Source organism: Siniperca chuatsi, linkage group LG14 (assembly GCF_020085105.1).
Source record: "Siniperca chuatsi isolate FFG_IHB_CAS linkage group LG14, ASM2008510v1, whole genome shotgun sequence".
Lineage (NCBI taxonomy): Eukaryota > Metazoa > Chordata > Actinopteri > Centrarchiformes > Sinipercidae > Siniperca > Siniperca chuatsi.
The window spans coordinates 13,116,429-13,222,185 of record NC_058055.1 but is presented as its reverse complement, the minus strand read 5'-3'; the positions used below and the strand labels follow the sequence as shown (position 1 = coordinate 13,222,185).

Sequence of the window (105,757 nt, the reverse complement as noted above, 5' to 3'; positions counted from 1 at the left end):
TGAAACTCCACTCAAACAAGGCTGCAGGCCCTGATGGCGTTTGCCCCGGGGTGCTAAAAGCCTGTACCCCCAGCTACGTGAAGTCCTTCAGCATGTCTTCAGCCTGAGCTTTCAAAGGGTCCCTGTTCTGTGGAAGACATCTTTCCTCGTTCCTGTGCAGAAGACGCCGTGTCCCAGTGGCTCCAAGGACTAGACAGACCAGTGGCACTGACTGACTGACACTAATGAAGACCCTGGAGAGACTGGTGCTGGAACAGCTGCAGCCCATGGTCAGACCCCTCCTGGACCCCCTTCAGTTCGCCTACCAGCCCCGGCTGGGAGTTGAGGACCCCATCATCTTCCTGCTGAACCGCATCCACACCCACCTAGACAAGCCGACAAGCACGGTGAGGATCATGTTTTTTGACTTCTCCAGTGCTTTCAACACCATCCGGCCAGCCCTGCTGGGTGAGAAGCTGGCAGCGATGCAGGTGGATGCCCCCCTTGTGTCCTGGATTGTGGACTACCCGACTGGCAGACCACAGCATGTGCGTCTGCAGCACTGTGTGTCAGACAGCGTGGTCAGCAATACTGTGTCCCCTCAGGGGACCGTCCTCTCTCCCTTCCTCTTCACCATCTACACCACAGACTTCAGCCACCACACAGAGTCCTGCCACCTTCAGAAGTTTTCGGATGACTCTGCTGTGGTGGGATGTATCAGCGGTGGTGATGAGACTGAGTACAGGGCTGTGGTGGGAAACTTTGTCACATGGTGTGAGCAGAACCATCTGCAGCTCAATGCGACAAAGTCAAAGGAGCTGATTGTGGCTCTACGGAGGGCCAAGGCACCAGTGACCCCGGTTTCCATCCAGGGGGTCAGTGTGGACATTGTTGAGGACGACAAGTACCTTGGACTACATATGGACAATAAACTGGACTGGGCCAAGAACACTCAAGTTCTTTACAGGAAGGGCCAGAGCCGCCTCTATTTTCTGAGGAGGCTGAGGTCCTTCAACATCTGCCGGACAATGCTGAGGATGTTTTATGAGTCTCTGGTGGCCAGTGCTATCCTGTAAGCTGTTGCATGCTGGGGCAGCAGGTTGAGGGTAGCGGACGCTAACAGACTCAACAAACTGATCCGTAAGGCCAGTGACATTGTGGGGGTGGAGCTGGACTCTCTGGCGGTGGTGTCAGAGAAGAGGATGCTGGCCAAACTACATGCCATCTTGGACAGTGTCTCCCACCCACTCCATGACGTGCTGGTCAAACAAAGGAGTACCTTCAGCGGAAGACTCATCCCCCCAAAAACCGCCACAGGAAGTCATTCCTGCCTGTGGCCATCAAACTCTTTAACTCCTCCCTCTACGTGTCAGTCTTTTGACCCTAAGTCATTCAACTGGACATTGGACCATTAAGATCACTGCAATGTTTGAATAATTGTGCAATATTCTCTGTTTAATACTCTGGTGCAATATACTCTGTTTTCAGTTTAATTTATTGATATTTATTCATACTTCTGCTGTGCAATATCCACCGTCTCATAATAATCTTAATAAGCTACACTTAACTTGACAGGACATGCACTCTTACTTATTACTTATGTTATTACATTGTATTATTATATCATACATACTTATCATCAACTGGTAATCCACTTTGTACTTTACACTTATTTTAATTTTATACTTATATCCACTTTATACTTAATTTAACTGACCTGTATTATAGTGTATTATATTTTGATTGCTTAGTACTTCTATTCCTGTGTGCACTGACGTGACAGTGAGCAGCTGTAACAAAAGTGTTTCCCCTCGGGGATCAATAAAGTATTTCTGATTCTGATGATGTTCAAATTAGTTTAGCAAAATGATGTCCATTTAAGTTAGAATATGAATCAAAATATTCATTAAAAAGTTTGTTTTCTGAAAGATCAATAAAAATGGTCGTTCCTTCGTTTGCTAAAGCTGCCAAGGGGGAAAGCCTGTTTTTACAGTTTTTTGGATCTTGTCCCAGTGTTAAAGTCCTTGTCGGCCACTGAAGCAGATGTGTGTGCAGTATGTTTTGATGCTGATGCTTCTCTGTTTCACTGTTCTTTGATATTGTTCAACTCTGTCGACATAAAGTGAAAAATGTGAAGTCAGAAAACTAATGATAAATTATCTTTAGCTGTGAAATGATGCAGATGTTGAATGCATGCAAGTAACAATTGATGGCAGATCATTTTAATAAATAACATATTAAAACAACTATTCATGTAATCGTATACCTTTATTTCCTTTCCTTTAAAGCTATCTCAGCCACCAGTGGTGTAAAATAAGTATTTACTCAAATACTGCACTTAAGTACAATTTTGAGGTACTTTAGTTATGAATTTCCATTAAATGTTACTTTATACTTCTACTCCGCTACATTTTACAGGAAATATTACTAGTTACTATTGCTAGTTACTTGTTATTTTACAGATTAAATGTTTTCACACAAATCATCTGATCAGCTTATTAAATACGATGTATTGTTATATGGATAAAAATGTGGAGTCCTATAAAATAATTAAAATTAGCTCCAGCTCGACCAACTACAACAAAAAAAATATGCTACTATACAAGTTTATGTATCAATAACAATACTATAATAATTATAAACATCTGAAAGGACCTTTCTACATGTTGAGTACTTTTACTTTTGATACTTTAAGTACATTTTGCTGCTAACACTTTTGTACTTTTACTGATGTAAAGTGTTCAGTGCTGAGTTTTTACTTGTAATGGAGTATTTTTACATCATGGTACTGCTACTTTTCCTTAAGTAAGGAACCATAACTATGAGATCTTGGAAAACTTGGTAAATGTTAGTTGCCATTTGAGAAGACAGGGCCACATCTAGCTTTTATTTCCTCATTGGTTTTAAACAATTGGAGATATTGATGTCAGTGATACAAAATAGCCCCTTTATTATTTCAACAGATGTTCCCAAATATGTTTTGGTTTGGTTCATTCAGACATGTTCAGGTTGCTGGCTTCATAGTCATGATAGCAGCTTCCTGCTGTTCTGATAACAATACAGGGCTATATATAAATTACTGATGCTTATTTGTTTTTAATGAAACTATGTGATAGAAATCTATTTTTCCTGTATTCCTGTCATAAGGCACAGTCAAGTTTCCTAATGAGATCCTTAGTTAGATAGCAAATAAAAATAAAATTCCTATTTCTGGAATCCCAAGAGGTTAGATGTATATTTAGATTTACATTTAAATGTTGTGATGAATAATGAGCATTAGAATTATTAGGGCCAATAAGGATTCAACCAAAATTTGTGTTGGATTTGTGTTCACAGGATTTACAACAATCAGGAGAAAAAACAAAATAATTAAATGTTATAAATAAACTACCCAATAGTTTATACAAGCAGCAGCTGAATCAATTAGTTGATTAATCAAGTGACAGAAAATTAATTGGCAACTATTTTGATAATCGTTTAAGTCATTTTTCACATAAAAACATTTAATGGTTCCAGCTTCTCAAATGGGAGGATTTGTTGCGTTTCTTTTAAATAATTTTTCTAATAATTTTTAATAATTTTGAGGTTTGGACTGTTGGTTGGACAAAACAAAACATTGTGAAAGTGTTAGTTGGGGTTCTGGGTAATTGTGATGGCATTTCTCACTATTTTCAGAATTTTTACAAACCAAACAATCAATCGATTAATGGATAATGAAAATAATCATTAGTTGCAGTCCGAAATACTGTAATTAAAAATTAGCTCCACCTCAACCAACTATAACAGTAAAATCATGCGTTTATATTAATGCATGAGTAATAATATTCTAATGATATAATATATAATAGTATGACAGTCGGGACATTTTTCTGCATTGAGTACTTTTAATACTTTAAGTACATTTTCTGATTATACTTACATACTTTTACTCAAGTAACATTCTCAATACAGGACTTTCACTTGTAACAGAGTATTTTTACAGTGTGGCATTAGTACTTTTACTTAAGTAAAGGATCTGAATACTTCCCCTTCCACCACTTGTAGTTTGTTCATCTGTTTCTGAGGGAGACGATGAAACTGGGCAGCCTACTATCTGGGATCTAGTATCTGGTTTAAACTGTAGGGGGCAGTAATGAGCCTGATATTAGGATGTCAAGCTTGAAATGAAGAGCGAGAACCACCAAGCAAATAAAATACTTCCGCGTCCAAAAATATGGCGGCTCAAACCGTTTTGTCAGCACCGGCACTTGTGAGCCGCAGTGATGTCCCTGTTTTCCCTCCGGTGGCTCTGTCCGCGGAGGCCGCCCCGTTCACTCCGCTCGGGACGGACGGCTGGCAGCTCGGCTCACCGTCGGACGCCGAGAAACTGTTTTCCCGCTGCGCCGCAAGGCTCAGAGCCATGCGAGCCGACTCAGTCCAGCTCAGAGAGGAGCTCAACCTGCTGTTTGACCAGCTGCTGTCCGAAAACTACAACAAAACCTTCGAACCCAATATCAACATCCGACCAGAGGTAACACATTCTCGCTTTGGTCCTAGACCCATATATGCCTAATGTTTCTGTTTGAAACCATGAATTGGCCTTTAGGAGCTGGGACCCGGTGAGCTGGTACTTCAGAGCAAACTCGAGTGGGTGTGGCTGAGCAGTCCAAAAACGATTAAAGATGCCTCAACATTGTTGACATACTAATAACAATGCCACGTCTTTACTCCCTGGCATCAGTATCTCCCAATGCCTGAAAACCATAAGCTAACGAAATCAGGTAGTGTGATCAAAATTCAGGTAGTATTTTATTTTGTCCTTAGTGAAAGCGTTTCGCAACGCCTCAAACCAAGGAAGGGGAAAAAAAGCAAAATAGTTCTGTCTTCTCAAATTGGCGTCTGTGACTACTGCTACTGCTGGAAGTACAACTACTATCACTGTGACTACTGCAAACACATAGCACATCCTACCAACCATGCAGTATTCCCTAGCAACCACCTGGAGGCCACGCAAAACACCGTATCAGCCACCCAGTGCCCTAGCAACCACAGAGAACATCATAGCGACCCACATAGTACTGCCCTAGCAACCGCACAGAAAACTCTAGCAACCACTTGGAAACAACCACCCATAACATCATAGCAACTTTAGCAGTGATTCGTTAGCAACCTATCCAGCTGATTTTCTGTCTTACTTACTTATTTTCCATTTCAGGATGTGTGCAGTCTGCTGAAACACGTCAGCTGTCTTGTGCCACTGAGTCAAGAACATCTAGTCATCAAACTCTGCCAGCTAATACATCATCTCCTCAATCAGCTAAAGGTATCAACTAGCCTTTAGTAACAGTAGAGATTATACTACACATCTACTCATGTACTGACCATGACTGTGTATGTAATCACCTGAAATGCACTACTGTACTTTCTGAGTCAAGCTGGCAATGTTCTGTTTTTTTCATACTTTCTGTTCTCACTGTCTCTTAAGGTAATAATGGGCGAAAAGACATTGGATGTACTGGTGAACTATACCACCAGTGCTCTGAAAGTGTGCAGTACTTGGACACACTCAGATATCCTCCTGGCACTCTCCACAATAGTGTATGGGAATGGACCTCAGTGCCACCAGGTATTTATACAAGCTTTGTGGATGTGTATTGTAGTATATGATAACTGTTGAATATTTACATTGAGATTTTTCTTACTCCTAGCACCTCAGTAACTTGCTGGGTGAAGATGGAGTCCTCCTGCTGTATAGTTCTCCATCTCAGGCAAATATGGAGTTACGTCGCGTTGCTCTTACCTGTATGGCCAACATCTGTCTCAGGTAAGGCATTGTTTCTTTAAAACTGTGTGTTAGGGTTCACCACTCTCAATCTTGGAGCCAGAACGAATTAATTTGGACATCTGGGTGTTGCAGAGATGAAGCAAGCAAACTAATCCGGATGTTTTCTTAGTCTAACAGTAAATTTCAATATCTCCACCGAGATGCACATTACAAGAGGTGAAATTAGATATTCAGACTTTAAGGCCTTGTGGGAAAATTGTAAAAGAGAATTTATGGATTTTTTTGCAGCCATCTGCATCTTCATGTTATACTCCACTGAAAACCAAACACCAGTAGGCTTGAAAGGTGGCACTGAAAAGGTTGTAGCTTTGCGGCTGATGGCAGCTGTTTTCAGCTTGGATTCACAACGGTTACAATGGATTCAAATGAGGCCCCAGAGTCATGGCAGAAAATCACTTATTGCAGGTTTGAATTCTTGGTTGTAATGGCTGGCTTGTTTATCTCCAGGATCCCTGGTCAGCCACCTTTGGATGATCAATACAGAAGTGTATCTTTCAGCGTCTTCCTGAAAACGCTGCAGTCACCCAAACCTCCCAACACAGATGAACTCTTCTACTGCATGGTACCGATAATTATGGAAGATAAGTGTGCTGTAATGAAAATTTTAATGGGGAAAAATACATATAATCACAGTTGACCCATGCCTGCCGTTGTGTCCTCTGTGCAGGTGATCCAGGCGGCACTGAAAGGACTTCAGTGTTGTCTCTCAGGTGGGAAGTGGAAGTTTGGTGGAGGGGAGGAGCTTGGGTCTGTACTGGCCTCACTTAAGGTGCAAAATTGTAACACATTTACAGAATCTTCTATTGCGTTATCATTTTTTTGTCCTTTTTCCAACACTACATGACAGCTTCTATTGTACATGTTTTTTTCTGCAGAGGCTCATGTTCCAGGGAGCTCCAGGTGTAAGTGTCGAGTGGCCGGCTGTGCTTTACCCAGCACCTCTTCCTCAGTACGAGGGTCTCTCTGCACCAAAATCTGCGGAACCACCAAAACCCTCTGAAGCACCGAAGGATGCCGCTGTGCCAGGCAAAACCTCAGGGGTAAGACAAGCCTTCATTTTTGTTGGTATAAGTTCTAGTAAGGACCGTTTTAAAAGCAGTGATGAAACACGCATTTTTGGTTTAAATGTTTTTAATGTCTCCCTTCAGAATAAAAAGAGGAAACCCAGAGGAAAGGGGAAGAAGACAAGCGCCGAGGAGAGCAGAGGGGATGATGGAGAGGAAGATGATAGAGAGGCGGTTCTTGCACTTCAGAAAGAAGGGGGAAGAGAGGGAGGCAGAGGTGAGGGAGACCCCTTGTCTAAACCCTCCGCCCCATCTTTCTACCCATCCTGGAAAAGAACCAGTTCTGACTCTGAGTTTTCCGACCCAGAAGGCAATGCACAGAGCAAATTAAGGTACAGAGAGACGCTGCCCATGTCCATCCTTGTCACCACTATCTCTTTTTGTTAGTACAAGCATGCATGTTTTTTGGTTTTTACTGAAAGTTAAAGCTCTTTCCTATGCGTGCATTGTGTTACTACAAGCTTAAGATGTCTTGAAAAAGCACTCACAAGTTACATTTGAGGAACAAAATGCGTTCGAAAAGGTTTACATGTACTCCAACACTTCATGCATGAATGAGTGAGAAATTCTTTTCTGGGTCGTCTGTCCTGCAGTATATTTCTCTTTCAGGCTTTACCACGGTCGGGTGCGTCAGGGAGCGCTGCACTGTCTGCTAGCAGTGATGAAAGGTGTAGAGAAGAGGACTTTGTACGGGTACTGGTCCTCCTTCATCCCTGACTCTCCTATTGGGGGACCGCCGCCTCTCACTCTCCTCACAATTATACTAAAGGACCCCTCGCCAAAGGTACAACATACCCTCACTCATGTTAAATTCTCCATGACACGTTTGGCTGTAGCATCTCTTTTCTCTCCCTCCAGGTGCGTGCGTGTGCGCTTCAGGTGTTGTCAGCCATGCTGGATGGCTCCCGTCAGTTCCTGGCTGTGGCTGAAGATACAGCATCTCCTCGTACATCTTATACCCCTTTCTCCTTCTCGCTGGCCACTGCCGTCAGAGAACTGCACCGCTCTCTCAGTCTGGCTCTGCTGGCTGAGACCTCCCCTCAGACCCTCACACAGGTCATAAAGGTGCGATAACATGCGCTTCATATGATTGATATGAGTGATTATTTTGATTTAAAATTTATTTTAAATGTCCTTTGTTGTTTAAAGTGTGATAGTTCAAACTTTATTGTACGCTGTTGGCACCCAAACAAGCCCTCAGGCACTGGGCACCTATAAGTGCCTGCTGTTCTGACCTTGGTTAACCAAACATGTTGAGCTTACATGTACCGCTTGTGTAAAAGTCAAGTTAAGCCTGAAACATATTTTGACAACGTGCACACATGTAGTTGGAGAGTGATATCTGGTAGCACTGGGATTGGAACTAAAACAAAGAATCAGCTAATGAAAGCATGCAGACACAGATGTATTTGCCGAGGCCTTAACAGTTACAAGTTTAAAGGGCCGCACATGTCACATTTTTACAAAGTAAACAAAAAATGAACAAGACAAAGTCTACAGCCACGCTAGTAGCCCTGTAAGGCTCATTACACATCAATAAACAAGATTGTTAAATTGGTGAAAAATGAATGACACTTTGCTATTCTTATGTTTTTGATCCTTCCCACTTACAGGAAAGTTCAGGCAGTGACCAAAATCATAATGATCTGTCATCTGCATGTTATGAATAGCCATAGTTTTGTAAAATTTGATCTTCTGGAGCTGCTAAATGAAAGTCAGGAGATCACCAAAGTCATTAGGATTAATCATTTGGGTACCATGAATATCTGTGCCAAATTTCATGGCAAGCCATCTAATAATTATTAAAATATTTCACTCTGGACCAAAGTATTGGACTAATAGATGGACTGGCTAAAAATTACACCTCCCCAAATTTAGGTTGTAAAAGAGAATGAGTATAAAACAAGTTGTGCTTTATTGTCCTAACAGCTTATCTCCACCTTTCCTGTCTGTTAGTGTCTGGCCTACCTGGTGGCGAACGCTCCCTACCACCGTCTCAGACCTGGTCTGCTTAGCCCGCTCTGGAAGCAGATGCGTCCCTATGTGCGCCACAGAGGTCTGTATTTCGTTCATGCACACAAGAATTTAAGAGAACAGCTCAGTAAAATGTGCGTCTTTTAATACAACTGCTCTCTGTCTTCAGATGTGAATGTACGTGTATCAGTCCTGACACTTTATGGGGCTCTGGTGACGACTCAGGCTCCTCTCCCTGAGGTGCAGCTCCTCCTCCGACAGCCGGAGGGCAGCAGCAGCACTGGGTCATTCACGCCGCTGGACTCGGCTCTCAGCTGGAGACAAAGAGACGGAATGTCCTCGCCATCTCACACACCAGTCACACCCTCCCAGCGGAGCTCACACATACACTCCCCTCGCGTTCCTCGCACTCCGGTGGAGGAGGACAGTGCCCCGCCATGGCTGCTGCAGCTGTGTGTGTCACTGGTGACTCAGCCCAGAGAGGACCAATCAGACGGCGAGGGAGCAGGAACAGGAGGAGGTGCTGCTTTAGAGCCCTCCCCTGTCCGACTGGAAGCTCTACAGGTGAGAGATGATGGGTGAGACAGATAGACAAGAGAGACATTTCCAAAGGTGTTTTTCTTTAAAGTGTGTCGTGTGTGTTTCAGGTCATGTCCCACCTGGTGCGTGGCTACTTCTCTCTAGCCCAAACATGTCTGTGTGAGATTGGGCACGTGAGTGCTCGCTGCCTTGGGGAGACAGACCCCTCCGTACAACTGCACGGAGCAAAGGTAACACCTTTTTTTCCTGCACCTATGTTCAAGCTTCAGCAATACAGATGGTGTAATGTAAATTTTGAAAATAGATTCTGTGATTGCACAAAATGACAAGAATTAACAAATACTTAGAAAAGACATAAGAAACAATCATATGGTCAAGATATGTGCACTGACATCTGTGTCATCGTCTTCTTATTTAGTTACTAGAGGAGTTAGGGACAGGAATAATCCAGCAGTACAGAGCAGAGAACAGCGTGCCTGAGAGCTCGAGGGTCTCCATGAGCCAAGTAAGTACAAACTGTCTTTATACTGTGTATACTGTATCAGGGTAGACCTGTTTTGATTTGTGAAGAGATTGTTTCTTCTTTTCTATTGCTGTTTGTTTTCTGAAAACATTACCTAAAGGAAAGGAGAAGAAAAATGTACTAACAGCCAGATCCCCAAAAAATGTTGGTCAATGTCAATATTTCAGCTGTGTGATTATAAAGGTTTATGTTCAATAAACTGTGATATATGAATATGTTTTCATTTCATACATATGTGGGCATGATATAGGTGGTGCTGTTTTGGTCAGAAGTCTTGAGTGGTCCGCTGAATGGAGCGCTGCAGAACGAACAACATCCCACACTGCAAACGAGCGCCTGCGACACACTCTCCTCCATCTTGCCGCAGGCCTTCGCACAGCTGCCTGTAAGTTCCCCTTTGATTGAACTCTGTCTATTTCTATATAGATAATACTGAGATTTATGGAGCTTGTACGTGTAATGTGTAATGTTGTTTTTAAGGACAAGACCCAGCTGATGTGCATCACCATGCTGCTGGGGCTGACCTACAGTGAAAACTATCTGGTGAAGACTGCAGCCGTTAGGGCTTTGGGAGTCTACATACTGTTCCCCTGTCTGAGAGAGGTAGACCAGCAACTATGAGCATACTGAGCACCATGCAACATGTTTCTGACCAACAAGGATCTGTTATACAGGTTGTGATTTTTTTTTCTCTCTCTCTTTTCAGGATGTGATGTTCGTGGCAGATACAGCAAATACTATCCTCGCTGCCCTCGATGATCGATCTCCAAATGTCCGTGCCAAGGCTGCCTGGTCCCTAGGCAACCTCACAGACACACTTATTGTTAACATGTAAGAAAACATGGATACAAAATGCAGAGTGAATGCTTTAGAAAACACACTGAATGCATATTTAAAAAGAAACCTGATCTTGAAAAACATTACAGCATGGATCCCTTATTTATCTTACATAATAAAAGACTTACTTTCGACATGTTATTAACAAAGAAGAGGTTTTCAAGAATAAGTAAAACTTTTTTTTCAGCTAACTGATTTGGATACAACCAGTATAAAATAGTCTGGTATTCAAGGTATATATTCTGTTATTAGAATTTTTATTTTTGTAACCTGTTTATCTCCTGTCTCTCTATCAGGGAGATTGTAGGTGTAGACTTCCAAGAAGAGTTATCAGACATGCTGCTGCTCAAGATGTTGCAGGCAGCCACCCGAGCATCGGCCGACAAAGACAGGGTGAGAGCATTCCCACTTTTACACACAAGAGCAAGGCACAAACATTCAGATTTGTTAACTCTTGCCACATTTTGTGACAGTATAACATATGCCATATAATTTTCTAGTGTCTTTGATTGGCTCTCACCTCTCCAAACCCCTCCCCCCATTCCAGGTGAAGTCTAATGCAGTGCGAGCACTTGGGAATCTGCTTCATTTCCTGCGTCAGAGTCAGCTGACCCGGTCTGCGTTCCATCGCCCGCTGGAGGACGCAATCCGTGCTCTGGTTAAAACTGTCCAATCAGAGGCCACTATGAAGGTCCGATGGAATGCCTGTTACGCATTGGGAAATGCTTTCAGAAACCCCGCCCTGCCGCTCGGTAAGTGTTTATTCGCAGGGCATTCACCTGGGTTTGTCCTTGGTATGAATTGGTCAACACGGGTCATCGACCTGGCTTTGTGACCAAAGGAATAGTTCGATACTTTGGGAAATGTACTAGCCGAAAGAAACAGCATCAGATCTTTGTTAAAGAAATAGTTAAACATTTTTTTGAAATACACTTTTTTTCCATTTCCAGTTTTTATGCTAAGCTAAGCAAACTGCCTGCTGGCGTTTCCTTATAATTTAACGTACAGACACGAGAGTGGCAGCAATATTATCATGTAACTCTCTGCACGAAAGGGAACAATCTTATTTCCCTAAATGTTTATCTGGTAAACAGCTGGTTGAGCACGTTCTCAATATTACGTATACAGAGGTTTTATTTGTTGAATGGTGTAAAGTGTACCCAACAGTGATTAATCTGAATTTTAGTTTTTATTTTAATGTTGCTCACATGTCAAACTTGACAGTAAATTTCTGTTTCTTTCTTCCTCTCAGAGTCAGCCCCGTGGTCTTGTGATGCGTTCTCCTCCCTCTGCCATGTTGTCACTTCCTGTAAGAACTTTAAGGTGCGGATCAAGTCTGCCGCTGCCCTGGCAGTTCCCGCCCACCGCGGCTGCTACGGTGACACGAAGCGGTTCAGCTGTGTGTGGCATTCCCTGGCCACGGCGCTGGAGAACAGCGAAGACACAAACGACTTCTTAGAGTACCGCTACAGTGCCAGCCTGCGACACACGCTCTCACAAGCTCTCCTACACCTGCTCAGCGTCAGCCAGTCACAGGACATGCCCGCCCTCGGGGCATCGCTGGCGGGGGAGGAGGGAAGGGGCATCAAAGAGCATTTGATCAAATATCTCAGAGCGGAGGATGGAGGAGGAGAGGGGGCACAGAGAGAGAAAGACGCAGGGGGGGACAGTTTCACCCCTCAGCAGAGAATCGGAGATCTGCAGCAGACCCTGATCAGACTGAAGGGGTTGAAGGCTGAAAAGGAGGGACGGGGAGAGGAGGAGGGAGGTAAGGAGGTGGTGGTTAATTTTCTGGAGGATTTGCTAAAGACCTGTGAAGAGCTGTAAAGAGTCTCATTTCCAGCTGAAGCGCTAGGTTTCAGAAAACTGAGATCACAAAGACTGGTCTCTCAGGTTGGACAGACTGTCGGAGGAGAAACGTCCAGCCACAAACTAACTGGTGACTGAAGACAACGATTATATAACCAGCTTTGTCATAATGTGATCGTTAGACATCACAAGAAACCACAAGACTGTCTTGGAAAAACTCAAGGCCATCTAGATTTTTTCCTTTTTTCTTTCTTATGTACATTTCAAGACATTTTGAAGTTCGCAGTGTCTTTTATATCCTTTTATCTATCTACTTGCACTTGCACTCTTCTATGGGTTAACTTCTGATAAACAAAAACGTAGTGAAATTCCATTTTGAGAACAAATTAATAGACAAATATAAAGATTAATATTAGGGCTGGGTGATAATTTACCATTTATAGACTTTCAGTGGAATCATGAACATATTGTGTCATTGTTTAACAAAAAAGGTTTGTTGTCCAAGTTAATTATTTATTGTTTTACATGTGTGGAGAGTTTTGTCTGAGGTGATGCAACAGTGGAACATGGTTGATTGCATTGAACATGAATTTAATTGTTTTATTTGTCATTTACATACATCTGCCATATCAAGATATATATATCGATCTTTGAAAAAATTTTTAATACCGTTGCATTGGTTCCAATTATATTGCCCAGCCATAATTCATATTATGAAGTACACTACATTGTCTATGTGAACACAGCAATGATGACGTTGACTGGACTGACAGCAGCGCATTAGATGTTCAAAACAATAAATACAGCGATTTCACCGAATCTGGTTTCAGAGTTATTCAACACAAGAGGGAACATATAGTAGGTGTTGATGTCTGAGAAATGTTTTATCTGCTCTGTCTTGCAACATGCTGTTTTCCTGAAGTTGACCTTAGATTTAAAACACTGATGTGTACCAATTGCACAAAGTGTGAAAGTAACAACAAATTCTCTTATCTGAAGTTTCATATGATTAGGAATATATTAAAGTCATGATTGCGTGGAAAAATGCTCCCTGAATTCAAAAAAGGAAACAGTAAAATGGGTTAAAGGGCTAAATCATTAAGGTGTAAATCTGCAAGTATCACTTGATATTTTAGGTGAATCTACACATCTAGGTGAACTACACAATATAATGCTATTCAAGTTTAAACTCTTAACAAGGCATTAGAGTTTATGAGCATTATTTCTGTTTCACGTGCAAACATTCTGTAATAGGAGTCAGATAAATGTCAAGGATTAAAAAGTGCAGTATTTCCCTCTGAATTCTCAAAAATATAAACACTCAAATAGCCACCAGTGTTGAAAATATGAATTTAAGTGCAAAGCTGGATTACCAAGTGGGCAGCAGTCTTGGGGTGCCTACCATCCAAACAATTTCTAGAACCCGAATCTGAGGCGGAAGCTTGTTAAACACAAATGTGATTGTATCGGTAGTTCAGTTAATTTACAGTATTTGATGTGGTGACAAGGAAGTGAAAGAGACAGATGATAAAGTCTAACTGTATTCACACAGATGTTTCATGTCTGTCAGTTTTAACAAAATAAATAATTGCAGGGAAGACATGGCACACATTAGCAAACAGATATTAAGATAATGATAGAATAATAATTATCAATACATCTTTTCTGTTTCATTTACACTTGAATCATATTGCTGGTGGTCTGATACTGTGTGATTTATAATAGATGCAACAGTTATACAAGCTGCACTTGGTACATTTGGTAAAATCAGAGATGGGAGAAGTATTCAGATCTTTTACTTAAGTAAAAGTAGCAATACCACAGTGCAGAAATGCTCTGTTCCAAGTAAAAGTTCTTCATTTACAAAAGTATTAGCATCAAAATCTACTTACAGTACCAAAAAAATAAAAGTACTCATTTTGCAGAATCTCCCATTTCAGAATAATGTTTATTATATTATAGGATTATAATTATTGATGCATTAAAGTGTTCTTCACTTTAATATTGCAGATGGTATGTGTGGCTAATTCTAATGTATTTATATATTTTATATATATTACTTAATGTACTGCTGGGTAGCTTGTGAATTTGCCCCTGTGGCTCAATAAAGTCTTATTTATATAATATAATGTATTTGTTGATTATATTTTGTATTATTAATCTGAATCTGCAAAGTAACTAGTAATTAAAGTTATAAAATAAATATAGTGGAGTAAAAAGTATATTTCTCTCTGAAATGTTGTGGAGTAGAAGTATAAAGTCGCAGAAAATGGAAATACTCAAGTAAAGTCTTATACTTTACTTGACTTTAACACGCGGACTGTTAAAAGCAGCCAGCAGGGGGCACCAGAGGGGAGGGGGCGAGCAGCTGGTGGATAATCCGGATTTTGATTAGTGATGCCTGGATGTGGACAGACCACGCTGCTGCAGAAATGGACGCCTTCGAGTTGTTTCGGAAACTCGGAGCAGGAGCTAAATTTGACTTGAAGAGGTTTGGGCAAGACGCCGCTCGGTTTAAGGTAAACTTAACATGTGTAGCTGATGATATAACGTTACTGGACGAAAATAGCGAGTGATGATAGCAGCACGAGCCGCCGCTTAATACAGTTGCACTAGCGTGAAACTGTGATGCAGTGTGATGCGTTTCTCGGACATATATATATTTTTATTTTACATTTTAGGGATGTTGGGTGCCTTAATATCACATTTCAGTAGTTATTCACAGTGGTAGTGACTGTACTGTCTTATTTTACAGGTTGTCAGGTCTCAGGGAGTGGACGCGTCCTCACATAGTCTCTCTGCGATCGATTACTTTGGCACAGGACCAACCAATGGAGCCCAGAGCAGCTCTGTGGGACTGGAGGAGGACGAGGTGGGAAGTGAAATTGGAGATTCTGGTGCAGGTGGTAAAAGGAAGCAAAAGGATGAAGAGAGAGACGTGAGGACAAAAAAGAAAAAGACGAAAAGAAACCAGTTCGAGGTGGAAGGTAAAGGATGTGACTGTTTGCTGCTGACTAGAGTAGGCATTAACAACTGATCAGATATCTGTATATCCATGACCTGTGTGATACATTAACAAAACAGTTTAAAAATGTAAGATGTCAAGACATCAACTTTCTGTCATTTCTAAGTATGTGAGTCAACAACAGAAACAGAAAACATGTCAAGGACAACATCTGCATTGTGTGATGTGGACAGACAGTTTGAAGACTCATTTAAACGAGTATTGAAGACGTTGCCTTGGGCTCAAGGACTTGTAATGGGTATTTTTTACTCAAAAATATTTTTATAGACTTAATGATTAATTGATTAAAATATACTTAGATATAGTTCGCTGCTAAACATTGTTAAAAATGACTAAAGTGAATTTGTGTCTGCATACTAGATTTTTTTCTGTCTTTTTTAATTTTATCCGTAAGCAGTTTCTCAATTGAATTTATAGTAATACAGAATGACATATACTTTATCCTTTTCACCCAATCCCATTATAAACACATGGCACTGTGTTTAAAATGGCAATTTATCATCACAACAACGGTATGTGATGACATTTAAACTAACTGTGATGCAGCTGTCCATGACACAGACTCACTGTTGTCTTCTGTCTGACTGAAGCTGGTGGCATACCGCTGAAAGACACACAGGGAAACGGCATCACCTGGACCTCCTCATTGGACAGAAAGATCCAAAACCTGCCGAGTGATGGGAAGGAGAAATTCTCGCTGAAGAGGCTGAAGCATCTTCATCAGGAAAAGGTCCTCACTGCGTACCAAAAAAAATCGATAAAGGGATTTTATGTGATTCTGACAAATGTAGAAATTATATTTGCCGCTGTAATGTTTGTCTGTGCTCTGACAATACTTCTCTCTTTATTTGATTTTAGGTGAATCGTATTCGCTCTCAGCACCGTATAAATGTGCACGGCTGTGACATACCCGACCCTGTGTGCACGTTTGAGGAGCTGCAGTCCGAGTATCATCTCAACCAGCGGGTCATTCAAAACCTCAAAGAGGCAGGGCTGAATTCTCCGACGCCTGTACAGATGCAGGCGATACCGCTCATGATGCATGTGAGTACAGACACACATTCAGTGGATGGTAAATAGTGTACAGACGGTGGTTTTATGGGGATTTCCGTGTGTTTGGTTTCTCGGTCAGGGTCGGGAGCTTCTGGCCTGCGCTCCCACAGGATCAGGAAAGACTTTGGCTTTCTGTCTTCCTCTGCTCGCACACCTGCAGCAGCCGGCCAACCTGGGCTTCAGAGCTGTGATCATCTCCCCGACCAGAGAACTGGCCAGCCAGGTACGTAACACACACACACACACACACACACACACACACACACACACACACACACACACACACACAGGTCTATTATGACTGTTTGTATTTGCAGATGAGGTGAGATTATTTGTAGTAAAGTTTAGGGCTTAGCTATATATTGATATTACTTTTTATTGTGTTGTGGGATGTTTTTAAAGCTGCATTAATTTACTTGTTTGGCCACTTGGGGACAACAGAACAAGCTGTAAATGCAACATAGACATATTATTACCAAGTTTCGACAAACGTGTTTACATCCAGCAGCAACATTTAGCATTTATTTGGAAGTGTGTTTCTGTCTACATAATGAATGTAAGTCCAATATTCACTCTCCTTTTTAGCTCTGTTTTTGGTCTCCACTGACTCCTGTGGGAAATATCTGACTCTTTAGCTGCTAAATGCTCCTCTGTGTTCACCAGCTGGTCTGTAACTTTTTCTGTCTGTTCTTTGGTGTTTGTTTTTCATTGGAAATGGCTGGAAACAAGGTTGATGAGAGCAGTCAGAATGAACCAAAACAGTAAAGTTGTGTGCTGGAAAACCAAAACAATGAGCTTAAAGAGCCGTAAAACTGAGGGGAACTGCAGAGTCAAGTAATAACTCTCTGTGGCTTCATCGCTATAGCCAACTTCACATTACACATTTGACCCATTGTCAATAAAAAAGCCTCAATATTGTGATTTAGGAAACATTGTAAATCAATTACTAAGCCATATTTCTCCAAGAATGTTCTCTGAAATACTTTAGGATGTCTTTCAGAAAAAAAAATGTAAATTCCAGTTTCACTGTCCATTATCAAGCTGTCCAGTTTCCTATTTTCATACAGCATATTTATTGATGTCAAGGAAGGAGACCTGAAGACATGAGCTTCCAAGTTTTAATCCCTATTGAATACAGGAGTTGCTGCTAATGCTTCAGTTGTTTTTTGTTAAATGATCACACACATTTGCATGCATTTTTGTTGTTTTGTGTTTAGACCTACAGAGAGCTGCTCCGCCTGTCAGAGGGAGTTGGATTTAGAGTTCACATCATAGACAAAGCCTCTCTGGCAGCCAAGAAATATGGACCACAGTCGAACAAAAAATACGGTAAGAAATGGGAAATGTTTTCACAGAAGAGGTAAAATATAAAATAAAATATGAAATATGAATTGCCTTTACCTTTTCTCTGTGCAGATATACTCGTCAGTACTCCCAACAGACTCATCTTCCTTCTAAAGAGGGATCCTCCTGCTCTCGACCTCAGCAGGTAACACTGAATCTGTTGCTCTCTGAAATTGTTTTTTCTTAAAGGTGTCCTGTTGAGGTTTTTTATAAACAAACAAAAGTTATGTTAACATTCACCGTTACTCACCAAAACTCACTGTGTGAATCCTTGAAGTCTAACAAAAGTTTAGAATGAATTTCCTTCCTCATAAAACATTTTAAATCCTGCATTGTTTACATCCAGTCTGTCTCTCTTTGGGATACCTGACTTCACTGAGCCTAATATTGGTGATCCTGAATAACAGGTATCAGGAAGCTTGTTATCAATTGGCTCTGTTAACTCTGGCTTTCCAATCCAGCTACGAGGGCGTTCACGTGAAGGAGGCAGATTTGTTAATTACAGCAACAACGTCAGAACCATGAATGATGATGATGAATGATGTACTTAATATGAAATTAGATGACACAGTGATATACCCGCGGCAAACAAACACTGTAGAAACGCTAAATAAATGGAAATTGTACTATATGTCTTTAGTATAGAATATGTAGAATATTTTGAAAATGTGGTGCACATAAAAAAAGTAATGATCAGCTATTTCTGCTGCCAAAGCAGAGAGGAGAAGAAAAGTAGTTGATGCTTGATGAGGTTTATCTGACTGAAATGTTGCATTTATAATCATGGGAGATAAAAAACAGTGTGTGCATTATTTTTCCCATAAAATACAACAGAAGATATACTTTTTATTTCCAATTATCATCACAAAGTCAGCTCATGTTGTTCTGAGCTGCAGTGATGGAGCAAGAGTGTAAAAGCATGGACACTGTCAGGAATCCTGTCGGGAACGAAAGAATCTTTGCACAATTAAAATGCAGCTCTAATCGTCATTAAGTGTGTCAATGTCAGAACCCATCTGCAATCGTCTGACGACAATGTGAATGCAGATACATTTTTAAAAAGGCTTATTTAAAAAGTTAATCTCTATGGTTCCAAGAGTGATTAAAAAGCTAAATCGTCATCAGACAATAGCCGATGGGTTCCAAGATTGCATTTCGGCCAATGCCTTCCGCCTGTTTTACTCTGGAAAGCCTGGAACAGCAAAGTGACTCTACTGACCTATAAAAACTATAAAATCTATTGCTCTTTATTACTTGTCACTTTACTGTAACGTCAGCACTTTTGCCCCCTGTCAGGATCATGTAGGAATAATGACTCACTGTTTCCAGTGATCTGATTGGTCAGTAGTTGGGCTGTTGGCAGGATCTGATCGTCTTACGTTAACCAGCAGGTTAGCTGTGCAGTATAGGTTACCATGGTTAAAAGTGAGCCAGCTTTGTGATACCTGAAAAGCTCAAAGATAACGGACTAACGCATTAATCTGGCTTCGTGGTTCAGGCCCCAGGTTCCCTAGTGATTGAGATGCATACCACATAACCACAACAGCCACTGTTTGATTCCAGCCAGGAACCTTTTGTTGCATGTTGTACTCTCTGTCCTCTTGTTTCTTTCTGTCTCCGCGGTCAACTGTTAAATAAAGGCAAAAATGAGAGATTGATTGTTGTCTTCTGTTGGTGTTCAGTGTGGAGTGGCTAGTTGTCGATGAGTCCGATAAGCTGTTTGAGGGCGGTAAGACGGGCTTCAGGGAGCAGCTCGCCACAGTTTTTCTGGCCTGTTCTGGTTCAAAGGTGCGCAGGGCTTTCTTCAGCGCAACCTGCACATCAGATGTGGAGCAGTGGTGCCGTCTGAACCTCGACAACCTGGTGTCTGTCAACATTGGACACAGGTAGTAATGTACTTGTAAAACTCCTTACTTTGGTGGATTTATATTGTCTCTTTCTTGCATTAGAAAAAATAATTTGTCATCTTCTCAGAAATACGGCAGTTGAGACGGTGGAACAGGAGCTGCTGTTTGTTGGGACGGAGAACGGCAAACTGGTGGCCATGAGGGACATCATCAAGAAAGTAAGGACACTCCAGGCTACTTTTCAAGCTTGTAAAGAATTCATTTTGTTTAATTGTTTTCTGAACTAAATCATCCCACAGTTGTGAGTTTGATTTGTTTTTTGTTAATGATAAACCTGTGAACGCAGTCACAGTAATAAAGTTTTTTTTACAGCTAAACTGTCACTATCAAGGGGGAAGTGTATGAGACATAAAATAACACATGGATGAATACAAACTCTTTCTTTACGACCTAAGATTAAATGAAAGGATGTCATCTTTGGCTTTTTTAGGGTTTCCTGCCTCCCATGCTAGTGTTTGTGCAGTCTATAGAGCGAGCATGGGAGCTTTTCCATGAGTTGGTGTATGAAGGCATCAATGTAGACGTGATCCACGCAGACCGCACACAGCAGCAGGTACGCACCGACACTTATGCACTGTGTTATGCGTCCTTTCTGAAGTGCAAACTTATATTTATCCTCCTCCTCTGTGGCTTTTCTGTTTCAGAGGGACAATGTAGTCAACAGTTTTCGCTCCGGAAAGATTTGGGTATTGATCTGCACGGCTCTGCTCGCCAGAGGAATCGACTTCAAAGGAGTCAACCTCGTGCTGAACTATGACTTCCCCACCAGCTCTGTGGAGTACATCCACCGAATTGGTTAGTTTTTATATATAATCAATGTTGTCTCCTTTCACGTATTTCTCCTGTTTTTCTCCCTGTCTGCTTATCGGTTCCCTCATGTATCATCCTGTTTGCTGTTCCTCAGGTCGGACTGGTAGAGCTGGACATCAGGGGAAGGCCATCACCTTCTTCACAGAAAATGACAAACCACTGCTGCGCAGGTACGTGGATACATGAACCTTACTGATTTTTTTTGCAGATACAGCTTGTTTTTTGTGTGTGTGGCTAGAAAAGTAGTCTGTTTATATGAAGGTCCAACCATGGTCATCAAACAGCAAATTTCAGGTGAGGCAGGCAGGTCATCAGATATTATGTTTGGTGGTAATTAGCACCAGGCCAAATGGGACATTACTGCTCTGAGGTATGTTTACTACCACAACTTTCAGGGCCCTTGTAAGTTAATGGTAGGCAGTGTTAGCTACCTCACGATGTTAGCCAAGTAGCTGAAAGCAAAGGCGGCGAATGGTGTGCACATCCAACCCCAGTAGGGTACAGGAGCAGGACAAAAGCAGCATACAAAGGAAAAAGTGATGTAGTCTGGACACTTAGTATTGCAAGCTTTAACCTTCAAGTGTTCAAGAGGCAAAAGCCAGGTAGTTATGCCAGTATTGACTGTGATGTTTTAAACGCTTCATTACGACCACTCATATTACTGAAATACAGCTTTGAGGTCGTTTCCTCTATGGCGTCCCACATACCTGCAGTGTCCCTGCTTTGAACCTTGCTTGATTCCTGTCCATCTCTGTTGTCAACTGCCAAAAAAAAAACTTTGTGTGAAGTACAGTGATGTTACTACAGTAAAATGTTTTGGGCTAAATGTGTTAGATTCAGTGTTCTCTAACCATGCTACGTGTATTTAAATAAGACCTCACATTACCTACGTTTTTCTGTGATATGTTCTACACATTTTCTCTGAATATATTTCTCTTTGCATCACTTTCTAACAGCATCGCTAATGTTATAAAACAAGCTGGCTGTCCTGTACCTGACTACATGACTGGCTTCAAGAAGATACATAGGTAAAATAGATGGTCGATGATAATTAAGTTCCACAATAACCAATACATTTAAAGACATTTTTGCTCTTTTATTTCTTGCTAAAAAGATCAGTTTCAGTTTTGGTAATATGGTTGTAATAGTCCTCCTGTATTTCTTTGTATTTAGCAAAGTGAAGCGAAGACTTGAGAAGAAGCCTCCCACGAGAAGCACCATTTGCACAACTCCTCGCTTCTTAATGAAGAAAAAAGGCAAAGCACCAAATAAAGAACAGAAAGGAGACAAGCAGGCCTCGGGTGGAGAGCAGAAAGGAGAAAGTGGATCTCAAGTGGAAAGTGGAAAAGTGCAGCAGCAGAAAGGGGAAAAGAAGACAAAAGGACAGGGGCTGAAGAAAAGAAATAAAACACAGAAAAAAGGGGGAACAGAAAAACACAAGAAAGCAGCTCAGAAGACGGGATCGAATTCCTCTGGAGCCAAGTTAAAAATGTAAGGAAAGTGTGTGTGTGTGTGTGTGTGTGTGTGTGTGTGTGTGTGTGTGTGTGTGTGTGTGTGTGTGTGTGTCCTCATAAAGGAGAGACTTTCCTGTACTTTTAATTTCCAAAAACTCATGTATTCACGTATTATTATGAAGTAAACCAGAACCAAACAAATGTTGCTCATATACATGATGTAATTATCTAACTAGATCTGTTTTATGCCATTACAGCAGACCTTTTATCTGACAGTGTGCCTCAGACATATAACATCTCTGTAAACTCTAGGTTTTTCCCACTGATGTGTTTTTGGCAGAATACAACAGAAAATAAATTATTCTTAATGCCACTGCAATACACGCTGAATGAACCAAGTTTCACCAATATTTTTCTTTCTCTACAAATAAACACATATGTCATCAGAATAATTTGAAAGATGCTATAAAAATAAATAAATAATACAATTATTGTTAAGTCCTATTGAAATACTGATTAATGGATTTCAAGGAGCAAGTACTAAATTAGACTTTTCAAATAAACAAATCGGATAATTTTTACTTTGGGATAAAAGGTTGAGGATGTTGGTCAAAAATAGCTTGACGTAATTTAGATTGTCTTTCTTTCAACTTTGCACCAGGAAAAGGAAGCCACAGGAGGAATAGAGGTGAGCGGTACGAGCAGACTGATATGAAGATGGATGAGGATATTATATAACATCTTGCAGTTGGATTTACTGCAAATTTTCACATTTGTGCTTTGTATTATCAGATTATAAAATAAACTGTTTTTTTTAAGTATTTGTGTTATTTTGTTTCTATTTCTGTTACATTTGCTCACCTTCAACCTGTGACCTTGACAGAACATTTTAACAAACATTCTTCAAGAAAAATAAAGGCTGTAATAAGTGACTGAATGAAGAATGATTATGTTAAACTAACAAGCTAGACTGAAGTACACTGAACAAGATGAGGTTGTGAAATTATTTCAAAGTATTTTTAATATAAATAAAACTATAATTTAAGGCAGTTGTCAGAGATGGGGAAACAAGTTCCCTTACAATTTTTAAGACCCATAAATTATTTAGCATTGCAATTTTACTGGTAAGTTAAACAACAAACACAACCCCCACTAGACCTGATTAGCGTAATCAGAGTCTACTGAAAGGATAAATTTGACTTTATATGTTGGCTTAATGGAAGTTGCAGCTTACTAAAAGCTGCAAATAAATCCCATGTAGCTTTAAGCAAAATTCTACTTTTTAGTGCAGTCTACAGCACAGAGAAGATTTATATAGTTTAGCTATTAATTGCAAAGTGGTACACTGTTATGACAAATTTAGGTGTGGAAAAAAAGTTTTAGCTCACAGAGGGGAAACAAATATTTTCTGAACCTAGCAGCAGAAGCAGGACTCAATTTTAAACAAATATTTAATGCTTTGCATTATAGTATAACCATATGATCCTGTTTGAAGCTCATGATGGTTCACTCTTAAAAGGGTAAAAAAAAATCTGAAGTGAAGAAAGCTAACTGGTAGCAAGTTAGCTAGCTTGGCAAGCTATTTTTCATGAAAAAAGCAAACAAAAATCCCAAAATAATATATCGTGTGCATATACAGTACCATATCGAACAAATAATTATAAGCTTTCAAATCCTTCCTGTTTAACATAACTAAACGTGGTGCTATATTCAAATAGTTGCAGATAAAGTGTTCAAAGCAATTTCCAACCAGTCTAAAGGAAAATGCATTTAACCACCATTGAAAACAAAAGATTATCATTCCAAATTTGATTGATCTACAGATAGTTTAACAAATAGTTTATATATGAATATAAATATGAATATATCTTGAATAAATATGGTAATAAACACTAGACCTTATATGCAGTTAGGGTGAATTCATTCAACTTTCTTAACTATCGCGATACATCTGATGTGAGATCTCGCCCATGCATTATACTGTAGGAAACCCCGTTCAGTCTTCCTTTCTCAACATGGCACCGAAGGTGAAGAAGGAAGGTTTGTCAATCTAATAATTTTGTATGATTAAATCGTGTAATTTACACAAATATCGCCTCAAAGGTTTAGTAGGTGTGCGCAAAATGTAAGGATAAACGGACAGTTGTTCAAATAATCACAGGGTATTGCTGCCAACTGTCTTAAATATGTAGATAACGTAGACTGTCCCCGGCATGTATGCTGGAACGTGATGCTAAGCTAATATTAGCATGTTAGCGTACCAAAACTTGTCTATTTACAGCAATTCGTCTGTCCTGATCTCTTCCTACACCGTCTGTTATTTACACGTCTCAGCTAGTTAATAGGTCTGAGTAGCTAGCCCTAGTTATTATGTTTGTGGATTACCTGTTTTGTGACGTTAGCACTTGCTGCACCTCAGCGGTGTTTGAAACGTTTCATTAGCTACACGTGAAAGTTAGCAGTTTAAGTTGCTGTTGTATTACAAGAACTAAATACAATGTCTAAAACTTGGACCATTTCGTTGGTTGTATATAACTGGTTTTGTAAGTTCAAATCCTGGGGGGATGTTTGGCGTTTATATACTAGTAATGTGTCTTAAGGAGTGTGAGTGTGGGTTTTCCCGTGCTAAATGTTAAATTGGTAGAGCAAGGTTAAATGCAAACGTAGTATTTTCAAACGGAGAAGGAGAGTTGAAATGGCCATATGCTCAAAGAACAATAGGAGATGAAGTGTCTAAGTTCATGACATTTTCAGTGACAATCTTAATTCCACAATCATAAAATATATTCAGGTCAGTGAGTTGGGCCGATGTCAACTGTAGCATCATGCAGAAGTGAAGATGTTTTAATGTCCAAGCTTGTCAGTGTGAATGTAGCTTTTCCTGACAACACTCCATAAAGCAAAATAGTACATTTTGGTCAGTTACAAACATGATCTAAGGACTCATTTTAGTGGACTAAATTTAAGTACGTGTCAAATATTTGAAGTAGAAAGGGATTTGATAATGCTGTTTGAAACATTTCCCAAAGTGTGTAGTGGCTTATTACTAAGTTACTAACTGGAGGAATATGAACAGCAGCCAAACAGTCTAACAAATGATATTTCTCCTGTCAAAGCTGTCCCTGCCAAGACTGAGGCCAAGTCAAAGGCCCTGAAGGCCAAAAAGGCTGTGCTCAAAGGCGTACACAGCCAGAGGAAGAAGAAAATGAGGACTTCTCCCACCTTCCGTCGCCCTAAAACCCTCCGTCTCCGCAGGCAGCCCAAGTATCCTCGCAAGAGTGCTCCTCGCAGGAACAAGTGAGTTACAATGACAGCATACTGCTGAAAATACACATTAAAAAGGATTAAACCTGGTGCATATGATGGTAATAGCGATCAAAGTATGAAAAAGCATGATTCCAGCTTTATAAACTACTGATGCACCATACTCAAAACATTTTTACATGTTTGTAGTTTAGAATAATAAGCAAAGGCATATGTGTGTGTATGTCAGGTAATACTTGCAGACAAAGAAGTTATTAATAGGTCTGTTTTGTAGACTTTGTGAACCAGAAAACAGTGATGGCTTTGGGGTTTTTTGGCCTAATATATGTTTTTCTGTAGGTTGGATCACTATGCCATCATCAAGTTCCCCTTGACAACAGAGTCCGCCATGAAGAAGATTGAGGACAACAACACACTTGTGTTCATTGTGGACGTAAAGGCAAACAAACACCAGATCAAGCACGCTGTCAAGAAGCTGTACGACATCGACGTCGCCAAAGTCAACACGCTCATCAGGTAGAAATCTTAACCCAGGCTGAGCTGAATGTCAGTTTCATGTTGACCTGTTGGAAACTGAATTGCTGGGCTGTTGACACTGTTTTATGCACCCCTTTTAATATGCCGCTAATTCAAGCCAGAGCCGTGATCAGTGGTATATTGGCTCACTGTAATCACATGTTTGTAGTTTGTGTTGTTGGACTCAGGACTGAACGGTCTCACTCACAGTAGTTGATAGCAGGTATTGATATACCCTTCCAGACATTACATGTGGTGTTATGACAATTTGAAATGAATAATTTGCAATTAGATTTTTGGTTCTAAATGTAGTCTACATAGTTCATCAAATAGCACTTGAGTCTCCAATCGTAAATATGAATATGATAGCATAGATTTTACTTACCACCTTGCTTTCATTGCTTCATCTTGCACGTCTCTTATTTTGACCTGTGTTCAGGCCTGACGGTGAGAAGAAGGCGTACGTTCGTCTCGCACCAGATTACGATGCGTTGGATGTTGCAAACAAGGTGAGTCTTGTTTTTTTTTTTAGTTTTGAAAGCTTATTCAGTTCAACATGATGGTTAGTTGTCTATCCTGTGCACATGATGTAAACTTTTATTTGATCTGAATGTCTTTGATGCATTCAAAGGAACCACTGATGCCAGATAGTGCAGGTACATATATATTCACTCTGTTGATGAACATTGTGTAATTCATGTCCTTTTCTTCTTTACAGATTGGCATCATCTAAACTGTGGCAGAAGAGACTTGTGGAAGAATAAATATTTGTATAAACTAAAACTGATTCAGTGTGTTTGTTGTTTTCACACATGGATGCATACAGTAAATCAGTGGTTTTAAATATTTTTACCACCACTGCCTGAGTTATTTACAATTGACATTATTCAGGACGTAAGATGTGTCGGCTGTTTGATATAGTTTAATATATTTTGAAAGGATCAGAGAATCTATTAGAGGTCTCATCCACCTTAGGGGTAAAATGTGTAATGCAAACAAAGTAATGTTAATTCAGAATTCAGTGTTTTGGCAGAAGTGTCTGAAAGCATCCATTTCTCCTCATAACATTACAAGTCGTTTGCTAGAATAAATATCAGGGCTTCCATTCAGACACTGATCAAATTGATCAGTGTCAATGTATTGGGAGTTATACAAGAGTATTGTTTGGTCTTCCACTCAAACATACATGTTTAAAATTTTATGAAGATTGTTTCATACAAACAATATCGGGCACCAAAGTCTTGCATTTGTAGAACAGCATACTTATAAATTGGAACCAAGCATGACTTTGGACAGTTCATACAGGCTTCCCAGGCGTCCCAAGTATCAAACACATTTAGACACAGGTGAAGTTTTTTTCCTATTTTTGTGCTGAAAGGTTGCCCATCAAATGTTGATGCTCTGGTGACCTATAGAGAGAAGCTATTAAGTTTAACATGTCGTCATAATGTTGGCATCTTGTGTTGTCACTATTTTCTACTGCTGAGGTTGCTGATGTAACTTAAGTCGTAGTAATGGTAAAGGATAACACCTTGCTGACACTTTAAAAGTTCCCATAGCAGGTAATAGATGTGCTTGTTGAAGTGGAATCCTATATTATTAGAAATAGGTAACTGGTACATTACTTACTGAAAAAGCTTGCTTGGAGTGCCAGATATGGAGCACAAGTTTATTTTTATTGTTCCCACATTCACTGAATTAATAACAGCAAGTGCAGACCACTTAACCAAATTCTGGTGTTAAAGCTCAGGGAAAATGCAGGACTAGTATCACCAAATGTCACTGCCCAGACTGAGAAAAGGACTAGGACATGTTAAACTTTGTTTTAATTAACTAAAGAACAGAATATATCCATGTTTTCTGTAAAGTAAGAGATATAATCGCTGTAGTTACATTGGAGATGGAGGGTGTACAGTAATTCACAAACATCAGTTCAATTTGACAGTTGGCTGGTTGACTTTTTTTAAATACAGAAAATGAGAATATGCCTTACAATTAAAGTGATTAGACTCTTGAAAGTAAAACTTCAGTGTTTTTCTGAATATACAAGAAGTTAATGAAAACAAGACAGAAGCCCTGCAGTAAATATAAATTGATAAAGTTCATAATGTAAAATTTGGGACAGATGCTGTTGATGGAATGTGGTTATTTTTTTGGATTCAGTCGGCACTGAGTCCACTTGCGACCACTGTGTCTGCGTTTGAGATTTTCCCACATAACATATTGATGACCACAGTATTACAGACAGATGAATTAAAATTTAGGGTCACAATTTATCAGACCTGTGCAGCTACAGTAGTCGCTGCCTGTACTTGACACACTCAAGGCTAAATGACCGTCTCATTGATACTTCTGACAATTAAAAAAAAAAAAGATTTAAACATTCATCAAACTGATATTTACTGCAGGGCTACTGTTACAGACTTTCACAGATATCATTTCATCATACAATCTTACGTCATTTTAGAAACAATTTATTGAAGTTTTTGTTTTTCATCTTAATTCCATTGAACGTTGGTTATTTTACTTCCATATTGAGATATTTATGATACTGATATGATCTCAAACATATCACCCAGTCCTAATAATAAAAGCCAGCCGATGTGTTGAAAAATCTGAGATTAAATCGTGAAAAGCCTTGTACTGAACATTACAACTTACTGTATTTTTACATCTTTTAGGTAAGATTATGTCTGTGAGTTTCATCTAGTTATTTAGATAATGTCGGGGAAAAAAGATGCACAACAACCTTCCTGCTCTTCTCAATAAATATAAATGTATATAATTGCTTACATTCAATTACATCGTTGTGACACGAGACTGAGGCAACACGGCTCACATCCTCCTGGTTATTATAACATTTAAAGGTTCTAATAATAATAATAATAATAATAATAATTAAAAAAAAGCCTCCTGGTTATGAGAGGAAGGTTCGGACCGTGCCTTTGACCAGGCCTCTGCAGATTGGGCACTTTCGTAGTGATGGAGCGCACTCTTTGCACACCACCAGGTGTCCACATGGGATGAAAACGATGTTGACTTCTTTATCCATGCACACCTTGCAGGTACGCTCCTCCTGCAGGCGCCGCAACTGCTCCTCCATGGGGAGGTCTGCAAAGAAAGAGGAATTTTTTTCATCTTAAAATCCAACATGTTGGTCTACATTCCTGATGACGATATAAAAGGAATTTAATGTACTCGACCGACCCTCCCCCCTTAACGTTGTGTAGAAGCTACAAGAAGTCTCAGAAATCTCATAATCTCATGTCTTATTTACAGTTTCTCATTCTTTAGATGGTGACCAACAAATGACCCACAGTATCCAAACAGGTTACTTCACTGTTAATCTCTACATTAAATTGCTTCACACAGTATTAATGGCTATACCTGCAATTCACGCAGAAAATACTGCATTACACATTTGACAAAAAAAAATTGTTTTATGTAACATTTACATTTAGGAAATTCACATCATGGGACCGATATTAAGTAAAGCTTGATGCCTTTTTTTTTTTTTTTTTTTTAAAGAAGTTACAAAGTGCTTTACAATTAAAACAATTAAGCACAAAACATTAAACTGGCAGGATAGGAAGTTCTGCCTGAGGCTCAGGTGTGTCTTTATACCTGAAAGATCTTGGCTTGGTGATGCAGCTTCGTTTGATTGGGCTGAAAATGTGAAAGACAACATGTAGTTAGCTCAGGCTTTGGTTAATGCACAATGGAAACAATAAATATACTCTAAATAAAAATGTACTTTGCACCTCTTAAGAGCTATCTTGTGCTTAATGTTTTAAGTCTTCTCACTTTTTTATTTAAAGCTTTGCTTTTAGGGCAGAACAACGTCACGATCAACCCTCTGTGGCCAAATATATCAGATGTTTTTTACTTTACTGTATGCAGTTTGAGCACATACTGTATGTTCTTTCTGTCACAAGTGCAGTCAGAAAATCTATTGTGTGGTGGGAAAGATGTACCCATAAGATCTCTGAGCAGATGGACATCGTTTTTCTGGATCCAGTTGCGGAAGACCTCGGCTGCAGCGTTTCCCTTGGTGAGGACGAGTTCTATCAGCTTGGCAGTTTGCTGCTGGGCCGACGTCTGAGCCTTAAGACCGCTGTACTCCTCTGTAGCTGCAGGTTAATGGGGAAGAAGAGTTACTCACAATCGCCCAAACAGGCTCAAGGGCAAACTCTTGACATCAACAAAACCCAGATCCACTAATCCTGGAAATCCACATTTAGTTACAGTTCAGTTACCTCACTGTAGTGACCAATTGTCAGATAATTTATGAAAAGTGCTCTCATTTACTAAAGCTTAGGTAGCACTTGGCAGAATTGCTTTATTGACTTTATTTCTTACATTTTTTTGATCAGAAATAGTTCATTCAATCTCATAGCTGTTGAAAAACTAAATCCTGCATCCCAAAGTAACTAATTAACTATCTTTTCTACTACTGGAGTTACAAAACACTTGTGGCAACAGTTATTCAGTTTAAAACACTTACATAACACATTTTGCTCTCTTAAATGCTCCAACACTGGCTCGACACTCTTCAGACGCTGGATCAATGCTGCCTGGTGTCTCTTCACAAAGGTGAAACCATCTGAAATAAAGAGAGACATAAAATGAATTTATTGTTCACGGTCTTCAAATGTTCACAGCCCTGAGAGCAGCTGATAGTACAACTAACACTGGAATTCGTGGTTGTTAATAATACGTCGCACAGACATCCTTATTTTCACTGTCAGCTGTACCTGAAGCCATCGCCTCTGCCAGCATCTCTCGCTCCTCTTCCCTTTTCTGATCCTCGGCACTCAGCAGGTCTGAAACCAGCTCCTGGACCGTTCTGTAGTTCTCTCCACTGGTCAGGATCTTGCTCTGGACTGTTTGCTTGACTAGACTACGCTCAAAGCCCATCTCTAAAGCAGACTTAATCACAGGGGTGTTCATCATGACAGCGTCCTCAGACCGCTCTTCTCCTGGACCAAGGTGAACCACTGAGAGGATGAGAGCGTAGACACGTCAGGCTGGGTGATAACATGAATCTGTCTGGGACTCTTTAAACACTTAATGTTGTATTATTCAATTTTAATAAGCTCCATTTAGACAGGGACACAACTTAACGCTTTAATAAATAGAGTTTGGCCAACTTCTTTCATGATGCTAAACAACAGTGGACAACATATGAGCTCAAATACACAGTTTGTTATATACAGGCGCCTTGTTATGTTCTGCCTATGGTCTTAATGGCTGTCTGGTGTTATTGCACAGTACGTTTTGGCCATTTTTTGTACCTACCACTTGTCAAACTCTTCACTTCTGTGATTTTACATTGTTTCAAACTCACCAGGTGGATCCACAAACTCTCTGGAGCTGCTGTCTCCATTTGTTAAAAGCTTTTGGAGAGAAAACAGAAAAATTTGCATTTTTATTAAATGACTTGTTCTGTGCCAAATGTTTGAACAAAGAACAGATTTTTATGCCGCTCTCTGCTAACCTGCTCAAACAGCCGAGGGAAACGAGCTTGGATCTGGTGAACAAACTCTTGTCCCTTCTCCTGGAGCAAGTATTCACACCTGCAATTAACCAGAGGTACAGGAATGCAAACATTCATATAAACCATCCTCTGTGTACATAGGCAGTCTTTTAATACAGTACAAAGTGCTTTGGAAACCACATTTTGACACCAAATTACACAATTAAAAAAATGTAAACAGCTGCAATTACCGAGGAAACCATTTAGCATGTTCCACCCAGGGATCATCTCCGGACTCCCAGCATCGCAGGCCTCCATCGCAGCAGAAACACTTGACATCATCGTTACGACCTTGAGGGCAAACAAAGAGCTTTCAGTGTGAGAAGTGGTTGGGGGGGGGGGTTCAGGGAAAGAAAGAAAAAAACATGGGGATTCTGATAACGATGACTGAAAGCAATATGAGTACACATTTGTCACTCATCTCTCATTTCTTCTTTTGCTTGAAACCTTTAGTAGTAAACTGATCACATCTGAATGTGAACGTTTATAAACAGGTGCCCCTAAAGAGATTTCTATCAGGACTTTCCAGCTTAAATGAAAAGAAACTGGATAACAGTTTGCAGTGGACACCCCCAGCCAGGGGGGGAAAGCTTTTACTGGTATTAACACTGTTGCAAGGAACGGGAAAGAAATGACTTCATTCCAACCTTTCATCTGCACATTATGAACTAATTCTGTGTAAGACTTTCAAGATCTTTTAAATGACAGCTTTACATTTTAGGATCAATTTTGTTTTAGAAAAATAAAAATAATGACCCTTTATCCTCTGTATTTGCTATAAAAATAAATTAAATTAGTCATTTTGGGAGCATAGCTTATGTTTTATGGTCTTCACAGAAAGAATCTAGTTAGTTTTGGCTGAAAACATATTTAATTTTTAATGAAGTCAACGCTTGATTTTAGAGTTTTTCAGTGTCCTTAAACACCCAGTGACTTGGCCAAGAGCTGTAAACACAACACTAACATATTATGACCATATAAAGTTGATATTGCGGATGTGTTAGCAAACAGTTGCTTTTTACACATCCAGCATACATGGAGCAACATTAGCTTTCATTCAGAGTTGTGTTTTGGCCACCTTATGAATGTAAGTGCAATATTCACCCTCCTTGTCTTTGAATAACTGCATCTCTTTGATATTGTCCGTACCAACATAGTAGAAGCCGGCTTTAGCCAGCTGGTCAGGCCGGACAGGGATACGAGACGGCCAGTTGACAAAAGTGAGCAGCCTCTCGTCGCTCTGATGCATGGCAGGGTTGGACACATCATTGAGGGCTGGGGCTCCTGCAGGCAGTTGAGAAGTTACTCCTCCAGAAGCAGCTCCGGCCAGCGACACGTTGTCGGCTCTGTCCCCCCGCACAAAACGACAGTTTGGATAATGCCTCTGGTGTTCGGAGACGGCTCTGTCACCTGGCTCCCAGTTACTCAACTGCAAATACAAACAAAACTTTGACACATGCTTTACCTGAATGGTGCTGCCTGTTTTTGTAAGGTGGATGCACTGTAGCCTGCTGCTGACTTCTATTAGTGAACACATCACATTTTTATAATAAACCCACTTTGTGTATTCCTGTTAAAACCTGTTAACAAGGTGATTTAGGCAGAATAAGTCAAATTTAAACAAAACAAGGACATGTAAGTAATACTAGTGATACAAAATAGTAAATACAACATACAAGAGCAGGGCCACAAAAACAAACACAAAATGTACAGATTGAAAAGAAGATAATCAATCTCATTAAATTGACAGCAACTCTAAAATGTGTGTTTTTGAATGTGACTGAGAAGTGGCAAGCTTGGTCTCTCAAAAACCTCTGATTCAAGCATCAGGTAAGAGCTTATGTTGAGTTACAGCCCAGCAATAATTACACTGCACCCTGTGTACTGATGTGTAAACAATCTTCAGCTAACCTTGTCAGCTATTTGCTTCCTGAGGGCAGCAGTGGTTTGTGTCCCTGTGATGCTACACACCTGTCCTCCACAGCTGAAGCAGGCCACTCGGTCGCCCTGGCCCAGGTAGTAGAAGCCCGCCTTGGCGAGCTCAGCAGGAGTTATGATAGAGAGCGTCCAGGGGTGGAAGGAGTCCAGGCGGTCCTGCTCTCTGCGCATGCTGGGGTTGTGGCATGTTGGTCTCTGGTGGGACATGTCCTCTACACCACGAGAGCTAAGTGGGCTGGAGGGTGGTGGTGCAGAGAAGCCCATATTTAGATAGCCGATTGGATCCTCTCCTTGGTTAGGAGCAGCTGGGCCTGGACCAGAAAGCTAGAAGAAAAAGCAAAACTATTTCATTAACTATTCTTCAGCTATGATTTTCCAAGACATAGGGGAAACTTTCTTCTATAAAGTGTATGTCTTATTTTTTTTAAACCTTTGATCTTACCGGTATGGCTGGGGCAATGCGGAGTGGGGAGAAGGCGGAGTGAGAGGAGGAGAGCAGGTTGGCTGTAGATGGGAGGCTCTGGATGAAGGAGCAGGAAGGAGATAGCTGTCTGTGTTTCTCTGTTGGACAGTCTCCGGCCTGCCAGCCCTCTGCCGTCACATTACACCTGAAACACTGCACGCGGTCGCCCACACCGGTGTAGAACCAACCTGCCCTCGCCAGACTTCGCTCTGTGACTTCCGAAGATGGGAATCGAGCAAAAGTAGAGATGCGAAAGAGCTCTGGGGATGAAAACGACACATTTCCTTAAGATTAGAACATATCAGAAGGTTAGATTTGAAAATATCTGATAAAGTGGAAAGAATCAAAGAGATTGGTACCTGAGGAGTTATCATATTGCAGATCAGGTGGAGGGCCATTGCGACACAACCCCATCAAAAACGGGTTGTTTTTGAGTTGAACAAGAGTTTCCATTTTTGTATTTAAGTAGAGGAATTTATGGCAAAAGAGATGTCCTTCAAAGGGAGAGGGGTTTGAGAAAACCCAAGGTCTTGCTCTCTCACACAGACACACTCACTCACACTAAGACAGAAAATAAGCAAACAGATCGGGGGTGGGGGAGAGACAGTAAAATAGAAAGCGAGGATTGGCTAAGTGTGAAACTTAGAGAATGCAGAAGAAATAAAACTACCAGTCCAGCAACCACCATCATCCCACAGCATTGGATACAAACTGCACAAGGTGCCCAAGGACACAGTTGTCTGTAACCTGTACTTTACACATTTTACATGTACCCAGTAGAGAGTACTACCTCTGAACATTTAACTGCTGAAACAGCTTTTTCAGTTGCAGTCCCAGTGGATGTATGTCAAACAAAACACATCCTGTACAGTTAAAAAGAATGGACTATTTTAAAAAGGCGTAATTAAAATGCATCCTCAAATCAATAATCATAATATTACAGATGATCACCCAGGATCAGTATAAACTTTATTATCTTTTATATTTAGCACATACATGTCTAATAAATTATTGAACCATACAAACTTTAACATACGGTATGTGATCATGTGTATGAACATTAGAAGTTAAATAAATGTCTCAAGCGCACACACACACACACAGACCAAGGGATATGTGCTCTCAAACCCCTCCCCCCATCTCGAACATCCCTTTTGTAGGTGTCTAAGTCTCCATAATTGAATAGAAAAAACCCAATAAGAAAAATTTTATCCTCCTTTGGTAAGGATAATGGATGTCCCTCTTTAGTTTAATGATAGCAGGACCTGCAGAAAGAAAGAAAAAAAAACAAAGACAAAAAGACAAATGTTGATTTGTGTTCATGTAGAAATTCTTTATGGGAGGATTTTACCCTCTTTTAGCCAGTCCGTATATGTTTCAAACTCATGCATCCTTTGGCAGGTTCATCATCACAATCAGCAATGTTCAAATCTATATACCTTAATTTTCAAGTCTACTCAAAATTCCAAGATTTCCAAGGATAATAAAGCCCCTTAAAGGCCACTTTCCTGTAAAGATTATAAGATTTGAGTATTTCACTGAAGATAAATGTCTTATAGTTTATAACTGGCAAAGTTCAGCTTCAAAAATTTTTTCAAAATAAATAAATGCTGTCAAATAGTATAAAGCCCAAAATCTAACTCAATTTATCAATGCAAAATTCAGTTCACAAGGCACTTCCTGTTTTAGCTCTGGTTATGTTATGGTTCAATTCTGCTTTGGCTAACGTTAGCTATGTGGTTTAATATTTAGAAGGGAATTGGATTGATTTGAAATTGGTTTCGGCGGTCAAGCATTCATTAAAACATACAGACATCTAGCAGTTGCCGAATGACACGACATTCAACGCCCCACAGTTTGACAAGATCAGCAAACATTAGCTTGCTAACGCTAATAACCGTCGAACTTTACTCTTCCCATTAATCTGCGCAGCAGCACGGAGGAAGGAAAATAAAACTGTCTAGTATTAGTTACGCAGAAATACGAGACATTACATAAAGGAAGCACAATAACATATCTTTCAAGTGGTGTGACACACTCACCGCTTCGCAATTCAGTCGGTAACGTTACGGAAAGTCCCAGTATCCTGGAAGCCTTTCGTCACAGACACCGTCGCGTCCTGCTGCTTCCGGTTATCAGTGAAACGAAAATGCAACAGAAAAATGTACATCTGGTTAGAAAGCCCGGTAAATCCTGCAGGTAAATCCCTCAGATAATCTCAGTCCCTGTCCTGGAGTCTCAGAGCTCTGCCGGTTTCTGACAGCGCCCCAGGGGTAAAACAGCCCCCATGTTTAGATAATTTACACACATAAATCAGAAGCAGCAGGTTAGGTGGCATGAATCAAATGCTATGGTTATTACATCATCTACAGGAAAACGAGGGTGCTACATCACTGTAAACACACTTAGGAAGCTATCTTAATTAATAACCTTAGATACTCTGTGTCGAAAATGAAGACCAACACTGAAACTGCTCATTTTGTAACAATTGGATTGAAACCACCTTATTTTGGACCTGTCCAACCCATATATTTAGTAAAGATGAGTGGGAATTTATCATTGAGGAACATCTGTGATCTTCGTGTTACGTACAAATATGTTTTGGCTTCTGTGATCAACAAATCAACGTTAATCTCTTGTTAACAAAGTTGTATATAGAAACAAATAAATGTCAACCTCCATTTGTTGTGTAAAATCACATTAAACAATTCCAGCAACCTGCACAAAGCTGTAAAACTGCAATTTTTGTGCGTTTAAAAAAATCTTTAGCCTGTGTGAATATCCACGTATGTGCACAGATCATAATTTGAAATGTAGAGATGTTTTCGATATATTACAAATAAAGCCACCACTGATAATATTCATATAAACTACATAGGAAATTGTCTTAACCATTACAACAATCATTTTCTGTCAAAAGTTGATGTAGGTTATCTAAGATTATTATAGTTAAAATAATGGCACAAGGAATATTCTTATAAGACAAGATACTTACACAGAGGCCTTGTTGAAGACAAGTCAGATGTTAGACACACTGAGTCGCGTGAAGGCATTATTTCAATAGGATAGTTTAGTATGTGGTATTTCCCCGTACTTTCTATGTCATAACCACTCCCACTAACTACTATGACGTGTTAACCGAGCCTTACAGTGCTGAGTGGATTTTACTGCCCTTTGATCTATTGATTGATGATTGTCTCAACCCCTTTTATGTAAAGTACCTGTACTTTTTTCAAAAATTTCTACAGTATCGTCTCCCCTCAAGGGTGGAGTTCAGATAATTTTCCACCATTGAGTACTCAAAAACTCAGCTTTTAGGCTCGTGTTCAGTTAATTATGAAAACCAATTTTATTGTTATACAGAGAGATCCGAATTTCCTGAAATTCCCTTCAGCCTATAACGTTGCTTTCAAGAGCAGGTCTACAAGGGAACAATCTACAAGCTTTCAAATGTGTAATGAAATATGTATGCCAGTACACTTGATTGGGTTATGATTTTGTAGATTTTAATATACAGTATGTACTAAATCCAGGACTCTGGAAAGCAATGCTGACACTGAGTGGCTCATCCTGGTGAAATAAAGTAATTGATTGGTTTGATATTCTTTGGTCTTTGCATATCCAAAGACTTTTTTTTTTCATATTAGTGTTTTTAAAAGTTTTGAAGGCATTATACTTGGAAGCAGGATGCATCATGAATATACAGTATGAAAGGTTGCATACTGCGGCAAAGCTATAAATACACAACACAAATCTCGACTCAGTTAAGCCAAGTGCGATACCCAACTGACGCCAATAAAGTTGTATTAACATATTGTGTAAATAAAAATACGAACACAACAGAGGTGCGGTTTTACAATCATACCATGGACAATCCACACCAGACACATCACTACAAGCTACAACTTGCCAGGTGTATTTAAAAGTTTATTAAACAGAAACTCCTTTAAAATGATTACAGTGAGAGTAAGAAGAAATATATTTATATAAAGCACATGCATAAAAAGGTACAAAACAAGTCTGATTGCCTCCAAACTCTCTGTAAATAGGATAATGAACATCATTATATGTAACATACATAGCAAGTGTCATGCATGCTAAGATAAATAATAGGCTAGGTAGTGTGTTGCATTATGTGTATGAACAGTAAGTCACTCCAGGCCCATGGATGGTACTTTAGCTGACTTGGCTCTTTATTTTGGGGATGTTGTGAATGAAGTCTTTACCTCTATATACTGTATATATAAAAAGGAAGCTGGTTAGAAGAAATGCTCTCACCAATAATAAAATAACCGCTTCAAATTCAGATAAAATACAAAACACACTGCAGAAACAACCCAGCGGATAAAAAACTGATTATATACTTATTATATAGTTTAGCTAAACAAGGAGAATTAAAGAGCTCCCCTTATTGACGATTACCTTCTGTATTAGAGCACTGGATAGCACTTGCAGTTAGAACAAAATATACCAACAACACAGCATCCGCAATTGTTGCTTTTCTGAGGGTCCTTGACTTATGCCATGACTCTCCAGATGGGCCTGAAGTCCATTTTTAAAGCACAATATTTCCCTCGTTCCCACTCACAAAACAGCTCTTTAAGAGTGGAAAGCTAGAGCCACGGACAGAGGAGATTATAACTACAGAGTGGTAGCAAACTCATGTCTTAATAGCTCTGACCAGGGTTATTTTTAAAAGGATTATACCAGTGATTGTGCATGTTTTAGTCTATTTACAACAAATCACATACATTTTACATCACTGCTAAGTATTTTGCAAACCATGCTGCTCTGTTTCAGAAATTTCAATGCGTTTTTTTCTACTGTTCCAGGCATCTAATCCATACATGTCCAAACAATATGAAAATCTATTAGCAGGATTTTGAAACTTGCTTCTGTTGTGAAATTCATTACCGTAGGCTGACGTTGAAATTAGTTGGGGTTATTTATACATTTTAAGAGATAGAAGGGGTTAAAAAAGAGGTTTTTAAAGAGGTTAAAAAATACATAATTTGTTGCTTTTTATTTAAAAATGGATATTCAACCTTTTTACCCATTGATGGGTTCAAATGAAAGCTTGCATTTGCTAGTGAATATTCTGAAAAGGAAACACATTATAATACTGTATTTATGGTCATATATATTTATCTTACAATTTTTGTATCAACCAAGAATAATGATATTTTGTAAATTGCAATTTTAAAGAAAAGGATGATGATGATGTGGTTTTGTATACATGGTATCTATGGTCACATGACCGATCAATGAACTGTATATAAAAAGGAAACCGGAAACAGCTTCAGACTCCACCCTGATGAAGGCAAGATAAGCAAAAACATTTGGTGAATAAAGCATGGTGTACTGGGACGTGTTTTAATTTTGATGAACTTGCATTGAAGCTCACGCTGGTCTGCGCCTCGCTGTGTGTGCGTTCTTAAAGTTAGAAACAATTCATTATAGTCAACATCAAGTATGCATTATTTTGTGTCAGTGTTACATCATCATTGTGTGGTAATGCAGCACAGACTCTTCAAATCAATCTGCACTTAAATTGCATTATCACGCCACGATAATGCAAGACTGAAAACATACTGCAGACTTGATGTTCACGGTGAGTGACTACATAACTCAGGCAAGTTTCAAGAGTCTGCTCATTGATTTTGGAAAACAATGGATGCCTGAAATGGTAAGAAAAGTGCATCTTAAAAAGCTAAATCTGTACTGCATACATTCAAAAATGGTAAGTATCAAAGCGTAGACGATTTGTAGTTAAGGAGCTAAAACTTAAAAACTTGGCTGAGACTGTTACTGGTTGTACGTCTTTCTGTGGGGAAAAAACTGTGTGAACAGATGCTTAAGATGTGAAAAAAGGAAATTATTATTAGGAATGAATCAAGCCAATAGTGGGAAAAGTGATAAAAGGGAATAATAAAACAGTTTAACCTAAGTTGATGGGGTGCTGGCTGATTCACCGAATATTTTTCATTTATGTTTCAGGGCTAAGGTAGGAGCTGCTGAGAGCTGTGTTAGCACTGATGAGTAGAAAGTGCTGAAATCTCTGCTGCACACTAAGGAGAGAAAACGTCCTGATGGCAACTATGTGGCATCATTTCTTAAACAAGGGGTGGACATCATAACATTACAACTGTACAATATAATGCAATCCAATAAAAACACATCTCCAATAAATACTACCTTTTTGAAGCTTATATTCAATGCTGGAGTGGACAAAATGATTGGAACACATTACAATAAAATGCAATCCAATACAACAACACAAACACAGAATAAACAAAACCTGAATATTAGTAACTTCAAAAAAGGAGATTTTTATAGCAAGGCTGTTGCAGGCTTTCCTACGGTGTTTTAGAGCGGAGGTGGTCTAATGTTCTAAAAAGATTTAACACACTTTTATAAAATACAACTTTAACCTCAAGGGAAAAAGAGCAGAGATGCTATTTCACACCCAAGGCCACATATATAGTGTGGCTTTAGGCCGTCATCTACTAACTAAGTTGATGAGAAGACCAGATGCGTCAGGATTAGTTTCCTGGGGAAAATCCTGTATTGTGTTGGATTGCATTATACTGAACATGTGTTCATTTACTGTAGATATCCTTTCTTTAAAGAGAGGTCCTAAAACACACTTTACTGTAGTTTTAGTGCCCAAGTTAAGACTCCTACTTTTCTCCAAATGTGAAGGCTTTTGACAGGCTTTGATTTGTTAGGTCTTCACTGTGGCCGAAGATAGACGCTTAGCCTCCTTAACTTAATTTTGAAAAAACCTCAAAGATATTCCACTCTTGGTTTTGAGCAGCCCCACAGTCTTCCACACAGACAGGTTTTAATACTGTTTTTTGGCTTGTGAGCATTTTAACCGACCGTTTCTAAAGTTTGAGTTCTTGTTAGTGTTCTTAATCTTCTACTGGCTCACCACAAGGGTGTGTCTGCCCCCCCCTCGGGGTTTCTGTGTAGCAGAGATAGTCGGAGGGATTTTTAGTAGTGTTAATCCAGATACATTCTTTGATTCATCTCTTGCTCTCAGTCCTCACGCTTATTAAGAAAATGGTTTGGACAACTGTGAGCATGTGCATTAAAAATCACAAATTACAGGCTGCTAAGATGTAGTAGCACTACATGCTGCTCTTTTATCCTACAGGCTATATGAAGAAACCGAGGGGAATGTGGATATGATACATTATGTTACTGTTAAATATCTTTTGAGTAACCTTTATGTTATTTTAACATGTCTTTGTTTGCATTTATGTTACTGACACATGCAAATTTCATTGACTTGACACTGTTTTTAAAGGTTTTCTGCAAACAGTATTACCCAAGTGGGGATAATAAATCTGTACTCTAAAATTAGCTATGACGCACTTTACCAGAGACGTGGCGAGCATCATCTGAGGTCGATGACTAAAAAGAAAGGAGTGTTGTAAAAAATATGGATGCTCCGTCATGCATCTGTGTAAAACCAGGCCCAAAAAGAGGAGAACACCAGCAGCTTACCACCCTCTGTGAGAGTCAGGGTTTTTTCATTCCTCAGGGTGCAAGTAGTGTTAGGTATCCATCACACAACAGTAGCATGTTGTAGTTATGTTGTTCTGTACCACTTTCGATTCTCCAGAATTCTCAGTCATGTTATGAAGATTTGGATGTCAAACCATATTTGGGCGGTGAGCTGGGTGTGTCTATAGCCAGGTGAGCAGGCTGTCTCTGTCCATGTGCGACCCAGAGAGAACGGTCTCCATGTCCATCAGAAGGTCTGAACTGAGACCCTCCGGGATGCAGGGCATTAGCTCCTCGCCCTCAGACATCGGGAGCACAGGCATCGACTCCTGTAAGCTCATCGAGGAGGTCTCGCCAGCGTCACCTGAAGAATTCAGAAAAAAATGGCTAAATATCAACAGTGAGCTGGGAGAAATTTGGGAACTTGGATGGGCTGTTGAGCGTTATCACAAAATCAGGGACTGTCTTTTTAACTCAGCTGCACCTGGACCAGTATGTGTAAAGTTTTTTTCCCCCCGCAGGTAGTGTGTATGTACGGAAATAAAATGCACAATTCATGTTTTCCATCTCCCACTTCTGTTTGATATATAAAAATAAAATAACACAAATAAATGCGGAGGTGAGCTGCTGAGTGCACAGAAATTTAATAAGCTAAATATGTGCACAAATACAGATAAAGACAGAAAATAAATAAATATGAATAATCGAGACAGCATTTACTTGAGGAATGTGTTGCAGTCCAAAGTATTTGTGCACATAATTAGCATATTACAGTTTCTCACTTTTCTGCATTCAACAGAATTCCCCTCCTTTTCCTTTGTATTATTACTGACCCGTTTGCTAAGCCTTTTTACACTGTTTTTCATAGATTCCAAAATAAATTAACACAAATTACTCTGCATTGTCTTTGGGGAAGTTTCTGTTATAGGAAACTATTTGTTTCCCTATGAGATACACCAGTAAATACTGGAAGGCCAGTGCAAAAGTCAGAGTTTCCAACCAATTTCTAAAGCATACCATAGTTCTAAGTAAATAATTTGAGGTATTTAATCTAAATAAGCCAATATCATGGCTAAATTTGCGACACATTTACTCTAAAAATAAACTGATTGATGTCACATCTGGACACCACGTTCATCATTACTTTGGTTTCATGCAAAAATACACATATTTATAATGGAGTTTGGAGGGATAATTTTCAAAAAAACTGCGGGAACCCTGGGGCTATTTTTCTGACTTTGTTGTGTGCGTGTGTGTGTGTGTGTGTGTGTGTGTGTGTGTGTGTGTGTGTGTGTGTGTGTGTGTTACCAGTGTCCATGTGATCAACAGAGCTCAACATGTGGTCCGACGTGCGGGGCAAGCTGCTGACGCTCAGACCACTGTCAGTGCTCTCGTTGCGAGAGTGAGCGCTGCACAAGAACACACACACATAAACATTCCTTTATATCGGGTCTGTCAAAAAACTGGAATGGCCAGTAAAAATTCTGCAGAGTCATTGAAGTGACGGTGCACTTCATGGAAATTACATATACAATAATTCTTCCTGGAACTATATGGTTTTCACTGGAACAGAGAAATATTTTTCATGAAAGCTGCTGGCAGTGAGATTGATCGATTATCCAGAGTAACTGGGACATTGCTTCTGGAAAGAAACACTGCTGTTGAGTCTTTCAAATGTCATTTTTCAACGCTTTGAGCTGCACAAATGGAATTCCATTTATCCCCACTGTTTGGTGGTGGCAGCAGAAAAAAATGCGCAAAAATATGTAATTATTTGGGTAACATTCGGACAGGCGTCATTCTTTAGATTACTGTTAATACTCAAGAAAATTAGCTTCTCCTTGATTTCTACACCGTGTTACTGCCTTTACTTAAGTAAAGGTTATGAATACGTTTGTCCCTTAATGACCATAACTCTATAACAATCAACACTACAATAAAAGGAGATCTACAGTACATGACGACAACAACTTTAAACACAAACTTACCCATTAAGTGTGGGTTCGTGGTTCGAGGCTCTGATCCTGACATCCAGAGACGGGACAAGTGTCTGTGCGTTCCTGTCATGGTCCATCCCGCCGGGCATCTGGTTCCTTCCTCCTGCCTCCTACAACACACACACACACACACACACACACACACACACACACACACACACACCTGCTTGTATAACATCATGTAAAATTCAAACTGTGTTTACATGAAATTGCGATTTAATTACTGTTAAATATGAACTGAATACACACCATAATGCAAGCAGATAACAGAAGAAATCTCTTAAATGTAAGTTCATCTAAGTACTATTTTATTTAACCTCTGACCTGTGGTGCGATTTGCGGAGGGAGGCCTTGTTGTTTGCATCTGAGCCTTTCCTTTTCCTGCCTTTGCTGCAGTGCCAAGCCAAGGATGCCAGGGTTCATCTTCTGGGCTGGAACATAAGATAAATAAGAAAAGAACTTTTTGACAATGAAGTAAATATTTCCATGGAGGTCAAACATTTCAGCAAATGACATATATGAGGAAAATTTGACAAAAACTTTTGCGATCTTTCTTATTTTCGTTGCCAAACAGCATCTTGTGATGGTGGACATTGGAACAAAATGTTTCTCATTGACAAACAAGAATTGTCAATTCAGGAGACACAAATCTGATAGTGCGCTACCTAGACGCGGGTCGACCCATGCGGTGGTCTTATTTATGTGATCGATGTAGTACACCTCTCCATCTGCAGTCACCGCCTGCTCCCAGCCTTCAGGCAGTGGACCTGAACAGCAGTGAAAGTACACAGTGAGAAGGCAAATGGTGGATGGAGTGCATGGAGAGTAAAAAGTAGAATCTGGCCCACGTCCTTTAATGTCTGTGTAGCTTCTAGTTTGTAGAGATTTAATGAACAGAAGTGAAGGTTAGTGGGTAAACAGCTACAGTAAAGTATGTTCTATAGAATCAAAATGTACTAACCTATGTGCATCTTAGCAGAATGCAGTGGGTGGGAAATGTAAAGAGATTATTATTATTAAACATTACAGTAAAGGAATATAAAGTATGCAATAATGTCAATACTCAGGGTGCTCTTTGGGAAGAAGGATTCAAAATGTTTTATTCTTAAAAAAGGGTCTGTTCAGCCAAATTAGAATATAAAAATTCAGCAGCAACATCTCTTTACAGTAACACTGTCCCCATTATTCTGGTTAATCCACAGAAGGTTTTCATTGGGACTTTTTCTTCAGTAGAAAGTAGTTCCAATGAAAACTGTTCAAACCTGCATTAATTGATATTTTGGCCACTTGGGGGCAGTGGAAATAAGCTGTAAACACAACACTGACACACCTTATAAAGTTGTTATGGTGAAACTTAGCAAACAGTTGCCTATTTACACATTCAGGAGATATGGATTAACATTATTATTCATTTGGAGTCATGTTTGTGGACACATGGTGAATGTTTTCCAATATTCGCTCTCTTTTAGCTTTGTTTTTGGTCTCTACCAACTCCTGAGGGAAATATCTGATACTTCAGCAGCTAAATGTTCCACTATGTTCACCAGCTAGTTGCTAACTGTCTGTCTGCATGTACAGTGGGTTTTTAGCATCCTGCTGCGGCTGAAAACAAGGTTGATAAGAGCGGTGAGACTAAACCAAAACAGTAAAGTTTGAAAAGGCTTGAAAACCAAAACAATGAGCTGAAAGATGCTAAAATGTTTCGTAGAGCTGAGGGGAACTGCAGAGTTGGATGATAACTTTCTGTGGGTTCATCACTACGAGTGACCTCTTTTATATACAAGTACTCTTTTTAGTAGAACATTCCCTCTTTGTGTTTCCCTGGACAGTGTCCTTGTTGAGCTGCAGTGTAGGGATAGTAACAAAAAGAGGAAATTTTGTACTAAAAAACAACTGTAACTTTGGAAGATATCCACTTGTTTTGATTAACTCAGACTTCTGAAGCCTCAAATTAACTTCAGATGAACTTTTGAATGCAATTTTGCACAGAATAAGGACTGGATTTTGTCACCCATCACTTACATTGGCAGCGCATTAAGGGATCTATTAAGATGAACAGGAGGAATGATTTTAATGTTCATATGGGCACCAGACTATTGTTTAAAGACAGACTTTGTGAACCTATCCTTTAAAAAGGCGCTGACCATGTGATTGCATCATTACATGACCTGGTTCAAGTTTCATTCCCCATCTCTGTCTCCTCTCATTTCTTGTCAGCTCTCTATTGTCTCTGTCTTATAAGAGCAAAAATACCCCCCACCCCACAGACTTTAAGTATCAAAATGTTTTTTTGTAATTTGGGTGAACCGACCCTTTAAAATTCTGACATGAGTGGAATTTATTTGGCAACAATGGTCCAAAAAGCTATAAAACTTGAATCTAAATACGAAAAACATCTGTATGAATAAACTTGTCTGAATTGCTTTTATCTCTGTTTTTCTGAGAATTAAGATTGCTCTCAACATAGTGGGATGCTCTCACTAATATATCAAATCTGAGAGTCTCATCTCTCTTTTTATATCCATCATAGACTGTTATTAAAGTTCATCCTAGGCTTTAATTTATGAATGTTTAATTCCCTCCAAAGTCACCAGAGCCGTGGAAGCAGAGACCAGAAGGGAATCCAGAAGAAATCACACCCAGCAAAGACCTGGCCCGCTGCCGATGGAGTTGAACAATAAAAAGCAGGTCTGTGCTTTAAAAAGAAACTGGATGGTCAAAAGGGGGGAAGAAAAAAAGCAGAGTGATACCTGTCTCTGGATTGATGTTTTGTGGCTGCGTAGTGGGTGCTGGGTTGCTGAGGGAGTGTGCGTGGATCGGGGGGCCAGAGATAGGATGCTGAGCTGCAGCGGACTGAAGCTGCGAAAGTCGGGGGTCGTGCCAAGTGGTTGTCTTATCCAGGTGACTGCAAACACACAACAAGTCTAAACGTATCTGTATCTGTTAAACCGCTGCAACCTGATGGATAAGAAGCGTGAGGTACGTTTTGCCTCGGACCTGCTTTACCTGTACTACCACATGTGCACACACCACACACACACACACACACACACACACACACACACATGTCAAACTACAGCAGTCTTTTGACAGGAACGTGAGCTGTTAGGCCATGTGCTCTCATGAATGAAACTGGCTGAAACCACACTCTTGCAAAACTAGTTGGAACATTTTCTGTTTGCATGCAACTGATTAGTTTGAGCACCGCTACATGTCTCTCTTCACTGTTCCCCATTACTTTTAATTATATTCTTTCTTTAGCAAAATATTCAAGAGGGATGTTCTGTCTACTATTTTCTGTAACAGGACTGAACTCCAGTAAAAATCTAAATCACCACTCCTGGTGCATTTAAAATAGGGTCTAACCCTATCTAATAGGGTTAGTGCTGAAATGAGTGGTCATTTAATCAGTGTGATGATCTAGATAAAATGAATCCACAACAATTTTGATAATTTGATTAATCTTTCAGGTCATTTATTAAGCAAAAATGCAGAAATTTGGCTCGTTCTGACTTCTCAAATGTGAGGGTTTGCTGCTTTTCTGTGTTTTATATGATAGTTAACTGAACCTCTTTGGTCATCAGCCATCGCCTTGAGCTTTGTGAAATTGCGAGGGGTATTTTTCACTATTTTCTGACATTTTATAAACTAAAATAACAGATAATGAAAATAATCACTAGTTGCAGCCATAAACAGGATGAGTGCCACTGTAGAAATGTACATGTTAGAGAAGGGTGGGGCTGACTCTTTGGGTCTTTCTAATCTGAAACCCTTCATGTAACCTGCCGTGCGACAGATCAAACACATTGATTAACAGAAGTTAGACCTTACTTGAGGAAGTAACGTTGGCCAGTAGGCGTTTTGGCCATTTCCCAACCGTGGGGGAGTGGCACGTCATCAGGTATGATCGGCGTCGCTGCTACATCTGCTGCTTGAGTGGAGAGGGAGTTGACCGGGAGGGAGGCAGGGGAGGAATGGGCGCGGACGTGATGAGGAGTGAGGGAGCCACACACACCTCCATCCGAACTGGCCTGACGAGAAACAAGCAGGGTTAACAACTGCCATGATGAGCCACAAACAGCACTCAGAAACAAGAAACATAAACCAGCAGGAAGAAAAGGTTGGGATGTTAACAGAGTGAGCTAAGGTGAAAAAACAAACGCTTAAAGGAAGAACAGTGAAACTTTTCTTTAAAAGATGGTTTTATTACTTCTACCGAGGAGGTTTCACGTCTGGTAGTTTAATATTATTGGCAAGGTTTTTCTGAAAGTCCTTTAGTGTTGATTGAGTTCAACATATTTCATGGAATTATAATGTTTGAGCCACATCTACAAGTCTAACAGATAGATTCAAGGTGTGTTCGCTAGTCATGAAATAAATAAACGACATTTACCGGGAAATATAAGTGATGTGAAAGGCTTCTTTGTTTGTAACAGCCAGTTGGAGTACTGGTGAAACTCAAGTCTCAAGAGGATCAGCCCAAAATGTAATGATAAGTACGAGAATTTACTCTCACTGTGGCTTAAATATCCATACTTTAACTGCATCCAGTAAGACCCAATTTTATGCTAATTCATAATTATAACCTCCAAAGAGTGTGTTTCTTGGGGAAAACACAATAACTCTGTAGTAAAAGCCATTTTGGTGAACTTCAAAATGTTAAGTAGGAGTTGAAAAGGGCCTATTTATGACCAATGTTCCTTTGTCATCATTTTTTAGATTTTTCCACACCTTCCCACCATGAATAATTTTGCAATTTAGGGAGTGAATACAATGTATCATGATTACAAAAGCAGCTACAGGAGTGGTCACCAGAGGCCTGATGATTAGAGATTTTACAGTTGAGTTTTCAAGATGATATCCGGTATTTTGGATAGTTGCTGCCTGAGCTGCTGGTGCATCTGTCAATAACGCAACAAAATTGTTTACTGTGGCGTGAAGGAAAGTCTTAGAAATATTAAATTACATGCCCAATACAGGAAAACTGTTTTAGAATAAGAGTAACAGCGGTCGAAAGTCGACCCTCACTAGGAAATCCACAACATCTTTTATTGTCTCAAATAAATGGAATTGGTAGAAACTCACACACTCAGCATCCAGTAAAGCAGCCCTGCAATAAATACTACCTTTGTGGATATTATAATGTTCACTGAGGACAGACAGGTTAGGGCTGCAACTATTGATTATTTTCATTATTGGTTATTCTCTTGATTATTATTTTTGAAACTGGTTGTTTAGTCTGTAGAATATCAGTAAAAAATGCCAGCCACAATTTCCCCAAGCCCAAGGTGACGTCTTCAACAGTCAAACCACAAAGACATTCAGTCACAATGATATAAAGCAGCAAATCCTCACATTTAAGAAGCTGGAACCAGAAACTGTCTAAATCTAGATAATCTGCATCTATTTTAATAATCAGATAATTGTTTTAGTCACTTTTTCCCCAATCAAAAATGAATAAACATTTACTTGTTCCAGTAAAAACATTTCGTTATCATACATGGTAGAAAATATCATGAATATCTTTGGACAGTTGGTCGAATAAAATAGGACATTTGAAAACGTCACCTCTGGCAGTGGGAAAATGTAATGGGCACTATTTTTTCCACTATCTTCTGAGACCAAACAAATAATTGATTCATCAAGAAAACAATCTGCAGACTTATCAATAATGAAAATAATGGTTAGTTTCAGCCCTAATTAAAAATACTTTATTAATTCTCTGTGGATTAACTAATTGGTCAATTTACTGATTGTTTCAGTACTTAATTGGATTGAGTGTTTCTAATATCTCTCTCATGCATGATGTGGACACAATATTAACTAGAAACATATTTCCATATATTTACATTTCCATACAACACCACCGCTGACACACAGCATGTGGATTTGGATTGCATATTATTCTGGTCTCTCACTGTGTGTTGCAGGGCTACTGTATGTAGGTGATGTAGTTTGTCGTGATTGTCTGGACACATCGGGGTTTGCTCTGTAAACCAGCATGGTGCTGTCATTTAGCAGGTATTAGTAGTTAAAAGCAGTTATTAGTACTTGTCTGGAGTGGCCCCGGGAATCCGGCTGCCTGAAGAAGGAGTCCGGCAGTTTCCTCATCCTCATGGGCAGAGAGGACGGCTGTCTGGCCGCCTTGCTGGGGTTCATCACCGCGCTGAAAAGGGCCTCCAGCTCCGTCTGCGAGTCCCCGCGGACGTGCACGATCTGCTGCCCGGCCGGAGGCGCGCCGCGGTGCGCGTCCATGCTGCCAAAGTTTGGTGTCGCAACAAATCTGTCGAAAAGTTCAATCACACAAACAAACACATAGAATAAACGCCAGGCCCGTTAAAACTAGATGCGCGAGTGCTGGAGTTATGATCGGATTTGTTTACACTTTCTGGCTCCCCCCCCCCCAACCCCCACCCCATTTGAACTTTTGTGTCCTTGTGTGTCTGTTTCAAGCTGTAACATCTCGGAAGTTAATCAGCTGTGAAAAGAAAATCGATCATCGGGTAAAGAAGTCGAAAGGGCGCAGTTTAAAGCGCGGATCGCTGACAAAAATCAATCTGAGCAGCGTACAACACGTTACATGCCTCCCACATACCTTCAAGCAGCCAGACCGTTTCCCCCTCTCTCTCCCCTCCCCCCTCTCTCTCTGTGTATTCCTGCAGGGGCAAAAAAGGAACTGGAGAAATCACAGCCGGAGAAACACTCAGACGGACACTGATTTCCGATGCAAACTTTCAACTAAAAGCCTCCTCAAGTGGAAAAAAACCCCCAACATACATGTATGAAACCAGTTGGAGAAAAGTGATCTCAGCGAGACCTCAAAAACTTTTTTCACATCCACTGCTCAGTCCAGATTCATGTGATAGTGCTGAGGGGCGGGGTTGCAGGGTTTAAAGCTGCCGCAGTTGCTGGGAGAAATATTTCACTCTAAGCACAGACACAAACCATCAACACAAGGCGTAGAAAACAACTTATTTAGTCGTGTTTTATTCACAGCTGCAAATGCACCAAACGAGACACTTTAAGCCCTGAAAAATCGGCGGAAATGAAGTGATATTATAGTCAAGTAATAGTCTTTGGTCGTGCTTTAGTTTCCAGAGTGTGTGGTTTTCTCCTGCTGAAGGAAACAGGCAGAGGGCCAAGTGTAGACAGAGGTGACAAAAAGATGAGACTTGGGCTGCTGTGCTGGACTCATTTTTCGGACTCTGGGTCTGGTCTGGTTTTGGGGTGGGGGTGGGGACCGGGGTATTGGGAAATTGCACTGAGAAAACATCCGCCACTGATGAGGCCAACCCAGCCGGAGTCTGTTTGTCCACAGTGTCCTGTCCTCTAGTGGAAAACATGCGCACAGCGAGCTGGAGCTCAGCCAACAGATTGAATTCAAGAAAAAATGTCTGGCCGGACTGATTTTGTTGGATCTACTGTGTATCCAATAAGTCATTCAATTATTTAGTCATTATAATCCACCAGAGTTAATATGGGCTATAGTGGACATGGAGAGTCTTACAAATGAATGGAAATTTAATGAGAAAAATACAACATTTAGGGCCCGAGCGCCAACTGGGTTGATGAATGAATTTTTGAGGGCCTAAAGCTGCTCGAAAAGTTGTGAAACTTTGCACACTCGTCAGGACTGGTGAAAAATGTGATATTTTATGGGTTTCGGAAATGGGCGGGGCAAAATGGCTCTATAGCGCCCCCTTGATATTTTCAAAAATTCAGCCCCTCCTTGCGGTTTCACCCACATGTACGAAATTTGGGAGGCACATGTAAGATGCCAAGATGAACAAAAAAGTCTCTTAGTGACATGACCTAAACCCAACAGGAAGTCGGCCATTTTGATTTAATTTTGATATCTTTGCCAATGTACAGGGGTCGTACTTCAAACTTGGACAACGTATATAAAAGACCTTCATGATGAAAAGTTGCTCAAAGCTTTAGTTGTGGCCACGGTGTGGCCCTTATCGGGCGGCGAATTTCAATGTTTTGCCATTTAACAGGAAGTGGTTTGTAACATGACTGTACATGATCCAATCTCAACCATATGCACGATAAGGGTCCCGCCCTGGACACATTAATATGACAATATTCAGTTATTGTCACAGCGCCACTTACTGGCAACAGGAAATGGCATGTTATACGCAGCATGGCATTGATTTACTCCAGCCAACATGTTGAGTACATCCACTTCAAATGTCATCAGAACTTACTGTAAAGATTGTGAGTTTTCTGCAAACAGCCTTGGCATGGGGGTGCGGCTAATTTCAATGCTTCGCCATGTCACAGAAAGCTGTTGTAACTTTACTTTGTCCCAGCTGCCCAAAATGTCACATGCTGGATAAGAGTCCAGGCCTGAACACATCTACACCCCCAAACTGAGTCATAGTCATAGCGCCACCTACTGACAACAGGAAGTAAGCCTTCTATGGCAAAGTTGATCCAATTGGCATGAAATTTTCATGGTGTGGTATGATATCCTTCAACATTACGCATGAAGCGTGTTGTCTAGCACCACATAGTGGACACAGGAAGTAACATTTAACTCCTACGTGCAGCGCACGCCCCGACGTGCGTGGAGGTGTGAGGGCCCGATCATCGCTACTTGCAGCTTTAATTATTATTGTGATTTAAATTTTTCTATTTAAATTTTTTGGGTACTTTTTGGGAGTTGTTGTATTGTCCACTGTGCCCCTGTCAAATTTCAAACTTTACATGTTTGATAGGAGTCCCACCCTGAAGATTGTATTCTTTCAGCCTGAGGATATCTTCATTCCATGTTTGATAAGAGTACCAGCCTGAGGATATCTTCATTCCAATTAGGAGTTGTAGTCATTGCGCCACCTACTGGAAACAGGAAGTAAGCCTTGCGTGACATTCATCATTTGATTTATATGAAATTTTCAGGGTGTGGTCTACACTTCATATACTGGAATTTAACGAGTAATTAGTGGGTGTTCTTGAGCTCCACATAGCGGACACAGGAAGTGACATTTACTTCCTCCAAGTAGCATCCAAAACACGTGAAAAGTCAGAGCTGTGTCGTACGAACCTCCGGCAACAACGCCGCAACTGCGGCACGCCCCGACATGCGATCAGGTGCGAGGGCCCGTTCATCGCTGCTTGCAGCTTTAATTTACAAATGAATCCGTTTCACTCAATGAATAAAGACATGGGAACTATAAATACTAATAACTAATAATAACTAATATTAATCTAAATAATTGGTGGAAAGGGAAATTGAAATCACAAATAAATATAACTATACAAATTAAACTCTTAACAAGAAGCTGTCTGCCCTTGTGCAGGATTTTTAACTCATGCTGTGCAGCTAAATATAGCTCTAGTAAAAATAGCTCTCCTCTGCTTTAGCTTGAAACTGTTGAAGCTTGTGTGCACATTTAAAATTGTAAACTTTTTTTTTTTTTACATTAAACGCATGTTGCATGAGTTGAGGGTGAAGAAAAGGGAAGAGATTTTCAGCAGCCCTGCCCACTTTGAAACTATCAGTCTCACAGATGTTAACGTGAGTCGTCTGTGAGTTGATCTGTTGTTTCTTCTTGTGATAAATATACAGCACAGCATGTGTGTGTCTGTGGTCACGTGAGCCCTTTACATTGTTGCTACCCTAACCCTAACCCCTTTTAGCAGCACTGTACATTCAGATTCCAGTTTATTTACCTTATAAGAGGAAAATAATGTGATTTTGAGTCTGAACACTCATTTCATTCAAGATATTTGTTTTGTTCTGAGTAAGAACATGCACTGGACAATTGCACTATACATACAGATAAATTCATTTATGAGGAGTGTTATGCATTGACTGTCTTATTAAACATCATCGATGTGACAGTATGTACTATTTGGACCAAAGTCATCAGTTGTTTATGTGTGTGGGGAATTCAGACGCACCATGGCAACAGAAACGGTCAACAAAAGCATAATTACTGTAATACAAACCAAAGCGCAGTAGATGGCACTGTCACACCTTAACACCTGTAACATAGCTTAGTTTTCTGCTGTTTTCATGAACTGAATTATCTCCACACTGTTATTAACACAGTGCCCTTTCACCGCCAAATCAGAGGACATAACCAGACCAGTAACCACAGGCGACTTATCAGGTGCCTAGTCACACCACAAACAAAGCAGCTAGAATGTACAACTGATCTAATTTATTCAGACAAATCATTTCATACTCAAGTATTAATTTAGGATCTCAGGACTGAACTCTGGAGAATATTGGCGATATTAATGTCAAAATCAATTCAAAAACACTGAGTGATGTAGCTAACAATAGGTAAGAAAATAACTTTGGTCCAGGAAAGGGCAAACTGAAAAGTGTTTGGAAAAAAACAAAATGACTGATGTGCTTAGGGGATTTGTGATTATTTAAGGAATAGTTTGACATGTTGGAAAACACGCTTATTCGCTTCAAATAAGATTGATACCACTGTCTGTCTGTGAAGTATAAAGCTACAGCCAGCAGGTGTTCATGCTAGCTTAGCATACCAGAAACTGAGGGAAACAGCTAGCTTGGCTCTGACCTCCTACCTAACTAATTAACATGTTATTCCTTGTTTGTTTAGTCCATAATGTGATGGCAGCAGACAAACACATGTAATTTACAATTTTTACAAATTTACTTCCATTGCCACTCTCATATCTGTCGGATAAATATGGCGGTTAGTGTAGCTTAGAATAAAGACTGGAAACAGGGGGAACAGTTAGCCTAGCTCTGTCCAAAGACAACAAGACTCCAGGAAGTCACTGCGCCTAGCTATAAAATAGTCCGGCACATAACCTGGGAAAACATCAACGTGTCATTTACACAAACAAAATATAACATGTTAATTAATGAGTTTTAGAGCTGCTGGTAGGCAGATTTGGACTTAGGACAGAGCCGGGCTAGATGTTTCCCCCCTGCTTCTAGTCTTTTTGCTAAGCTAAGCTAACTAGCTCCAGCTTATATTTAGCGTACAGACATAAACAGAGTTGTATCAATCCTCTCAGAAGAAAGTGAACAAGCGAATTTACGAAAATGTCAAACTATTCCTTTCAACTATCAAACAGTTTTTAATCTATTATACCTTTACAAGGACACAAGAGAATTTGATACACAGATACCACACAGTCTTGTCTGCATGTTCTCATTATCTCGCCTGGCAGATATAATGTGTCATTCACATGCATAGACTGCTTTATAAGGGTATGTAACATAGGACAGATGTGGGGGCCCCAAGGCTGCGGCACCAGGCTTTTCACATTCCTCTCACTGGCCACTGCTGTAAATGTACACAGGTTCAGACCAACAGCGAATGTCTTCTTTGGCTCTCACAGCAAAGTTTTCCAGGGAAGCAACAGGCCAGCTGGCCGGCTCCAGCTGGACCCTGACTGGAATGTGCTGTTGCCCTTTATCGCTTTTCACTTTCCTCACTGCTTGACTGCCCAGTTAACAGGAGTAATTGGTCTGACCCTGTGGGAAGCTGTTTTCAGATGTATGAATCAGTGGTCGGAGATAGAAGAGGGGTGTAACAGAGGGGGGAAATATGAACACAGTCAGAGTCTGACAGTCTGAGTCAGAGATGCCCTGCTTTCACGGCACCCTACCGTCAGCTGCAGCGCCCAAGCAAACACGCAAGCAGAGAGAAAGTGTTCCTACATTAAAACAAGCTGCCCATTTCCCTTTCTACATCTGTTTCTCATACTGGTGGCAGGATATAACCTGTAAAATAACCATAATAGACACACTGAGGGGGAAGGCAATCACTCTTTAACACAAATCTGGAATCTGCACATTCAGCTACTTGTCAGAAACATATCCAGACTTTTATCACCAAACCCATTTACAAATTTGACCTCCTCTTACAGAGGATGTTGTCATGGGAATTTCCAAGAAAAAGTGGGAGTGACTGTTGGAGATGGAAAAGGGGAGGCAGTCAGAGAGGACGCAAGGAGAAAGTGAAGTTTGACAACTGAGAGCAGATGCAGATGAAAAGGGAAGAAGGATGGACATGTGAGGGAAAAGAGCAGACTCTGTAGAAAAATAAAGCATAAATGAAGAAGTGGCTGCTGGTGACGGAGTGGACAGAGTTCAGCCCCCTCATTTCTGGAGGAAATAATCACAGTCAGATGACACTGACATGATGTGGATAACAACTGTCCTGCTGCTGCTTTTGCCTCATCTGCTTTCCTCCACAGTATGTATGATGTGCATGTCATAAATGTTTTCATCTGGCTTGTCACTCAAACTTCTATCAGGAATTATTGTATGGGGTTATAAAATACGAGATTTTGAGTGGGATAGTAGTCAGTAGTCAAAAAACTAAACAGCTGCATCCTCCTTTTTTTTTCTGCAGATGACTATAAATTGCTTCAAGACATGCCAATGCAATCAAGGAGATCTAAGTGTTTAGAGTTGGGCATCACTGATAGATCATGAATCGTGGATTTGTCTTTATTAGTTATATCAACATTAAAATAGTCATTGAGTGTGTGTGTTTGTGTGGGAATAAGGATTCAGATCCTTTACTGCAGTAAAAGTAGTAATACCTTAATGTTAAAATACTCCATTATAAGTAAAAGTCCTGCACTCAAAATCTTACTTAAAGGTCCAGTGTGTAATATTTAGTGGCATCTAGTGGTGAAATTGCAGTTTGCAACCATTTGAATACCACTCGCATCACTCTCCCCTTCCAAGCGTGTAGGAGAAACTACGGTCGCCGTGAAACTCGCGAAAAACGTGAACAGCCCTATCTAAAGCCAGTGTTTGGTTTGTCCGTTCTGGGCAACTGTAGAAACATGGCGGTGCAACATGGCGGCCTTGTGGAAAGGGACCTGCTCCCTATGTAGATAAAAACGGCTTATTCTAAGGTAATGAAAACTCAACAATTCTTATTTTCAGGTGATTATACTCTAAGGAAAACATACTTATAAATATTATATTCCATTTCTGCCAGTAGCTCATTCTAAATGTTGCACACTGGACCTTTAAGTTAAAGTATTATCAGCAACTTAAAGTAACAAAAGTAAGAGTACTTGTTATGCCAAATAGCCCCTTTCATAGTGGTACATGTATTATAGGATTATAATCGCTGATGTATGAATATGTGAGCAGCATTTTTGTTGTGGTTGGTTGAGGTGGAACTGATTTAACTACTTTATAAAGTGTTGGGCTGTTTGATCTGGAAAACCTCAGTCTTATAAAGACATTTCTGTCTTTTCTGCAATATTTCAACCTGTTTTTGAAAAATGTTCAAGAAATGAGTGTCTGTATCTTGAAATTAGAAAGAGTAGTTGCTGCACAAGAATTACTTTAGAAAATTCTTGAAACAGGTTGTTTTGCATTGAAAATGGGGTTGAAATATTTCTGCTATGCTTTAAAAAAACTTTTAACAAGAAAACAAACCTTAAGGAATTACTTCCATGCTAAAATGACTTAAGATTTTTTTTCACTGAACAATGCATCAAGATTTAGAAGCTCATCATATGTGTTGTATTAAAAATAATCTGCAAAACATACAAAAAACCTACAGATGTCAGATAAATGTAGTAGAGTAAAAAGTACAATATTTCCCTCTAAAATGTTGTGAAGTTGAAGTATAAAGTACCATCAAATGTAAATACTCAAGTAAAGTAAAGTGCCTCAAAACTCTACTTAAGTACAGTACTTTAGTAAATGTACTTAGTTACATTCCACCACTGGTTACAGATGTTTTTGCAGGATTTAAAGACAGGATATTACAGATACTGTGTGTGTTTGTAGCCAACTGAGTCGTCAGGATGTCTGACCCATAACTTTGTTCCTCCCCAGATGAAATTGAATGTTTTCTTGTATCCACCCATGGCAGGCAGGTCATGATCAGCTGCAGAAGCTGGTCAGGACTTTGAGTCTTGCTCTATGAAGTGCCTGAAGTCAGACATCCCAGGCTCGTTACACACAACACATGCTATAACTGCAGACTTCCACCAGTGGATTAAACTCTCACTGTAGTTCTCTCTTGATTGCCAGGACACAGGAAACAGCACTCAGTTTAACCAATCAGAGATAGTCAATGAGGATTTCTCTGATGCTCCTGTCAAAGGCCTGAAACCTGCCGGAGGGGTCAAAGGTCGGGACACATGCTCCATCCCATGTGACATCACTGTCAAGCTGCTACGAGATGAGAAACATTCAGTCTGTGGTAACATTGCTTCCTCTTTCTTGGTGTTGTTGTTACCTCTATCATCATCATCTGTTGATCAGAATGTGTGTGTGTGTGTGTGTAGGCCAGTTACAGCAGTCTCTGTTGACGTTTGGACGCAGCACCCGGAAACTGATCAGGGATGTGATGGAGGAGCAGCAGAGGGCCCTGGACATCCTCAGCAGTCAGGTAAAGTGGAGTCTTCTTTTTCTCTCTTAGTAACAGAGTTTCTAAGCTTCTGATTGGCCGGCTGTATTTCCAGGTCACAGATCTGATGACCAAAGTGCAGACGCTCAGCTCCGAGGTTCATAGAAGCAACACTGAGATGTACTCCATCAAACCTGTGCAATCCCACGGTAACTCACACACAAACATGATGATACAACATTCATACATATGGGTGACAAATTTCACCAATTGTACACATGAATATACTAGCCATGAGGAGTAGTACTGTTGTAGGAGTAATAATATCTTCTATGGTTCTGGATGAGCTTTCTAACATCTGACATTATAACCCTGATGATGTCATTAGGGTCATCTCTGATTGGCCTTGAGACTTTGAATTTATAACGAAAGCCTGCATCATGAACAAGGGCTGTGGAGTTTGAACGACATGGGCGTTAACCAGGCAGAAAGTAAAATACACTACCAAGTTGCATTATGGGAAGTGTAGGATCCAGTGTTTTTGGGGCTTGACTCATACTAACGACTAAGGATATCTTGACCTCTGTTGCATCAGTTTTGACTATTCTTTTAAAACAGATACTCTCACAGTTTAGTATTTCACCTGCATAAAGTTGTGGGACTTGTGGGAGACATCCTGACTTTTTTGCCCCTAGTGTCAGTCAAGCTCCAAAAACATTGGACCCTCCTAGTCCCATAATGCAACTCAATACGTGCCTAGTAAACAGCCACGTCTTTCAAATTCCACACCTCCAGTTTGTAACTTTCTATTATAAGTTTTATTCGCCAAAGCCAAGCTGAGGTAACCCTAATGACATCATCCGGATTATTTTCTCAAACTTGACAAAGCTCCTCCAGAGCCACAGAAGACATTAAACAACTGTTGTCACAGGCTGAGTAGGACTCCTTGTGACCAGTAAACTGATGTGTGTGTGTAAAATTGTGCCTTTAAACTCTGCTGGAGTACCCCTTTAATTTGTCTGTTGCTCCAAAATGTCAACGATTGAGAACATGGCAAGGTGTTTTTGAGATAATCCAGTTGGACTTTAAAGGGTTTTACTTGCCTAAGAAGTAAAGGAGCATTTAATCTTTCAGTATACAGTATCTGAACAATTAAATCACCAAATTTGGAGACACATGGTTTTCACATATGTAATTAAAGGAATTTTGGTCTTTTTTAGCCCATCACAGCATATTAGGTACAAACACCAAACTCTTCTTTCTTGTTCTGCCAGTGAAATACTTGTGTGGGGCAGAGAATAAATAACAATAAATATGTGCTTGGACAGAGAGATAGATTATTGGTCATCAGTGGCAACTAAACAGTAGCTGCTTTAGTGAATGTTAATGTTCTTCCTGATGACAAAATAGGGTATGTTTACTTTGATTAGGACGAGACTGCAGCGACATCAAGGACAACCTTGTGTCAGTCGTCCCCAAGATCCCCAGTGGTATTTACATCGTCCACCCAGAGAATACAGACTCTTCATTTGAGGTACATTAATAATTCAATCATTCACAGTCCGTCACTCAATCATCAGTCACCACTCAAAACGCAACATGTGCTGCAGGTTTTCTGTGAGATGGATTACATGGGAGGCGGATGGACGGTGATGCAACGGAGGACTGATGGATTAACTGACTTCAAACGACCCTGGGCTGATTATGTTGATGGCTTTGGACACCTTGCAGGTTGTATGAAGTTACTTTACACAGTGACAGAGGCATGTTTCCTGTTTCAATCTTTAAAACCAACATAAGGAAGAGGTTGATTGATTGCTTATTTCATTGTGCGTACATTGTCTTACTTTTCACAAGTTTGCTGTATGTTAAGTCCAATGCCTCAGAAAGTTTTTTATAATGCCAATTACACGTTTCGATTTCTTATATAATGTTAAATGTTTGTTTATAGTGCTAACAATTTTTCAACTGTAAAGTGTCTTGTGACATGTCTTGGTCACAATTAAAAAAATCTATACATTTAAGGTGTCCTTATAAAAATGTTTGTTCATGTTATGTGTTTATGTAAAAATGAATATTGGATGATCATTATCTTATTTTTTTGATTCTCTCATTGATCTAAAAAATCCAGTATCGTTCAGGCTCATTCAATATTTAAAATTTATTTAATCTAAGTGAACATTTTAAGATGTACTTGACAACTGTCTCACTTTGAACAAACCCTACAAATATCGGGGATTAATTTAGCTCTTTCCAATGATTATAGTAACGGCACAGTCTCTCTGTTTGTGTGTGTGTGTAGGAGAACACTGGTTGGGTCTGAAGAAGGTATTTCATATAGTAAACCAGAAAGATACTCGGTTCCAACTACACATAGCTCTGGTCTCCCACGATGACATCACCTCTTATGCATCATATGACGATTTCCGCCTGGAGAGTGAAACCCAGTTCTTTAGTATACACCTGGGCAGATACGCAGGCAGCGCAGGTAAGACTTAATAAATCAAGTTCACCCTCAGTGACAATTGTTGTGCAAACTCAAAATAATGATAAATGCACTGTGTATATGTTCACATAGCACTCAACATGTGCCCATCTGCATGCCTGTGTGCATTTCTGTGTGTGTTTTTGTACAGGTGATGCATTTCGCGGCTACGAGCAGGAGCAGAACCAGGACACGGCTCCTTTCAGCGCCTCGGATGTGGACAATGACGGCTGTAATCCTTTCTGCTCCATGGACAACCGCACGGTGGAGAGCTGCAGCACTCAGCACAACCAGACAGGATGGTGGTTCAACCAGTGTGGCCTGGCAAATCTCAACGGCTCACCTGAAGATGCAGAGCAGAACTGGGGCCAGAGGATGCACATCCTGTGGGACACCTGGAGACAGAATGGAGTCCTTCACACCATCAAATCCGTCACAATGAAGATCAGGAGGATTGCAACCAATAATTGACGGAGAGGAGGAGGTGGTAGAGGAGGAGAAACAGAGAGAGACAGGAAGAAAGCACATATTGTTTAAGTTGCACTGCATCTTTGTACAACCTGCAGTTTTAATAAAACAGGATGGAAGGATGAGAGGATGTCTCATTTTCATTGTTTCACCTCATTGTAACCAATCACCTGTTCTGAAAATATTCCTTTAAGGACAATTAAATTCCTCATTTCCTTAAGGACAATTATACCTGGACACACTGAGTCAATTAAACATCTTTCTAACACAGTCTAAAACATTATTGCAATATAGTATTAATTGTAGGACTATTGCAATGGTTTGCAGTAGAGGAGTCATATTTTAAATATTTTATTTACTTCCATTTATTATTATTATGTCTATGTCAGTTTTGCAAACTGTTATAATAAATAACTACTTTTTATTTGTAATGCATATACAGTATGTCCAAAGTTTCTGTCATTCTTTCCTCAATTCCTTCAAGAAGAGAAAAAACCCCCACCAAAACAAATTGGTTACCATTTTGTTTAAAGGCGCTCTTTATAAAATGATTGTAAGTTGTAACCAATGGCTTTATTAAGGTTTAATAACTAAATGCTTTATTGATCAGGTATACGCCATTAATAAGAGTAAGTTTTAGGTTGCCAAGATGTGTTTTATAAGTCACAGGTGAATGATTTATTAACCCTTAATAAAACCATTAGTGACCCTGAGTCATTTGTATTTGAGCTACTGTGTATTTTCGGTACTGTTTTTCCTCCCTGCCTGAGGGTGGTGCTGTTCACGCTGCTGTGTTTTTCCCAGTGTGTTGAGTTGCAGGCAGGCGGCAACCTCCGGGACATGGAAAAGTGAAGCAAATGCGTTAGTGACTTAAACTTGCAGTCTTTCTAATGTCCAGCATGGGGCGACTCCACTGGTTGCAAAAAGAAGTCAGATTGTATAGAAGTCAATGAGAAAATGACTCTACTTCTCACGTGATTTATTACTCAGAAAACACTTTCCTAATGAGTTTATGGTCTCAATCTCTAGTTTCAAGTCGTCTTCAATACAGCATGATGTTCATTTTGTAAATTATGGTCACATTTAGAGTAAAATAGACGATAAAGCAGGGTATGCTTTAGGGTGGGGCTACCTTGTGATTGACAAGTCACTACCACAGCGACCTGTCAATCAGGATAGGGGTGATGAGTATCCACTGCCGTGAACTTGTTTTTGGGTGCTGTTGGTGTTTTCGTCTAAGAACTAACACCTTTCACAGTGTGTTTTCAGTTCATGAAAGTTAATTGTAAAATTTTGGTCGCCTAAAAATGTCTTGTTCAGCCTTCGGTTGTACTAAAAGCATAGACTGACTCAAAGCCACTCTAAGGAGTCAGGTTTTCATTTTTTCCCTGGTAAGTTCATTTTGTTTTAAGTCTGTTTTTTGCTAGCCAACATTAGCATACCAATTAATATCACAGTGAACGTGAATTATGGATGCACCTTGCTAACCTAGCTAGCGCTAGCTGATAATTTCGCTATGCTCCCCAGCTCCAAATATGTCACTTCTGGTCACTGGTTGCAAAAAAAAACAAAAAAAAAACAAAAAACCAAGATGGCGATGGCCAAAATGCTAATCTCGAGGCTTCCAAACGGTAGTCCAAAAACCAATGGGTGACGTCACGGTGACTACGTCCACTTCTTTTATACAGTCTATGGTTGCAGGTGGTGGCTGCCAATTGGACTAGAGACTGATGGCCCCTACTTTAAAATGGCACCAACCAATGCCGGTTTTGCTCCTCCTCTTTCCTGTCTCCCAACCAGACTGTGCCGTGCTGTCCTATGCTGCGCTTGCTGTGATCGTTGATTATTCTAGTGCTAACATACTGTTTTGTATATAATGTAACTAACATTTAAAGAGCTGTCCCGGTAAATGCAGGCAGCTTATAAAACATTAATAAAGGGTGGCTCATTAGAAAATGGTTCCGAAAAATGTTATATAGGTAATATTATGTAATTGTGTCTATCCTGAGGATGAGATATCTAGAAGTTAGCAGCCCACACTTTAACATACCAAATTTAAGATTCAATTAATCTGCAGAACCCACCCAGTCTCTTTTGACGGGATGGGGTTGTGGCACCATGTTACCCAGCTGAAAACCCTGGGGAGGTGATTATTTTGATGCCACCACATTCCGATGACAAAGGCGGTATCCCCTGAGATCTCATCTGAACCAGAGGCCTCTGCAGAGAGGGAAGGCCATCGCCTTTATCAAAGCAGGAGAAACCCCAGCTGAGAGTTTTAGGAGCAGCTGGTAAATGTAAGCAGCATATATTCCTAAAAACAATGACAGTAAATATGCTCTGGCAAAATATTGTGCTCCTGTCAGAAAGATAAGGACAGGTGGTCAAGCCTGTGCTGACTTGTGCCTTGGACGAGGGGGCCTATGTCAGAAATATGTAAGACAAGGATGAACCAACTCTTTCTCTTGAAGTGTAGGCACAACTTTGAATGCATCTCAAGTAAATCTGAGTCTTACAGCATGACTGACAGCAGCAGGTGAAAGTAATGCTCCTAGTCGAATGAACTACCAACCCATTCCAGTAGACAGTGCTGTGAATCTCTCTCAACGTAGTGTGTTAGTTGAGATCTACATATAGGCTACTGTACGTGAATATATGTGTGTGTGCATCTTATTTCGTCTGCAGCAGCTCCCAGCATTACAATCCCTGCAGGAATTTTTGACATTGCAATTTAACAATAGAAACTGTGGACAAATCTACAAAAATCAGACCCAAGTTGTAATAAATGGGAATTATCATTATCAATTATTACTTTAACACAAATCCAACCAGTCCCTGCTATGTGTGACATCTGGCAATTTTGTCCAATTATCCAATCCCTGCAATATTTCTCCAAAAAGAAGGTCAATAAAAAACATGTTTATAAATTTGACAAATCACAGCCCTCATAAAATAACCCAGAGCCAAATTACTCAAATTAAGATTTTACACACAAATCATTTGAAGAATTTATAAAATATGATGCTTTGTTATAGATTAACAGTATATACAATTAGAACTGAAATGAAATGAAATTGTATTGTTATTTTTCATGTAAAAATACTAAACATTTCATGGTTCCAGCTTCTTAAAAGAAAGGATTTGCTAATCCTAATGTAAGAAATTACTGTACTTCAGTTAGGTAGTCACAATGTTGTAGCTTCAGCTTACATCTCTTTGGTCTGAAGATAAAAATCTTTCTGCTCTGTTGCATTGTTTTCTACTGTATTGTTTGTTTTCTTTTATCCCAAATTGTTGGGGATAAATTTCAATTTCAACTATTGGATGACTGGAGGAGTGGGACAGCACTTTATGAAATCATGTCACGTCACGTCACCCGGACAGAGACATTAGTGTGGACACTAAAGTGCAAGGCTGATATTTCAGACTGTATGTGGTTTAATGAACTGGACTATTTGTACTTCACACCCTGTTAAATAAGTTGGACCAAATCAATATATTTGTAAGTCACGATCATCTCATCATCAGACAAACGAGAGAAAAAAGGAGAGCCAAATTCACAGTGGGACAACCCTGAACCCCTGCGGACTTCGTCAAAGTCAGAGTCAGTGAGTAAGGGTGGACACTGAAGTGGGCCATAATCTCTAACAAGTGGAGGAGGTGACATTAATTATCAATTAACACACCTGAGTTGATGGAATATCTGTTGTAGGGCCCAAGACAAAATACAGCAGGTCCTGGCACAAGAATGATATTAAAACATTTTGACATTAGTTGAAATATTCCAACTAGATCTTATTTACTTTTTCTAATAATATGAAACTTTTTTTTTTCACTGAACAGTGCATCTTGTTTTAAAAGCAGTATATGTTTTGTATGAAAATAATCAGCAAAATATGCAAAGTAACCAGTATCTACAGCTGCCAGAAAAAAATTCAGTGAAGTAAAAAGTACAATATTTCTCACTGAAATGTAGTGTAGTGGAACACTGAACACATAATGAGCACAAAACACAGAAGAGTTGAAGTAATTGGCCTTCAGCTGCTCATATGAGACAATTATCCCATAGGGAACTAACAGATTTTATCTAAGTCATAATTCCACATCTATTTTACCCTTCATGGTAAACACAAGAGGCCATGATTTTATCACAAGCTAGTTACAAAGACGCTTCTCAGGGATGTACTGCACATCCTGCATGTGCATGATGTGGCAATCGTTGTACTTGGGTCAATACAATTACAAGGCATACAGAGTAACAGAAACAAATAAATGATAAACCTTAATGCTTCATACTAGTTTACTTTTACAAAGTATAAAGTAGAAGAAAATGGAAATATTCAAGTAAAGTACAAGTACCTTAAAACTGTACTTAAGTGCAGTACTTGAAACCAGGATACTCATTTGTGGCACCCACATTTTCCTCTCCAATCCCCCATCTCCTTATTTCTGCTTATTTCTGCACAGCAGCACACACAGATTAGTGTGTGTGTGTGTGTGTGTGTGTGTGTGTGTGTGTGTGTGTGTGTGTGTGTGTGTGTGTGTGTGTGTTTTAGTTCCACTGATTCTGGTGATAACACTGTAGGCGCTCTGGCTCTTTGTGTGGTCCGGTATGTGTATATTGCCGGGGTTAATGAATCAAACAGAAACAGAAAAGGACTATCCAGGTGCTTGTCCACTCAGTTTCCTCCAATAAGAGTGTGTATGTTTGAGCTGACAGTGTTTACATCCAGATCTCGTCCCTGTTCTGTTCTGAGGAGGAAGTCTTAACAAAAACTCACGCTGGTGACATTTGTCCGAGTTTTCACCCTGCCATCCTCCCCATAAAATGTGCCGCTGTTACGTCATGAAACGTCCAAAGTGACTAATCTTCAGCAATAAGGGCCTTAAAAGGCAATTTTCACTGCTACAATCGCACATCAGAGACTCTGCTTTATCAGATTTTTGAATGTTGACATTGTCTGTGTGATGTAATGGGATGTTTTATGTGAAGTTCAGCTTGAAAACAAAGAGGGATAGGTAACAAAATCTTTGAGGACAATGAATAAGAACACGCACATCAGAAATAAAGCTAAAAATGATGCATTCAAGTGTGTGTGTGTGTGTGTGTGTGTGTGTGCATGTATGTGTGCTCATGTCAATGTAAGAGAGAAACACTCGGTGCTGTGACTCACCTTTGACCTGCTGGTGAGGAAATATTAGGTTGCATGCTTAAAATCACAGACATGCATAAACACACACACACACATGTATGTATACATATATATGTGTGTGTGCGTGTGGAGTGGGAAGTCATTTTTCCCACACTGGACAGGGATCAGTGGAGAGTGGGAGCACACAGGAAGCAAAGTCTTCTGGGAATTTAAACCCTGAGGAATCTCATCTGCTGTTCATCAGCCATCAGTTACTCCTGCACGCATGTACTCTCACACACACACATACACACACACAGAAAAAACATGTACTCTAAACACTGTGGTTTAAAATAGCATTTTACAGCCTGAGCATTAAAACTGTTGGCAAAGCACAAGAAGAATATTCTGCTTTTGTTTATCTTCTTAATGTTTGCAAATTAGCCTGTATTCCTAAAACTAATGGAGAGAGTAATTTCAGAATAAGAGTCTGTAGATTCAGCTGAAACAACTAAGACAAAAATGGCCATATATCACCAGTAACCCTCAGTGTGTTCAGTCATAACACTGAGCTGCCCTCCACATCTGTAAAGTTCAATGAGTCTTGTAAATAAAAGTGTGGTAGGACCCAGAAGGATGCATTCTTTCTCAAGGAAACAGAAAAAACAGGAGGGGAGGGAGACAGAGAAAGGGAGAGAAAGTCATACCACAGGCACTTGATTGTTCGTTCATATGAACCAGGAGCAGACCCTCTATTGCTGATCACCTCCGGGATGAACCACAGACCGCCGGCGGTTCATTATAACAGCCAACCTGCGGGTTCCACTGACAGCCCCAGGGCTCGGAGCCGTGATAACCTGCTGATGTACGATGATTTTGGAGAGGAGAACTGTTGCCCTGGACGATGTCTCGGGTAAGTCGTTCATTTACATCCCCTACACAGCCAGATGTGCATGTAGTGGGCAGGTGTGTTTTTGTGTTCATCTTCTGCAGGTTTTGTAAGAATAATTATGGATAACATTTTGTATTTTTTCCTTTTTTAACAAAGCATGTTTGATTATCATGTAAGTACTGTGGTTGTTAGAGAATATTAAGAATAACACAGGATGTTGTTATACTGATAAGGACGGAAGATAAGGCAATGAAGTAAGAGTTCCAATTAATCTAGTTAAAGCTACAGTAATCTCAACATGTCTGTATCTACTTATCGCTTTAATTGAGATGGCGTTTAGTCATTTTGAAATTGTTTTTTTTCACCATACATGGTCGACAACTACTAGGTCTGTGAAAAACAAGTTGATGGAGGTCATTTTTAATGTTTGTGATGTTACACAGTATTCTTAAAAAGTCAAATTCTTCATGGAATATCTCATACAGCATGTTTACTGTGTGGTTTTACAGCTTTTACTTTACTTTCCAATGGTGCAGTTATCTGGAAAAAGAGATTATAGTTTCAGTCAATCAATAAATGGTCCATCAGCATATTGTCATTAGGATTACTAGAAGAGTACGAGTTGTGGTCCCTCTCCAGTGTCCTACCAAAAATTACAGCCCAGTAGAATTTAATTTAGTTTTTGTAGTTTTTGTGCATCTATGTGAAATCAGGGTTGACAGCACATTTCCTTTTTAAACTCTGGCTTGTATACTTTATCTCACTTGGTGTCTATTTTTAGATTTTTATCCAAACATGGTTCATTATAGTAATGTTTAAAATCTAAACTGGGAAATTAGTATCTAATTCTAGTACAACAACTATCAAAAGTCCTCGTTTGATTTTGACTAATGATGTGCAGTGGCACTCTGTGTAGTTATATATTTACTGCATGTAGTCAAATAATTTGTATTCTCTTTCTGTCAGAAATCAGAGTATTCAGTATTTCACCTAATTGGTCTTTTCAGAGGGTTTTCTTGTCAGGTATTAAAAATTCCCAACCTCTACCAAATGAAAGTTTGCAGCAGATCACTTGGGATGCTTTTAAGAGAGGTGAAAGCTGTATTTGTTCGCGTATTACTACCGCATAAGTAGAATGAATGATTAAATCCTATTAATAGCATCTTAAGCCAATAAGCTGATATTTTAGTTGTAGAACGTGAAATTGAGATGAACCCTGGAACAAGTAACTTAAGTGTGGTTTCCAAAAGGCTTTATGTATGTGTAGGCCTATATAAATTACCATGTGGACATTATAAACTGTGTGTTTATGTCCTCTGACTCTCTGGCAGCCACAGCAACTCTGAGAAACAGCTCATGGCTCGTCTCAGTGCTGTTAAACGACGCCAGGCTGTTCGTGGTCCTGCCTACATGTTCTCTGCTCCTTCAATCAGCCTGTCAGAGGTTGAGCAGCGTTTCCTGGAGGCAGCTGAGTACGGCAACATACCAGAGGTGCGGCGTATGCTGCTCCATGTGCCAGAGTTGAATGTCAATGCTGTGGACTACATGGGCCAGAATGCATTGCAGCTGGCTGTAGCCAACGAACATCTGGAGGTGACGGAGCTGCTGTTGGGGAGGGCGGATTTGGCCAGAGTGGGTGATGCCCTCCTGTTAGCCATCAGTAAGATGTGTGCATTTGAGGATGTGTGTATAGACACGAGCGCAAAATATATTTAAAGGGTTGATAACACATGGCAGAAAGCTGAAAATGCAGTGCTCTGCAGGGGTCAAAACTTTCGAATTGCACATCATGCTTTACAGTTTTAATTCAGTGTGTCCTTTAATGGGCTCTTCCACCAAATCTCATAAAGCCTACAGAGACTTTGTCGCTGCATAACATACAGTATCAACCTAGAGCATCATGGGAGTTAGCGTTAATCAAAAATAAAATGCACACACATGCTTGCCTATATAGTAGTCCAATGAAAGTGAATAGCCTGATAATGTGAGCTTTGTGAAATTTATGGTACTGTGACACAGTAAACTGTCCTTATTTTGGCCACAATGTAGTTTAATAGAGTTCATTTATGTAACCTGTACAAAATACTGGACTTAAGCTTTGTCAGCTAGTTAAATAGCCAACATGCTAATTTAGCAAAACTACCACATACTAGACCATTACTACTGCTAGCTTCTAATGAAGGCTAGTTTTAATACCATTTGTATGATGTTGAATAAATCCAATACAAACAAGATCTTAAAAACCAGCCCCCGGACCCGCAAAGCAAAAATCACATTAGTACAAAGATGCTCACCTTTCTTCTTCAGAAGCAAGTCTTCAGTTGTACAGTTTTCTTTACACTAAAATTTCAATGACAAGACCTTACTTTGAACTGTGTTAACAAAAAGACAGTGCTAGCTGATCAGATACAGGTTAGATAGCTAACAAGCTACATACACAACATCTACAGATAAAATTTATCAGATTTGTCAGTTGTAAAAACACAGTTCCTAGTTGAAACAGCACAGAAATGAACATTTTATGTCTTGTTTTACTGTTAATCCACTCAGGGTTCATTGTTAGTAACATAAGCCTCCAATTTATTTGGCTGTAAGTCGGTGGTGAGCAACATGAGTTTGGTGAGTTTGCTGTTGAGTGAGTTTGGATTAAGGCACTACTTTTTGGAAAGCCAAAGCTTTGAGGTTGTTACTTATTTTATGTGTATGTAGACCCATCACAAAAAATATATGCAACTAAATATCTTAAAAGACTACTGGGAAATTTTCACAGGTGATCCATGTTCCACAAAGTTAGCAACCGCACTGAGGTAAGGCTGTCACAGGAACCAGGTACCAAACCAACAGCTTTGCTCTGTGTTTGTGTCTGTGTGTGTGTGTGTGTGTGTGTGTGTTGTAGGTAAAGGTTATGTTCGTATCACAGAGGCCCTGTTGTGTCACCAGGCGTTTAGAGATGCCCATCGTCTGACAGCGAGCCCTGCTCAAGCAGACATGTTGGATGACTTCTACGCTTATGATGAGGACGGGATGAGGTAAGACAGTTAAAAGGCAGAGGCATCGCTAAAAATGTTGTGCCCTTGGACAACAGTGTAACAGCAGCACTGATGCAATAAATATCTAAATCCCCTGACATGTGGGGCCTGTATAAAAGGCTGTTTGCTACATGCGACAGACTCTGGACTGAAGTTCAGAGTCAGAGACTCCCAGTAACTTCCTGAAGTCTTTGCTGGTTGCCTGGCAACAGGTCCTGACCAAGAAATTGTTTGGCACATAACCACCTGTAAAATGGTGAATTGTCGTTTTTACACTTCGGTTTTTGTACAGATTAAACTAACGTGATATAACGTACTAATTTGTGAGCTTTAGCGGTGCTAATAGGCAGATTTTGTTATCTTTGGGCAGAGCCAGGCTAGCTTTTTCCCTGTTTCCAGTTTTTGTGCTAAGCTAAGTTACCGCTGGTAGTGGTGATATCAGTGGTGGTATCAATCTCTCAACAAGAAAGCAGTTTAGTACATTTCCCAGAATGTCAAACGTCACCTCTTACAAACACATAGAAGTATATTCGATCTTAATAAAGTCAACAATACCAAACACGTAAAGAGGAAGTTGAAGTGGTGGAGGGACCTGTGGTAGCAAACAGCATTGTAGTAAGGATATGTACAGTATATGATTGCACATTATTAGTCAGCTGGTGAATGAGTTAGTGATAAAGCATGAATAAAAACAGCTGATGCTAAATAGCTTATGCATCAGCTAATGCTGTGCTCTATTTGTGGACGCTGCTATTCTATTCCTCTTCTGGAGGAAAAAGTCAAGAGATGAGGAAAGTTGTTGTCCATGATGTCCACATTTACCTGAACTTTTTATTAGACCACTTTGTTACTGTGAAAATGTTCCCTCTATACCTTTTCACATGCCCAGATTCCCTACATTACCTACAGCAATCACTACTGTATTATCAGGCTTAGTCAGGCCACCTGTGTCTAGTTAGGCACATCGATTAGTTGGTTTCATTTCTAATTTTAGCCTTCTTAACCAGGTTTATGTGCTTGTCTGTGCAGTGTGTATTAACCTTGGTGGTGTTTTATAATTGTGATTTTCTACTAGTATCATTGTAGTCATTGGCAATCTGGGCTGAAGAAGAAGGGGAGGGCCCAGTAGTGGAGACTGTTGGCTAGTTAAGGGTGGTGGAGTATAAAATCATCCTGGGAGGAAGAATTTATTAATAGTTGCTCACCTTGAAATATTATTGGCATTCGAATGTTTGCTATGTTCCTGTGGGGATCAGGGGCACGTTGAATCGGAAAACAGTGCGCACCGTTTTGCTCTGGTTTCTGGGTTGAACGCATGTTTCCTTGGGTGGAAAGGGTGTGCAACAGGCTTTGAGGTACGTTTTTTCTCGTTTGATGGGTGTGTCAGAGGTGTTGCCCAATCAGCAGCGACGTGTATATAAACACAGCCGTATTAAAAAGGCAGTGCGCTTGTGTCATTTCCGTTTAAATAAACGTTTGTTATGTCTTGTCTGGGCTGAACCAGCCCAGGTTTCAGTGGGGTATTTCCCTCTCTGGTTTACCCAACCCCCATGCAGTGGTTTAGTCCAAAATGGGGGCGGGGCCAGCAGGGGTATAAAAAGCCACTTTGAAGGTGGTAGAGTGGTTGTTGGTAGCAGCTTGATGTGAGGCTGTGTTATTACAGTATTTTTTTTTGTTTTTTTAAAAGCTTATTTGTTTCTTGTTAATTTTACTTGGGACTGTTGTTTTCTCCTTGGTTTCATTGTAATTTTTGATTACTAAAACCTCCCTTTTTGCACAGACTTCTTCCTCCTGAGCATTTCTTCAATTCAACATCTTTTTACTCACCTCCACCTTACTAAAATCCCTCATCTATGTAGAATTACTAACCGTAATGCTACAGTTACAAATGTGGAAACCGTTGTTCCTGACAGTTAGAGGAAGGGAGCGAGCGGTGGTTACTCAAAACTATAAAACCCTGATGGTGTTTATGTAGACCAGAGGACTATGAAAAAAAAGTCTTATGTCAATGCCTTTAATTGATCATTTGTTGTTTTGTAAATGTTTACTTTATGTTTGTGTGTGTACATTCCCACAGGTTCTCTCATGATGTTACTCCAGTGATCCTTGCAGCGCACTGCCAGGAATATGAGATAGTTCACACCCTGTTGAGTAAAGGGGCTCGTATCGATCCTCCTCATGATTACTTCTGCGGCTGCGATTCCTGTAACTACCAGCAGCAGTATGACTCCTTCAGCCACTCGCGATCAAGGATCAATGCCTACAGAGGACTCGCCAGTCCTGCTTACCTCTCCCTGTCCAATGAGGACCCGGTGCTGGCAGCCCTGGAGCTCAGCAACGAACTGGCCATGCTGGCTAATATTGAGAAAGAATTTAAGGTACAAATGTTATTAAAGATCCTACAGAATCACCACCGAGAACAGCAAGATGTGTCTGCCTTGCATACTCAGTTTATGTAATCACTGCACATCCTGTTAGTGCTACTGTACACGTGCCCTGAACCCCAGCTCATCGCCAAGTACACTAAAAGACTACTTGCCATGTTGCTGCCAACCACCTGCCAGTAAACGCTGCCAGTAAACACAAGAACATTTTATGAGCCTTAAGAGAGGAAGCAGAAACAGCCGAGTTGGTTTGACACACACATACAAAAACTATAATTATTACTAGGCTTACAGTAGGACAGTATACACGGGTACTGTACAATAAATATGTCACAATCCAAATGCACTGCTTACACAAATGAATCACGTTGCCCACTTTTCTTGGTATATCGGCAATTATATGTCTCACTTTAATACGTTTTGAGGTCTGCAAACTTTTCCAGAGCTGGTGTCAGTGTTATATCACTGTCAATGTAATTATGAAATCTTGGTATAGTTATCTTAAACAAATGTGACTAGAGCCAAAATGACTGGCATGACTGGCTTGCTACTGCTTCTTAAAATGATATTTCCCTTAAAACCTAGAAACACATTATATATTGCCTGTTACTGGTAGGATGTTGTCAGATGGGTTGGGCATGCTGCTGTTTGTTTATAGAAATTACTCCAAATGATTTTGTAAGGTTAAAGTGTGATTGTAATAGTTTTCCTCACAGAATTGCATACTGCTACTTACAAACTCCATTACTACATTAGTAACCCCAGCATTAGATCATATCTCCTGCAACACATCTCAAATATTTTGTTCACTGATGCACATTTTTCCTCTTTGTGTTTGTAGAACGAGTACTGCTGTCTTTCGAGCCAGTGTAAGGACTATGTGGTGGGCCTTCTGGATCTGTGTCGCAGCACCGAGGAGGTGGAGGCCATACTGAGCGGAGAAACTGACTCTGAAGACAGCTATGATCTACCAGGTCGCCCCTCCCTCACACGGCTCAAATTAGCCATCAAGTACGAACTCAAAAAGGTTAGTATACCCACAAACAGGCAATGAGAGGCAAGAACAAGCCTGTGTTTTTGGTCATATAAGAAATAATGTTTTAAGATTGATTTCCAACCTTCCGGTCAGCCACTTGTTTTCACATCTTTTCATTAAAACTTGTCAACAAATAATCAATTTGAAGAGAAGTGATTACTGGATAAGAATCACAGTAAATATTTCCATCATTACATAACTTTTTTATTTTTTTTAAATTTAAGATGTGAGAGTCTGCTGTCGAAAAGCAGTGATTTCACTATGATGTTAGAAAATCCATCCCAGAAGACAAGCTATAAGAACGCACTGATGTTGTCAAAGGGATAATGTGTATTTGGTAGATTCTTGAACTAAAGTCTTGATGTTGCAACATCCTTGAAAGTACGAAGAATTTTCAAAAGGGTTTCAGCTCTCAGCTACATCACTACATGATGGTAGTAAATTAACAAATGAAAGTGACAAATTTCTATCAATTTTACGTTGGTTTTCTCTCATTTTAATCCACTGAAAACAATGGCTGCCTGTAAGGTCAAAGAACAGTCTAGAAACTAATGATATTTTTTTGGAAAAAAATTTTTCATAAAATTGCAAATTGAATATCTGTTGATCAGACAAAACAAGCATTTTAAAGACAGCACCTTGGGCTCTGGGATGATATTTTGGTAAATGGTTAAACAAAAGCAGAAATATTAGCCATTCATCGATAATGACAATAATTGTTAGTTTCATCCCTTACTGTTTGCATCATGATGATTCTTTCACACGGTGCTTCTTTGGCTTGTTCTTCTTATAGTGAAAGGATCAAATTATAGCTTAGGCAGTAGACTATTTACTGTATTTACTGTTCACACTTCACAGAAGCTATAAACATTTTGGCTTGAAGCTGCTGTCTTGTTCGCTCATCCTCTCACCACCCTTTTTATCCCTGTTTCCTACTCTGTAATGTCTATGTCCTTCAGTTCGTGGCTCATCCTAACTGCCAGCAGCAGCTGCTGAGTATCTGGTATGAGAATCTGCCCGGCCTGAGACAACAAACCACTGCAATGAAACTGCTGGTGGTGCTGGCGGTGGCTATAGGACTTCCTGGACTGGCTCTGGCTTACTGGTTCGCTCCGTGCAGCAGAGTATGTAATTTATGCTCACAAATGTCACTCACATGATGCATGAATTTCACATTAAATTCCCTGCAGGACGTTTTCTCTCATCCTCCTGTTGTTTCATCTCTCTCGTTCAGGTGGGGAAAGTCATGCGTAGCCCCTTCATGAAGTTTGTGGCCCATGCCTCATCCTTCACAATTTTTCTGGGTCTTCTGATCCTGAATGCTGCTGACCGTTTTGCAGGCACCACCCTGTTGCCAAACATGACCCACCATCAGCTCCCAGGAGGACACCAACTCGACCCACTGCTGCTCTACCGCATGACCACAACACCCTTCACATGGATGGAGATCCTCATTATTTCATGGATCATGGGTGAGCATTAGATGATCACGATGGAGGAAAGTCCTCTTTAAAAACATCATATCATCCTGAGTATCACATCTCTGACTTGTGCCGCTGCAGGTATGATCTGGGCTGAGGTGAAGGAGATCTGGAGTCAAGGGCCGGGGGAGTACCTGGTCGAACCGTGGAACTTTCTGGACTTTGGGATGCTGGCGATCTTCCTCGCCTCCTTCAGCTGCCGCTTCTCCACTCTGAGACACGCTGACTTAGCCCAGACCTATGTACACACACACTACACAACACTGATTAATGTCACACTGCCTCCCGAGATACACTACTTTACACTGGGTGAGCACGCTCACACACCCGCACAGACTAACAGACAGCCACACTTTAAATACCATAATTTACTTCATGTATAAACTGTTGCAGTAAGTTAGCATAAGGCAGGATGTATAGGAGCATATATTCCACTATAGATGATGTGTGCTGGGTTTGGACTTTAACAGGCACAGTGATGGCCGGCCACCAAACACCAGTAGTCTCTGCCTGAATTTTGTTCAATAATATATATAATATATATTTTTTAAAGTAAATGTGAGTAACAATTGCTTAGTTCAGTGGTTTCCAACATTTTTGGCTTGTGACCATCTTTCAAATACACACAATCTACTTGTAACCCCTCTGTCACAGAGCACATGTGGATTTGATAATCATTGGAGGCCAGAAGGGGTAAAACTACCCAACATTTTACAAGAAAAGCAAAGATTACAGAAATGTCCCAACCCCCCCACCAAACATACTTGCATTTTTTCCCCCTTTTTTTTTATAACCCTATAGTCATAATAAGTTGAGATCCAGTGGTGTTGTTACATACCTACTCTGTGAAATGGCTTATGTGGTGTCCTAATATAATTTAATAAAACATCCTCTTCAGTCTGCCTTAAAAGCATAACTGCAGCCTTCTTTATAAGACTTGCCTTTCAAAAAGTAGTTGTGTACAAAAAAGAATAGTCTGAAGTTTACTGACTGAGTCACGCTCTGTTTTTGTAGCACGTATCTACTGGTTGCCATCAGATCCCCAGCTGGTGTCAGAGGGCCTGTACGCGGTCGCGGTGGTGCTGAGCTTCTCTCGGATTGCTTACATCCTCCCAGCCAATGAGAGCTTCGGTCCACTGCAGATATCTTTAGGGAGGACCGTGAAGGACATCTTCAAGTTCATGGTCATCTTCATCTTGGTCTTTCTGGCATTCATGATCGGCATGTTCAACCTGTACTCTTATTACCTGGGGGCAAAGCAGAATGACGCCTTCACCACGTAAGACATGCACACTGTAAACACCTGCATCTGTGATGAATTGTAACTTTGTTTGGAAACGTGCACTACTAAAACACAGTAACCCACTCAATGTGTGTCATATAATTTATTTCCTGATATTGAAGCCTCATCTTAAATATGCGCCTGTGTCAAAATCTAGCTTTAAGGTTAATCCAGCCATGGCCTTGATTTATTATTATTATTATTATCATTATTATTATTATTATTATTATTATTATTATTATTATTATTATTATTATTATTATTATTAACTCATCTTTTCAGTTATTATTATTATATATTAGATGCCAAAAAGAGCTGCATTCACAAGCTGTATGTTTGGAAAATCTAAAGACAATCATGAATAAAAACATGGATGTTGGGAAAGCATAATTCACATTTTAATAAATTCTTACATGGAAAAAGTTGCTCTTCGTTAGACAATACTCAAATCATGGGTAATAGAGCATCTTTAATTAAATACACTGACAAAGATACTTCAAAAGAGTGCTTCCCAACATTTTCTGGCTTGTCACCCTTTAAAATGAAGCAGTGTCTACTTGGGCCTCCTTCACAGGTTATGGCCTTAATGTTCTGATGGTTTGTTTGAATTCAAAAATAACTTTTCCTCTCATCTTCCTCCATTTCTGTGTGTGTGCGTCCGTCCAGCCTGGAGGAGAGCTTCAAGACTTTGTTCTGGGCTATATTTGGACTGTCTGAGGTCAGGTCTGTCGTAATCAATAATGGACACAAATTCATCGAGAACATTGGTTACGTGTTGTATGGGGTTTACAACGTTACCATGGTGATAGTGCTGCTCAACATGCTCATCGCTATGATCAACAGCTCCTTCCAGGAGATTGAGGTTTGTCATCAAATACTGAATCACCATTTGCTCCAGATACAAGCTCGCAAACATGGACAGTGGCCTGAGAAAGCAGCACATATTATTACGGAGCCCCAGAAGGATCACAGTTAGAAAAAATATGTATATTGAGGCCAGGAAATGCGAGATACAATTCATTTGCACGTTTTAATAAACTTGAGGCCATGAGATAAGTGTGTATAGAGAGAACCGCTTAGAAGGCTTAACCAGTCGATGGGCAAAGACAGATCTCTCTCCATAGCCTTCATGACGGGAGGAAAAGGCCGCAGTCAGGGCTTAAAGTGTAATATTTAATGTTATCTGTTCTGTCATTCCCGTACTTTAAGCCCCACAGCAAAACAAGGACACATTTTGACTGTAAAAATTCTACTAACGGACCGCTTTTGTTCACTTTCCTCCGCAGGGCTGAAAAGGGACAGATGATATCATTCTGAATATTAAGTAGCCTTATATTATTATTATTATTATTACTAACACCTTTCCAAGCCTCCCATTCAGGGCCCAAACCCACAAACTCTGGCCTATCACTGGAAAGTGTAGGACTGAGCTGTCCATGGCTATGGAGAGAGATCTGTCTTTGCCCATCGACTGGTTAAGCCTTCTAAGCGGTTCTCTTTATACATACTTATCTCATGGCCACAAGTTTATTAAAATGTGGGAACGAATTGTATCTTGCGGCCACACAATAGCATTTCGTGGCCTCAATATACATATTTTTCCTAACTGTGATCCTTCCGGGGCTCCGTACATATTCTTATGAGTTTTTGCTGGGAGAGGAGTAATATCATTTAAAGCAGTAGTAATACTCTAGTTTATTTGTCACTGTAGTATCTAAAATGATGCTCGTTCAATACATTAAGATTTAAGATTTAGGTTTGACTTGACTTGAACACGTTTCATCATGTTTTGTGAATGGATGGCACTTCTGTGGCTCTCTCCTAATGTTTAGGTGACAAAATAAATCATCTCCCGATAATCCATACAATAACAGATACTATTTAATTACCAAACAATCTTCTGAGGAGTCCATTCTGATCTAAAATCTAACAAAACTGATATCAAAAGATGAGGAATTACACCAATCTAGTAGCATGTACTGTATATGTACTGTAAGTATGAATCACATGTAAAATGGTTTCTATTTTATGTACAAAGTCTACCTACAAGCATTTTTGATCTATTAAAAACCCTTACACTTGAACTAGCTTTTAATTTCGATTCACTAGGGCAGTACATGCTTTTTTAAATGTTTGTGTTGCAGATCAAATGTGAAGAAATAGTTTGACATTTTGGGAAATACGCATATTCACTTTCTTGTTGAGAGTTAGATAATAAAATTTATAACACTCATGTCTGTACGCTAAATATAAAGCTACAGCCAGCAGCTGTTTAGCTTAGCTTAGCGCAAAGACTGGAAACAGGGGGAAACAGCTAGCCTGGCTCAGGAAGTCATTGCTTCAGACCAAGAAATAGTCAGGCACATAAGCCCCTGTAAAACCACAAGTTGTCTCTTTTATACTTTGGTTTTTGTACGGACTAAAAGAACGATATAATTAATGTGTTAATTAGTGAGCTTTAGAGGTGCTGCTGTTTCCAGTCTTTATGCTAAGCTAAGCTGACAGGCTGGTGGCTCCAGCTACATAGATGTACATAGTTAGCGTACAAACACTCAAGCAGCTATGGAGATGCCGGCGGTGTGTTTTTCTCTTTCCTCTTCAACCTGTTTGTTTCCCCCTTTCCTTTAGGATGATGCTGATGTTGAGTGGAAGTTTGCTCGGGCCAAACTCTGGTTCTCCTACTTTGAGGAGGGAAGGACTCTCCCTGTGCCCTTCAACCTGGTTCCCAGTCCAAAATCTATGCTGGGACTGGCTACGGCCATCAAGTCCCTGCTCCTGCAGTACGTGGCAGGACACAGTGAGGAGAAAACTGAGACACAGCTCAACCAGGTACCACACAATATGGACGTACACACAGCTTTCATCCCTTCACAGCTTGTACAGTAGTAATCATAAAACCACGACACTTAGTGCATCTTTAAAGGCAGAGCCTGAGCACCTCCCAGTGGTTTTACTGCTGCACCACAGGCTCCACCTCAGACCTGAACAGAGTTTAACCTGAGAAATGTCACAATTCTGTCCAATGAACTTAATTTCCGCTTAATCTTCCAGCTCGGAGTAGGCAAAAATTCAGGATTTGGTGCGTCTACCAGCCCAACCAGATATCAGGTATGTATTTGTGTGTGTATTTCACAAGATTTCAGACAAAAACTGAATTTTCACTATATGTTTATGCTGTAGCTTCTTGTTACTCTGCAGTTTTATATATAAAACAAATGAAAAGCTCATAAAATATGATACAGTGCTACACTATAACTACCCAGCAGTAAACTACATTTACAAAACTTAAGCATTTCTCAAGTGTTCCGAGCAAATTAGTACCTATGGATCAAAACATTTTACATGTTCAAAGAATTTGAGAACTTTTTCCATCACTGGTTTCAGAAGATCATGAAGCGACTGATAAAGCGTTACATCATCAAAGCTCAAGCAGACAGAGAGAGTGACGAGATCACTGAAGGTAAAATCGAGAGACATGATACTAAAACTAAACTTAACTTGTTTCAACTGCTATATCCATGTTGGAAATAAAGTCCCTAAAAACTTTTGCTTTATGCCTTTGTGTCTGTTTTTGTTCAGGTGAGCTGAAAGAGATCAAGCAGGACATCTCCAGTCTGCGATATGAGCTGCTAGAGGAGAAATCACAGAACATGGAGACACTGGATGGACTGCTGAGGAGGCTGGGAGAGATCAGTACACCGTCTTAGTAGCACCGCCACTCGCCCCGACTTGTACATAAATCTGTACAGCTCAGAGTTTTAAGTGCCTGTTCGCCACCATTGAATGTAGATACAGTATGAGAGTGACAATACATTGATAAGATAAAATAAGAATGTATGTACGTCAATCTAAAATCAAACTGTAGCTTCTTGATTGCATGATAACGTGTTATTTAACGTTTTGTAATTCATGAAAAATAAAAATCAGCAAACAAAGAAAATATAATCTGGATAACTTCTAATTGATATTTTGAAGAGAAGATTCTGGGACCATTTTGTCCTCCCTTACGTACAAAAAATACAAAACAAATGCTAATTTAGTTATATGATATATGAGTACATATAATTTGCATATTACTTTTCTTTCTCATTTTAAAGTACTTGCCAACACTAATATACAGTGCTTACCTTACTTAAGATTGTTTTGCACAGTGGTATGTAGTATAACAGGGATATCTCTAGTTACAACTGTTTATTATGCATTTTCCTCAAGAAAAACAAAATAATAAACAAACAAACAAATTGCCGTTTTTAAGGAAAGTATTTGTTTAGACAGCATGACAAGTGACAGACAGTAGAAGGAAGGTGTTGTGGCAGGATTCAGTCTTAGACCACCAGTTCATACTGTTTCAACACCTCATCTCTGGACACACAGCTACATTAATATGATCATGTACAAACACATAAATTACCAAGACTGACAGAAAAATACTGTGTCCATGTACCTTGCAGACACATTTCATGTATTTATAACATTCTCAGAATTGCAGCGAGACCGCTGAACACAAATATAAAAGAGGAGCTGATGTATGAAGGGAGAAAAAGTAAGACAAGTCAGACTTTAACATCTACTGTATTATAAGCTGGTTAATAACACATAACATGGTTCACATATAGTAGTCAGATATACTCTACATACAGTACATACATCATTCATTTCCAGCCCCAGTAGTTCAGTGATAACAGTCACAGTTACATGATAAATATATTATATCTTTGATCAGCAGCACAAAGTATTACTGTATGCACTGTAGATCCCTAAAGTCTAAGTTAGATCGTTGTGTTATTCAGTGATGCGGTGATGATGTCATCGGGTCTGTCACATGTAGGTGATGTAGTTTTCAGGTATGAGGCCGGTTTTGCCGTTGTACGTCGCCTGAAGCCAGCCGGGTTCCACAGATGGGTACACTGCAGACACAAACAACTCAACTCAGCAAGGACTTAGATATACAACAATAACAATCTATTTTCATCTTATACAATGACTTACACAAAAACAGCAACTTTTAGACTAGAGTTTCCTTTGTATTAAATTTGAGTCCAGATCATGAAGTTTCCATACATAAAACATATTTCACAGTGAATTATGGGAAATGTGTTAAAAATAAAGTCACAAAAAATTAGAGAGAATCAGAGAATCCTTGGAACAAGTCAATTAACACCTGTGTTACATTGCTATGAAGTGAGTTACCTAAATTTAAAGTTACTTTAGATTTTGAGGGAAACACTGAAAGTTTGGAAATAAGAGAGATTACAAGAGGTTATTATTAAGGAATAAATAAAGATTATAAGAGGTTTAGTGCTAAACTAGTTGATTAGAAAACTAATCAGTAACAATTTTGATGAAATTTTATCAACAAAACATATGCATTACATGGAGAATGATCTTCAGATTACATTTAAGAATGAATCAAAACACACTTTTACAAATGTGACTCCTGAACACCCAGTACCCCATTTACACCTGGCATTAAAATGTGATCTGTATCTGGATACGTTACCTGGAAAAACGCATGTTAATGCAGGTGTAAATGGGGCCTCAGCAAATGAAATTTGTGAGTTGTGTTCTTACCATTTGAGAACAGCGCTCCCTGTGGAAAACTGAGCTCATGGCTGTGTTCTGCCTCACAGGAGTAAAGAGCTTTTGCTTCCCTAAGAGAAAAAACATTTAATCAGTAAAAAGAGTGATTTGGGAAGTGAGTTATGGAAGATTGTGCCACAAACAACCTCAAAATCAACCTACCTTCCTGATATGTCTAATGCTGAAGAGAATACTGAGCTCTCACGCTGCGGTAGTCTGACTGAAAATCTGTAACACACAAACACAAAACCTACTCTCAGCATCTAAAAACTGATGAGAAACAAGTAATCATTCCTTGAATCAGGCCAGTGATGTCTGAGATGTCACAGTTAAAAATGTAAACAAAAATCTAATCTGTCAAAATGATCCCTCTGATGTTAAGCCAACCAGCACAACTCACAGGGATGACTGATATGTGTTTAAGTTTTTACGTCAATCAAACTTTTTTGATGTTTTATAGTTTAAAAATGTGACCTTTTCCTTACAGTGCCACTCTTCATCAGAATAGTTTATTTATATATATTATTTATATACCTCAAAGTTTCAGCAACACTGAACCAGTGGTATTGAAAGTTTCAGTATTTCATAGTACTGGTAGTTGAGGCCAGGAGAAAATTGATTTCTTTAGTCCGCCATGTGCTCTTGTTTTCTCCAGGGCTAAACTAACCATGGACTGAGATCTGTATGTCTTTTCTTTCTCTGAGAGCACGGATTAAATGCTGAAGCACAAGGTAAAATGCTGTTTGCTTAGAGCACCTGAATATCTGAGATATAAAATCAATTTTACAGACACTCACACTGATCCAGGCTTCTGGTAACCGTTGCTGGATGTGGTGGCTGCAGAGTGTTTCGTGGTCAGATCGGAGCCACAGCGCATGTGTGAAGGTTTACGTGTGTGTGTTGCCTCTTGTGGGTCCAGCGACATGAGACTGTGTACCGATCCATGACAGCTTTTGTAATCTGCGATGGAACACAAGAAATCAGAACATAAACAAGGGAAGTGGCAGATACTCTTTTCACACTGTCATCACACTTTATCCTACAGAGATGTACACACCCTCAGAGATGTGTAAGGAGGTGAGAGAGGAAGATGTGGAAAGCTGGTAGGGAAATAATGAAGAGGAGGAGGAAGAGGAGGAGGAGGCAGTCCTGTAAGTTTTTCTGTGCTGCCGAGAAGGAGAGGTAGAGTCCATCACTCTGGTTTCTGTGACAGTGGAGGAGGCATTTTTCTGATCCACTGAATGAGTGCTCTTCAGAGAGGAGACAGACGACACTCTCTGAACAGGTCGACCCTCCCTCAGAGAGGAGGTGTGCTCCACTGAAGAGTGCTGGATAGAGGCGGTGGACGAGGAGGCTATGGAGGGAGATCTCGACTCTATTACAGACGACAAGGAGGCAGACGAGTTTCCTTTGATGGACAGAGTCCTCTCTGCAGAGAGTAAAGAGGATGTGGAGGAGGACACAGAGGAAGTCTGCTGGGCCGGAGTGGGCTGGGAGGAAGTCCGGGAAGAGGATGGTGAGAGGTGAGGGGAGGTGGCACTGTCTGGGTGTTTCTGATCTTTCCCATTTGAGGAGTCGTGGGACGGGGAGCAGGAGGAAGCCGCAGGAGGAGACACCGGTGCTGTGGAGGACGAGTCGGGCTCGGTGCGGGGAGAGGACGGAGGAGAGGTCTGAGACAATCCGTTCTTTTCAGAGGAGTGTGAGGACAAAGACTCCTGGCTGCCCATCGGAGTTGTGCTGGGGCTGCTACTGAATGTGTCACCTGGAGGGAGAATTGGAAACAAGTCACAAAACATAGAGACTGGATGACATCAAGGTTAGTGCTCAGGGGTTGCTGAGTAGTTTGAGTAACATCCCACTGCTATTGTATTAGCCCATCAACTCATTTATGTAATATATTACAGTCAAGCATTTTCCAAACTACACATTTTTGAGACTTATTGTCTTACTGCCTTTTTAATTTCTTTTTTTGACAATGTCAGGACTGTTTTGAAAACTCTTTGATATTGGTGCTGTAAGGTGCTTGGTCAAAGTTTTAGTATCTGAGTTTTGAGAGTTGGCACGGCACCGCAAAATGACGAATGTGCAAAATAAAACATGAGCCCACTAATGTCACAGTAGTTGAAAATGTTTCTGCTATCAAGCTCAGTTCAATAATGATAATAACTTTAATTATATAGCACTTTCCCAAACAGTTACTAGGTGCTTTACAACAGAGTGGACAGAGTAAAACAAAACCAACAATAACAGTGATGATGATGCTGCCCTGTTATCCATGTAAGAAAAAAATTAAATGGCTCCAGGAAAACAAGATACATCACAAGTCATTTGCATTACAGTTGTTTCTGGTGAACAACTTGAACAGTTATCTAAATTAAACCATCTGATGGAAAAGCACTCTTTGTGGAACTGAAGGGTCATAACCAAAAAGCTTGAGAACCATTGGTTTAATCCTTAATAATGGGTTGGATTTCATAAGCTTATGATATCTTTTTTAAAGTAAAATCTAAATCTGAAAAGTAACTACTGGCTATAGCTGTCAAATAAATGTTGTGGAGTAAAAAGTACAACATTTCCCTTCAAAATGTACAGACGTAGAAGCATAAAGTAGCATAAAATGGAAATAGATATGGTATTCATGAGCTATGAGATAAAGGAGCTGTAAGCTGCAGAAAGACTCACTGTCGTTGTCTGCCAGGCAGAGAGCAGGAGGGTAGAGACGGGCCTTCCTCTTTCCAGATGACAGACAGATGGCCTTGTTTCTCCGAGTAGTCGCCCGAGAGGACGGAGCTTGAGGTAACGGCACTGACAGGTCTGGGGCCTCACCAAAAATCTGACAGGAACATACAGTGTACATGTCTGTCAGGTGTGTGTATGATTATGTGTGTGTGTGTTTGTGTGTATGTATGTGTATTTGTAAGCGTACCTTGTGGTGGTTTTCAATGATAATCTCCACCACAATGTTCTGAAACTTGATGTTCATCATGGCGGCCACCGTCTCTTCCTGTGACCTCATCAACGTGGGGCCGAAGATCATTCCCAGGTTGGACACGGTCATCAGGTTCTGGTCACTGTGAGAGGACACCCTGCACTCACACACACACACACACACACACACACACACACGATGAGAATATATTCCTTATATCATATAACAGAGAAATAAGAGAAAAAGTGTTTGAATAAACTGTAAGAAACAACAGAAACTAGAATGGGCAAAATATTTCAAATAGCAATCGCAACCCAAGTTTCAGTACTCGTACTCCTGCTAGTTTAGCTATCAGCATACTTAATATATTTTCAGTCATAGTTTTTGTGATATTTTTGTATGAGATCTGTGCTTCTAACTGCAACCTGTAAAAGTATTCACGGCTTTGCAGTTTGCAGTTATCTTGCTAGCAATCATTTCATGTATGGATTTTACTCTTCAAAGGTTTTAACCTATCAATGTTTTAAATTTTGCCTTGCAGACAAATCAACTGTCAGACGTCTGTAATGAAGCCAAAAAGGTTTTATGGTGTGAGGCTGATGTTCTTGCCTAATTGTCTGACAGAAAATTGTAAACAGGAAGATCTTCCTGCAAAAGCCCCCCGGCTAAAAGAGTATTTTCATAAATCTAGACAAATTAAATATGACTGGTGAAAGCATTTTTAAATATGTTTTTAGGAAAATAAGATGCTCTCAAAGCCAAAGAGCCATTCTCAAGGCACGGAACAATAAAAGCACAGCATGTGGTCATATGTACATACTTGAGGAGGTGGTTGGTTAAGAGGTCCAACATTGCTCTGTTTTTTTCTGGTAGTTTGTATACAAGAGCATGAATCGCTCTCACTCTATACTTCTGGTCATCATACTCTGTGAAACAAGTTAAGAGAACAGAGGGAGGGATATGATTCAGTGGTGAGAGGGTGACATAATGTGCTTCTGTTTACATGACACAATATATAAGGCAGTAAATTTAATCCAAACACTGTTGAAATAATCATACTTGTGTTTTGAAAGAGACAGTGAGGGATCTTACTTGCAGCCTTGATGAATTCTTTATGAAGTCTGTAGGTCAGTAGTGGTTCTGCTAGACACCTGCATGCACATTAGAAATCATGAATTCATAATCATTATCAGAATTCATATTCAAAAAGACTGCTTTGTACCGTATGTTACCTGAAATAATTCTTTAGGCCGCTGGTGATGGTCTTGTTGTCCCATGCGTCTGCATCCAGCTGCATGTCAGCGGGAGCTGTGGATGCTACAGGAAAGCAGATAATAAATGATTTATCTGCAGTGATGGATTTTTAAATACACTTGTGATTAATTGTGCTGGAATAAATCTTCCCCATGTAGAAAAATAACATCATACAGAGGAAAGCAGGGGGTTTCGTACCAAACACACTCGTCATCAACCGCTGCACTTTGGAGTTGACTCCTCCAGTCCTGTACAGTCCCAGGGTGGTAATCCCTGCACACACATACACACAGACATGTGTTAACATACTTGATAAATCAACAACGTATACAATAAATACTTGTTTGAATTATTTCTCTCTTGTGAACATTTTAAGGAGGAATACCTCTTGTTTCAACCAGCTCAATACACTTCTTAACAAAGTTGAGACCCGCCACGTTGAGAAATGCTGTAAAACAAACGCTCACATTTTCACTTACATTTCTGATACATTGCAAGACATATAAATATATGTTATTAAAAAGAATCTTCTGAATTAAAGCTAATCAAAAACAGGATAAATTAGGATACTTACTCTCCTCCTTTTTACTGAGCAATGAAGGCAGAGTGTAAATCTGACCAAAGACAAGTATGTGTTAGTATGACAGTATGACAAACAATACTTTTTAATACAAAGTTGACTGTGTTTAATAGAGTAAAATAATATGTGTAGGTTAGCTACCCTTGCTTTCTTGTTACCCTATGGTAATTTTCCCCCAATAATACTGTATCACTGATATTATTTAGTTAATGGTGGATATGTTCTTACAGGTTCTTTTCCATCCATTGCCTCCATCCACAGCCGCCTGTTGGCCTCAGAGAGCGCTTGCAGGGTGATGACACCATGCCTGCAGAGAAAGAGAGATCATTTTACCCGAGCACAATCCCAACAGTAGCCATATCTCAATGCATTAATTCCACAGATAGTCATGTGTTATGGACACACAGCCTCTGAGTCATCTTTCCTTCTCACCTCTCCACCACCTCGATGTCGAAGCAGAAGCGTTTGTCGATTGAATCCCTCTTCCTTCTGACACATGAGCGCAGCTTGAGCATCTCAGGTGAACCATTCACAATGCCGTTCTGTTAACAGAGAGATGTGTTTGCAATATGCACTCAACATGTGGTATTAAGGTCTTGTAAGGATTCTCACAAGAGCTTTTGATATTGCAGCAAAGAAACTGTGTTTCTTACTTTTAGGACCATTCTGGTGTTTTTGCATGTTTTAGCCCCTCATATATTTCCTACTTTTCAATTTATGTCTAACTCAACAACAAAACAAAGTCCCTGCTTAAAACTACATTACCATATGAATATAATGTAACGCTTGATTTTCATAGTGGATGTTAATGCTAGAACAGAAACAAATGGCTGTGTGGAAGGCAGGAAACTGGTCAGCAGTGTATCACGATTTTTAATAAATGGGCTAAAACATTTAGCAACACTAGTGTGGTTATTCATCTGTGCTACCAGCTCACCTGTCTGCTGGCTGGTCTGGCCTCTGTGTTGCTCATGGTGAACATCTTGGAGCTTTTTTCATAAGTACAGTAGTATCTGGTCCACACACTACCCAATGGACCTATAATACATGACACACATTTTCATGCAGGTGCACTTGTGCATGAGTGTGTGTGTTTTAATTCTGGCATTTGATTTTCTTCACAGCATAAGTGAGAGAAAGAGAGGAGAAAATGTGACTTTTGTGTATCTCACGTTTCTCCTGTATGTACAGATATCCCTCCATGGTAAAGCAACTGGGGGCTTTGAAGTCTTCTTCTGCAGACCGGATCCTCTTCATCAGCCTCTCAACTTCAACACGCGTACTTTCAAAGTTATTTCGAGCCTTGTCGACACACATACGCAAAAGAAACTGCATTGAAAGGAGGCTTGCATACATATTTATATTAAACACACAAAATCTATGAAAAAGTTAGTCAAGGAATGAGTACTTAGTCCAACTAAGTAAGTTACTACCTTAATACAGGCAGTTTTATTGTAATGATCTTATTTGTCATGCTGTACATTGATTTCTCATTTGGATTTAAAAATGTATCAAAAAAGAAAAACATCTGAGGCTGCAACAGTGCATTTTAATTTTAAAGAAATTAAAGGACTAATTGAAGCGCAACTGAAAGGATTGGTAGTGCCCAGTGAATATTTGCTGCATATAATCGATTTAGGACTGCCTATAAAGCTTCTGATCAGTTTAACTTATGTGTGAGTCTTTACTAGACCAGGCCCTTTTCAAACTGTGGCTGAAAGTAGTTCACATTGTGTGTTTCAACATGCTAGAAGTATCAGGTATGTGAGATTTCCACTTTAGGACAGGCGGTGCCAGGCAGGCAGGGAGACCAGATATCAGGTCCCGATTTGGTCTAGAGGTTTGCAGTAAACATACACACTTACATTCTGCAGGTTGAACTGAAGCTGCTGCTTGTAGGGTTCAAACTCACTGGCCAGCTCGTAGCCCTCATGGTAGAATGTAAACAAACCCTGCAGGAAGGCTAATAACTGAAGAGCAGAGGGAGAAATCCGCAGGAAAAATGTTAGCTGGGGGCTTGGGAGTGTAGAGTATAATGAGAGGACTACAAAAGAATGATTGTCTGTCATCTGCTCAATCAATCAAAATAGCCGCTACAGGAGAAAAACCCCTGAACTCTGCCTGTTGTTTGGTTTGCTGCCCTTGTTTACTTTACAACAAAGAGTTTCCCTCTCTGTCAGGTGGAAGATATCTCCATGCAGGAAGTGCTGCTACAGCAACAGGAAGTGGTCTTTACTGATATCTATCATAAACATCTTAATCACGAGCCAAACAGTGTGTGTGATGTGTGTTTTTCAGAACCTCACTTAGCTGTTTTTCCCTGATCATATCTGTTTGCACACACATGGTCATTGCTGGCTTGGCTGCAATTATGACTTGATGTTTACATCATTGTTTACAAAATAGACTCCTTAGTCATATTTTACTGTGATGAAATATTTTTTATTGGTGATTGTGTTTTCCCTCTACTGGTCAGAGCTGTGAAGGCCCAGAAGCTCAGAAAAATCAGAAGGAACGAAATGAAACATGTATCCCTACATTAAAATATGCAGTTGAATTGTGCTAAAGTTGCATATAAACATGATCATAATGTATGTATGTGAACTCACCGGCTCCACAAATTCAAACTTCTTTCTCTCCTGCACTTCTTGAATCTTGAAGACATACTGCAGTGATGCATCATAAAAAACCTGCCTGTCCTTACTCATCTGTGAATCAGCCTGCAACAAAAACAACAACAATACACATACAGTACTTTATGTTACCTAACGCATGTGGGAAGAACTTGGTGTGCCTATTTAGGAATCAGACAGTTTACCTCGTGTAGCTGTGACTCTTTCTTTTTGGAGGACAAGCTGAGGTGTTTCTCCAGAACAGAGTAGTACCTTTCTGTCTCCTTGTCAAACTGCTTCTTTCCCTCCTGAGGGAGACGGACATGAGTAACAAATAAAAGCAAACTTGTGAATTTTTTATATCTGCTAATAAAAGTCTTTAAATTCACTTTTTTACACAACACTGAGAGAATGTCACACTTACATTAATTGAATATATCTCCCTTTCCCCGGCCCTTTACATCTCTTTCTCTGGGACTGAAATTTTTCAATATGTTTTATATACTTTACTTATAATATAATTGTATGTGTTTGTACAAAACATTTTTTTGTTCATAAACTTCATGAATTAGTATTTATACTACTGTACCACTGACACAATTCCATCAGTACAGTATATTTGGTTTTTGTTTTCTGGTTTGATACCCAGTCTAACTGTACACCACCTAATAAGTAAATAAATAAAAGCAACAAGACTGAGACTCTACAGCCATGCTAGTGGCTTTGTGAGGCTGTAGGCACAGTGGTGCTTTCAGGTAAATGCTAACATCAGTGTGCTAACATGCTCACAATGACAATGCTAACATGCTGATGTTAAGCAGGTATAATGTTTACCATGGGAGTGTATCTTTGTTCCCAGGTTCCCTAACCCCCTAACCCTAGAAATGGGGAACATAGGACCCTTTGTCATGTTCCCATTATGTGCCACATAAATCTGGGGAACATATGACCCAGGGAACATAGGTACGACCCCGCTGTGACACTCACTGTGACTACACTAACACTAACACACAGCTTGTTAGTATCCACAAAGTACAGCTGGGGCTGACTGGAAGGTCATTAGTTTTGCAGGTATCAGGTCATAAACCACTATCCCAAGTATTGGGATATTACTTTGTAAGTTACAAATGTCACAGAAATCCATCCAATAACTGTCAAGCTATTTCATTCTGAATCGTGAAGTTCAGGGATCACCAAAGTCAGTAAGATTTATCCTGTGGGGACCATGAATGTCTGTACCAAATTTCAAGGCAATTCATCCAATTCAGTCTGGATCAAAATGACGGTCCAACTGACTGTCAGACCAGCATTGCTATCCCTAGAGCCATGCTGCTAGCTTGGCTAAAAATACAGAAATGACACTAATCTGCTGTGATGTTGCTGCACCCCTGCAAATACCTGTTCAACATCTCTGTATGGCTTTTGGGATGAGTTAACCAGCCTTGAGGGACCAAAATTGCTATGACGAAGTGCAGTGGGACCAATAATAGTCTAAATGAAGAACAAAGAATGAACACTTATTTTCCATAACAGCTGCAGCTCCAAACTCCACATGTCCAACCACTCTTTCTTGCTCAACAACATCAGTGTGAGGATGTACTGCTCACACACTCCTGCTACATTCTGCAGGCTGGCTGTGATTTCACTTTCACGGTTAGTCATAGTTGTGACCATTTCTGTTTATTTTAAAACCCTGGCTTCTGCATGATACTAGTATTTCTGCTTAATTCGGTCTGAGAGAGAGTGAAGGGAAAAAATGAGGTAAACTGAATTACTGTATAAGACTTGAGACAGCTGCTGAAACCAGACACCAGACTTGCTTTGTGTTTATATTGCCTCACTGAGTTCAACTATCTCTCCCTCTCAACTAGCACTCCCTGTCTTGCCTCCCAGCATCCGTTCCCATGACCTTGTTACTGACACTGGACTGTGATCCATCGTTTATCTGAATAAATTGGATTCTCTGACTACTGACTGAGAGACTGACTGGGACCAGACCAGAGCAGGATGATCTGTCTGATCACCACCCACAGTGTTAGATAACTAATGAACGCAAGATGCTTAATGAACTGAACTTCAGGGTTTGAATATCACCTCATTCTTCTATGTAAAAAAAAGTCAAAGCAAAAGTTAACTGGTTCAGTTACTTTGTGTTTCAAGTTATCCTTTGATTCTAACAGCTGCAGATATACCTTAACAGCTCCAATCTGCTCCTTACGAAACCTCTCGAGCGGTGAGATCAACACATCATCAGCGTTCTGGATCTGAGAGGAACAGAGGAACAGAGAAAACACAACAGACACCTCAGTGAGTCATAACAGTAAATACTAAGACCAGCAACAACAACAAAAAAAAAGACAACAGCTCAGTCACTGTTCCATAAAGGCTGCAGTGGTGACTTAAATGTTTTACTTAAAAATATGTTTTGAACTGAACTAGAACTGTCCAAATATCCAAATATCATAGTAACACCCGACACAAACCTCAGTTACAGTCAGTTTATGAATTTACTGTATGCTTGTTATCCAACATTATGAGCATTATGACCATTGAGCAATTTTGGACTTGCTCATGGTTGTTATCCAGGTCACAGTAAACAACACAAGGCTAATTGCTTTGTGATGCTGTATTTAGGCACAGCACAGTGCTTTGAGCAAAATGCTTACATTAACATGCTCACAAAGACAGTGCTAACATGTTGATGCACAGCAGGTATAATGTTTATCATGTTCACTACCTTAGTTTAGCGTGTTAGCATGCTCACATTTGCTAATTAGCACTAAACACAAACTACAGCTGAGGTAGATGGGAATGTTTAGAAAATATTAACTCATAAGCCAAAGCATTGGACAAATTAAAATTTTGATCTGATGACATATGAATGGCAGGGGATCACCAAAGTTATTATAATTCATCCTGAGGGGGACATGAATGTGTGTAGCAAATTCCATGCCAGTGGTTGTTGAGTTATTTAAAAAAATATATACAAATGTCATTAGAATACATCCTCTGGGCACCACGAATGTCTGTATAAAATGGCATGGCAATCCATCCAATAGTTGTTGAGATCAGTCAGGACCAAAGTGTCTGCCGACCCAAAGACTGACAGACCGACACTGCCATCCCTAGCATGCTGCTAGCATGGCTATCAATCTAGATGCAAATGGGCAAAACAGCAGCTTTTGTGCCAATAATAGTAGCAACACTGCGAATTAGGTAGGGCCGATGAAAAGCATTTCAATACGATTGGGGCATGAACCAAGATTAGAGTGTGCTCTTGGTGAAGTTGGACTGCAGTATCAGTGGCTGACAGTTTCATCTAATGAGATGTGCAAATTTCACAAGAAAACCTCCAGACCTAAAATAATTATGGTACAATTGTGGTAATATTTTTGCATCTGACGGTACAGTATGTATGAGAAACTTGTGGTTGATGTTGAGACTTGAGTCAGGCAGTAAGGAAAGCTACAGAGCTCTGGTGTTTATATTAGGTCTCGGTCCTCTTAGTCATGAGTCTATTATTGTCATGTCTTGCTTTGTTCTGTCTAGTTGATTTAAGCATTAGACTCTAAATAGCTTCCCAGCTTGCATCATGACTTTACTTTCACTTCACTTCACTTCAGTTCCACTCCAGTACCCAAAGAAAGGTCTGCTTTCTTTGTACGTTCCTTTTTTTCCACCATATTACAATATAGATGAAAGTGAACAATAAGAGACTGAAGGTCATTGTCGAATCACAATAATAGTCCTTTCAGGTTGAACAGGTAGGTATTTCCCATTTGCTGAAATTGCAGTGTTGCAGTTTTAAAGCATACAATTAAAATAGACACACACACACACACACACACAGAAAGAAAGAGAGAGAGCAGACATGCAAACACACACATACACATACACACACACACACACACACACACACGCACACACACACAGGACCCTTTTATGGACATTCCCAGGCAGTCAGGGCTCTGCTCAGTCTCACAGGGGAATTGGCAGAATAGGTTCCAAATGGCTCCTCTGTAACCAGACCATGCACACAGCCACAAAGGCACACACACACACACGCACGCACACACACACACACACACACACACACACACACACACACACACACACACACACAGGCATAAGGTACAGTAGCGTACTATAGACATACGTTGCACATGCACAGAGGTTTGCCTACACACAGACTGTGCCAGACTCCAGTCACCCTCACACAAAGGCCTCTGGTTGATGGAGGGTCTGTAAGTCAAAGACGTTTTTCTGAATCGCCATGGAGCACTCACTGCCGCTGGTACAATGTTTTCAAACAAATGCGTGAATCAGACTTGTGGGAAAACCAGATTGGGACAAGAGCTTGAGGAAGTCAGTGTGGTGAATCAAGTGAAGGTGCCAGACAAAGACAGAAATCTCGATGACGCTGGCAAAGGTGTATGTGTAATGCACTTGAAGTGAAGAAATAGCGTGAGTGTGAAACAACTGGTGGACAACAGTCAAAGGAAACTAATGGTTCAGACTAAGGTGAAAACAATTTGGTTTAGAAGGGGCTTTTGGTCTAATGTGTATTAAAGCCCTTTAGAAGTCTGTGGTTTCTGTTCCTGATAGAATAAATGTATATTGCAGAGAAGGATGATGTATAGAGACAAATAAAGTCTGAAATGTCAAAATCTTTTAAATGTCACAACAAAATGTCCTCAATTTTGAAACTTTCCTTAGTATATTTTAAAAAGCGTACAGCACCTGCATTTTGGTTTTCTCTTTCTTTTCTCTCTCCATCCCTCTCTTACACAAACACAAGTTCTCTTACCAGCCGTTTCCTCTCCTCTTCCATGGTGCTCAAGAGCTGAGAGAACTCCTTCAAGGACTGAGCTGCAAAAGAAATTACACAACTCAAATGTGGATAGACTGAACATATATTAAAGCCTCAACTCCTAGTTTTCTAGATCATAAGGGACAGTTTCGTCTCACCTATATTGATCTCATCATCAGTCTCAGCATCTCCAATACACTCAAGCTGGAACTCCTGTAGAGACTGAGAGAACCGTTGAACAGCAAGAGAAAGACCTGAGAAAGACAGAGAGAAGTTCATTCAGTCACTTAAAACAGGTACAATAATTAAATTATTGCCATCACTTATGACTAATATAATTTCACTATTTTCACATTATGCACAAGAATGCTCTTGGCATGAGTTTGCATGCTACAATTATTGGTCCAAAACAATGTAAATTACCCCACAGGCTATGAGCAGCATTATTTATTCCCTCCTGTAATAAACTACTAATGTATTTACCTACGAGACTCTTGCATAGCATCCACTGCCAAGACATGAGGTGTCAAAGGTTGATGTAAACAAACGGCCGCACCCTGCAGCAAACTCCACTTGACAGCCTTAGTCTCAGACAACTGTGTTTACATGTCCAAACAACACTCCAATAATAGTGTTTAATACCACCTTTTATTCTCTAAGGTGTGTGAACTGTCGGCACCACAAGGCTGCATTCTTTCTCTCACACACCCATACCCTTCAACCTCAGAAATACTTTATTGATCCCCGAGGGGAAACTCTTAACATGCTTGATTAGTGCCCAGAGATCAGTAAAAAGAGATGTGGTCAGGTTCAATGCATGAAAGACAAAGGCACAGCTTCATCCTATGCTGGACACTTATATTAGGTTGTATCCATATTGTTATTTAAAAGCACAAGATGTGGACTAAACTGATTGACAGGACTTGTCATATAAGTATTAGCATTTGAGAACAACTAAATCATTATTATTAATTTTTCTGATGCTGTAAAAGGTCTGTTTACATCAGTGATGTTTGTAGACACAGGGAAAAGCAGGGCTGCTTTTTAATTATTATCAGCTGGAAGACAGAAAAGATAAATTATTCATGTCAATACACCTGTCATTTATAGGGTAAAAAAACAATTGTGTTCGAATATCTTAACTTACCGCAGTCTATTTACTGTACTCTGCATGTTTCCGTTTAGTGATGTTGGACTGTGTTAATGCAAAGAGTTTGCGGTGGGATGCCTTCAAAACTTTAATGTGTTCCACTTATTTTTATTAATTTTTTTATTAAGATTTTCAGTCTGAAAATCCCACTTTCTGCACTAAAAACAGTGATGTGAGATGAACACACTGAAAACTCTACCAGATTTTTAAAAGGCTTTCCATTGGGAAGAGAATTCCTGTCAGAAAAGGTAATAAATGTTAGCATAGCATCAGCATCTCATGGTAATATCATATAGTGGTGGCTCTGGTGACTGAGACGCCAGTGTTCTGTACACAGTTGGACCTGTTAAGGTAAACAATGCAGTGATCGTGATGTTTCACCCCTGTGTGGTCACAGAACAGTCGAACACACTCAGCATCATCTGTGTGTACAGCAGGCGCCAGTCAACCAGCAGGTGAGCCAAAGAAACCGCAGGCAGCCACAAAGCGTAGGTGTGTCTGAGGTGATCAAAAGAAACTCCAAACAAATGGGAGGTACCTGCTTTTTGAAAGTCTTCATCAGCTGATAATATATGAATATGACAGCCACCATTGAACTGTACAGCAGTTAAACACCAACATAAATGCATTTTATAATAGATTTTCTCTCAACCAAATATCTGTTTGTTGTGCTCCTATTTTTAGTCATAAGAAGGTACCAAATAAACTCCCCCTTCATGAATAGATATTAAATGTCTTATTATGTAATCATTAATGATACAGAGAGAAAATGTAAATCAGAACCAGAATCAGAATCAGAATCAGAAATACTTTATTGATCCCCGAGGGGAAACTCTTTTGTTACAGCAGCTCGCCTTTACGTCAGCACACACAGGAATAGAAGTACTAAGCAAAAAATACAATACACTATAATACAGGTCAAAAAATAAATTAAGTACCAAGTGGGTATAAGTATAAAATAAAATAAGTGTGAAGTACCAAGTGGGTTTACCGGTTGATGATAATAATACGGTATAAGGTATAAGGTATAAGTGCATGAACTGTCAAGTTAAGTGTAGCTTATTAAGGTTATAATGAGACGGAGGATATTGCACAGCAGTATTAGAGGTATGAATAAATATCAATATCAATAAATAGGGAATTTTAAACTAAAATATTGCGCAGGGGTATTAACACATAATATTGCACAATTATGTCAAGTATTGCAGAGATGTAATGATCAATGTCCAGTTTAATGACTGAGGGTCATACAGGCTAACACTCAGAGGGAGGAGTTAAAGAGTTTGATGGCCACAGGCAGGAATGACTTCCTGTGGTGCTCTGTGGTGCCATTTGGGGGGATGAGTCTTTTGCTGAAGGTACTAGAACAGACCCCATTTTAATATATGGTCATTACAAAGCTGTACACCTTATTGCATGCAATGCTATTAGTTAACTCTTTGTCAGTCTGTCTCATGGTTGTATTAGCCTGCTAAGTAGGGGTGCTAGAGCAAAAATGTTCAATGAAATAGCACAAACCAGTTGACACACCGTAAGCCTGCAGTTTTTGGGGGCCCCTGGAGTTTTGGGGCAGTTGTCTGCTTTGCCCCTTTGATAATCCAGCCTTGCTCTGTGTTAGTCTAGAACCATTATGTGACAGCACAGATACCTTATTGTAAAGCTGACTTACATCGATAAAGTCACAACAATTTTGCTGAAAATTCTCACTATTGATAAAAAGGAAACATGTGATCTTTTGTCCTCTTTATGTTACACCTAATCAAGTGGCATCAATAGGACATGGACAGTAGGCAACTTGAGGGGGGATGCCATCCCCCTTGTTAGCAAAATGACCAAAATATATCCCTCTTGTTAACCTGCCATCCCCCCTCTCCCTAGTATCAGATAGAGTGCAGGGGCAGAGGGGTTGTGTAGTTGAATATGTTAGTCTAGTCTGCCTGAATCATTGATCCTTTATCTGACTGAGGTTTGTGCAAGTGGCTTTCATTGCTCTGAAATAACATAGCCATGGTCCAGTGTGTGTGTGTGTGGGGGGGGCAATACTATAGCCAATACTACCTAACGGTGCTGCCCTTACCACCCAAACACAATTAAAGGTAATAAACTATTAACTAAGTCTAATGTAAACTTAACACTGGCTCTGAATTGATGGCCCTGCGTTGCCCTCTGTTATCAAGCAGCAGACTATGCAAGTGGTTGAGTAACTTACTGTAACACGCATTATTACCCCGAAAAGAAATTATTAAACAGCGTGTACTTACTTCTGAAGGCAGATACGAGCATGTTTCCATCTTTGATGAGGTCTTTTATAAACCTATTGGTACGCTCCAGCTCTATCTCATGGCACTGCAGTCGCTCTCTGAACTCCGGACTGTCCAGGAAAGAATCACTAAACTCCAGCGTCGGCAGACCCATCGATAAATGAATGCACACAGCTAATTATTAGAAGACTAAAGTAAGACGCGTTATCTGCCCCCCTCGGTGAGATTTACGAGACAAAATAGTGTTTCAGTGTGCTCGGAGAAAACTGGTCAGAAGTTTCTTCCAGCTCGCTTTTTTCATGCCTTTCTCAGTTTTTTCCCCTCAGAACTTCCGGACACTGAAACACAGCAGAGTCTCTGACAGAGAGCGCTTGGCTAGGCTATACGACGAGCACTCCTCTGCTTCTCTCACCTTTTAAAATCAATATATTCCAATATAACGTCGCTTTGACTTCTTGGTGACTTTTTAGTCGATACATAAAACACCATCAGTCGCGGAAAGAAAGCAGTAGAGCTTAATTTTGGACGAATCAAAGCTGTCGGCAAAGACTGTGTTGCTAACTCTGTCTACACACGGCTCTGAATGAAGGCTTGTTACTATGGGAACGAGAGACTCCTGCTGGCGCGTGCTGAAATCAGTGCAAAGTTAGCTAAATCCGTCATATTAATAATAACAAAATCAGGACTGCATCTGTATATAACAATAACAACAACAAACACAACAAAAATAATGATAATAATAATTTGTAGTAAATAAATAATAATATATTATTACATATTACGTTTTGGGGCTTTTTATGTCTTTGGATGGCAGTAATAGTTAAAGTTGAAAAAATTAAAGCAAATTAAGTCGAGACAGTGGCAGTACTGAAAGAAGAGCTGACATTTCAGTCAAAGTGCAAGCACTAAATTAAGTTGAAGTGAAAGTGCTGAAAGGAATTGAAGAGTCAGTTTTAGTGTAAGAACTGAAAATAACTGAAATGTCAGTTGGATGCTGGGTGATAAAAGAAGCAAGACATGTCAGTCGAAATGTAAGTCGTTATAGTCAGTCAGTTCAAGTGTCAGATAAGAGTAAAAACTGAAAAATTATGTCAATTGAAGTGTCGACTTAAGTGTAAGCACTTAAAAAACAACTGACACATCTCTTGAAGTGTAAGTCTTAGGGGAGTTTGAATTATGACCAACTGACTGTTCCACTGATTCATTTCTATGGGAAGAAAGTTGAATATTTTAAAAAGTATAAAATATATCAAAGTTTTGAATAGAAGCACATCACCTAAAGAAGCTGAACATTTTAAAGTTTGAATTAAGTTTTTATTACAAAGTAGGAGTGTGTCAAAAAAATGTCCAGGGGAATAAAAATAAAGATAAAAGTAGGAGTTCAATACTGTGTTTCCCTGAAGTGATAGTATTATACAATTTCATATAAATAGCTGTCAAAGTGTTTGTAAAATTTGTATCTATTGTTTTTTTTATCTTGTGCAGGGAGATTAAGTGGATACCTAAATCATGAATGAGATTAGTTTGTCAAAAGATAAGATATGAATCTTATCTTTTACCCTATTATGAGCTGTCGCTGTACTAGGATATAATTCATAACACTCACACACTCTGGTGAAAATATGCACACACACAATACTAAGTCTTTGCCAGATAAGGTTAAAATTATATCTGACCTTCTTCAGCCCACAACTCACATAAACTAGACTATATTATGAATGAAAGACTTTCAAGTTTGCAGGGACAGTCTCGCACTTAAAATCCATTAGGTAAAATGATTTACGTACAAGTATACAAGTATAAGGTTCCCTACTGAAAATTTACAAGCCAAAACAGGCCCTCTAATGTGAAAGAAATACAGTTGGGATTTATGCCAGCTGAACACTGGGAGGCACAGTGCATTGCTGAGTGCTGGCCAAATGCTTCGGGGCAACCACTGAATAGACGACATGTTTTCTTTTTCTGACTAAACACAATTATACTTGTACATCTTACTTGAGTCACTGATGCAAGACAGTTTAGACCTCGGGAACAGGCTCAACTCAGCACTTCTAGCTTGCTGAGAAGTGTCTTTTTTTTTTTTGGTTTTGTTCCCCAGTTACATCACAACCAACTTCAAAACCTTTCATACTGAACCATGTTCCCCTTTAAAACCGCCTGTCCAAGCAGCCACCGCAAAGTTTCCACTCTCTGTTGGTGGTCCAGCTGCTGTATTGTCTCAGTTGGTAACTACTGTATCTGTCACTCACTGGAGAAGAATAGAACACCATGACTACTGCAGTAAACAAGCTCTGTGTATAGCTTTACACACATACACACAGTACAGAGAAATGTAGACATTATAGGGAAACACTGCAGAATTGCACCACATCTTGTAATTTTTCTACATGTAAGGTAAGAAATACAGTAAATAACTCTCCTCATGGCTGTTTTAGGCTTTATACTGGTTGTTATTTGAAATACATACACATTGTGATGTTTTTAATCCTTGCAACAACTGTTTCTACTTTCTACTACTACTGAATACACCAAACCTGTGGTCATTTTTACAGTATTTGTTGTACCAGACACCAAAAGATTCAGAGCTGCTGGTGATGCCAGTGAGCCAACAGCACAGTCAGGGGCCAACAGACAAAATGTTCATCAAAAATGCCAACCTACGACACCCCAGTCGCCACCATGAATTATTTATGGATTGTCGACCCTACAGGGGGGAACCACCGACAGTGGCAGGTAAAGGTTTGTTGCTCGTCAGGCCCAGCGCCAGACAGAGTTCGTGATTCTGTATTCATGAGATTTTGTTGTTCAGTTATATTGTGGTTCAGGTAGGAAAATTGCTCTTCATAGTAAGACGGTGTAGTCCCAATGCTCTCATAGTGTTTTGCAAATAAATGTGGTTTACTGAATAGATTTGAAGACTGGTGGCCTTAATGATAAGACAACTGAAACAATAAAAGGTTTGAGTAAATAGAAGATTAAGTAGACAAAATATCTAGATTCCCACTAGAAGAATAACTAAAACATCCAAGGTTATCACTATTTCTGTAGTTTTGCAGGAAAAATAAAAATAAAACGTATTCTTATTACATATATCCGTTTGGTGTGAACGACTGAGTGTTATTGTTATTTTTGCTGTGTTCAAAGTAAATGGGCCTGGCTTTGGGGGGATTTCCAGCTCAAACACTATAATAAAGATGCCTGATTCGAAGGATTTCAGCAAAGGTTAAGTGAAGTTAGTTCAGCTGTGATGTGTTAACTGGAATTACTCCAGTAAAAACAATAGTTTGTTAAAAAGACATTTTTTTGAAAACAACAATAACAAAACTAAGAAAACGGTCTAAAACTTTGTTTTCCTATAATCCGGCACTTTTAAAGCCCGCTTTTTACCCTGTTATGTCCCGACTTCCCTAGGATTTCTTCTCTACCCGGACACTCCTGCCAAGATGGAGACCACATCACGAGAAGCTTTCTGCTTTAGACCCGTCCCACAACAAGACGGAGGCAAAGGTCTGCAGTCTCAACCTAGAGAGTAAACTCATCTTATCTGTTTTAAGATAAGCCGTGAGTTGTGTTTGTGTGGACATATGAGTGTTTCAGTGCTGAAAACGGGCATGCCATGCAGTGTGTTGTGTTTAGTGGATAAATGTGTGTGTTTTGAAAAAGGTTTGGGCTGTGTGTGTGTGTGTGTGTGTGAGGGCGGAAATTAGGAAAGTGATTTATGAGCTTTTTCTTTCATTTAAAGGTTTAATCAGTCATCCTGCAATATAATTACTACACTGTCATTACACTGAAATAATAATAATACAGTATAAAAGTAAAACATCCATATAAGGTTAAACGTTAAAATACTGTTACTTTTTTGGGATTTTACTGACCCAAATACATTTTTATTAATTGCTAAACATTGCCAGCAAAGTACTGGCTGAACTAATAGGTTGTAGCATTTAGTCTTAATGTAAATGTAAATCTAGTCTAAAATTGCTATTAAGATGTAACATTACAGGTTCATAATTAAAATGGTATGAAAATGATTATACTTCAAAACAGAGCATTTATTGAAATGAAAGACGACTAGTATCATATCGTAAGGTGATTCTCTCCAGGCTTAACATTTACATAAAATAACATATTTAGGACAGAAGATACCACATACTGTACAAAATCTTTAAGCTGAATTCTAAGCCTTTGATTAAGAAAGTACAAGACAACTTCACTGCCGCTGACACTTTTGGGATGCGTCAACAGTTGCATTATGTTTTAGACACAAAGATGGGATGTTTCACAGCATATTTCATTACTGTGTATGAAATTAAACCCATACCAAGGTTATGATTGCCCTTCAGGAGACCATATCGCCCACAACACACAGCAGGACTCCCACCGTTCTCATCCCACATCCTCGAGACAAACAGGAGGAGGAAACAGCAACAGGGACGGGGAACCAGGGGAGGACGAGCTAGAAGGCAACCATGATCAGATGGGGTCAACAGCTGTGAAAAATGAACAAGATACAACAGGGATGCAGTCTCAGTATCAGAAGGATTTCCCTCCCCCGTCCTCGTGCCGCAGGAGGCGAACACCTGCCTTCCCACAGCCAGACAACATCGGCATCAACCCTGCTTTCAGGTGAGAGCGAGTTTGTCAGTATCACAGTCTGTAATAGCTTTATGAGAGCAGCTCATCAGTGGCAGTGTGTTTTGGTTCACAGGATCGAGTTTAGCACAGTGCAAAGAGAGACTTACCCTGGCTGGCCCATCACGAATCCCAGGTATGCTGGCAGGCTGAGAGCGGCCTCGTCCGGACTACCAAAAAATGGCTTCTGAGCGATAGTCTTTAACATACATAAGAAATCAGCTTACATGTGGGCTCCCCAGCAATAAGTGTTTGACAAGACAGTCGCACCTTCTCGCCACAGACTCCTGTGACATGTCACCCTGCTCATCTTTGGCTGTAAAACTTGCCAATGTATTTACATTATAAATAAAGAAATCTCAAAAATAGTCACATTAATGTCCATATATTTTTTTAAAGACTGCAGTAAATGTCTAATTCTATTATATAATTATCAATCCCTGTCAATCCTTGCTTGTTATAATCATACTTTACAGTGCACAGTAATAAACATGATTTTATAAACCAGTGAAAAACATGCCAGTTTTGTGGGCTTTCATGGGTTATGTGTGTCTTTGCATTAATATGTGTGTCTTTGCATCAGTTCTTCTTATCTCATAAATAGCACTCTAACGCATGGCTTTTAATCTTACTCTTCAGTTTAGACATAATTGGAGTGACATAGAAGTCAGAGGTTTGCGTATTGATGAGTTGTCCATACCTAACCACATCCAGCACAGCATGTGTATGTCTGGAAATATATTCTTTATTCAACATGCACTCTTTAAAAGGCACACATTTGTTTTATTTAAAGTGTAATCACATTCTTTAGTTGCTTTTGTTTACTCTGTTACAACAGTGTTACTAAGGAATCAGTTTATTCCAGCACAAACTCTTTTCTCAGGTTTAACTTCTAACAAGTGATGAATTTCGCAGCAACAGGTCAATTTGGTGAGCTAATGGACTGATGATGTGTACCCACACACATCAAGGCTGTGCGGTGCATGGAGTCACTGGATAAGACTTAATGAACTAATGCTAACACCAGACCTTTAACGTTTCATATTGATGACTTCAGACATACTAGCGGTCAGTTTGAGAAAACAATCTACCCAGTGACTCATAACTGAAACACCATCTGCTTCAATGGGCAGGACCAGGGATCAAACAGCTGAGCTGAGACACAGAGACAGATAACTTTTAAATCAAACTATGTACATTAAAAGATCGACTTCCTGCACATTCAAATTTCTGTGCTTGTCAGTATATGATTGTATGTTTATTTTGTACTATTTTCATTGTAAAGACAGCATGAGAACTGAAGTCCAATCACAAATTAGGGCTTTTGAAAATGTCTGAAAAACAAAAACAAGCCAACTCCATTGGCTACCGAAAACAACCACAACCCCCGGGCACAATACAACCCATAATAACAATAGAGGAAAATCTTAGTAACTTTTGGAGTAGGAATGAGGAAAGTGACACCACTGTTAAAATTATTATTGGTTTATTTGGTTTTCTTACCTCTTGTACAGAACCAATGTTGCACAAGCCCTCCTCAGTGGCTTTTTACAAAGTATGATGCTCCAAAAAAATCAACACTGTAATACGCATGCCTCAGATTTCAAAACAGAAACTGACTGGTCTTATTTATGAGGACAGAAAATGTGTAACAGGTTTAATCTGATTTGCAGGTACTTTATAGGTATGGTAAAAATAATGACATTTTGACCATTTGATTCTGCTTTTAAAGTTTGTGTTATTTACTGTGTATAAGGCTTCACACTGCTTGACAACATCAATTATTTTATATTATGAAGTGTTGTAGTTTCACTTCCCAATTTACACTACAAACGCATGTATAAGTCAGATTTCGCTCAGAAATACTGAAATACTTAAGAGTACCAGCTGAAAATGGCCACTCCAGGTTGACCTCCTGTTACCATACAGTACAATCTGACATACATCAACCAGGAATCTTGTCACTCTACACCCAAACCAATATCATGATCCCATAAGAGGGTCATCTGTAATTTAAATGTTTATTCTTTCCATAGCCCAATCCCCTTTGTGCAAACCACAAGTCCTAACAGTCACACTCTCCTTCACTGCCCACTTGACTTTGAGGAAGGCAACTGGACTGTGGATCTGTCACAGACTTCCTCTGAACCGGGTGAGATCAGAGCTCCAGTTTTGTAAATATGGGCTTCATCTCCTGTCCCGGTGCCTGCTCCTGTCCCCGTGTCTGCGGTCATCCCTATCTCTGCCTCTGTCCCGGTCATCTCTCTTCCCTCTGCTGTCCCACTCGGCCTCTCTGTGTCGGTCCCGGTCCTCCCTGTCTCTCGCCCCTGGTCTGTCCCACTCCCTCCCTCCACCTCCACCACCTCCCCATTCCTGCACCGGACCGACCCCGAGGTTAATGGGTTTACGGAAAGGCCTGTCCCTGCCGCCGAAGCGCAGCTGTCCGGACTCCTTCTTCCCTCCCTGCCCTCCGCCGAGCCGCCGGGGGACCCATCCTTTGAGGGTCCTCTCCTGTTCAAAATCCACAAATAATTCGTGCTGGTCCACCACCAGCTTGTTGGCGTCCCGGCGGGCCCGGACAACAGACCTCTCCTCCTTGTATTCAATGAAGGCGTATCCTTTGGAGAAGCCCGTGACGATGTCCCGGACCAGCCGGAGCCGCTGGATGTCTCCGTACTTGGAGAACACTTGGTGCACTTTTTCCTCTGTTGTCTGGGGGTTCAGACGGGCCACAAACAGGGTGAGCAGTGGGTCTCCAACAACGCCTTTGTTGGGTTTATAGCGGGCACCCATAGCCCTCCACACCGCCCGGTCATGAGGCTCCACGTCCGTGCCGTCGATGCTGCCAGCTTTCAGCGGGTCGTACACCTTCGCTATAGGACTCCAGTCAACCATTTTTACTCAAAATGAAGTTCTCCTTCTTCAATATACGAGTTTCAGCGACAGTTCCGGTGGTTATTTCGCTACATGAATCGATAATTAGATAACTACACAACAACATATGTCACGTTTAATATTTTACTCCTTCGAATTATTCCAACAAAAAGTAGCTGGAAGTCGCGCGTGCATCAACAAAAACACTCCGTGATGAAATGAGCACTAGTGTGTCACGTTTTAAAGGTTCCTACTTACGCCCGGAACACGCAGGAGGCGGCGTAAAATCACCAAATTTAGAGATACATACATTTTCACTGGATAGGAAGGCTATGAAAATTGCAATCTGTAAAGTAACTATTAACTACAGCTGTCAGACAAATGACACCAGCACTCTGCAGATCACCAGAAACCCCTAGACACTGATATGCGCCATGTGTTTTCTTCAATTCTTCAATAAAACGTTTTTTTTTGACATGTAACCTCCCATTAATGTTGCTACACCGTGAGCCAGGCGTAACACACTTTGTTAAAGTCATTATGTCAGCTATTTAGAAATATGTAATACTGTTTTGAAGCATATGATGAAATAAGAGCAGAAAATGCTGCAGTGTTTGTGAAGCCACTTTGTATGCAAGTCTGAGAACCACTTTGTTGTATTAATTTAATACGGTTGGATCTAGTTTGGGCTGGATCACTAACATTTCTCATTTTGATAAATTCCCATCTTATTGCTGTGAAATATGAAGGCACAAGACATTCTAGTACCTTAGAAAACTGGAGCACACACAGCTGTTCCCAAGCAGTGGGTGCAATTAAGGTGTAGCAGTAATTGCAATAAGTTGCATTAAATACATTGTTGCTGTTATGTGCATGAAGTCATTGCACATGGAGTAAGTGTAAGAGTAGACTAAGCCCTACCGCAGAAAGGCATGTTGACTGGTTTGTCACATGAGAAGTTGGGTGTTGATCATTTACTCAGGCAAATCAATATTTGATCTTCTGTCAACTACGATCATCTTGAATAAAGACAATTATGATTAATACATGTTATTTTAAAAGACAATGAAGGCAGGCAAGGCGATTACATTCTCAGGTAAATCAATATTTAATCCTGTGAATCCAGAATACTGTACAATTCACAAAGACAACAGATTTACAGCATAACAATAGCAGGCACTTTTCCTCGA

General features: G+C 40.0%; 10 protein-coding genes and 1 non-coding gene across 20 annotated transcripts; 7 read left to right on the top strand and 4 right to left on the bottom strand.

Moving 5' to 3' along the window:
• Positions 1-4,004: 4,004 nt before the first annotated feature.
• Positions 4,005-13,369, top strand: heatr6 (HEAT repeat containing 6). The gene is made up of 20 exons (XM_044222338.1): positions 4,005-4,489; positions 5,174-5,281; positions 5,444-5,584; positions 5,667-5,782; positions 6,251-6,365; positions 6,471-6,572; positions 6,679-6,843; positions 6,952-7,199; positions 7,477-7,651; positions 7,726-7,932; positions 8,824-8,923; positions 9,011-9,405; positions 9,489-9,611; positions 9,800-9,886; positions 10,155-10,289; positions 10,385-10,507; positions 10,611-10,735; positions 11,038-11,134; positions 11,289-11,493; positions 11,994-13,369. Exons 1-20 carry the CDS (start codon positions 4,193-4,195, stop codon positions 12,566-12,568), a joined length of 3,639 nt encoding a protein of 1,212 aa, XP_044078273.1. The 5' UTR covers positions 4,005-4,192; the 3' UTR covers positions 12,569-13,369.
• A 1,539-nt stretch (positions 13,370-14,908) lies between these two features.
• ddx52 (DEAD (Asp-Glu-Ala-Asp) box polypeptide 52) lies at positions 14,909-22,964 on the top strand. The gene is made up of 15 exons (XM_044222326.1): positions 14,909-15,069; positions 15,306-15,537; positions 16,166-16,305; positions 16,434-16,619; positions 16,708-16,851; positions 17,846-17,957; positions 18,045-18,117; positions 19,655-19,858; positions 19,947-20,037; positions 20,310-20,432; positions 20,524-20,674; positions 20,784-20,859; positions 21,646-21,717; positions 21,863-22,180; positions 22,805-22,964. Exons 1-15 carry the CDS (start codon positions 14,956-14,958, stop codon positions 22,827-22,829), a joined length of 2,061 nt encoding a protein of 686 aa, XP_044078261.1. The 5' UTR covers positions 14,909-14,955; the 3' UTR covers positions 22,830-22,964.
• Positions 22,965-24,070: 1,106 nt separating this feature from the next.
• Positions 24,071-26,706, top strand: rpl23a (ribosomal protein L23a). The gene is made up of 5 exons (XM_044222336.1): positions 24,071-24,183; positions 25,260-25,440; positions 25,747-25,923; positions 26,363-26,432; positions 26,642-26,706. The coding sequence occupies exons 1-5, from the start codon at positions 24,114-24,116 to the stop codon at positions 26,654-26,656; spliced, it is 513 nt and encodes a 170-aa protein (XP_044078271.1). The 5' UTR covers positions 24,071-24,113; the 3' UTR covers positions 26,657-26,706.
• On the top strand, positions 25,496-25,567 carry LOC122888891. The gene has a single exon (XR_006380790.1). It is a non-coding gene; the product is annotated as a small nucleolar RNA Z17 (small nucleolar RNA).
• An 872-nt stretch (positions 26,707-27,578) lies between the features above and the next one.
• Positions 27,579-36,927, bottom strand: birc2 (baculoviral IAP repeat containing 2). Of its 4 annotated transcripts, none has more exons than XM_044222327.1 (14): positions 36,856-36,927; positions 35,903-35,982; positions 34,220-35,125; positions 33,840-34,120; positions 33,371-33,721; positions 32,609-32,888; positions 31,651-31,750; positions 31,421-31,499; positions 31,271-31,319; positions 30,678-30,920; positions 30,428-30,526; positions 29,898-30,053; positions 29,548-29,589; positions 27,579-29,034 (listed from the first exon to the last, which is right to left on the bottom strand). In XM_044222327.1, exons 3-14 carry the CDS (start codon positions 34,311-34,313, stop codon positions 28,841-28,843), a joined length of 1,968 nt encoding a protein of 655 aa, XP_044078262.1. In that variant the 5' UTR covers positions 34,314-35,125; positions 35,903-35,982; positions 36,856-36,927; the 3' UTR covers positions 27,579-28,840. The 4 variants fall into 4 exon arrangements, with proteins under 4 accessions (XP_044078262.1, XP_044078265.1, XP_044078263.1 ...); XM_044222330.1 differs by having other exon boundaries at positions 33,431-33,721; XM_044222328.1 differs by having other exon boundaries at positions 35,903-35,985; positions 36,856-36,917.
• Positions 36,928-37,774: 847 nt separating this feature from the next.
• Positions 37,775-50,282, bottom strand: LOC122888221 (transcriptional coactivator YAP1-like). Of its 5 annotated transcripts, none has more exons than XM_044222333.1 (9): positions 50,147-50,282; positions 49,421-49,652; positions 47,201-47,400; positions 46,120-46,274; positions 44,035-44,136; positions 43,694-43,800; positions 43,361-43,479; positions 42,681-42,781; positions 37,775-41,736 (listed from the first exon to the last, which is right to left on the bottom strand). In XM_044222333.1, the coding sequence occupies exons 2-9, from the start codon at positions 49,622-49,624 to the stop codon at positions 41,555-41,557; spliced, it is 1,170 nt and encodes a 389-aa protein (XP_044078268.1). In that variant the 5' UTR covers positions 49,625-49,652; positions 50,147-50,282; the 3' UTR covers positions 37,775-41,554. The 5 variants fall into 5 exon arrangements, with proteins under 5 accessions (XP_044078268.1, XP_044078267.1, XP_044078266.1 ...); XM_044222332.1 differs by lacking the exon at positions 50,147-50,282 and adding an exon at positions 49,965-50,014; XM_044222331.1 differs by lacking the exon at positions 50,147-50,282 and adding an exon at positions 49,784-49,958.
• A 5,014-nt stretch (positions 50,283-55,296) lies between these two features.
• Positions 55,297-60,774, top strand: angptl5 (angiopoietin-like 5). The gene is made up of 8 exons (XM_044223452.1): positions 55,297-55,566; positions 57,378-57,549; positions 57,635-57,738; positions 57,812-57,905; positions 59,127-59,230; positions 59,307-59,427; positions 59,999-60,184; positions 60,333-60,774. Exons 1-8 carry the CDS (start codon positions 55,510-55,512, stop codon positions 60,650-60,652), a joined length of 1,158 nt encoding a protein of 385 aa, XP_044079387.1. The 5' UTR covers positions 55,297-55,509; the 3' UTR covers positions 60,653-60,774.
• Positions 60,775-66,337: 5,563 nt separating this feature from the next.
• On the top strand, positions 66,338-79,830 carry trpc6a (transient receptor potential cation channel, subfamily C, member 6a). 3 transcript variants are annotated; one of them, XM_044223356.1, is made up of 14 exons: positions 66,338-66,694; positions 68,005-68,333; positions 69,570-69,702; positions 71,780-72,080; positions 72,928-73,113; positions 74,082-74,246; positions 74,357-74,594; positions 74,685-74,912; positions 75,618-75,882; positions 76,552-76,747; positions 78,514-78,714; positions 78,937-78,993; positions 79,273-79,345; positions 79,465-79,830. In XM_044223356.1, exons 1-14 carry the CDS (start codon positions 66,555-66,557, stop codon positions 79,590-79,592), a joined length of 2,640 nt encoding a protein of 879 aa, XP_044079291.1. In that variant the 5' UTR covers positions 66,338-66,554; the 3' UTR covers positions 79,593-79,830. The 3 variants fall into 3 exon arrangements, with proteins under 3 accessions (XP_044079291.1, XP_044079290.1, XP_044079292.1); XM_044223355.1 differs by having other exon boundaries at positions 66,342-66,694; positions 79,270-79,345; XM_044223357.1 differs by lacking the exons at positions 68,005-68,333; positions 69,570-69,702 and having other exon boundaries at positions 66,347-66,694; positions 79,270-79,345.
• Positions 79,831-80,061: 231 nt separating this feature from the next.
• arhgap42a (Rho GTPase activating protein 42a) lies at positions 80,062-97,651 on the bottom strand. The gene is made up of 24 exons (XM_044223354.1): positions 97,062-97,651; positions 93,809-93,904; positions 93,648-93,709; positions 91,033-91,104; positions 89,047-89,148; positions 88,838-88,948; positions 88,094-88,198; positions 87,401-87,530; positions 87,166-87,266; positions 86,661-86,770; positions 86,457-86,535; positions 86,223-86,262; positions 86,034-86,096; positions 85,847-85,921; positions 85,627-85,711; positions 85,487-85,545; positions 85,215-85,320; positions 84,392-84,551; positions 84,148-84,298; positions 82,523-83,227; positions 82,263-82,425; positions 81,628-81,693; positions 81,457-81,536; positions 80,062-80,792 (listed from the first exon to the last, which is right to left on the bottom strand). Exons 1-24 carry the CDS (start codon positions 97,213-97,215, stop codon positions 80,704-80,706), a joined length of 2,964 nt encoding a protein of 987 aa, XP_044079289.1. The 5' UTR covers positions 97,216-97,651; the 3' UTR covers positions 80,062-80,703.
• Positions 97,652-99,314: 1,663 nt separating this feature from the next.
• si:dkeyp-69c1.9 lies at positions 99,315-102,061 on the top strand. Its single transcript, XM_044223352.1, has 5 exons — positions 99,315-99,455; positions 99,614-99,794; positions 100,473-100,568; positions 101,405-101,687; positions 101,770-102,061. Exons 2-5 carry the CDS (start codon positions 99,656-99,658, stop codon positions 101,882-101,884), a joined length of 633 nt encoding a protein of 210 aa, XP_044079287.1. The 5' UTR covers positions 99,315-99,455; positions 99,614-99,655; the 3' UTR covers positions 101,885-102,061.
• A 1,101-nt stretch (positions 102,062-103,162) lies between these two features.
• snrnp35 (small nuclear ribonucleoprotein 35 (U11/U12)) lies at positions 103,163-104,795 on the bottom strand. Its single transcript, XM_044223351.1, has one exon. The coding sequence runs from the start codon at positions 104,586-104,588 to the stop codon at positions 103,881-103,883; it is 708 nt and encodes a 235-aa protein (XP_044079286.1). The 5' UTR covers positions 104,589-104,795; the 3' UTR covers positions 103,163-103,880.
• Positions 104,796-105,757: the final 962 nt, after the last annotated feature.

Bases quoted from the DNA above. Each gene is read 5' to 3' on its own strand.
- heatr6 (XM_044222338.1), top strand. From the start codon at position 4,193: ATGGCGGCTCAAACCGTTTTGTCAGCACCGGCACTTGTGAGCCGCAGT. The intron at 4,490-5,173 runs GTAACACATTCT...TTTCCATTTCAG, and splicing joins ATATCAACATCCGACCAGAG to GATGTGTGCAGTCTGCTGAA. The intron at 9,406-9,488 runs GTGAGAGATGAT...TGTGTGTTTCAG, and splicing joins TCCGACTGGAAGCTCTACAG to GTCATGTCCCACCTGGTGCG.
- si:dkeyp-69c1.9 (XM_044223352.1), top strand. From the start codon at position 99,656: ATGCCAGTGAGCCAACAGCACAGTCAGGGGCCAACAGACAAAATGTTC. The intron at 99,795-100,472 runs GTAAAGGTTTGT...CGACTTCCCTAG, and splicing joins GGAACCACCGACAGTGGCAG to GATTTCTTCTCTACCCGGAC. The intron at 101,688-101,769 runs GTGAGAGCGAGT...TTTGGTTCACAG, and splicing joins GGCATCAACCCTGCTTTCAG to GATCGAGTTTAGCACAGTGC.
- birc2 (XM_044222327.1), bottom strand. From the start codon at position 34,313: ATGGAAACTCTTGTTCAACTCAAAAACAACCCGTTTTTGATGGGGTTG. The intron at 31,500-31,650 runs GTAATTGCAGCT...GGTTAATTGCAG, and splicing joins CATGCTAAATGGTTTCCTCG to GTGTGAATACTTGCTCCAGG. The intron at 30,054-30,427 runs GTAAGTGTTTTA...ATTAACCTGCAG, and splicing joins AAGAGAGCAAAATGTGTTAT to CTACAGAGGAGTACAGCGGT.
- LOC122888221 (XM_044222331.1), bottom strand. The intron at 46,275-47,200 runs GTAAGGTCTAAC...GTGTGTTTGCAG, and splicing joins GGCCAACGTTACTTCCTCAA to TCACCTGGATAAGACAACCA. The intron at 41,737-42,680 runs GTAACACACACA...TGAATTCTTCAG, and splicing joins TGTTGATCACATGGACACTG to GTGACGCTGGCGAGACCTCC.
- ddx52 (XM_044222326.1), top strand. From the start codon at position 14,956: ATGTGGACAGACCACGCTGCTGCAGAAATGGACGCCTTCGAGTTGTTT. The intron at 16,620-16,707 runs GTGAGTACAGAC...TTTCTCGGTCAG, and splicing joins CGATACCGCTCATGATGCAT to GGTCGGGAGCTTCTGGCCTG. The intron at 16,852-17,845 runs GTACGTAACACA...TTTTGTGTTTAG, and splicing joins CCAGAGAACTGGCCAGCCAG to ACCTACAGAGAGCTGCTCCG.
- arhgap42a (XM_044223354.1), bottom strand. From the start codon at position 97,215: ATGGGTCTGCCGACGCTGGAGTTTAGTGATTCTTTCCTGGACAGTCCG. The intron at 93,710-93,808 runs GTGAGACGAAAC...TTTCTTTTGCAG, and splicing joins TGATGATGAGATCAATATAG to CTCAGTCCTTGAAGGAGTTC. The intron at 86,097-86,222 runs GTAAGTATCCTA...TTTGTTTTACAG, and splicing joins GCTCAGTAAAAAGGAGGAGA to CATTTCTCAACGTGGCGGGT.
- trpc6a (XM_044223355.1), top strand. From the start codon at position 66,555: ATGAACCACAGACCGCCGGCGGTTCATTATAACAGCCAACCTGCGGGT. The intron at 66,695-68,004 runs GTAAGTCGTTCA...ACTCTCTGGCAG, and splicing joins TGCCCTGGACGATGTCTCGG to CCACAGCAACTCTGAGAAAC. The intron at 68,334-69,569 runs GTAAGATGTGTG...TGTGTGTTGTAG, and splicing joins TGCCCTCCTGTTAGCCATCA to GTAAAGGTTATGTTCGTATC.
- snrnp35 (XM_044223351.1), bottom strand. From the start codon at position 104,588: ATGGTTGACTGGAGTCCTATAGCGAAGGTGTACGACCCGCTGAAAGCT.
- rpl23a (XM_044222336.1), top strand. From the start codon at position 24,114: ATGCATTATACTGTAGGAAACCCCGTTCAGTCTTCCTTTCTCAACATG. The intron at 25,441-25,746 runs GTGAGTTACAAT...GTTTTTCTGTAG, and splicing joins AGTGCTCCTCGCAGGAACAA to GTTGGATCACTATGCCATCA. The intron at 25,924-26,362 runs GTAGAAATCTTA...ACCTGTGTTCAG, and splicing joins AAAGTCAACACGCTCATCAG to GCCTGACGGTGAGAAGAAGG.
- angptl5 (XM_044223452.1), top strand. From the start codon at position 55,510: ATGATGTGGATAACAACTGTCCTGCTGCTGCTTTTGCCTCATCTGCTT. The intron at 55,567-57,377 runs GTATGTATGATG...CTTGATTGCCAG, and splicing joins CTCATCTGCTTTCCTCCACA to GACACAGGAAACAGCACTCA. The intron at 59,231-59,306 runs GTACATTAATAA...CATGTGCTGCAG, and splicing joins ATACAGACTCTTCATTTGAG to GTTTTCTGTGAGATGGATTA.